At 43.7% G+C, this 144,179-nt stretch overlaps 1 protein-coding gene across 2 annotated transcripts; it reads right to left on the bottom strand.

Annotated features, from left to right (window-relative positions):
- Positions 1–7,345: 7,345 nt before the first annotated feature.
- SDC3 (syndecan 3) lies at positions 7,346–106,415 on the bottom strand. Of its 2 annotated transcripts, none has more exons than XM_088451178.1 (5): positions 105,929–106,415; positions 41,473–41,593; positions 39,513–40,042; positions 35,264–35,558; positions 7,346–10,297 (listed from the first exon to the last, which is right to left on the bottom strand). In XM_088451178.1, exons 1-5 carry the CDS (start codon positions 105,992–105,994, stop codon positions 10,131–10,133), a joined length of 1,179 nt encoding a protein of 392 aa, XP_088307304.1. In that variant the 5' UTR covers positions 105,995–106,415; the 3' UTR covers positions 7,346–10,130. The 2 variants fall into 2 exon arrangements, with proteins under 2 accessions (XP_088307304.1, XP_088307303.1); XM_088451177.1 differs by having other exon boundaries at positions 41,461–41,593.
- Between the last annotated feature and the right edge of the window lie 37,764 nt (positions 106,416–144,179).

Below are 144,179 nucleotides of genomic sequence, written 5' to 3' on the forward strand. Positions count from 1 at the left end.
TCGGTCAGGACTGATGCTGCGGCTGGGGGGCCCGGTGAAAGGGCTCCCCTGGCTGTGGCATCAGCTCCCCACTAGAAAAGGTCCCTTGCTGGTTTTAATTATAGGGGAACCCCTATGCAATTTTTTTCCCCTTTAATTTAAACCAGGACTGACCCTGCAGCCTGGTGTTGGTACCTAATTTATGGTGGAACCCTACACGTTTTGTTCCCCGTCATTTTAGGTACCAGGACAGGCTGGCAAGTCCTGGGCTGGTTAGCCTTTTGGGGGAGACTTCACGTCATATTTTTTTTTTCAATTAACCCTTACAACACACGTTCCATTCAGAAACATACACAAATCACACTGATTTGTGTATGTTGAATGACAACTCGCAGCTCAGAAGGTGGTGCATTGGAAACTTCTATTGAGTCTCCGATTTGAGTGTAAAACGGGCGACTTTAGAAAAACGAATAATGGTAAATTCCCGATTTGCATGAAATAAGTGAAAAGTACTTCCGAATTAAGCCGATGGTGATATCATTTGTATTGTTCAAAATGGCTGAATTTGCGACATTAACCCACCCGATTTCGAGGTGAAAAAATTAAGAATATCACCCGACTTTAATGATAGTAAATTCCCCATTTGCAAAAAAGTGATATTATCACCCGAAAATGCAAATCGGGACCAACACGGATCTTAGTAAATTTACCCCTCAAACAGGCAGACAATGAATAGGAAGGATATCTTATCTTGACCATGAATAATGACTGATGTGCAGCATTACTGTGATCTTTACATATAATGACTGAGTTCTACAAACAATTTATCCACCTACTTTTAATTAAAATTACATGTAATCAGGCATTAAATGTCTGAATATTGCTTGCCTCATAGTAATTGTGAATTTGGACACTAATGATTTGTCCAATAAAGAAGCATATAGAGAAACCTACATTATACTGTATACTTCCTCAAAGTGCCAACAGGGCACATATTTATCTACAGTTACAAAAATATCTGCTCATTAGAGAGGAACAATATAATGATATACAGTGACTTTAGAATTATAGTGAGTGTCTATGTTGCCGACAATTGAAACTATCTATACTGATACTGAATAAGATTTATTTTCATTCCAACAAGTCTTGTGGTAATTTTCCAAACCAGTTAATTAGACCCTGGCAGGCTGACATGCCACTAATTGCATAAGCTGTTAATTAGCTCTCAGCCTTGTTTCCCAGTAAATGTTTCCTGTAGGAGAAGTACGGGATGATGATGCTGATATGCAGATTTCTTGTATTATTTTCTTTTGCACTATATTATAGTATAATATCCTTGACAATAAATAATAACAATACAGTACCTAATACTTATATTAAACTTCTATGTCCTCCTCCAAATACATCTTAACATATATCTTACCTTCTCCTAATACACAGAAATTCCAACACATCCCTCCTAACTCATCTTTATAGACATGTCATCTCATTCTCTCTCCTCCTCCTAATACACAGGCTTTGCAGAACTCTCTGGTCACAGAGGTGGGCAGAGCATGGTGACACAAACCCATGCCATCGTGGCACACCCCAACCCATTTAATTTCTTTATATGCAGCAGTGGCTGCTCTTAACTATCACTTTTACACTTCACTTATTCTATTATGGCGGTGCCCTGGGGCGGCTCGGCTGGGCTAGTTTGGTTGTGTCCTGCGCTCTGGATTTGAACCCAGTATGTTAGGGACCTACCCGACAGAGGTTACCTGGATATGGTGGGTAGGCCCATAACCTTAGCCATGATTATGCTAAAACCTCTACTGATTGCAAAATTTGATTGCAAATGTATTTAGATATAATTAGTAATTTGGAGTTGTGCACCTGTGATCTGTTTGTTTCTGTGTAGACAATATTATTATTATTATTATTATTAGTATCCTTTATTTATATGGGCCACAAGGGTTCCGCAGCGCCTTACAAAGTTCATAAACAAATGAGCACACAAGACAAGCACACAGACAAATGATAACACAAGAAAAACAGTTATTAACAGTACAAACTATGCAGGACAAATACACGATTTATACATTGCTGCATAACACTAAAATAAGCAGCATGGTGCCAGCAACCAAGGGTAAGGTGCTGTTATAAATTAAAGTAAGAGTAAGTGACAGAGAAGCACATGAGGGAAGTGGGCCCTGCTCGTGAGAGCTTACATTCTAACGGGGATGGGGCAGACAAACAGGGGTGACACAGATGGGCTGGATTGTGAGGAAGGAACATGGAGTAGTGGGTTAGGATGAGAGCTGCAAAGCTTTGAGGAAGAAAGGGGTCTTGAGAGCCCATTTCAAGGTTAGGAGCCAAGAAGCAAAGTTAACATGGAATTTTGAGTTAAGGCCAGAGGTACGCGGAAATAATGAAGTGGAGAGTTTAGAAGGTAAGAGTTGGTGGGAGTGACCAGATGATAGAAGTACCCCAACACCAACAATGTGGCAACCTCCAGGCCAGGGAGTGTGAAAGAATGTGAGGCTCCCAAAGGAGATAGCTGCAGGAGAAGTGGTGTCAGATGGGTAAATCCAGGATTTGATGATGGCTAGGAGATTAAAGGACTTGAATATGAAGCCGTAATGGACAGGGACCAGTTGATTATAGACAGGATTGGCTTTCCAGAGGAGACAGGAGAGAGGGACAGAGTTGGGAGGAGAGAGAAGGAGATTGTTAGGGTTGCTGTAGTGTGGGGTTGAGATTGATTTAGAGCAGGGGGATAAGGATAGTGTGGGTATATGGTGGGATTCTGAGTGAGGAAGGGTGACAGCAGGTGGTGGGCAAGGTGGAAGTTTAGTGTGGTGTGGGTTAAGAAGAAGAGGTGTAGCTTGGAGAAAAGGGAGGGTACAGGGCTTACGAGTTATGGGAGATGGGGTGGAGAGTTCTAGATGGGATGAAGGGAGATAGAGAGGAGGGAGGGAGAGGAGAAAGTGGAGGAGACTATGGAGGGAGAAAAGAAATGGGAACTGGTGGTAGATGAAAGTATTATGTAGTTTCTGAGTTAGGGGAGGAGTAGAAGAAAAGAGAGACATTGCGTAAATGTGGGATTAGTGGGGGAAGAAAACAGCAGTAATAGTGATGAGAGTGAGATACAGGAATAGTACAGTTAAAATGTCTAAAAATCAGATAAAAGGAAGAAGAGTGTTAGTAGATGTAAAGGCACAACTACAAGAGTATATAATAAACAAACTGAGTTTAGAGCTGTTAAAGTTGCAGGATTTTAAATTAAGGATAAAGCATTCTTATAGATGAGGTGTTTAAAAATGGTAGATACTACCGTGGTGTAGAGATAAATTGACAGTGGTAAAGGAATAATATAAACAGTGTAGGCTCAAAAAAAACCCCATACATTCAAAAGTTAAAATGCAGCAATCCATCTGGTAGTTGCTTGCAATGCTGAAGCAGGCTGTTGGCAAAAGGTGTGTTCAGGTTATAATGAAAGCTGGTGGCTGAGTTGCAGGGTATCCAGAAGCTCAGAAGAAACTTTTCAATTGTTTTCAAGTTGTAAAGAGTTCTTTTTTAAATGTTGTCCTCCTGTCTTCCCCCTGTTTAACTCTGTTTAACTCTTGTCTAACTCTTTAAATTATGCTGTGCATATAATACCACTTGAAAAAAACACCACTTTGAAATAAAAACCTATGCAGCCTTGTAACAGGCCTGCAGCCTGTGGCTTATTGGGTATATAGTGAAGCATACATGTGTAGTTACTGATTACACCCCAACCCGCAATAACCTCACCCACACCAGATACAAGTCATAAAATTCTAATACAAACAGACAGACCCTAAACAGCTTCTAATGTACCTAGGAGTTAATAAATAGTTAAAATACAAGACCATAAGTCACTCTGGTTTTTGCAGATAATAATTAATAACAAAGTACCTATGAAATCAGTATAATCATACAGCACTGCTAGTCCTATGTCAAATGACTGGTCCCAATAGATTAGGCAGGCATGCACAGATAGTGGTCCACATTCTCTCCTATCACTTTCACATTCTTCTATACAGTACCCAGTGGCAGCCACAATCTATCTAAGGCTTGCCTACCCTCCCAATTTGGTCGGGAGCCTCCCGAATATCGGGTGCCGCTCCCGACCACCCTGAAAGGCAGACAAGCTTCCCGGCTGCCGCCTGACCCCCCCCCAACCACTACAAGAAACACCCGCAATGGGGGGCCCGATGACGCGATTCGCGCTGAATCGTGTCATCGTGGCTCCGCCCCCTGCTGCACAATGCCAATATCTTTGATGATGCGATCGCGTGGATCCGCCCCTAAAACAGCGTCATCACCCGGCCACACACCCCTCCCCCCCTTTCCCCCCCCTGCTGTGCACAAACATTCAGCTCCCTCCCGGAAGGAGGGAACTGAATGTCGGCATGTATGATCTAACTGCAGTAATAACCGGATAGCACTGTCACAGTGAGGAACAGTGCCCGAAAGGAGGGGATAGGTGACAGATTGGGGCATATAAACCACCCAACTGCTTTGATTGTAGTCCCGGTTAGGCCAGACTCACTGTCATCCTGACAAGTGGTGAACATTAGGATCAAGGCTTCCAAATACAGCACTGACTGCACATTGCAGACATAGCGAATTTTAGCAAACTAGGCATGCATATCTTTGGGCAGTTCTTAGTTGGACGGATCTCGGCCATTTCTCTCCATGCATGAAATGGGTGATTCTGGGTGTCAGCTGGGTGGACACATAGAAGCAAGCCATCTTGTGGGGAGGCACAATGCATACACATGAAGCTGTGAGTTTAGTAGTATTAGCATTCTGTTACCAAAATATATGCAATCTTAATGCAGCCATATATTGTATGGAGCTGTGCGCAACTCAGAAACAGGCCCATAGTGTCATTCTCACTATATGACTTGCTCCCTCCTACACCTACTGAGCATCCCCTGGAGCAACCTTCCAAAACCAGCATAACACCCCAATACTCATCACATACAGTGACTTGCCCATTATCCACACTATACCGTGCTACAATATACTAGCATATTAACCGTCTGATAACCAACACACAAAATATTCCTACTCATGTCCACACATAAACCATGACTACATAATAGCCTATGCAACTAAATGCCATGCTATGCCTCGCATACCAAACCCAGACCTCAGGTTCACCCCATACAACGCACAGTATACCACATACAGTGGCACACCCACAACTCATCATTTACAGCTCAAAATCCCATGTGCTAAATTAGAGTTCCATGTCTATGAAATACAGTCCCATGCCTTATTATTAGATGCATTTCTGTCACATACAGGTCGCTGTCCAATAGAATTAAATGCAAGCGTAATAGTTCCATCCCCACTGTCATGTTTACAGTGCTTTGCTGAATGCAGATTCATGATTATCGGGAACCTATGCTATGCAGGACCCGTTCTGCACATGTGCAGAATGGGTCCTGCATGATCGTACACAGTGCGGCAGCAGACTATCAGTGACTGACAGTCTGCTACCGTTTGGAGAGTCCAGGACCGTCCTGGAAAGTCCAAGATCTTCATCGGCTGATGGAATTTCCTGGCCTCTTTCCCTTATCTGCGATGACTGGATGCATGACCCAACGGTCACTCAGCCGGCCAAGGATCACGCAGATGATCTGATGCTGCGTCCAAGAACGTAGCTCAAGTCATTAATGCATGCAGGAGCCATGACGCCTCCTGCTCCATTACCATATTAGCAAGGACGGAACTGCAAAGCTGCTTGTGTGTGGCTGTGCAATTCTGTCCTTTGCTGAATCAGACCCACAGTACACAGATTGATACGTGCATAATAGATCTGTGCTACTGACAGTTTCACCCACCATATGCTGTAACATGGCTACCACATACTGTACAATGCTTGTTTGCCATACACATATCTAGGCCCAATAAACATTCACCACACACAGGACCTCATTCAGAGTCGGTCGAAGCGGCCGCACGGTCGTATGGAAAAAGGGGCCAGATATGCAAATGATTCCCTCGCAAGTTGCGTCCCTAAGTTCGGATCGGTAGTTGGCCGACCAAGGGGAGGAATCGGTCGGAAGATAAAATACGCCCCCTTCTCGTACGCATTACACGTCATCTCCGGGCATATAAGGATTAATCGAGACCATCAGGAACCATCGGAACTGGTTGTAGAGCTTAAGGTTGACCATACCCTCTCTTAAGCTCTACGATCATGTCAGTATAAAAACCTCCCATGTCACATGTGCCATGACACTACTTTGTTAATTATGCACTCCCATAATCCGTATGCACTCCCATAAAACGCCGTTCGCATAATGAGGCACGCCTGCGTTCAGATCTCCACTCCCCCATTTTCAAGCACCTTCCCCTGTTACCACCCACAAACGCCTCCATCTGTCACTCAAACTACTGACCTGGCTGTGTTCAAGGAGAGAGAAATTTCTGATCGTAGTGGCTAGTTTGCGCACGCGCATTGCGAACTTTACGCATGCGCAGTATAGCGAACATCGGTGGCGTACGACCATGCGGCCGCTTCGACCAACTCTGAATGACGTCCACAGTGCCATGGATAGTTACCACAATATACATCTCAGTGCCAGCATAACTGTCATGTATCTACCTGTTACAGCCTCATGTCCAGAATATCCAGCCAATGCAAATAGTCACATACCCACCATATATAATCCAGTGCCCACCACATTCAGTCACTGAAAAAGCTATTATTGTGGCTATTTCCGCAACCTGCACTTATTGGTTGCTATGGTCTAATTTATTGTATAATTCTGATCAATACACCTAAGTCATGACCCTGAGATACCATGATATCAAGTCTTCCACTCAATGTTCCATGTGTATACAGCATTAATTATATATCACTTGTGTTTATGGCCATATCAGTTTAGGCCAACTATACTTTCATTAAATGCGTCCCAACAATTAGCCACTAAGGGGGAGATGTACTAAGCCTTGGAGAGAGATAAAGTGAATGGAGATAAACCACTAGCCACTCAGCTCCTGTCATCTTACAGGCTGTGTTTATCACTTTCCAGAGATTAGTACATCTGCCCCTAAGTATGTAACCTTTACCAGACCTGGCAGACTTGACAGACATTTATATACCTGATGAAAAACACTACTATTATCAGCAATTTACAGAGTTCTATCCCCTTTTTGTTCCGCAGTGTCATATTAGCTTACAGTTTATATAGCTGAAACTTACATAGTACTGGTGAGTTTCCATACTAAGATCAGCCTTTAGATTGTTGTTGCTGGACAAAAAAGTGACTAATCATTTACAGTATGGCTAGATAACAAAAAAATACATGAAAAATGTCAAATGTTTTAAGTTTTATTATCCTTAATGGGTACAGCACAGAAAGAATTATAAAATTAGGAAGGTACATTACTGCAACATTGCGTAAGAATCATTGGCAAAGATACAGTTGTATTTTTTTAAAGTGAATTATTTTTGTTTGCTTGTTGCTCTGTCATTTGGCTTTAGGGCTCGTTCACCACAAGCCATATTTTTGGGCTTTCCACATGTTAAAAAGTGCACTGAAATAGGTCAAATAAGAGTCAATAGTACCGTTCCCACCACTGTGTATTCGAATTTAGCACTGTGAAATTTTAGATCACGGCACGACCTATTTCTCACGTGTTACTGTGTGCTACCAGTACATAATGTTGTATTAGTAAAAGTGCAATGCATGAAACGCACGTGGAAAACACATTCAAAACAGATCAGTGTTCACACATTTATTAACCATTTTCCCAATGCATGTGTGTGAACAAGCCCATGAAGTCTGTGCTATGAGTTCCAGAACACATTCAGAATTGACTTTAAGAAGCAAATTTTTAATGCTAAAATCCTAGTGAATTACATACTGTACATACAAAAATGCTCTATTACAGTACAACCCGATTACCCAACCCCTTCTATAAATTATTTCACTACTTAGAACAGATGTTTGTTTGTTTTTAAGAAATGTGCCCACTTTATAGGTAGACTGGCAGAAAAATATACAAAAACAAATTCTGGATTGGCCAGTGAGGATGTTCCATTCTGTAAAGTTTGTCCAAGGGGCGTTTTTCAATTGGCTGATACATTTGCTGCAAATGCACAAAACCCCCCCTCGGAAAATTACATTCAGTCTCCATAGGGAAATCAAGGAGTGCATATAGTGACACAGAAAAGACATTCAGCTTGGTTTAGAGAAGTTCTACTTTAAGTCATATCCCATAATTAGATTACTTTGTGTCCTTCTTTAAGTGTTAAATAATTGTACTGGTTAATTTAAGGATACAATTCATAGTTATTTCCTTCACTATTCTGAAATACTTACACCCTGTACTAATAGCCTATTTATAAGCTCTTCCCCATGGCCACTCATTGCTAACACAGTTGAATTACGATTGTGGATATACAGTAAGCAAGTTTAGGGCTTAGGTTTTGCAATACACAAGTCAGTGTCTCCCTCTCCTTCAATGCATATATGAAGTTAATAAGATCCCTTTGGGAAGCACAAGAAACCACCTGCTGGGAAAGAAATTCCAGGATTAAGAAAAGTAGACGGAAAATAAAGTTTATTGCCCTAAATTTTCTTTGTGTTGTACCTAATGTTAAAATCCATTAACCTCCTCATTGAGATATTATATTACAAGCTGCACCTGAGATCTGTCTATATAGAATATTTTGGCTCCATTCAGAACACAGTGAATGGAACAGAAACATCTCTATACCCTTTATTCAGAGAGGCAGCTTCGAGTCTACAAAACTGTGACAACCAGTCCCACAAATTCAATATTCTTTTTTTTTTGACAGTCACTTAGTCAAAATTATAATGAAGTTAGGAGGGTTGGCATACACAAGATGGACTCTTTGTTACTTTCATCTCTGCTATTAATGAAAAAAAATGCTTAAGTGAAGTGAATCAATCATGGTATCAGTTACCTCTTCTCTTCACGTGTTCTAGGCAACTCTAGGACAACCTCTAATTTCATATGTTCTCCAAACTGAAGGTGTGTTCACCTGTATGTAGTTTTCCCAGAATCCCTGGCTACGGCGATATCAATGCATGACATGGGAAGAAGGTGATCAACGTTAAATGGTGTCCGGTACATTAAAACTATATACATGCATTTTGTGTTGTCAAATTAGCTTTATTTTTCTGTTTGTTTTGCTTACAGTGTAGCTTCTGGATACGCTTTATTGCACCTCCAAGTAAATAAACCTAAGGAAATATTGTTCAAATGGGTGGGACAATAATAATCACCTACAGTATAATAAGATTGAGCTTCATTGGAATGGGGCTTTTTCATTGAAGCTCTGGGGAAGAATAGGTTAACCATGGCCCCTTTTTATGGCACGACATTTAACCAAAACACCACCTTTATCATCTCTTTCCATCACTGTACCGTCTCAATGAAAAAGATGTATCAGTATTTCAGTCTTCACTCCCACATAAGACATTGTTTGCTGGAGAATGTTTTGCTTAAATGTTAACAAAAAAAAATCTGTCTTTTTTTTTTACTAATAAGATCCCCTAACATTTTATTAATGTACATAAAAGTCATATTTACAGTTTGATGGTGGAGCCTGTGGTCGGACTGGAAAACAAGCAATATATGCGTAGTAAAAAGACAAATATATGGTTTTGATATAACATTCTAATTTCCCTTTAGCATGTACTTTGGAAATATTATTTTAAAAAAAACAGGCTGCTCCTGTGGTTGCAGCAAATATTTCATATGCCAATACTGCAATATAGGATAACCTAAAGGGTATCACTTGTGCTTATGTGGGTCCTGAATCTTCTATGTGATGGCCACAAATAGGTAAGAAAGTCAGTCGTAGTAGAAGACCCGCAAGGAAGCACCTGGCAGTTGTGGCCAATTAGAGTGCACAAATGAAAGAAGAATGGATGGAGTAGAAATCCCACAACGGGAACAATCTTTTTTCCAAAGATTGATGAGGTGGCCTGGTCTGACCACACTATATGCGACCACACGTCAGGTAGTTGTGATTTTAAAACAAAATAAGAGCCCACATCCAAAACAGTTGAACATGGGAGCCACGAATGTAAGATCCGTCCACAGGCTCATCAGGACTGATAAAGGGGAAAATGAAGGACACTTTCCCCCTACTATGCGTAAAATTCCTCATGATTGTCCGGTTTCTGATATGAGACACTGGCCGGTTTGGGCTCCTCCAGAGCGTAACTTCCTTCATCTTTCTTTTTCATGCGATAAATCAGCAGCATCACTAGGAACGCAGCAAACAGGGCTCCAACGACCCCTCCAACTATCACCGCTATAGAGAAAACAGAAAAAGCCATTTAATTTCAATTTATTGAATGGTCTTTCTTGATTTGCTTGTATGATTATTATTTCTTGCAACTTGTTTAAAGTCAGAAATGCGTGTACCTGCTAGTGCAATTGGGATCTAGATTGACATTGGCATTAAAATAATTAAATAATGAAATGTCTGCATTATAAATATGTATTATGGCCCTCATTCAGAGCCACTCGCTAGCGGCAGTACGCTCGTTCCGAGCGATGTTCGCACATCTGCGCATGCGTACGGATCGTTATACGCATGCGCGAATCAGTCAGTGCGGCCGAAATTCATGTGCTCGCAATATAGCGAATGCCTGCTATTTTGAGTGACAGAATGAGGCGTATGTGGGTGGTAACAGGGGAAGGTGCTTGAAAACGGGGAGTGGAAATCAGAACGCAGGCGTGCTTAAAGGTCAAAACGGGCGTTTTATGGGTGTGCATAATTAATACTGCAGCGTCATTGACCACGTCACTGGGTTATTTTATAGCCAGAACTGCTCGCAAGATTGTGGTAGCAAAAACCAACCACAAGAATAGCGAGCAGTTCATACGCTGGTCGATGTACTCGATTAATCTAATAAATAGCGGACATGACGTATGGTGCGAGCGGCCAGGGGGCGTTTTTAACAAATAAACGAGCGTATGTTTTGCTCGCTCATTCAGACTTAGAGGTGTGAACAGACTGCAATTTGCGAACGGATCATTTGAATAGCCACCCCTTGTTTTTGAACGAACGTCCGCAAATAGCGAACGGCTCTGAATCAGGCCCTAAGTGTAGTGTATGCTTTTCTATGCAACTACTAGTGTAAGAAATCAGTGCCATTCATGTTGCGATATCAAGGGATAAACATCGAGTGTCAGACACAGATCAGAGAAGGTGGTCATCATATTTTAGTCCTTCACCAATGGCACTGATGCACTACCATCTCTAATACTTGTTCAGGTGGAACACACAAGTGAAGTGGGGGTAATGCAACTCTCAGTAGCTTTGATATTGGACTTTTATATGTACATTGGAGAATGGATGACAGAAACACTGAACATATAGTAACTGACTTCAAGCATGAAGTGCAATACATAAATTACAATACTCATTGGTCTTTGAAGCACTGATCAAAGAGACACACTTTACTTCAAATAAATGACATTTTGGTCAGCCGATAGGGACCTTTCCCAACAAATGTTAGCCACATCAAATACAATGTGAATCTCTAACATATACTTCAAAAGAATAAAGATTTTAACATTTTCACAAAGAAACCCAAAACCTGTGAATGAAAACCCCTCAGGAGATATTGACAGATTGTATACTTAGTACAGTGATGCTACAAATGTCCTGCACAAACGTGATCTTAAGTGCATTCAAATCTTCAATTAAGTAATACAAGTAGATAAAGACAGCCCAACACATATAACAATTGGAATATCTCTTCATTCACTTATTGATCAAATCCACTCACACCCGCGCACGCAGGGGGGGTTTCCGAGTACCTAGAAACCCCCCCTGCCCGACCCGGTGAGCAGCGCCGCTGAACAAAATATTTATTTATTTTAATTTTTTTCAAAGATTGACACTGCCTGGGCTGGCTGTAGGGGAAGCTGCAGCGCGCAAGCTCCACCCAGTCAGTCCCCAGGCCGGGCACCGTGACCCGGATGACTCAGCGCCTCATGCCAGCCTGGACACACTGTCACTGCCAGCGGCTGTGGAGTTCCGGAGCTGTCAGCCGCAAGACGTAGGTGGCCGCCGTTGGGTGCCGCCCTGCCCGGGGAGGATAATATTTATTGTTTAAGCGGCTGATGACTCAGACTGAGTACTGCTGTATGTCGGGGGAGTGACGGGGGTCTTGCGGGTGGCGGCGACGGGAGAGGGGGGGGCTGGGAGTAATATTTTTTGAATGATGGCCATTTCCTACTGCTCTGTGTATATGGGCAGCCAGGAGGGGATAATGTGTATTAATATAATTCCATTCAGCTGCTCCATGTATTTGCGGTGGGGGGATGGAGGGGGGAGGATAATATTTTTAGATTATGCCAGCTGTCTGCTGTATGTTATTCCCGGGGGGTGGGGGAATGGGAGGAATCCTCCCATCCCCCCGCCCCCTGGGAATAGCAGACAGCTGGCATAATCTAATAAATAGTATCCTGCTATTAAAACACTTGAAGTACCCAATAAAGTGTATGTTGCAGGCTTATTCTGGTTAGACGTTTTTGTCATTGGGTCTGTAACCAATTATTTGGAAACTCCCCTTTCAAAATCCTGCGTTTGTAAAACCAGATTGGGCACTGTTTGGAATCATCTCCCGGGATTTGCGTGTTACCAGAGGGTGTCAAAAATTGTTACTTGCAGTAAGTGCAGCAGCAAGAAGGGCCATATTGCAAACCTGGATACCCCCTCAAGAAGGTAAAGCATGAGTTATCACAGATATCTCCTACTTACCTTCCTCTTGAGGAATAACCCGCTGACCCCATACACTAGTATGGGGACAGAATTCATCATGCTCCGAAAATACAATATTTTCGGAGCTTGAGTGCGGAAGCATTCGCCATCTTCAGATGGCGAGTGCTCCCGCTCCTCCCTATGGGGAGGAGTCCCGGGTTGCGAAGAGGGATACTTTTGTATCCCTCCGCCCCTGTCCTGTCGGGGCTCTTGTGCGCATGCGTGACCTGTAGGAGCAGTGAAGCCGCTCGCATGAGACAAGTGATTTTCGCAGGTGTTTGTGCAGAGTTGCAGATCAAATTTAGACGCACGGTAGCAGATAGGTGAGAGGCATTCCCGGATGGTGACTAAGAGTTAACAGGGGTGTGGTTAAAGACGCACAGAGATGTTACGTCTTATAGGAGTGTCACAGAAAGTGGTTGCGTGCAGAGACACACTGCTGCTTACATAGGAGGTCATACTCAGATGGAGGAACTGCACCTGCCTTAGGGCTAGTTCAAGTTTCGATGGTGCAACACACCAGATGATAATACATCTGACTCTATAGACTCTGCAAGTAAGCATCTCAGTCGTTGCACATTTGGATGTACACCTGGAGGAACTACTCTGTAGCTGCATTAGTATAAATGGCAAAAGACACAAATGGAGAAAATGTAACACCATTGTTACTTTCCCTAGTTGTGGTAATGCAACAAAAATACTCCAAGAGCAAAATATATATATATATATAATATTCCAGGAGATCACAAAGATAACGAAGGATCTGCAGCATTCATAAATCCACCATCAGGCAAACAATAAAGAAGAAATGTGTGCATGGGAGGAGAGCAAGGAGAAAGCCACTATTCTCCAAGAAAAACATTGCTGCCAATTACATTTTGCTAAAGACCACCTAAATTGGCCAGAAGACCACTGGGAGAATGTTCTGTGGAAAGAAAATAGAACTTTTGGCTTAAATGACAAACGTTATGATTGGAGAAAACTTAACACTGATTTCCAAGTGTGAAACACTGTGGTGGCAGTATCTTGGTTCAGGGCTGTTTTGTCATGGGGCCAAGATAACTTGCCTTTACTGATGCCACTAGGAATTATGGATTGTACCACAAAAGCTGTGCAGTAATTGAAGCTCATCAGAAGGTAGGTGTTGCAGCAAGACAATGGCCCTCATTCAGAGCCGCACGTTAACAACAGTACGCTCGTTGCGTTCCGATGTTGACTAACCGCGCATGCGTCGGTGTTACACTGCGCATGTGCGTACGGCAGATTGCGAGCTTTTTTTCTCTCGTTCCTAAAATAGCGTACAGGAAGTGACATGTCAAATGTGATTGACAGAACAGGGCGTTTTTGGGTGTTGACGGGGGTGGAGATGAAAAAACGCAGGCGTGGCGAGGCGTTTTTGGGGCGTACATACATTAGCAGATGCGAACGTCAAATGTGTTCGGACCGTCTCATACGTCACTGAAACATCCGCTTTCCCTTCAAAATGCTCGCACAGCTTAGGGTCAGGATTACTCGACCACATTGGCGATGGCCTTCTCCTCCGTCCCGGGACTCCACGATGGTGCAGCGATTAATCGCGGCTGGTCAGTAAAGTAATTAGTGTTGGATTGAAATCCGGCTTGGTATGTGTTTGGAAAGCAGTTTATTGGGATAGCACAAAAGCGTACGCAGGTGGAAATCAGAGCTGCTAATGTCATGATTACACAATCAATTAGCGTACATTTTTGGGGTTTTATTTTGGCCACAATTTGTTGGTTATGGCCTATTGTAACAATAATGTCATCATCTTTTAATTAGCTCCCCTTTTTTTTGGTTTACTGTGGAATTTGCATCGCTATGTGATTTTTGAAACGTTCCTTAAAGAGGCCTTTTTTTTTTTTTTAAGAGGGTCAGTTTTTGCCTTTAGGGCCAGGATTAAATGTAACCCATTTGTACAATAATGTCACAATACAATGTCAGTTTTTTGTTTTTAATTTATTGTTTAAACACAAACAAATTGGCCTAATATTTTGTTGCCTTTTTTTGTGGCCAAGATATTTGATCCAAAAAAAAAAAAACCATAACTGCTAACATAAGCGTAAATACAAAATTTAAAAACATTTCACAAGAAAGGAGAGGGAAGTTTTGACCAGAAAGGAATATGAGCCAAGCACAGAAGGAGTGTGGGAAAAGTCGCCATTGCTGTCACCGTTTTCTCGCCCGTTTGGCTGGGTGAGGGTGGGCGCCAGACCGGGTCCGGGATGCCATCGGGCTGGCCTGTCCAGAGGCAGATGTTGTGGCCTCTGGACTAGGCACAGGGCTAGGCACATTTGGAGGATTGCCTGATGTTGTGCCAGAGGTGGAGGATCCGGATGTTCCGGCAGGAAGGGAGGTCGGCTCCACCATGTGCTGGCGAACGAGCTGCTCCAGGGCATCGGCGATGCGGATGTTGGCCCTGGTATTTTCCGCCAGGGCCTGAGCAATGGTCACGTTGGCCGCAGCATTTTGCTCCAGGGCCTCAGCCACCCGTATCAGACTGGCGTCCATCCTCTGCAGAATCTCCGTATGGCAATCCGATTTAAAATTGAGTTCTGTGAGGAGGCCCACTGCCTGCGAGGGGGCACGCCCTGGACTGGCTTCTGCAGGGTCCTCAGCCGGATGTACTGGTTCCTCCCCTGCAGAGCCAGCAGAAATTCTGCGGCCAAGGCTCCCCTCTGGAGCAGACTCATCCGCCTCTGTCTCTGTTAGGAAATTGGAGAAAAGACTCACATTAGAATCTACATATTGGCACAATAGCATTTCAGAGTTGGTGACATCACAAGACTTACCTTGGCCAACATGAGGAGCCGCAAAGTCTGGCATGTCCGTATCCATGTTGGACACGCCAAACACCTCCACAGCCTGCACACACCCCTGTGCCATCTCTTCTAAGTCTGTCAACTCCAATGACACAGGGGTGGGACCCCCACCTGTCCCCCTTGCATGCCTAGCCCTGTCGGCAAGTTTTTGTTTGAGACGATATTTGAAGTCTGCCCATCTGTGGAATGAATTTGGAACCATTATCCTTTTTTTTACAATGGGGTTTGTTTATAGGATGGGAAAGTGTTTACTTACCGCCGTTTGACATCCCGGGCTAGACGGACATAATCACCCACCCTATTGACAGCAATGGCGACCTCCTCCCACATTCTCCACTTCTGGCTTTGGCTCATATTCCTGGCTGCCTGGGGCAGGATGTCAACGCACTTCTGGATCAAAACCTCCATCTCCTTGCTTGTGAAATGTGGCTGCCTTTTTTTTTGGCAGCTTTGGCGGGTTGACTGGGGCCAGCAGTCTCATCCATGTCATCCTCCTCACCTATTTGGGTAAATATTCTGATTTAGCCACTTCACAACTTGACCAATATATTTGTTTGAAAATAATCATGGAGACAAAATGCATGAAGGCCTTACCGCCGGATTTTTGGCCATTGTTTCCCTGGTCTGAAGTCATGTTTCTGCTTCCAGAATGAAAACAACCAGAAATTCAATGTGATTTCGTGACGTATTTATACATGCGTCCTTTGTTTGCGGCCGCATCATTGATTGTGCGTCCCTATGATTCATCCTTAATTTGTGCGGGAAAATAAACACTATTTATGGCTTGGTGTGTGTGGAGTCGAGGTGGGGTTGTTGGAGTGTTGTCGGTTAAGTTGTTTGGATTTGGTTGTTTGCGGTTGGAGGATTTGGCAGAGTTGGTTTTTTGTTTGTTTTTGCTACATTTCTTTTGTTTTTCCGTTCGCATTTTTTACATTTTTTCCACATCCTTTCCTGATTTGGTAAGTTTTGTGCAGTCAAATTTGTGGCCAATTGGTGTCTTCTTCTGTTTTGTGGTTAGTTAATTTTTTTAACACTCATTTCATCTTTTTTAGTTTTTTTTGGTTTTCGGACCCAAAGAAGTTTTTTTGGGAAATCTTATATATTCGAGTTGGGTAAGTCCATTTTTTGTCTTGCATTTGCGAATTAATTACCGCATTTTTGACTGTTGGTGTAGTGACTTGCATTTGCGAAATAATTTACGCATTTTTGACTGTTGGTGTAGTGACTTGCATTTGCGAATTAATTACCGCATTTTTGACTGTTGGTGTAGTGACTTGCATTTGCGAAATAATTTACGCATTTTTGACTGTTGGTGTAGTGACTTGCATTTGCGAATTAATTACCGCATTTTTGACTGTTGGTGTAGTGACTTGCATTTGCGAAATAATTTACGCATTTTTGACTGTTGGTGTAGTGACTTGCATTTGCGAAATAATTAACGCATTTTTGGCGGCTTATTCATCATGTAATCCAGTTTTGCTTTTCCCTTTTCCATTTTTTGGGCCCATTTGAACCCTATTTGACGTACAGTGTGCAATGTCGTTTTCATCGATGGCCAAATGTGTGTTTCCGCTATTTTCTGTGTTGGCTTGCAACAATTTGAATAAAAAAAAATCACCCTCTAAATTTTTGAAGTCTCATTGTTGGCTTTTTTACAGTTTATACGTATCATGACAATACCCCGGCATGTAAGCAGCTATGGATGGTATCAGAAAGCTAAGTTGTTTTTTGTTACTTTTGGGGTGGGTCAAAAGCCTTACATTGTAAACTTTGAATTTCAGGTAGATCTGGGGCGAATTGTTCTGGCCCTGCTCCCGGAAGACGACCAACCTCAAACTCGTCCCAGGCGTAGGCATCGTAGGCATGCAAGGCCCCAGATATTTCGAACACGTGTCACCCTTTTTGGAATGCCCGATGATGAGGTTTTAAGACGCTACCGTCTACCTCCCAAAATCATCATAGACACTCTCTCATTAATAGAAAGTGATCTTGAGCGGCAAATTGACAGTCCAACAGCAATACCACCACTGACGCAATTTATGGCGGTGTTACATTTCTGTGCCTCAGGATCGTTTCAAACAACGGTGGGAATAGTGGCGGGCATCTCCCAATCCTCCTTTTCCAGGATCCTGAGGGCAGTGATGGAGGCACTTTTCAAGCACCGCCATCATTTTATTAAAATGCCTTTGGATATGGGTGCCCTTAGTGTGGCCAAGGCCAATTTTTACCAAATAGCTGGCTTCCCACACATCATAGGGGTTGTGGATGGTACTCACATACCACTTCAGCCTCCAGCACGGCTGGAGGCAATATTTAGAAACAGGAAACACTATCACTCCCTGAATGTAATGGTGGTATGTGATGCCTCCCTCCAGATCCTGTCCCTGAATGCTAAATTACCCGGAAGTGCTCATGACTCCTTCGTCATCCGGCAATCAGGGATATGGCAGAAATTAACCAACCTACAAGCTGGTGATGCGTGGCTTCTGGGTAAGTGGAGACCTTTAGTACATAACAATGTTAAGCTTGATACACAGTGTTCCTGATGTGGTCTATTTTTGTTCACAGGAGACAGTGGATACCCTTGCATGTCCTGGCTGCTCACTCCTTATTTGGCTCCCACACCAGGGCCACAAAGTGCGTATAATTCCGCACTTACAGCCACCAGGCAAGTGGTGGAGCGCTGTATCGGCCTTTTAAAAGGCCGATTCAGATGCCTCCACCGCTCTGGTGGCGAGCTCATGTATGTGCCGGATATGGTGTCGAAAATTGTGGTCCTGTGTGGGATATTTCACAACATTGCCATAAGGAGTGGTGTCCCAATGCAGCCAGAGGATGCCTTACCTGAGGATGGCCCCCCCGAGGTTGGTCGAAGGTCAGTATGTGGGGGGGCCATACGCGATGATGTGGTGGCCAGATTTTTTAGGTAAGTTTGAACAAAACTCCAGTGTTTATACCTAATGTGTTTGTGTTTTTTGGCGAACATCTAATTTATTTTTATTTTTCTCACCATCTTCTGTTTGTTCACATAATCTTTGGCACTCCAACGCTCACTACTTCCTGCTACCCTTACCAAACCTGGATCTGGTCCTTTTGGGCATATATTCTGGAACCCATATCGCAACGCCATGTTTGTGGAATCATGTTGGCATGGTCCTTCGTCAACCAGTTCTTGATTTTGTGTTTTTATTTAATTATTTCTTGGTATGTGTTGTATTTGAATTTATCACTGTGTATTTTTTTGGGGAGTGACCACTTTGTTTTCTCTGTTATGTTGTGAATAAATGTTTGAAGAGTGAAATGGTCTTCCTTTTTTGGAACGTTAACAGCAAGTGTAACCAGGTTAACACAAGTTACATTTGACTAAGGGGTAAACCAGTACTGACGCCAGTTGAGCTAAACTGAAATATGTTTTCAGCTTCCCAATCCACACCAAAAGGAAGCCTGGCCCAACCTTGGGATTTGTAAGATTGGCCTAAGCAGCTTGCGCACCAAGTAGGAACCTGGAAAATGTAGAAATATGTAATTGACACTACACCCAAAAAGGGAAATGACATTGTTACTGTTATGTGTTTCTTGTGTCTGTTTGACATACAAAGACAAAACACAATCTAACTTTTAAAAAAGGGAAATCCTTGCAGGAACAGTCTACTTATGTCAGGCTAAACTATCTTGGTTTTGGTTTTTAAAAATGAGCCACAACGTATATTTGTCTTAATAAATTTAATTGGAAAATAGAACAAAAATAAAAAAACTAATGCCGAAGGAGGCCAGACAGCCGGTCGAGGGCCACCAGAATGCCGATGACATGTTGGCGCATCTGCCCCACAACATCCGCCACCTCTTGCCGACGCCTCTGTTCCTCTGTGGGTGAGAAAAGTGTGTGGGTTAATACAACAATAGGGAATCCACAGAAAAATAAAAAAAAACAACCAAATCACTCCTAAACCCAAAAACAAAAATAAAAAGGGTGGGCTGGCAAAAATACAAGGCCTAGGTACAAATTCCCACAGGTATGATATGTGTATGTTTAAATCACCAGGAAGAGGTAAAGGCAAACCTTCACAATCAACAAAAGTCAAGCCACAAAAACACGAAGAAAGGCACGACACATGATTACATACAAACAGTTTGTGCTTTAAAAAAAAATAAAAAAAAACATACCGGGAGACAAAACGGGAGCTCCGGGCAAACCTCCATGATCCTCCTCGGAGGATCCGTCATTACCCAAAGAATGGGGCGGAGTTATGATGGACTCCGGGGAGGGGGTAATTGGAAGAGGGGTGGGTGGAGGAGAGGGGGAAGTGGGACGGAGGGGAAGGAGGCCCGACATTTCCGGGAGAGGGTCTGGGAAGGATGGGGAGGAGTGGGGAATAGGGGAAAGATTTGGGGTGGAGTGTTGGCTGGGGGTTGGGGATAGTGGGCGGGAACGCCGTCTGGACGGACGGTGACGGCGGAGTCTTGGCTGTCCCCCTAAAATATGTCAAAGAAATTGCGTTTAGTTTATGGACAAATCCGGGCAACCAAACTAAAAAAAAAAAAAAAAGAAAAAAAAAAAAAAAACCAAATAGCAGTAGAATTAAAAAATCAGAAATAGAGGGGAAACATGCACACGCAGATATGAGTACAAATAATAAATAGAACAGACAGGAAAACATGCAGACGCAGATATGAGTACAAATAATAAATAGAACAGACAGGAAAACATGCACACGCAGTTTGCCCCACAAACACAAACATTAAAACCACAATACATAACACTTACTTGCCAGGATCTGCATGCGAAAGCATGCCAGCAAGCGGGGCGTTCGCCGTTGCAGGTCGGACCACCTGCGCTCCAGCTGCCCGATGTTGCGGCGTGAGCCGAAGGACCGCAGGCGGGACCGTACCTCCGCATACGCGGAGCGCTTCTGCCGGTTGGTCATGGGTTGAGGCTGGCTGGTGATCCGGCGATCCATGACCTCCGTAAGCACCAGCAGCTCGCGCCTGGTGAATGCGGAGGCTCTCATGATGGCAATGGTGTTTTTCTTAAAAATCATTTTTGATAAAGTGTGTAAAAATTTTCTGATTGGCTAATGTATTTTGGAAATTAACAGGAGCAATTTTATTGGTTAGTGTATGAGTCATGTGTTCGACAGGGCCAGAAATCTCTGGAGAGTTAGGATAGGCTTGATGCAGTGACATGCGTAAGCAAATTTAAATAAAGAAATGAACCCAGGGAAATATGCGGGGATCCACAGCAATAGTACAATTGTTTAATTGTGGTTCACATGTTTTTTGAACAATAAAAGCGAATGTTTCATCCGTACGTATTCTGCGGGTAAACACAAACACAGACAAGAGTAAAGTTTCTTGCATTGTGTTGAAAAAAACAAACAATTAAGCTAATTGATACATTGATTGGCATGATACGATTGATGGAGGTAGGCAGAATAAAGGAGCAGGTAATCGACATCTGACAAGGCCACTTCCTGTTTATACTTGTGCGTGCGTTCCTTTCAAGCCATTTCGGGGATGTACGCTCGCTATTTTGTACGCTCGTTAGTTAGAGGAGGGGTTGTCAGAGTTTTGGGAGGAATTTTAGATGCGAACGAAAATACGAGCGAGCCATTGAATTTAAATATTTTTGTACGTACGCCTAACGTACGTGCGCCCGCTTGCGAGTGGGTCTGAATGAGGGCCTATGACACTAAATACATGTCAGTCTACAAAAATGTTGTTGAAGCAGAATATGTTTCTCTTTTTAGAATGGCCAAATCTAGGACCTCAAGCCAATAGAAATGTTGTGGTAGGACCTGAAATGCAAATAAAAAAATCCTCCAACATTCATAAGTTAAAGAAGTTCTAGGGTATGGGACAAAATTCCTCCAAGCCGATGTGTGGGACTAATCATATATTACTGTAAATGTTTGATTGAAGTTATTGCTGCTTAAGCTGGTCACTCCAATACAGAATCCTAGAGGTTAACATACTTTTTCTGCAAAGTAATTTATTGTTGGATCAATAATGAATTACATATTATGTCCTCTTGTGTATTATTTGATTTATTGAGTCCTCAGTGTGTATTTTTATGACTTAGATGAGGATCTGAACACATTTAAAGTTAGATTTGTGCAAAAATGTAAAACAAAATTCTAAAGGATTCACAAACTTCTAAGCACTGTTGTAATTGTACATATATTGTCCAGTAATCTGCTTTTCAGAATTCATGCTTAGCATGCTGTTATATAGTTACATAGTTAATATAGATGAAAAGGATACAAGTCCATCAGTTCAACATGTCTAATTATCTTGTTCCAGAAGAAGGCAAACAAGACCTCCAGTGTGACAGAAAAAAAATTCCTTCCTGACCTTGAAAATGGCAACTGAATAAATTTCTTGGATCAATCACCTCCATAAAATACTCTGGCAATTATAGCTATATATACCATTTCTTCTAACAAAGGGCATACAGTCCCTTTCTAACTTCATATGCTCATGGTGATATGTCTTCCTTCCAATAGCAATTGATGAGCTCTTCTCCTGTGTATGGTCATTGGTACAAAGAATATTTCTATATTACACACATAAATTAGGTTGTCTCTATGGCACCAAACACAACTAACTTACTTTGGATGTAATAATTGGAGCATCAGTATACATTATGCATGTTTTCTCTGCAGTGTTTCAGTCATTTTAATCTAAAAATACAGGGAATTCTATTAATCCATCATTTCTGGGCTGTTATTTTATTTTTTTACATATTGAAAGGTAATTTACGGGCATGGCACCAGCGATTTCTTCCTGCTTTATTGAGAAGTGTGTCTATATTTATATACTGTTCCTGAGTTTACACATGACCGCAACAACAAAATTGGACTTGAAAACGGGCAGATTCGGAGGCACTGCCTCTTTGTTAATGTAAACTGACCAGAATTTACACTCATTTGGAAGTGGCGAAAATCAGAATGTCACTACATTCAACTGGCATCATCTGTGTCATGTCATGTAATTAAACAGATCTTCAAAAAAGAGAGCATTTTGAAAAGCATTTGCACAGACAAACATATAAAAGCAGAAGATGCGCATGGTGGCAGGATAGCACTACTCGTGGTTTAAAAATTAAATTAGGCAGAAATCACTGAAAGTAACCATTTATTTTAGCCAACAATTATTGCTACTAACCATATGAAGAATGACACCAGCTCAGAGAAACGCGTCAAGGTTTGCATATTATGGCTGTCTTCTCATAACTGCAAACTTTCCCTATATTCATTTGCATCCCTATATTCACTTGCATTGCTACTAACAATTAGGGGTGTGCACCGGACACTTTTCGTGTTTTGTGTTTTGGTTTTGGATCTGGATCTTTCTTCGTGTTTTGGATCTGGATTGGTTTTGCCAAAACCACCCTTCTGTGTTTTGGTTTCTGGGTTTTGTGTTTTGGATCTGTATTTTTTTTTTAAAAAAGCATAAAAACAGCTAAAATCACAGAATTTGTGGTTTTTTCTGCTCCTATGCTATTATTAACCTCAATAACCTTAATTTCCACTAATTTCCAGTCTATTCTGAACACCTCACTCCTCACAATAGTGTTTTTATGTCCAAAAGGTTGCACCGAGGTAGCTGGATGACTATGCTAAGCGACACGAGTGGGCGGCACAAACACGTGGCCCATCTAGGAGTGACACTGCAGTGGCAGACAGGATGGCAGTTTGAAAAACTAGGCCCCAAACAGTACATAATGCAAAGAAAAAAAAGAGGTGCAAGATGGAATTGTCCTTGGGCCTCCCACCCACCCTTATGTTGTATAAACAGGACATGCACACTTTAACAAACCAATCATTTCAGCGCCAGGGTCTGCCACACGAATGTGGCTGAAATGATTGGTTCGTTTGGGCCCCCACAAAACAAGCTGGCAATTAATCTGTGTCGTCCTCATCCTCCTCATTCACCGATTCCTCACCCTCTTCAGTGTTGTGTACATCCTCATCCTCACAGAGTATTAATTCGTACCCGCTGGAATCCACCACCACAGGTCCCTATGTACGTTATGGAGGCTGGTCTCCTTGGAAGAGTTGATAATTCATTTTTATGAACATCATCTTCTCCACATTTTGAGGAAGCAACCTCCTACGCCTTTCGCTGACAAGGTTCCCGGCTGCACTAAACACTCTTTCGGAGTACACACTGGAGGAGGGGCAACTCAGGTAAAATAGAGCCAGTTTGTACAGGGGCCTCCAAATTGCCTCTTTTTCCTGTCAGTACATGTACGGACTGTCTGACATGCCTACTTGCTGTCACCGATGTAATCCTTTAACAGACAGACGCACGCTTGTCGCTACTGCTTTGAGGATGCAGGTGCGGCTACAGCCCACACAATTCACAAAGACAGAAAAAAAAAGAAGAATTTTTTTTATTGTTTGTGGAGCGCACTTTGAGGGTTACACCACCCTTTAACAGACAGACGCACGCTTGTCGCTGCTGCTTTGAGGATGCAAGTGGAATCTAGACGGGATTTGGAACCGGGGACACACTACCTCCATCAATTGTCTAAATCCCACTGCACTAATGGCGGATACCAGACGCCCGTCTAACACCAACATAGCAGTCAAGGCCTCAGTTATACTTTTTGCTTCAGGATGACTGCTGTCGTACTTTATCCTCCTCGCTAAGGACTGTTGGAGGGTCAATTGTTTAGTAAACGTAGTGGTGTTCCTACTTCCTCTCTGGGATGATGAACTCCCAGCAGCAGCAACAGCACTATGAGGAAGTGGTTCTTGATCTTTCCCTATTTTATTTTTATCGGAGAGTTTGGTCCTCCATTTATGTTATATTGATATATACGTGCGGCTAAGGCGCACACAAACACAGAAAATTATTTTTTATTTTTGTTGGAGACTAGTGCACTTTGTGGGTTACACCACCCTTTAAGAAATGAGCCAGCCGGCCCTTTACTTATGGGACACAGGCGCACGCTTGGCGCTGCTCCTTTGTTGATGCACGTGCAGCCACAGTGCACACAATTCACAAACACAGAAAATATTTTTTTATTTTGTTTGGAGTGCCCTTTGGGGATTACAGCACCCTTTAACGGACAAGCCAGCTGGCCCTTTACTTATGGGACACAGGCGCACGCTTGGCGCTGTTCCTTTGTTGATGCACGTGCAGCCACAGTGCACACAATTCACAAACACAGAAAATATTTTTTTATTTTGTTTGGAGTGCACTGTGGGGGTTACAGCACCCTTTAACGGTCAAGCCAGCTGGCCCTTTACCTATGACACAGGCGCACGCTTGGCGCTACTTTGTTGATGTACGTGCGGCTACTGCGCACACAATTCACAAACACAAAAAAATATTTTTTTTAATTTTTGTTGGAGTGCACTTTGGGGGTTACAGCACCCTTTAACGGTCAAGCCAGCCGGCCCTTTACCTATGGGACACAGGCGAACGCTTGGCGCTGCTCCTTTGTTGATGCACGTGCAGCCACAGTGCACACAATTCACAAACACAGAAAATATTTTTTTATTTTGTTTGGAGTGCCCTTTGGGGGTTACAGCACCCTTTAACGGACAAGCCAGCTGGCCCTTTACTTATGGGACACAGGCGTATGCTTGGCGCTGCTCCTTTCTTGATGCACGTGCAGCCACAGTGCACACAATTCACAAACGCAGAAAATATTTTTTTATTTGGTTTGGAGTGCACTTTGGGGGTTACAGCACCCTTTAACAGTCAAGCCAGCCGGCCCTTTACTTATGACACAGGCGCACGCTTGGCACTACTTTGTTGATGCACGTGCGGCTACTGCGCACACAATTCACAAACAGAAAAAATATAAATTTTTCTGCACTTGGGGGGAGCACCCCTGATGGACAGAGCACCCCCTGGACAACACTACAGCACCCCTTTAGGACTGGGACACTGCACAAGACTTTGGAGTGGACACAGCCCCTATGGATAACTGACTGCACAACACAGTACAGCCAGCCCCTATGTACTTTGGAGGAGTGGACACAGCCCCTATGGACAACAGCAGCACAGCACAACACAGCCAGCCCCTATGGACTTTGGAGGAGTGGACACAGCCCCTATGGACAACAGCAGCACAGCACAACACAGCCAGCCCCTATGGACTTTGGAGGAGTGGACACAGCCCCTATGGACAACAGCAGCACAGCATAGCACAACATAGCACAACACTACACTACACAGCCCTAACTCCCACCCTCCCTCTTCACTGTCCACAGCAGACTGAGAAAATGGCGCTGACACGGGTACGTTATATAGAATCCAAAACCCGCGAGACCCAGAAGGCGGGATGATGACGTTTTGCCTCGATTTCAGATCCGAGTCAGGTCGAGCCTGACTCGGATCGGCCTCGGATCGGGGGGGCTCGGGGGGGGTTCGGATTTCAGAAATCCGAACCCGCTCACCCCTACTAACAATATGAAGAGACTGACACGTGAAACGCATCAAGGTTTGCAGATTGCAGCTTCCTCATAACTGCAAACTTCACCTATATTCATTTGCATCGCAGGAAGTTGCGTCCCATGCTAAGCAGTGACATCACAACTGCTATTATCTCAGATTGTGGAGTCTAAATACAAAGGCATGGGAGTTCACCCTTAATTAGGATGCCCTTATAAACTGCTTCATTGATTGCAGACTTTAGCAGCTGCGGACCTGATAATAAGTATTAGCTTAAAAAAAGGAAGGTCTTATCAGCGTCGTAGCTAGACGGCAGTGCGCCCTGTGCAGCACTGCCGCCCCTCTTGCTCACTCTCCGCCCCCCTCCTCCCCCCCTGAGCACTTACCTTTCCTTCTGAAGGGAGGAGGGAGGGCGGGATCCTACGCCGACTTTCACTGTCCGGCGCACTCCACTGCCGGAGGTCTCTTCCTGCAGACCTCCGGTACAGAGAAGTATGTGGCCGGTGCCGCTGCTGGATTCCGCCATGTGCGGAGGCATCGGCAGCACCACCCTCCCTACGGCCCTGTGTCTTATACTGTTCCATAAAGTCGTTTTCACCTCATTTTCTATTGATTGCACTATTCTGTTAATGCATGATATTCTCGCAAACCTTTTTTAATCCTAATTGAGCAGTGTTGTAGCAGCTATTTTTTTTTATTATTTTATATACATATATTTTTACATATAATTGTTATAGTTAAAATAGAGTGTTACTTGCAGTGATTTTTGCCTATTTATTTTTTTTTTCTAAACCAAGAGCACTTATTTGGATCCCCTTTTCTGAGTTAGCTGCAGCTGGCATGTTTCACACCTGGTCACAATAATCCAGGTCACCATAATCCAATGCCTAGGTTTTTCCAATGTAATGCACATACTGTATGGTCCACTATAATACTGTGTAGAACAACAGATACAAATGAACCGCTCCTCTGTATTTTTTCTAGCTGTAAATGACCTCCAGTGTCCGATTATTAGAGGACTACAGATCTTTAGCTTTCGGAAGTAAGCTGCCATAAATAGATTCACATTATGAAAGTTGGACGCAAAGTTGCTGTGTTTGCGTGAATCAGAAGCCTGATTTAGTAATTTATGCTATTGCAATTTTCTCTACGGCTTGAAGCCGGAAGCTGATCCGCCCACTGTTTTCCGCCCACAGCCACAAAGGTCATCATTAGTATCGGCACTTGCACCAGCCGATTGCTAGGTGCAAGAGATCCGTCTGAAACAGGCTGACCTTCCTGGTACGCACAACTTAGAATAGCACGTAACTATAGCTACGTGCCCACCACACTCCCACAAGACAGAATAGTTCAGTGTCACTGCCCAGTTTCCACTCTGAAACGCCCATTTCACACAAATTCAGATCCAACCTAAATCTGTCAAACTCAGAATCCAGCGGAGATACACAAATATACTTTAATTCGCATCTGCCCATATGCTAAAACTCTCCATTTGCGTCCATGCAAAGAAAATTATCCAAGAATAGGCACCTATGTATTAGTGAACCTGAAATTAGCTAAATATGTCAACACTGTTAGGAGAGGGGTGTTTCTATGACTAAACAATGAGTGACTGACAGTTTGTCACACTTGCTCTCCTGTACATTATAGACATACACAAAGGCAGTGAGTTCATAGACACTCAAACAAGAGCTTTCTCAGCTTCTTAATCTGTATAAGATCCCATTATGACACTGTACTAAAAATGGATATGGCTATGGAAGGAGATTCAGCTGAATTTGGAGACAATACTTTTTAACAGAATTTTTAACTTACATACAGTACCTGAATATATACTGTACATTTTAGTGTTTAGTGGTCCTTAAAGCAATGAACATTGGGCCTGATTCAGAGAAGGATACAAATGCCATCGCAGCTACAATCTCTTACGGAACGCAATTGCGAAAATATGCTAATGAGCCACTCGCCATCCAGTGTTTAGAGACGCCCACTGAAAGCATCTCACATCCGCTGCTCATGCACAAAACCAGAAACACCATAAACACTGAATGCAGATTATCAGCCTTCTGAGTAAGTCTAAGCTGTTGCAGACATAGCGGGTCTCCAGACACCCAGAGGGCTCTCCTGCTGCGAGCAGGAACACAGTGGCTAATTTATGAAAGCCCAGAAAACAGTGTTTAAACGGTCTGACACTCCTGTGTTTTTCTAACTACGCCCCCCGTTATCTCTCCCACATGCTGACTACCTGTCACTCACTTTGTGAGCAATTCCTCTATGTGAGTGTAATATCAATTCAAACGTTGGGTGTGCACAGTGCGGCTTACATGCATGCGCAATGGCAAACAATCGCTCAATCAGCATTGCGTTCATCTCTGAATCTGGTCCATTATTCACTTATTTGCTAATTTCTCCTTTTAAAACAAGAGATATGGTAAGAACTTACTTTCGTTATCTCTGTTTCTACGAAGTACATAGGGTCCACAGGGTTGACCTTGGGGGTATAGCTGGATCTGGATCCATGGGCACCACGCAGTTAAAGCTTTGCTGCTCCCAGGATGCACTTGGGTCCGTCCTCCTCTATACCCCGCCCCGGCCACAGGCACCTCAGTTGGTAAGCAGCTAAGGCCGGAGGAGGAGACTAAACAGAGAGAAGGAAGACTGGAACACACAAGAAACCATACTCACAGAAATGGGAGACGGAAAACCGGTGACCAGCCACACAGCCCATTTGAAGCCAGGTGCGTCAGGGCGGGCGCCCTGTGGACCCTATGGACTTCGTAGAAACAGAGATAACAAAGGTAAGTTCTTACCATATCTCCTGTTTTCTACTTCAGGGTCCATAGGGGGTCCACAGGGTTGACCTTGGGGATGTCCCAAAGCATTTCAACTAAGGGCGGGGACGCTCCTGTGCTGAAAGGAGTACCCGGCGCCCAAAGGATGCATCCTGAGAGGCGAAGGTGTCAAACGCATAGAACCTCAAAAACGTTTGAATTGAAGACCAAGTGGCCACCTTACACAGCTGAACAGCGGAGGCGCCACGTCTAGCAGCCCAAGAGGGACCCACAGAACGAGTGGAATGAGCCTTAACAGAGGCTGGCACAGGTAAACCCTCCTGTGCATAAGCCTCACAAATAACGGAACGAAGCCAACGGGCTAACGTTTGCTTGTTGGCAGGCCAACCCCTCTTGTGAAAACCGAAGAGGACAAACAAAGAATCCGACTTCCTAACCGAAGCAGTCCGATCCACATAGATTCTAAGTGCCCGGACTACATCTAAGGAAGCCTCACCAGCTGAAAGATCAGGCGACTGAAAAGCTGGCACAACAAGTTCCTGATTAATGTGGAACTTCGAGACCACTTTGGGCAAAAACTCAAGGACGAGTGCGGAGCACCGCTCTGTCCTGATGAAAAATCAGAAAAGGAGGGCGACAGGAAAGCGCCCCCAACTCTGACACCCTCCAGGCAGAAGCAATTGCTAGGAGAAAATCGGTCTTGAATGTCAGCCACTTGAGGTCCACCACCTCAAGAGGCTCAAAAGGATGACCCTGCAAGACCCGTAGCACCACCGCCAAGTCCCAAGGAGCCACAGGAGGCACGAAGGGAGGCTGTATCCTGAGAACACCCTGGAAAAAGGTGTGAACATTCGGTAGTGTAGCAATCTGACGCTGAAACCACACGGACAATGCAGACACATGAACCTTCAGAGAGGCCAGGCGTAAGCCGAGGTCCAAACCTGATTGAAGGAACTCCAAGATTCTGGAAACCCGGAACACCTGAGGATCATAGTTTCTGGATTCACACCACTGAAAGTAAGTGCGCCACACCCTGTGGTAAATCCGTGCGGAGGCAGGCTTGCGTGCCCTAAGCATGGTACCAATGACTGAACTGGAGAAACCCTTAGACCTCAAGACGGCTGTCTCAAGAGCCACGCCGTCAAAGACAGCCGACCCAGATCTGGGTAAAGGCAGGGCCCTTGAGACAACAGGTCCCGACGCTGAGGAAGAAGGTATGGAGCGTCGATGGAGAGACACCTCAGATCGGAGTACCAAGGATGTCTGGGCCACGCCGGAGCAACCAGCACGAGCGTGCCGCCGTCCTGCTGGAATTTCCGCAGAACCCGAGGAAGTAAGGATATCGGAGGAAACAGATACACCAGGTGAAACGTCCATTTCACCGACAGCGCGTCTACCAGACTGGCGCCTGCGTCTCTTGTCCTTGACCCGTAAACGGGCAACTTGTGATTGTGACGGGACGCCATCAAGTCCAGCTCCGGCAGCCCCCACCTGTCCACGAGTAGCTGAAACACCTCTGGGTGAAGCGACCATTCCCCGGGATGCACGTCGTGACGGCTGAGGAAGTCCGCCTCCCAATTGAGGACTCCGGGAATGAAGACTGCCGAGATCGCTGGAATGTGACACTCCGCCCAAGCAAGGATGCGAGACACCTCCGACATTGCTGCCCGACTTCGAGTTCCTCCTTGGTGGTTGATATACGCCACCGTGGTGGCGTTGTCGGACTGTACCTGAACCGCCCGTCCGTACGACTGCAGGGCTCGATAAACCACCCGCAGTTCCAGAATGTTGATGGGAAGAAGAGCTTCTTCCGCAGACCAACGACCCTGAAGTGACAACGAGCCGGTCACTGCCCCCCAACCCCGAAGACTGGCATCCCTCGTGAGCAGGACCCAGTCCGGGATCCAAAAGGGACGCCCCTCGACCAGATGAGCTGTCTGAAGCCACCAAGCCAAAGACTGCCGAACCTCCAGGGACAACACCAGCAACTGAGAGCGGATCCGGTGAGGTAACCCGTTCCATTCCGATAGAATCAGCCCCTGCAGAGGCCGGGAATGGAACTGGGCAAATTCGACCATGTCGAATGTTGACACCATGGAGCCCAAAACCCTCACAGCCGAATGGACCGACAGGCGGCAACTGCTCAGGCAACTGTGTATCCTCAGCTGCAGGGAGGAGACCTTCTCCGGGGTCAGGAAGATCCTTTGCTGCCAAGAATCCAGCAGGGCTCCCAAATGAACCATCCGCTGAGATGGAATCAGGGAGGACTTTTTCCAATTTATCAGCCACCCGTGCGCTTGCAGGCAAGCGACCGTCAAGTGGAGATGATGAAGCAGTACCTCCGGGGAACTCGCCAGCAACAGGAGGTCGTCCAGATACGGTAGTAGCCGTACATTCTGGTTCCGAAGATGTGCGGCCATGACCGCCATAATCTTCGTGAACACCCTCGGTGCCATGGAGAGACCAAAGGGTAGCGCCTGGAACTGGTAATGGTGTTGAAGGATAGCGAACCTCAGATACCACTGGTGCGAAGGTGCTACCGGAACATGGAGGTAGGCGTCCTGGATATCCAGGGACACCATATAATCCCCCGGTTCCATCGCCAGAATGATGGAACGTAACGTTTCCATCCTGAACTTGGGAACTCTGAGGAATTTGTTCAGAGACTTCAAGTTGAGGATAGGGCGATGAGAACCATTGGGTTTCCGCACCAGAAACAGAGAAGAATAGAACCCCGTCCCTCGTTGTAATTGAGGAACGGGAACAATGACCCCTGCTGTCAGCAAGGACTCTATAGCTTCCTGAATCTGTAAAGACTTGGTCGTATCCTGAGAAAGACTCGTGCAGAAAAACTGGTGGGGCGGTCTGTGCCGAAAAGACAGGGCGTACCCCTGGGAGACCACTTCTCGAACCCAGGCATCCATGGTGGTATTGTGCCAGCACTGGGCAAATAGAAGAAGTCGGCCTCCCACTCTGAGGTCCCCCAGAGGGAGGCCCGTCCCATCAGGCAGAAGGTTTATCTTCCTGCTTGGAAGAAGGGCGCCTGGCACTCCAGGCCTGCTTCTTGGGCTTAGAAGCGGCCTTGGTCGTCGACTGCCTCGGGAAGGACTGACCTTTTGCCTTGCCCTGAACCTGAAAGGACCGAAAAGCAGAGCTCCGTACCTTGGTAGGAGCAGAAGCCGAAGGGAGGAAGGCTGATTTAGACTTAGCCAGAGTGTCCACAATTTTGTCCAAGTCTGGACCAAAAAGCAACTCCCCATTAAAAGGTAAGGCCTCCAGTCCCTTTTTGGAGTCAGCGTCAGCTCTCCAAGACCTCAGCCACAAGGACCGACGCGCTGACACAGCCGCAGCCGACACCCGAGAGGTTAGCAGGATTGCGTCTAACGATGCTTCCCCAATGTAGGAAGCCGCATCCCTCATTTGACCTATCAACGCTCTCTGGATCTCTGGAGCATCTTCCGGAAAGGTATCCTCCAAAGCATTGGCCCAGCTCTCGATGGCCTTAGCCACCCAAGAGATGGCCATGGACGGACGGGCCACCGCCCCCGAGAGAGAGTAGATAGACTTCAAACAAGTCTCCACCTTCCTGTCCGTGGGATCCTTCAGGGAGGAGATCGACGGCAAAGGCAGCGTAGCGCTTTTAATTAAGCGGGTAACGTGGGAATCCACCGCTGGAGGAGTTTCCCACTTCCTGCAATGAGCCTCCGGAAACGGATAGTTTGAAGCCAACCGCTTCTGCGGTTGGAACCTCTTGCTGGGCAACTGCCAGGTCCCTGCCATATGATCCGTCAATTGATCGGACAGGGGAAAAACCGTCGAAGCTACCTTGGCCTTTTTAAAATTTGGGTATTTTGACCTGGGGGCGGGCACATCCTCCTCAATGTGAAGGATGGCCCGCACCGCCCTAACCAATGCCGGCACATTAATGGAAGACTTAGCCTCCATCTCCTGGGCCCCGGCATCCGAGTCAGAGTCTTCATGGATCTCCCCGTCATCCGAAGACACGTCCGTGTCCGTGAACTGAGCCGCCAGTGAAGCCGGAACGGAACGCTTGGACGCCCGTGGGGGCAAATCACTGTGCAACATATGTTGAAAAGCCGATGACGAAGCCGCCAGACTCTGAACAGAGCTGGAGAGGACGTGCACCCAAGGCGGGGGTACTGCCTGAGGATACCCCTGAAACGGCACCATCGACTGCTGCGGCACCGTGGGGGTTTGCACGTATACCGGCAAACCCGCATAAGGACCCACAGTCTGAGACCCGGGAGGAGACTGCACCAGACGAGTCACACCCGGGGAACGGGGCATGGTAGGCTGGGGCAACGCCCTAGAAGGGGCCGCAGTCGGGACCGCAAGTCGGTCCGCGATTGACGCCCGTAAACACTGCCCACGGAGGATCCTGCGCCACCGGGGGTTTAGAGGGTCCAGGTACCAACTGGCACCGCCCGCACAGAACGTCCTGAGACAATTCTGCCCCGTCAACCCCTGCCGAACAGCGTCGGCAGGAAAACAACACAGGAGCCTCGGAGCGCTCATTCCCCTCATCAGACATGACACAAACTTTTTTGCAAAAAAAGTGTCTCACCGAAACGAGGTAAGGCGTATAACACCCACACACTCCCAAGTATGCAACCCAAACAGCCCACAATATGGTACTGAGGAGCACACCGTATGTGACGGACCTCACAAATACGTAGATTTATATAAGTGAGGTACACAGAAAGAACACCCCTCCCCCACGCACCTGCGGGCCGTAGGAGAAGGAAAGGGATAGGTAAAAAGCTGACAGTAAGTAGAAAATAAGCACAGACAGCAGCACTAGCAAAAGTCACATACCATGCAGAGAAGTTATACTCACTGCACCTTCCGCTACAATCAACCTCCCAGATTCAGTGTCTGGGAGGGCTATAGCGCTGCGAACACTGTCCTTTGCAGGGGGAGAGGTACGCAGGGGGACTGGTCCACTGGAAGCCTGCCTGGGAGCTCTGCGATGCTGCCTGAGGAAGATGGCCGCCGGAGAGCTCTGAGGAGGAGTGGCCAGGAGATTACAGCCCAGCGACGCCAGCACACATGAGAGAAGGCGCGCTGGGCTGAGGGGAGGAGCGCTAAAGCAGGGAAGGCTGCCTCCCCTGCTAGTACTAAACCCCCGGGGAAGCCGGTTCCCCGCCGGTACTTACACCCCAGGGGCCAGCGGACACGCGGGGTATGCCTGAAGAGGGGGAGCCCGCCGCCGCTACTAGCGCCGCCGGTCTGTCCCCAGAGACCGGCGGCATGAAGACTGCATTTTCCCCGCGTGCAGCGCTGTCAGCGTGTGCTTACCTGGCCCCTTTTCAGTCCGGCAGCAGTCCTTGGGTGGTCCCGGAGCCACGCTAGCACTCACTCCGGGGTCCCGCTGCGATCCCCGGATCAGTACCGGCGTCGCAGCGCCAGCGGGGCTGTTGGAGCGGCAGCATAGACGTCCAGATGGACAGTCTGATGCTGCCGCTCTGAAGATAGTAAAAATAAAATAATAAAATCTTCTTTTTTTAAAAAAAAAAAAAAATAAAGAATAAAGCTTAGGGGCTGCTTATGCAGCCCCACTGCGCAGGGTGACCCGACTCCGGCCGGGCACCAACTAAAACTCAGGTGCCTGTGGCCGGGGGCGGGGTATAGAGGAGGACGGATCCAAGTGCATCCTGGGAGCAGCAAAGCTTTAACTGCGTGGTGCCCATGGATCCAGATCCAGCTATACCCCCAAGGTCAACCCTGTGGACCCCCTATGGACCCTGAAGTAGAAAGTCAAGCTTTACACTGCAGCAATAATATTGTAGCTTTTACAACTCAAGACTCGCGTCTGATACTCCGTGCATACAATTCCAGTTGTCTTGCATTAATTCACACTACATATACCCAGAACAGTTGTACACAAATATGCGCCCATGCAGATCGGGGTGTTCAAAAGTAATTGTGAACACATGCAGACCAGAAAAGAACATGCATTTCCGTCCGAGAAAGCCATGTTACTCATGTGTGCTCAGAGCAGGTGCAAACAGCGGATGATGGTAATGTACATCACCAGTAATAGAGAATTACTTGTGATCGACTGTTTGCTCTGTTGTCGTCATCGCTCGGACACAGATTATGATTTTGTGAACATATTTAAGTATTTTTATATTTGCATACGGAAAGATGTTTCTGTGGTTCCATTGATGCCGAGTAGTAAATGTGAATGAGTGTCTATGAGGTGTGTCTGGCGTAAAACAGAGGGATATGCTATTGTTGTTGCAGAACATAACACAAGCTCTCCATATGGGCGAAATTATGCAATTTTTGTGTGCACTTACTGTATTTTTAGTTATTTAATCCAATTTTTGCAACCAACTCTGTTACAGCTCCTTAATGCTTAGTGAACTCATTATTTCATGGACATTTTACAATGAAGTAACCATGGAGCTGGAAAAAACAATCCTGTAAAAGTCACTCACCAATTAATACTTCTCTTCGCTCCAGAATGTTCTTTTGAGGCATCTGCGCCAGTGTATTCCCAGAATCTATGGTGTTGTCAATTAGACCAGTGTCTACTTTCCTTCCTCGTCCACGAACAGTGGGTGTTGGACCTGGAGGTAATACTTCATTGCCCAGGTCAAGTAATGTGGGAACTAGTGTTCGGGATCCAACATCCTCTTCTTGAATCTCAAAGTCTCCACTTGGTCCTCCACTAACTGGAACCTCTACATCACTGTCATGAGCAGTGGCTATGGTCACCTCCCAGATGTCCGTCTATCATCAAAACAAACAGTGAGACAGGGAAAGAATGAGTCACAATGAGAGACAGCAAAGATACCCAGATAAATAAAAGAATAAAAAATAGGAGGGGGAGATATATGAATTACAGGGAAAATAAATAATAAAGTTTAAAAAAGATTATAATTCTGAAACAATATTTAACATAAACTTTCATTAATGAGCCTCTTCATTATTCAGCCCCAATGGCTTTGTGGAAATTAAGTATATGACTTGCTGCGAGTTGGAAACTTACTGGAGCAATTCAATATTACTTTGGTGCACGGGCAACTGCTACGAAAAGCAACTGTCCCCAAAAGCCATATCACTGCTACTTTTGTCACTAATTACTACCAGTAAAAGTTTACAGTGCACGGAGAGGGCTGGAGCGATCCGAATAGATCACAAAGGGACAGTGCTGTGCGCTGGAGGTATCAGCGATACGTCTATTCCAGGGATCCCAGACACAACAACAAAGCAAGTTATGGAGAATGTGACCTCTGAGAGGCTCACAAATAGACACAAAGACTTGGCATGGATGGTTATCCAGGGGGGGGGGTCTGCCCCTTAGGTCTTTCATGCACTCCCGTAACCTGTGTAGATACAGACATTGCCCCTGGTGCATCCACCACTAGGAAACATCTATCCACCTGTTTTGGAACTGTCACTCTGCACAGGCATTTTTGTCAGAGAGAGTGTGTCCAGAAACAGCCTTTCGTACCACTCAGTATTTTATGGACTATCCTAACACCCATAATTATGGGGCAGTCCAGGTGGCCTGGCGCCTTATTGACTGTTAAGAAAGATTTTTTGCTTGCCAGGAACTGCGTCATTATGAAAAGGGAGCTGTCTACCCAGGACTGTCGCAGGCTGATCCACAGCCTACTAAGAGATTATTCCATTATGAACAGTCCTGAGGAAGAGGAGGATTAAACCCCACTTCTTCCTTTCTCTCCATATGAAACTGTTCAACTAAGGCTTGGTCTTATGACTACCACCCCGTCCCCCCCTTTTCACATTGCTTAATGTTTTGTTGATAAGTCATTCTATTTATGCACCCTTTCCTTATGTGTCTGTCCTTTAATAAAGCTTTGGGCATGTGATTCACTTCCTCACCCTTTTCCCCCATCACATCCACTCAGGGCCGGCTAGAGGCATGTTCAACCAGTGCGGTCGAACAGGGGCACCACCCCATAGAGGGCTCACCCCTCCCAACCATCCTGATTTCAGCGGGATAGTCCCGTTTTTCGGGCACTGCCCCGCTGTTCCACCTGCGGGCTGTAGTGTCCCTTCGATGGTCGGGATGTTGGGCACCTCCACCGCCGCAACTGTGCGGCGATGCAGGCCCCAGGAAGGAGGAATGGATGCCGCGCGCATGCCTGGAGGCAGCCCAGCTACTAACGGAGAGCTGGCTCACCCCCAGCCTGAAGTTAAATGTGAGGCGTGCCATACGAGCAACGCCCTCAAATAGCATCATTTAGAAGGCGTGGCCTATGGTAATTAGGTCACTCCACTTTTCGGATGCACAAAGCCGCGCACAGGGTTATGGGGCACCTGAGCCGGCCTTGCATCCACTGACCTTGATGACTCTTGTATTGTTTAAGTAATGACTAAATAGTGCAGTACATCATATATAATGTAGGATATCTTATTCCATATGTCTAGTACTATACTATAATGTATGAATGATTCATGTTTTGTGGTGTATAATGTTTTGGCTGTGCCGCGACACTGCACTTGAATGTAATGTCTTAAGCTGCATACACACACAACGATTTTTTTAATGATTATCGTTAAACGATATCGTTTAACGATAATTGATGGCAAAAATCGTTCACTTTCTATGTCAAACGATGAACGATTATCGTTCATGCGCGTTCACGTTTGTAGTTTGTCGTTTGTAGTTTGTCGTTCAGTCAGACTTGTCAACTCAACGATTTTCATTAAGGGAATATGCAAAAATCGTTTGTAGTTCATAAAAATCGTTGACATGACATTTAGTAAATGAACAACTTTAGTAAACGATTTTAGTACATTTTTTCAAGGGAAAAAATCGTTTACTCAAATCGTTCATTAAAAAAATCGTTGTGTGTGTATGCAGCTTTATATATGTTTTTTTCCTATCTGTATACAAATAAAGAATGTTTTTTTCAATAAAAAAAAATCAGTGACATCTCCTGCGTTGCAGCAATGTTGAATGGGTCAGTTAATAAAAACATGAAGAAACTGCTTCCGCATGAATAAAAGACCTATATAGGCCCAAAAAAATCACTTCTTTTACAAAATATATCTTTATGGTACTTGTTTTTTTTACACCTAGCTGAATAAATTATAATTAAATACAAATTAGTTTAGGACAATGGAGCTCACTCAGACCCGCTCGCTAGTTGCGGCCCCTCGCTCCCAACATATTTAAATTTTGCAAAGTGACGTTAAGGCAGCCGCTCGCTCGGCAAGGCATAAGCACGCCTACTATGTCTTGGCGAGCCATCACTTTGTGTTTATACTAGACACCCACCAGCCTGTCTTTAGCCGCCCAGTAGCGTACGTCATCTCCAGGAAGTATGTACAATCATTGCTACATCGAGTTCTATCGGATCTGACCACAGCGCTTGTGGTTGCCTCTACCCTACCGCAAGCACTGCGAGCACTTAAGTATATTATTCAACCATGACGTGTACTATGACGCTGCCTGTTAATTATGCATGCCCCAGAAACGTTGTGAAAACACTCTGGCATGCCTGCGCCCGCAACTCCACTCCCCCGTTACTACTGGCCTGTCCCTGTTACCACTCACAAACGGCCTCTCCTGTCACTCGTTCCACTGGGCTGTCTTTGCAGGGCGAGCGAGATAAAACCGATCGCTCGTACTAGTTTGCGCATACATACTGCGAACTACACACATGCGCACATTAGCAAACATCGTCTGCAACAAGCGGCCGCTTGCTAGCGAGCAGGCCTGAATGAGCTCCAATGGCTCTTGGTGGTTCTAAGGGTAAAACATAATTATATATATCAAAAAAATATTCCACTCTATTAAGGCAGTGATTCTCACACTTTTTCAAATCACAGCACCCTAGAGTATCAGCATTTTTTCCACAGCACCCCTGGGCCAAAAGTTTGTTATTGAGAAATTCAGCAAAAATGTAATTAGGTAAATTGTGCTTATATGTCACCCTTACGTTCAGTTATGTGGCGGTTCACAGGGCTGCGCTTCTTTTTGTACACAGAATTCTTGATTGGCAGCCATTAGCATGGTTTTGCCGATCACATTGACAAAAATAATTTTATTTGGCACTGAACCACCAACCCGAGGCACCCCTGCAAGTGCCCTGAGGCACCCCAGGGTGCCACGGCACCCAGTTTGGGAACCACTCTATTAAGGTATTAAAGCTGCATGTATGCCCAGTAACTGCATGTATGACCAATTTTCTTCTTAGTGTCAGCTGAATTTATGCTGAGTCCTTCAAAATATTGTAATCTTTTGATCAACAGATAAATAGAAAGAAACTCTATGGGGGGAATTAAATTCAGTGCGATGTTGAATAGCGACAGGAGGGAGCTCCCGAAGCTATTCAATACACCGTGCTGTTTGGGTGGGCTAAGGATTTCTTCTCGCACCACCCTGGGGATGCGAGGAGAAATACGACCAAAGTGCCAGGCGCGCAGCTATTTTTTTGCATAGCGCGGCACTTTGATAAGGCGCAAGAACCGGCATTCTCCGACCACACAGCGCACTGAATTGAATAGCTCCGGGAGTTCGTCTCGGCGCTATTCAATTCACGTTGAATTGAATTGCCCCCATATATTAGGAACATATTTATATTTGATCATTGTACATGATCTTACTCCTGATACCTCAGCAACACATAATCCAATATCCGTAAGGTAGCTGGACTTTGTAACCTGTGGTGTGGGATTTTGCTTTTACAATCCCTCACAGGTCCTCACCTGTGGTTGTTGAGTAGGAGTCACTTCAGCCAGGTCCTCTATTTCACTTTCATCTGCTGCAGTTGTTTGCACTATACTCTCATCCTCAGTAGACCACTGTCTGCTGCTACCCTGGCTAGTAAAAGTCCCAACCCTCTCGGTAGTATCCTCATATGTTGCTGTCTCTTCCTCTGTGGTTGTAGGCATGGGTGTTGTTAATGTGGAAGCAATAATCACAGGCTGTAACCTGCGTACTTCTGTTGTCCTGGCTGTTGCTGTGATTACACTAGCAGTGGTTGCTGCTTCTTTGGTAGGACTTGTAGGCGTGGGTGCGGCAGTTATGGACGGTATTTCAGGAGCCTCAGGAGGAACCCATGGGTGGTGCCTGTGTACGAGTGTGGCTTCTGTTGTTGGAGGAAGCCAAGTGGTCTGTAGGGGGGGAAGTATATGCGCTGTAGGTGCAGGTTTTAGTGCTATAGCTGTGGGAGGTGAAATGGGTGTTTCTGTTGTGAATCTGATCCCAAAATCCAGCCTGGAATCCATCTCGAAATCTAAGAGCAGATGAAAAAATGTGTGTTATTTGTGTACGATGAATGCATTGTATTAGTAGAACTTGACTGCCACATTTCAGAAATAGGTCTTATTGATAACGGAAAATACAGGAAGCAGCTGGATAATCAAAAAAATATACCAAGGAAAGAACAGGAGATATTTGGCGTTGGGCCTCATTCAGAGTTAGGAGTAAATCCAGGAAGATGATGCAATTTCCATGTTATGCTGTAGGGGTGAACAGAGTTAGGCGCTCCTCCCAAATGAAAATAAAGCTGGCCAGTATTTGCATTAGGGATGGCCATCAAATGATTCACCATCAGTGGTACCATTGGTACTTTACATCAATGGCAGGAAACTATTGATGGAAACCCATCGATGGTTTAAACTATTGATGGCATCACCAATTTAGGTCATATGAATGAGGTGGGTCAATCAGGAAAGGAGGCAGGGATAAGCGTTATGACAACAAGGTGCTAAACACATTGGCAACCTTTGTCCAGGTGCAATCTTATGCTGGATTAGTTCGTAACTATAAAAGATACCAGACGAGTCAGGACAAAAAAAACAGATATAAAAAGAGACAATATATATCAAATGACTAATATACATGTATGACATTTTTTATCTGTAAATCTTTTACACATAGTTACAAAGAGTGGAATAAAAAAAAATTTGATGTTGCTGGTCTGCAATATTTTCATGTTCAAAGACATGTACTTATAATTGATGGTTTATACAAAACTTTGATGTTTAATGATCGACGCATGCGCAGGATCTGTACTGTGCATGTGCTGATAACTGACTGCGACAGCGTTTGGGGGCAGGGAATGGGTGGTGATGGCCAGCGTTCTTGAAAACAAGGCCATGGTCTGCGTCTTCCGAAGCAGATTTCAGAGTAAAAACATTGGTCATCCTGCGTAACCTGAAGGCTACTCAAAGGGCCGATGTTTTCCCAGATGATGTGGTGCTATGTGCCCCCCCCAAAGGGTGATAAAACTCAGATGACAGGTGATACATCTTCACCAACAAAGATGGGTTACTTTTTGTATATACTTTGTATATTCCACAGTTTATATACAAAACATGGACCAAAGAACACTATTTTGGTTGGATGCCATCATAAATTCCATAAATATTTGACCCATATGTCCAACTCCTAACAGCAACCAAACACCAGCATTCCACTTTAAGTTTAAGATATGATCAAGAAGATTAAAAGAAGATTAACTTAAAAAAATATATAAAAACTACACAAAATACTGCAAATATATTCACATGATTATCCTCTACTAGTTTATGTTAATAAAATGACTATTCATGTTAAAAAGTATGTAGACAGAAAAAAACTGTGTAATGGGTAACTTTAAACAAAAATGTAAAAACACATTTCAAACAAGGAAGGATATAATGATGATACCCCAATATTTACCACCAGATCCTGATCCAGAATAAACATCATCAATGTCCTCCTCATCAATGAAGTCATCATCTCCAGAGCCTTCTAGATCATATGGTTTCTCATCTTCAAATTCCTTGCGCCATCGCTGGGCCTATGTAAGAAAGGGAAACGGGATATAAATTTTTCAAAGCAAAGAATTTCTGCTATAATTCTAAATATTACTATGTCATTATCGGCAAACTGAAATGCAAATTCCTATTCACACATATGAACCTGTTTTGATCACCGAAGTACCCCAAAACATGACCCAGATATAATCTGCATATTCCTAAATCTTGTTTACACTACAGAAGCTCAAAGTGGCGGATTTTACCTAGGGGTGGCAGTGGCTTCCCATTCCAAACGTTCCTGCTAATCACCGCTAGAGAGGCAGTCTCAGGGGGAGGTGCATGATCCCATGCACAAGCCGGCTGCACAGAACGGCAGAGAGCAGAGCAACAAGCAAACACCTCGAGGGATACAGATAAAATCTGCCACTTTTAATGATTTAGAAATACTATTTAACTTGCCTCCAACTTGTTAGCAGTACTAGGGGTAAATTTACTAAAGTGAGAGTTTTTAGAAGTGAGTTTTAGAAGTGATGTTGCCCATAGCAACCAATCAGATTCTACTTAACATTTAACTAGCACCTTCTAGAAGATAAAATTAAAATCTGATTGGTTGCTATGGGCAACATCACTTCTAAAACTCACTTTTAAAAACTCACTTTAGTACATTTACCCCCTATAGTGATTTTTGGACAGGTTTGACTTCCATGGTATGAAGTTTGCATCTAAAACAAAAGTTGTTAATCTCAGGATGGAGACAACATAAGAAAATCAAAGAAAGAACTGCTTTGGCAAGATTTTTATAATAAATTACAACGACAGGTAATTTCCGAAACAACAATCAGCCTTATCAGCTCATTTTAATAAATAGATCTCTCCATCTCTTTTATGTTTTCTATTACAATAGACCTCACTCTTTCATAGTCTCAGCTCTCTTTTGAGCACTTATCATTCTTTCTCCTGTTTTCAGTTCTCTTCCTTTGCTGTCTGTCTTCCCTCTGCCCTTTTTGTTTTATGCTGATCACTTCAAAAGCCTATCAATAGCTCATGTGTCTCTGATGCCCTTTTCAAATGTTTTTCATGCATTATCTAGGGCTCCAATCCTACTCAAAGCATCTAATGCGCTAAACTGCATTTGCACTTTTGATTAGCTCAACACAAGTCAATTGAAAGAGTCCTGCTCAATTCATGCAATACACACATTTATACAGCTCACAGAAATTAAAAAGGGTTACACACAGACACTAATGCATGGGTCCCAGTATCATATTAAACCTATTACAAATAAGTAATATGCTCATACAATAATTATATCAGACATCATTATAAAAACAAAACCCTTCCAATATAGTAAAAAAAAAGTAATACCAAATGTCCCAATGACACAGATAAATGATCCGAAAATCCTCTAGTATGGAATATATTGACACAAAGTTCCAAACTTGTTGCAAAGAAGGGAAATAATGTAACATCCACTTTGTTGAGGTATTTAGAAATAACTTTCATTCAATTAGCAACAGTGTCCCCACTAGTATGCAGGTGTAGTGATCACATAAATTCCATTAGAGTCATTGCCAAAGCAGGCTATATAATATAGAGCTGCTTACCAATGCAGCATGTATAGATGAGTCCTAAAGCCGTTCCAATACTGTCGTGGCTAACTCTCGGGCCCGTGCTGGTTGCCGGCGACTCCGAGCTGCACTGTGGCTTTATTGCCTATTAGAATGCTTTTTGTATTGTATGATGGTCATTAGGATAGGCTCTACATGAAATAGTGGGCTTCATTTTATTTTACTATAGCTCTTTTAAATATACATTATCATAAATTTTCCTGGCTATGTAAAACCGCTGGCCACGTTGCGCAGTCTACATCCACAATTGTTTTGGCCATGGCTATTGTTTGTCAATATGAAATCTCCCAGGCTGACATTTCTGCAATATGGTGATAGACTTGTCACGCAGAAGACTATGGGGCTGATTCAGCAGTGGACGGAATTGCAAAGTTGCAACCAAGGGATTTTGCAATTCTGTCCTGCTAAAACTGTAACAGGAGGCGTCTGAAGTGTAGAGACGCCTTCTGTCAGCATCTGCGATCCCAGCTCTGCAACCGAGATTGCAGCCTGGGATCACCATCGCGACCATCGGATGTTGTGCAGCACCAGCCAGCTGAGTAAGACTCAGCTTACGCAGGATGACGCCTTGCAAGGCCAGGAAGTCTGCGTCCATGGACGCTGACCCTGGCTTCTTCCCCCCCGGAAGTACCGAGAATGCAGGCCGTTCCTGCACCCCAGAAACGCCTCTGCCTGTCAATTAGTTAGTGGCATGGAGGGGCTGTGTGCGATCTCGCAGGACCCATTCTGCACATGTGATAATAGGGAATCTACATGAATACTAGAATCTGCATCCTCTGCTGAATCATCCCCTATGTTAGATATCTTAGGCATCAGGATTTAAGGATATTTAATTTTAAAATGTAAATGATTTTGTTTCCATAATAATCGGTGAAGTGACAATACTTGTCTTCTATAATGAAAAACACATTGCGGTTTCTGTTGAGAAAATGCCGTAAATCAGCCACAGTTTTTAAGTACTGTACAGATCAATAAGATCTGTGCAAACTTCTATGTTAAAGAATATGAAAAATCGCAAAAGTGTAAAAAGTAAAAAAAAAGGCTTGGGGTCCCCGCCCAGATTAATAAACAGCCATAGGCCTCTGAGACTAGATGGCAGTGAAAAATAGGGGGAAAAACGACGGGTAGCGTACCATAATGTTAACAAGAACTACAGTGGTCAGCCCAGGGCTGGCATCTCCAGGGAACTGGGGACACTCCCAGAAATGGGTTCTCTATTCCTAGGGACAGCAAGCAGCCCAGGGCTCTTCTCCTTACCCCTAGGGTTCTGGGTATGGAGCGGTAATTAATAATAGTATAAATAATATTGTTCTTTACAGGTGGACTACTGGTCCCAGCACAGCTCCCAGGGCATGATGGCAACCACAAGTGCCAGCTAAAAAAAAAGCAAAACTGGAGTTTAGTAAATATACCCCACCCCAAGTCTTAGTCCTGGGGAAAATGCAGATTGTTTCTCTAAGCAAAATGTAAGCACTTCGCTGCTGAGCCTATTTAGACACTTTTTGATGTTAATTCCAACTTTAATATCAGTAATTATTTATGCAGTACACACACAAATTATACCTTGACTGTGAATTTTCTGAGAATAGCATTAGTTTGAATATTTTGCTCACACAGCAAAACCTATGTACCCCGAAAAAGTGTTTTTTGTTTTATTGAAATTACAAGAAAGTGAACTTAAAGTAAATGTGAGTGCGTGCGTGCGTGTTTGTGGATCTTGCTTCGGCATTAATCCACCTTTCTAATAGGGCAAAAAACTGAAGTATAATGCATTTCTTTTTCTTAATCATGTGTTTCAATAAAACACATAAAATGTGTAGAAATACAATGATTACAGTGTGTGCCATCCCCCATCTGTCGGCTTCAGTAGGGCAGGTTGATATTGTCAGGTGATCTCCACAAAGATTACACACCATTTGAAAGAGGGAACTCTCCTCTTTTAAATAAGGGTGCCCTTGTATTTAATGAAGCTAGTATAGGAGAAATGTCACCTCCCTGGACTTCATAATGGTTATTGCAGTGCAAGACCCTTGCCAAAGGTGTTCTCTGTTAACACCAGGGCCGTAACTAGGGTGGTGCAACATGTGCCATGTCACAGGGCACCGTAGGGCAGGGGGCGCTTCTCGGGCCTCTCAATTTTATGTTTATAATCATTCTCACTTGTAACTTCCTATTCTTTTATTCCCGGCATCTCCTGGCCACCTCTATCTCCATCCTAGCCAACTCCTCATCCATCTGGCCACCTCACCAAGCACCTTCAGTCACATCCTACTGTCATACTGGGCCTCAAACCCATCACCTCTTACATGGCAGTCAGACACCTTAAACATGACAGTCAGACACCTTACACATGGTGTAAGGTGTCTGCTCACAATTTTATCTTATGTCCCTATTTGAAAAATTGTGGGAGGAGGGGGGGGCGCCAATGCTCTTTCTGGCCCAGGGCACCAAAACGTCTAGTTATGGCTCTGGTTAGCACACATGATCACCAGAGACTAACTTCTCTGCCACATGGGTTATCTGGTGCAGACATGCCTGTAGGCAGTACTAGTAGCTGCTTTGTAGGGGCTCTGGCATACTGCAGATGCAATGGCTAATTTACCACCTTACCTGAATGGCAGTGGATTGCCAACTGCAACTCCTTTCTCTGTGCTATGTTGAATCCCATGATGAAATTGGGCCCAAGAAAGGTAGAACCAATTATTAAAGAAGGACAAAGTGGACCCTTCTCAGCATTATTGCCCACTTCACCCTGACAGCATAATTATACAATACATACTATTCTGTGATACATAATTATGGTGGTATTTAAATAATAATTATCGGTTTAATGCAAATCAGGGCCCCTAGTCTATAGGCCCGATTTCAACAGAGGCCACTGTCACTAACGGATTGGGGATGCAGATTCATGTTTAAAAACAGTTAAAAGTAAGAAAATATAATTTAAAGCAAGCATACAGGATATAACTGAAAGGGTAAATATGAGTATTAGCTCAGGTATGGAAGGTTTTGCAGAAAGGTCACAAGGCTCCCTAGTATTTCCTGGTGTTTGTATAATGAGTTCCAGGTTCTTTCATGCTTTCCTGGGAACATAAAAAATCACACTGCCACCCTTCCCAATTGCAAACAGATGGGAGGCAGAAATCCAGATTCACGTTTTATATCCCTCTTCATTTCTGTCTAATATATTTCAGCAACTCCCTCAGGCTAAAACTACATCCAGGCATCCTGGCAGAGAAAGGGTTAGCGGATTAATTCTCACATGGCTAGATTGAAATCTAATCCCATCTAAAGCAGAGTATCCTATAGAAACAGAATAAAACTTAATGTAATGCTCCAGTACATCCAGCAGGGTGTCTGGAAGCTACTGTAGAAAGATCACAGTCATTTAAAGGTGTAAGGATACGTGAATTTTAGTGCTTGCTGCTAAAAACGTGGCTTGAATTACTGTAGACCAATCTAGCAGAGTCACATTCAAGCAGGCCTGTCCTGAATGATGTTTAATAAATGTACCAAATGCTATACTTTATTGGCATGGTAGGGTCCATTTTATGCTCTTTAAATTTTATTTAATGGGGGTAAAATGGAAGAATATTATGTGCAGTACAGCAAAGCATTCAGGCATAGCTAGGTCATGGCAGGGGGCTTGCAAACACTTTCAGGGGTCTATTTACTAAGCAGTGTTAGGAGACAGAGTGAAAAGTGATAAGAAAGTGATAAGGTGCCAGCCAATCAGCTCCCAACTGTCATCTCACAGGCTGTGTTTGAAAAATGACAGTTGGAAGTTGATTGGCTGGCACCTTATCATTTACTTATCACTTTTCACTCTGTCTCATAACACTCCTTAGTAAATAGACCCCCTAGTCTTTTCCCAGTCTATGAAAAGTGCAAATTGTCAGAATCCTGCCCTCAAGCAGGTTAAGCCATCTCGGGCAGAGGAGGATTGTGCTCAAACTGAAGTCACTGAGTACACAGTGAGATGTGCACATGGAGGACCTCTGCCAGCGCAACAGTGATAGTAACCGGAACCCCCATTCCCCACATCACTGGGACTAAGAGGTTAACTGTTAGCAAATGCAGATAGGGTAATAAATATCAACTGAGATAAAGCAAACAACGCATAGAATATATTGTAATGCAATAGAAACACTACGAGGCCCTGATTTCAGACAAGACAAAACCCCTGGTTGACTGTCCAGCTGTAAACTAGCCTGACTGACTAATTTGATTCTAAGGGGTATATTTAATAAAGGATGATTTTAATTGATTTTAAATTGCAACTATGCCGTTGCAAAGGCAACTTGCCCCCTTCACGCCTAATTGGATCAAGCCCATTGTATTATAGTATTGTGCTGCAATTCCCATTGTACTGATCAAGCCAGGAATGAGGAGACAGGTTAGCATTAAGCTAGGAAATTAAGTTAATTAATGGGGTGGGGGGTTATGTGGCAATTTTTTTAAAATAAAAATAAGACAGAAATAAATAATTTAATTAAAACGGAACAGTATTTTATTAATTTTATTTAAAGGGGCGATATTTTAATAACATTTAGCGGAATGGGACACCAATAAATTGATACATTAGCCTCTCTGCTCATCCATTGTCTGCACTAGTCTCTCTGCCTTTACCCTGTCTGATCCAGCCTCTTTTTCCATACTCCGTATGTGCCAAAATCCCTTTACCCTTGTCTGTGCGAACCTTCTTGCTCGGTCATTCACTACACCAGACTCTCTGTCCCTGCCTTATCTGTGCCAGGCTCTTTTTACTTTCCATCTGCAACAGTCTCTGCCTTGCCCTATCTGCACCAGCCTCACTTCACTTCTAGATGACCAGCCTTTCTGCCCTTCGGTTATCAGCATCAGCCTCTCTGCACATGTCGTGACTGCGACAACCTCAATTCCCTTCCCGTGTTTATCTCTTTACCCTTCTCCTGTCTGTGCCAGTCTCTCTATCCTTCTCCTGTCTATGCCAGCCTCTCTGCCTTTGTCCTGTCTGTATCTGCCACTTTTCTTCTCTGCTCTGTGCCAGTTTCAATGCCCTTCTCCTGTCTGTGCCAACCTCTATGCTCTTGCCCTGCCTGCACCGCCCTTTTCCGCTTTGTGCTAGTCTCTCACCTTTCCATTTGTAAGTGTCTCTAACTTTCCTCTGCCTATGCCAGTCTCTCCCCCTCTATCTCCCCTTGTGCACCTCTGTACCATCTCTTGTGTGTGAGCTTTTGCCTCCTCTGCATATGTCTGTTCCTTTTTTCCTCCTGTATTTGCGTCTTTCTCTAATTTTGTTATGTAAATATCTGCTTCCCCATCTGTCTTTCTCTGCCCCACTTTGTGCTTGTCTGTCTGATTGACTTACTTTATATCACTTTTATCATATATATTCCGCCACCATCATCTGCCATTTTCCCCCACTGCCACCTTTTCTCCTGTGCCCCTACATATTTTTCCTCTTGTCCTGCAACTATTTCTACATTCCCCTTCTTCCACCCTCTTCACGATACCTTTCTCCTTCTGCTCTGCTGTTCTCCTGATGGCACCCAATTAAAAGCAACAAGAACTAATGGAGACACAACTGTGTCAGCTGTATAACTAAACCTAAAATTGTCAAGTAAGTACAAGCTTCTGATTTATATGGTTTATGATGAGCAACTGAAGTAACTAAATAGTTTATGAGTTAGATCTATAGCTCTTATTCATCAAGCTCATTGTTATTCAGGGAATTGCATATAACATTACAGCATTAGCGATTTCCTCCTAGGACTGACACTCTCATGGCTGGCCATGTCTGTCTCACTGCTTGCCACACCCTCACTGATCGTTGGCCAAGCCTCTTTTATGGGAATGTCAGAAAGCAGCTGAAAGAAAGTACCACAGAAGAAATCAGTGATTTCCCTCAGATTTCTGAGTAGCTAAAATAAGCCCTTTGGGGGGTATCCACTTAGCGATATACAAACGAGAGCACGATTGCGACATTGCAATTGTGCTCTCATTTGTATAGCTAGTGATGTGCCTAGACTGAACGTTCACTCGTTCAGTCCCGGCACATCCCTCATCCCCGCACATGCAGAACCTGACGAGATCGTCAGGTTGACCTGCATGTACGGGCGATATCAGATGTCTGAAGCGACCCGCGGGCATGCGTATCGCGGGTCGCTTCCGTCCAAAACATGCCCGATGCATGCACGATGCATGCGCGATTTACAAGCGATTTCACGATAACGACATCGTTATTGTGCAAACGCTTGTTTAAATCGCTAAGTGGATACCCCCCATTACTCTGGTGAAAATGCATTAAATAGATCTCTCCTTGAGATTACAATTAACTTGAATAATTCATATTAAGAAATACCTGGATGGATAGTTACTACAATCCATGTGTTTCACTTGAGTTTTGTTTCTAACTTTACAATGTGATACAGTGCAAAATACTATGAAGGTGAATTTATTAGCAATGTATTTTATACATATGGCAGTTAGATAATTGAGAGTGACAATGTCCTGATTTGGGGTCAGCCTTCAGCCTAGCATTTCTAAAGTGGTAGTTTGCCCCCTAAACCCCTTCTTGTCACTTAAAACTTGCACTGCCACATACTTCATTGGCAGATGTGCGAGGCACCAATCACTGCTGCGCTGATTTGCCTCCAGACATTCTGACAGATGGGAAAAAGGTACCACAGACGGAGATGCCAGGACAGATCCCTCATATCAGGACTGTCCTATCTAAACTGAGACAGTTGGGAAGTATGTTTATGTACAAAATCAACTATATGAAGAAAACATATTGTGGCAGGTTACACTATTTATGCTTATTGGGTGCACAAAACTCAAACACGGGCCACCAATCAGTTATGTAAAGAAATATACTACAGAAATTCTAAAACATTATTTTGCCATGTCTACTACATAACTTATGTCTTTAAGTTTAAATCAACCTAAAATATCAGTTTGACAGTTGCAGATCGGTGGCATACAAGATCGATATTAGTAATATTGCATAATATACCATAATACTTTTGTCCACCAAATAATTTCAATAAATCCAAGCAGCCAATCAAAATGAAGTTCTATTGACAGTCACTTAGAAATGGTGCATTCTGCTATTCTCTAGTTTCTATGGGTTGCTGTCATGTGTCACTCAACTACTTCTTTTTTCCAGCGCTGACACCAGCGCCCACGTGGAACTCCAGAGTGGTAAGTATAATATGGGTGCAGGGTGTGTGGTGTGGGCCCCCTGGACCCAGGGGCCCGTGTGCACCGCACACCCTGCACCCGTTATAAATACAGTATGCCCCTGTGTGAAGGATAACAATTAATAATATAGATAGTTACATGACTGAGTAACAAAACACATGTAGAAATTGGAACATAAGCCAATATAAAATCTCTGCATATCTTCATAGGAATAGATGCTGTGCAAAGGAGCAAAGTTAGAAGGTTCTATTGTGACAGATGATTTCTACGAGGGATCAGAAAAGCAGATTTGTAGAAGTGAAGTTTTGCATTGGAAGCAATGAGGTACAATCACTGCTGCGGGTGGACAGAAAGGAATACGAATCTGCAGGAGCGGGTGCGGATATCCATGATGCTCTGCACGGGGGTCATTTCCTCAGTGATATATAATCTGCTGAAGCTGCATAAACAGAAAGAGCTGAAACCAGCACATAATGAAACTGCAGAGGACACATTGTCGGTTTGAAGTGTATTGTATGAAGTGTATATACAGGTAATAATGCAGATTCACTGGAAAGCAAAGACTTATATTCTTTGTGGACAATGCACAGACATGTTTATACTGCATACACTAAGGGATAAATTTAAAGTGCAAGTTTATAGAAGTGGAGGTTGCCCATAGCAACCAATCAGATTCTACTTATTATTTATCTAGCACCTTCTAGAAGATGATAACTAGAATCTGATTGGTTGCTAATTGCTAAGGGCAACATCTCCACTTCTAAAAACTCCACTTTAGTAAATATACCTCTTAGTGTCAATTAATATACAGGTAAATGTGTACCATGATCCAGCAATCAGCTTCTGCATTTTGCATGCGTGTGCACTGGAGGACATTTTAGGCAGCTGACATGTGAGAGGAATTCCAGGATATCTGTGAATATTATTTATACATGACAAATGCAGGATTCTGTTTATTTTTACTAATTGATGGTAATGTACATAAATGCAACAGACAAGCATACAAGAGAGCCCTTAAATCTCCCCCAAGGGACCCTTTTTCTTCACTGTATCCCCTCCCTCCTCTCAGGTGCCATATCTATCTCTAGATTACAAGTTGAGCATCTTTTTCTAGGCCTGGGTCCCTGGTGCCGTTTCTATGGTGACCACAGCCATGGCAACCGCCTCCTGTATCCTATGTGTGTGTGTGGGGGGGGAGTTTCTATTAACTGTTTGTTTCCCACTATACCTGCCCTTTCCTTGCACTAAACTGAGCAGGAGAGTAGGTGGTGTGATGGAAGGAGCAGAGGAAGTCTGTGACATTGCTGTCAGCACAATAAAGAGTTACTGGTTTGTCTATCTAACAACAGGCTGCTGTTTAACACTGGAAGTAGAGAGATCTTTTTGATGAGCGCAAGTCACAAAATGCCTTCTGAAAGCTGAAAGGAGACATTTTATAGAATAGTGCTTACAGGCCGATTAACAAGCTTTCTAGAAAGGGAGTTATTATTGGGGGTTCTGCATGATAAAACAAATTAAGTCATTTGAATTATCCAGGAAGGGAGTTTAATTATACTAATAGATTTGCTAGTGTGGAAAATTTAAAAATGTATTTGTGTTATTATTATGGAACTGGCTTCAGAGCTACAGGTTCTCTAACGGGAAGGGGGGCTAAAAATTGTCATATACCTGCATACGTGTAATATTCTTATCTTATGGCTCTGACTTAGGAGGTAGTGAAGAAAAATATCCTATAATGACTATTCGACCTGCAGATAGCTGACACCGCTAGCAGCAGCGTTTGCAAGCAATCAGCAAATAAATGCACACAACTAATGTACAGCTGTTTAGTAAATAGCCCCATGAGACATAAGCACGACTTGCATATGGAAACCAGTTACAACTGGCACCTCTTCATGGAAATAAATATATTGCTATAATGATAGGTGGAAAGATAGCTTTAAGGTGCATACACACGTAACGATTTTTTGAACGATTTAACTATAACAACGTCGTTATCATTCAATCCTTGAAAATAATCATTCAGTTTCTGAGTTATAACGTTCATTCTGACTGACCAACTGAACGATTTTCATTAAGGGAAGTTACAAAAATCGTTTGTAGTTCAAAAACTGTTCATTACACTTTAAAAACTCTGTCAGATAATCTGACAGAAAATCGTTCATAAAATCGTTGGTAACAAAATCGTTGTGTGTGTATGCAGCTTTAGGCTTGCTAAATCTGGTAGATTGGTACAAGGTGCTTTAATAATTTAGCAATCCAGTGTTATATTATTTTTAATACAATCAGACAGCTGTGCATTTCAGCCTGGACGTTTTTCTATACATCTCAATAGCCCTTTTACACAAAAACATCTTGTACTACAAACATCAGCTCATAGGCAGCATATACAGCATCCTGCATTAATCCCAGATAAATCTCTGCGCAAAGACAAACACCCTGTTGTGTTGAGTGGACAAAAGCAAACCAGCTAGTCTCTGACACTGTATATTACATACAGTATGGCAGCCATAGGTTCAAAGGATTACTTCTTGTTGTTTGCTCTGCAATTTAATAGATGAGCCAAATAAGTGTGAATGTAATATGACAATAAAGCCTCAGGACAGAGATACCAGTGACAAAATGTTTGTCGCTTGCTGATGGTAGATGGCACAATTAAAGGAGCTTAGTGACATGAAGGACGTATTTATTAATACACTGTGATAAAGCACAAACTCGTTCCTCAGGACCCCCAACAGTGCATGTTTTTCAGGTCTCCTCGCAGAATCGCAAGTGCAATAATTAGCTCCACCTGTGAATCTTTTAAAATGTGGCAGTGAGTAATGAATACACCTGTGCACCTGCTGGGTGACCTGGAAATCATGAACTGTGTGGGGACCGAGTTTGAGAACCACTGTGATAGAGAAAGCAACAAGCAAAGAAAGAATCCTACTCTTTCCTTCCCATTAATGGGTTATAATTGAAACACAAAAAGTGCAATTTACTCCCAGACTGGGCAGAGCAAATCCGTGACCCTCATTTAGCTGAATAATGCCTCTATGATCACGTGTCACTCTTTTAGGCAATACAATTGGCTATTTGCTCTGCTACTTGTGCACACTAATTGCACTTTGTGGTCTGTGAATTCAATGGGTGTGGGTTTGGTAAGGTAAAAAAGACAAAACTCTGCCTACATTTAGTTAATTAATCTGTTCCTATTTTCTCCCAATGTGCTGCTTGTTCAATGCTCATAAATGTATTAAATCATGTATTATAATAATGAGAAACTATGACAGTATTTATTGCATGTGTCATAGCCTTGCCATTTGATTCCTCTGATATACAGGTATATTTTCACATTAGTGCAAGTTAGCATTATTTGGTGTGACTAGGGACCTCATTCAGAGCCGTACGCTATTTGCGCTCGCTCGTTCAGAAAAAAGGGGTGGCTATTCAAATGAACCGTTCGCTCTTTGCGGTCTGTTCACGCCTCTAGGTCTGAACGAGCGAACCAAACATGCGGTCGTTTTTTGGAAAACTACGCCCCCTGGCCGCTCGCATCCTACGTCATGTCTGCTATTTATTAGATTAATCGACTACATCGACCAGCGTATGAACTGCTCGCTATTCTTGTGGTTGGTTTTTCCTGGTCACTGACACTGCTGTATTAATTATGCACACCCATAAAACGCCCATTTTGACCTTTAAGCACGCCTGCGTTCGGATCTCCACTCCCCGTTTTCAAGCACCTTCCCCTGTTACCACCCACACACGCCTCCTACTGTCACTCAAAATAGCAGGCATTCGCTATTTAGCGAACAAACGATTTTCGGCCGCACTGACTGGTTCGTGCATTAGTATTACGATCCGTACGCATGCGCAGTTGTGCAAACATCACTCAGAACGAACGAGCGGCCGCTTACGAGCGGCTCTGAATCAGGCCCTAGGTACGGCACTGGAAGTTGGTGATAACATCACCTCCAAGGTGGTGTCAAATGAGATTACTGCGCATTTTACAGTACTAAGGCTCCTCTCAGCACCAATAAGGAACACTGTAATATTGCCCCTTCATTTCAGTATCTAATGCACATAATGAAATGTCATTTTAGCAATATAGCCATGTAAACCAAGATACTGCAACATTATGCCAGCTCCAAGGGAAGCAACAGGAAATGGATGGCTCGCCCAAGGCTATTTTTTCATTGTATGTACATATCCATCGATGGTTATTTTAGTAAGGTTATTTATTAAAGCAGCTATATTGAGTTCTGATCATGTAATGTGACTGTATGATAAACAGGGACGTAGCTAAGGTAGTGCGGTTGGTGCCATCGCACAGGGCACCACAGGTCACGGGGCGCTGTTTGGGCCTGTGACATTTCTGTTTATTATCATTCTTGCTTGTAGCTTCCTCTTATTTCATCCCCAGCATCTCCTGGCCTCTCCTATCTCTTCCCTGGTCCTTCCCCATGAAGCCCTGGCCCTTTTATGGGTGCATTATGTCCCTTTGAAAAATGAGAGGGACGCCAATGCTCTTTCTGGCACAGGGCACCAAAAAGTTTAGTTACGGCTCTGATGATAAATATGCCTGAACTGCAGTAGAACTTGTTCTTCTACATAAAAGCAGTAGATCACATAACTAGAAATGAAACCCTATTAGCAGTAATACGGGAAACAGACATTTCTTATTGAAGACCCTGCATAGTATCTCCTTGAATTAAGTATAGATAAGAGCATACTTGCCTACACTCCCAAAAATCGGTTTGTGCTCCCGTCCACCCGGAAAGGTAGGCAAGTCTCCCGCAACTCTCTCCAGCACGGTCCACTCCCACCCCCAAGGCCCCCCAAGGCCAAGGGGGGCGAAGACGCGATTCATGGTGAATTGCATCATCTTAGCCACTCATCAATGCCTGTTTTTTATGCACTGGATAGCGGGGGGCGGGGCCACGATGATGCAATTGTGTCCCCACGCTCCCTGTACCACCCACTTTACTGGCTGCCACACCCACTTTCTGCAGACCTGGCTGCCCCCTCCCAGAAGAGGGGGCAGCAAAGTAGGCAAGTATGGACAAAAGGGAACAATTGAAAATGGAGGCTGTTATTCTAAACGGACATAGAAGCAGTGATCCCAGCAGGAGAAATATATGGGAAATGTGTTTTTAGAAATGTTTACTTAAAGAAGAAATACACGCAAACACGTGTGTTTTTCGGCCAGCACATTAACCATTTATTAAAGACTTGGATGCCTATTTTTTACGCAAAACAACAATCAGAGATATCAGCTATGGGCTCCTATTTATACTTGTAAACAGGAGTAGAGAAGCAAAACGTGACAAGGTCTTATTGAAGCCTGTCTCCCAGCATCTGCCCCACCATAAGTAGCCCCAAAAATATATTCCAATTTGCCGCTATATGATACGATAAGGAGATGCTACTTTTCAGGCCATCACTGCAAATATACAATAGGCACCGTAATGAAAAAAAGTAGAAACGAAGAGTCATTTTTTTTATCTGGGGACTAAAATGACAAAAACAGCTACAGTAACTTAATTATTATGTATAAACACCAAAACAGTTGCTATAACATCATAGGAACTCCATGAGGAAGAAAAATAAAATCTAAATCAGTTCAGCACTAAGACACTGTTGGCCAAATTGCAGGCACAAATTGCATTCACTAAAAAAGCTTCAATTATGACCATATGTAAAGTGGCAATTATCTTAAGATTGTGGCAGTTGACAATAGGAGCATATGCGCCTGGTTTATGCCAGGCACACATCGCAGGCACATGCTCCTCTGGCACCCATTTTTAAAATCATTATTTTCAGTACAACAAATGCAATCACTATAAAACTTAAAAATATCTGTAATACAGCAGAAACAACTTCACACACACCTAACACAAGCAAACAATACAGCTTTCACAGAGGTAAAGATGTTTGCATATTTTCACAATTGTGCAAACGCTTTCTGCTCCCATATTGCCTATATAAACGCAAGCTACACTTTGCTGCAGCAGATTTTCTGCAGAATTGAGTTGCTTGACCAAGACAAAAGTGAGGGTGCTGACCTTAAGGGGATGCGGTCAATTGACTGACGGCCAGGATGCCGACTGCTGAAATCCCGGCGCTGGAATCCCGATCAGCCTGGGAAGACCGGCGATGGAATCCTGACATGGCTGGAGATGCCGACTCCGGAATCCGGACAGCCGGCATCCCGGTCGTAAGTGCAGCGGGCCCAGGTAGCTGTTAGCCGCAGGGGGGGGGGGGGTAAGGTTTAGGCGCCCCGGGGGGACTTAGGCACTAAGAGGGGAGGGTTAGGGTTGGGCACTAAGGAGGTAGTGTTAGGTTTAGAAACTTACCGGGAGGGATAGGGTGCGGGGTAGGGAGGGTTAGTGCTAGGATGCAGGAAAGGTAGGGGGTAAATAGGACAAGGGGACACTACTTACCGTTCACGGCGGGATTGTAGCCATTGGGATACTGCTGTCAGTCTATAGACAACTGGCATTCATACCCAACCCCTAGTCAAAACTAATGTCACTGAAAGAGATATACCCATTGGTATACCTACAGGTGAAGGGGCCCATCAATGCCAGTCCATCCTCCCAAGGGAGGCTCTCTGATTTTCTGAACAAATGTAGGGACCAGCCATTCATGTGAAGTTACTCCAGAATAGATAATTGAAGCTCCTTTCACATCTTAAAGATGGGACAGTAGTTTTGCCTAGTATACAGGTCAATTGCTAACAATAAACCATATGCATCACAGCAGTAGCCCATACAGTTAGGTATACCTTCAAATATATGGGATATCTTCCCTTCTTATTTACATTTCTTGTTTCTTAAAATTGAAATGTATTTTATTAATTATTTGGCATATGATTATATTGATCTTCAGAATGTCTAAGATTTGCATGTTGTGTAATGGCTGTCTTAAACAAAATCAGAAAAAGAAAAAGAATGGTAGTCTGAGCCAGGTGGTCTTACTTTGCCACTCTCTCAGGGGAGTTTAACATTGTTGCTGTTTTGCTTACCATCTGTGACCTTACATTACTGGTGCTGCTTGTCGACCTGACCTTCCCTGGCTGAAAGCATAAATTGTACACTACGACAGTGCCCACAGACGTAGGAGAAAAGTCCCTGCCACCAGCAGGCTTCTTCGCTGGCACCTGGAAGCACTTACGTCTGGGTGGTGTGTGTAACTCCTATGTGCTGGTTACACTGTCTGTATCCTCCTGATCACTTATTTTGGATCAAGACAGCTAGGCAGCAGCCATAGTGCCAACTCTGGTTGCAGGGTTCGACCCAAGACAGTAGTGGAATGGATCAGTATTAGAGCTTACATGTAGGCCTCAAGAGCACAGCAGATATACAGTAGGTATTTAATTGGAACAAATTGACCATTTTCTTCATTTTTCACTGTACATAAAATAGGCTAATTCTGAGTTGGGAGCAAAACAAAGTAAACATCCCCAATGATGGTGGTGGTGGGGGGCTCCTGCATCTGCGCACTGCTATGGCACAGACTCTCAGTTCCATATCTTCCTTTGCTCCATTACGGGGGAGAGGGGGCATTGGCATAACAATCACCATATTATCCCTTTCACCGTACTTACATGTGAGATGAAACTTTAAGTGTTAGTTTTTTTTACATTTTTTTTAAATAATATTTATTGTAATGTATTTTGCTCAGCTCTTGTGCCCATCAACTATTTCTCATGGCTTGTGAATTCTGAGTGGGTAATTGGCCATCGAAAAGCTACACTGCTCTAAACTCTTCATTCTCGGCACTCAGGTGGCAGATTTGGAATTAACCCTGCAAAACTCAGTCAACCATAATCAATAAAAAAGATGGAACCAATCCAACCAAGCTCAGCAGGGCCATCGGACTCACAAGAGTAAAAACAAAACAGTGCTTAAAGAAACCCATTATCATATCTGAAGTACTAAATACAGAACAAAAAGTAAAAGGTAGGTTAAATACCAGTGCATTGTGAAAAGTTGATTACAGAGGCTAAAACATACAAACTATGGACCTGATTTAGAGTCACAAGCAAGCATATAACTGCCTTGGACCCAAGCAATTTTTGTCACTGTGCATGCATTCGAGGCAGACATATGTATCTCAATGGATCTGTGGGCATTTCAGAGTAGCACGGAAGTCAGTCAGATTTCGCTTTATGGCTAAATGGGTGTAACCAGGTAGCACCAGTGCATTTGGCCTTAGCTTTGGAAACACCAAATTTACATGATTTAATATGATTTTCAAAATGTTTCTAATGGCTTCTAATGGAAAATAAGAATATCTGCTTGTGAGCTGGACAATAAAAGCTGTAATACGTATGTACTGTGCAGCCAATATTAATTGCAGACGTTTGAAGAGAAGACATAGCTTTTCACTTTCCTGTACATTAATAATATATGACTTGGCAAGCAGTCACTTTTAGTTTGCTGCAACAATGTTGCTGCTCTCTGCAAAAATTAACCCTAGTGTAATAGGATAAATGTTTTTACTGGTTTACTTCCAACTAAGACAACAGAAAACTGTATAACAATTATTGGCAAATCATCATATACTTAAATTAAAAATATTGTGCCTACCTCTTTTAAACTTGAATACTTAAGCAGAATGTTGAGTGGTAAAATAGGAATCTACCTACAAGCCCACATAAAATGTACTCAGACATCCTTGGGAATGTTAAATAAGCATATTTATTCATGTTTTTTAAATAAGTCAGTTTAGGTCAGGGGTGTGAAGGTCTGGGTTTGTGACAGGAGGTGACCTGACCCGGGGTGGTGACAGGAGCAGACACAGAAGCAGATTTAAATAAAAAGGTGGAGTTTTTAATAAGTGATTTAGCAGTCACGGGAATGGCAAAAGAAAGAGTCCAGGTTTAGCACTACAGTGCACTTGATAACTGTGGTGAAGCAAATGGGAGAATGTCCAGATAGTGACAGGCAGGAAATGTCCAGCATGCAGGTTTGATGAGCTGTAATGAAGTGCAGGCAGAGGAAATTAAGTCCAGCTGGGAGTTAGAGTGTCAGGCAAGGTGCAGGGAAACAGCAGGTTCAGGTACTCAGGCAGGGGAAAGGTAAATGGAGGGTGCAGGGTGAGTCCAGCAGGTTTGGAGCAGGCAAGGTAACAGGATAGTAGCGCTTCCAGGCAGACATGTAAGGCACAGGTACTCTCTCTCAGCCACAGCTGAGAAACATGTTGCACTGGCCATGAATGAAGGCTCTGGACTTCCTAAATACCAGGTGCCACGCTATGACTGGCTGGAAAAAGCACATGACCCACCAGGATTGGACAGCTTGAATCACATGACCTGAGGCAAGATGGCGCCGCCCATGCCAAACGGAACGGAAACACCACCAGGCCTCACCAGGCCTCAGTGACAATGTGCCCGCACAGAACCACGTGCAGCCAATGCCCCTCGCCAAACACCAGCACTGCTGCCAGAGACCCCTCGCCACAATGACCTCACAGGTAATACCCGGTGACCACTATGCCGAGAAACCCTGGCCGTGACAGTGGGCAGCCAGACTTTTGGACTCAGTGATCTACTTTCAAAGCTAAAAATCTTTTGTGATCTACTGTACCAAGCAACCACATTTATTAAGGGGGCATGGCGTGCCAGAACAGGGGGTGTTGACACTGTTTTTTCTTTATGTGAATCTATTCCTAACCCTATTCACTAAGACTAATGCAAATGTTGACATTTGATATGTTTCCTATGTCGCAATGCAGTCCATGTCAACATTTTCCGGATGTTGACATTTTAACCATGGCAACATCATAACTGTCAACTATTGGGTTTGCTTACATCATCAGGCCCTTAGATACTGTCTGCATCATGTACCGAGCTATGCACACTGACATCTCATAAGATTGTTTTCATATTAAAATACACATAATACACATTGCAGTTATGTCTACCTGTAAATGCTTTTGCCAATGCATTTCATCTGCAATTTTTAAACATGCATCAGTATCAAAATGGGAAGTTATAATGTTCAAGGCAAACATATATGGAAACATATGTAACTGCTTATAAACTGCGTCCCATTATACATTGTACTTCCTTTTGAGTGAGAGTTTTCAACTGCATCAGATGCACTAGTATGGAACAAGAACTGTTAAAATATGCAGCACAACACAGTTATATACATTTTTATATCTCATTTGCTACAATGATTATTATTTTTACATCTATTTACATAAACTTAATTAACCTTAGAATCTAATCTTAAAGCAGTGGGGCTAACTCTGAGTTTGGAGCAAAGCTAAAAGCCCAGGTGCAAAGCTGTATTACGGCTTACAAATTAGAAATGTGGGTTCTAGTTTGCACCTCCAGAGTCTATGAGAACTATTTAAAAGTCCTTATTCTAGTATAAAAATGTCAGGATACAGTGTAGTACCTCTGGTATATCTCTCCTAATGAATAATAATGTATTTAAAGGTGTTTAAAATGTGAAATATGGCCAATAAAGACACATTTTCCATGTCATGTTCACTAAAAAGTAGAGAAATGGGTTTATATGTGTTGTAGGGCTAGAACAAGAAGTTTAAGTAGCAGATGTTTGTTGCAACTGGTGTTTTCCAATGTTTACCTACTTGTATATAAACACTTACAAAACATAATACATTAGAATGTACCCAATATTTTTATCCACAAATGAAAGTTTCTTGCGAGAACTTATAACAGCCACTAATTGCCTCCAACACTTTCCTTATGGCCGCTAGTTATCTTTTTTTATCACTTTTTGGGGTTCAGGATGGTTTTACCGCCCTTTCATACACTTTGCATAGATTGCTCATTGCATAATTATTATGTGACACCTGCGCGATGGCTACAAATTGAAGTTTGAAATTGAAACTCGCCTTGTTCCGATATTATCGGGAAGTGTGCGGACTATTAATGCGCTAGCACACAATGTAGAAATCGCTCCTAATTGAATCCAGCACAAAGTGTCCTTTGAAGTTATTTTTAAATATTGGCCACTGTGCTGCAACCAATAGCAACCTGTCAGACATTTACTCCCACTATAAAAACAGCACTGGGAAATGATTGTTTGCTGTGTGTTATAACATGCTTTTAGAAGTATCCATCATTTTCAAGTAAATAGCCTTCCCCGCTCCACCTCATCTTATTATACATACCCCCTGCTCCCGGTACTCTTATCCTAGTGGTCTCTGTCCCATTGCTGCGGTGGGAGCCAGGGGTACTCGCCCAGGCAGCCACTGCGTGCACTGTGCATGTGAAGTGTGATGAGCACATCCAAGCAAATGTGGTGACATCATTTTATCACCCTACAATTTTATAGAATAGGTTGTACAAACCTAACCTACATTGGCAGCTGTGGTAGCATTGTGTATACTGTAGGATGTGTTTTGCATCTTGTCTTGCGGAACCCTTATCCCTCCTAGCTACATATCTGTGGATATTGAGCTTGCCCTGTTCTGCTATTCCTAACTCAGGAGGATCAAATACATTTTTATATGAAATATAATTCCCCTTCCTGGAGATGTTATAAAAAAAAATCACACATACATGACTAAACACTTACTGCAGCCTGGCCAATAACAGTGGGGTCTCAAACCCAGCTGAGTGAATCTATAATTTTCTAGGAATATCTGGAATATTCAAAACATAATAGCTTCTCTGAATATAATAGAATCAAATATCAATTTTTATTTTTTTTATATATATATATCATTTTTATGTATTAACTATGCCACCATTCATAGGGTGCGGGGTATTTTTGCAGACTGCCATCTAGCACACTGATTAAACAGCAGTGACCTTCTAGTGCAAACAGTTGCCAAAACAACAAGATTTAACACCAATCCTTCTACAGGGTCCATAGTAACAGCCATTACTATAGACAGAAGGGGCCAATGAAAATAGTGTTCTCTTCCCATATTCATTTTAAAGGACATCTATCAGAGTGACAAAGCAGAAGTGATTTCCAACTATACTGGAAGCTGAGGGTGAGAGGTTACATTATCTGGCTCCAATCCCAAATTCTGACCCACTTAAAAATATAAACCAGTTTGTGAATTAACCACAAGGACAAGGGGTGCTTTCCAGAGGAGACAGGACACAGCAAGAAATAAGGAAGTCTCACAGCGGGGAGAATGGGGGTGGTAGCACTTACACACAGAGCGAAATACGCACTGAAGAAAAACACTCAATATTCATCATCAGTATATTGCAATTTTTATCATTTTGTTCCCCAGTGTGACTGACCCATTAACCCAATAAACACAGGGCTGCCTTCAGGGTCCCCTGACTCCCTTTGCAATAATACACACTGTGCTTGTTGCTCTGCAGTGGAAGTGAGGAAGTTAATAGTAGCATGCAAGCATTTCTGTAGACTCAGAGGAAGAGGACACAGGCCAGCTCTGTCGTCTCAAGTGACTTTGTCACTCTTAGTAACAATGGCATGAAACAAAGACTGCATTGAAGCTCTGTGTTTGAAGATGAAGAGAGAATGAGGGGGATAATAGACATGAGAAATGTTGTGCTCCAGAATCACACTGACTAAAGGACATTATAGTGCATGTAAGTTGTCTTTCATGCTAACTGGCCATACAGTGACACATACAGAACAATGTTCTATACATGTGGTTTATCTAGCAGGAAGCTGATGCAAACAGTATGTACTGTGAGCAAGAACACAGTGACTAATTTATGTACAGTAAGCCCTAAAAACAATGTCTAAACGCTCCCATACGCACGTTTCTAACCACCTCCCGCCACCTCTCCCAAACGCTGACTACCTGTCACTCACTTAGCGAGTGAATCCTCTGTGCATGCGTGATCACAAAACAAATCGCTGAGCATGCGCAGTTTGGCTTTTACGATAGCGCATAGGATAATAATTGCTCAAACTGCGTAAATATTGGCAACTGCGTGCTGATCTGAATCAGGCCTACTGTTAAGAAGTAATGACTGTGTGTATCTTTTAATGTGGTCTCCGTTAAGACGTTGATTTCAGCAAACAAGTGTCTTTGCTTTCAACTAATTGCAGTAAAATGAGAAAAAAATCAGGCTCTCTGGAGACTGTGGGCCTGATTCAGCATCGCAGATTCCCGATTATTGGGAATCTGCCCATGCGCAGTCTTACCCAGCTGGCCAGAGGCCCGGGTCCATCCACCATCGGGACCATCGACCACTGCCTGCGACCCAAATACAGCAAGGGGTGTCATGCACCTCCTGCTGCATTTGCATAATAGCAAGGATCGCAATTGCAAAGCTGCCTGTGTGCAGCTTTGCAATTGGGATCCTTGCTGAATCAGGCTCTGTATACGAGGTTTTCAGAGATACAGAAAACAAATCCAAACCCACAGGAGATCAGGTATTTTGATAAAAAAAAAAATTATATGAATATTTGAATAATTTAAATCAGCACTAAAAACAAAAATCCTATATATCAATTTTATAAACTTGCAAACAAAGTCATGTATTCATGCAGCTCAGTAGTATAGAAGGAATTGGTGACATCTTTCATCATTCATTCATCTCTGGCCATGGGTACTATTGTGTTATGAATGCTGAGAACAGCTTCCTTCAAAATAAAATGTTTTTAATCTTAGAGAAGCAGCAGTCTTATGTAGCCTACTGTACATTGAAGTTGCTAGACACACAAGAAGCATATCAGAGATTTGTAGGTTTACTTATCAAAGGTAGAAAACTCTAAAAATCCATCAGATTTAGGGCTTCTGCTTATTAATCATTGTCCCCTTGCTGGTGAAGACTATCGCTGGCTATAGCCTTCACTGAAGGACACCTGTGATCCTTCCCTATGCAAAGAACAAGGAGATCTACCTATCATTTGCTAATGCTGTATCGCGATGGCTTCCTGCTTCTCATTACTGCCCCTTGCATTTCACCACAGCTTCTTATATTTCACCACAGCCCCTTGCATCCCACCACAAGTCCATGCCTCTTGCTTCTGCTTCTTAACACAACCCCCAGCATCTCACCACAGGCCTCTGCATCTCACCACAAGCCCCTGCTTTTTATTCCTGCCCCCTGAATCTCACCATTGTAACCACAACTCCCCCTGGAGTTGGCTGGGACATGGCCACTGGGATGTGCTGGGAAGTGCAGGAGGATCATGAATGAGAGATTGTATTTCAGCTACAGTAAACATAATCAGCAGCATATCCCCAAGCTGGGGCACCTGTGCATATTTCCGCAGCCTCTATTTGCACACCCCCCCGGCTGCTGTACATGGTGATGAGCAATGTCCTCTTTCACAAGGTACCTTGTATTTCCTGGACTTCCCGTTGAGCTACCTCACAGTGGTGCCCCTCTCCCAGAACAGCTCTGACTTCCATGGGAAGTATCTCCTGTTCACCGAGGGCATGTGGCTGAGCTGGAACACCACAATAGAGAGGGAGCACTTCACGGTGGAGGAGTGGTGGCCAAAGTACGCCTGCAGGTTCAGCATAGGGATGGACATCAGAATCCGATGGTTGCTAACCATCAGCATTTTTGTTCCGATGGTAGTTTTTTACCATTTGATTGTGGTGGTCTGTTGTTTTCCACCATCAAATGGAAATCACTTGATGATGTTCCGATAGTTGGTTGTTTTAATTCCTGATAGCTATGCCTCCCCTGGCTCCTTCCTGGCTACTGTGTCTGCATCAGGGCATCTTCATGGGTTAGTTGGAGGCTGTCTCTCACTCTCTGTCTGCCTCAGATGAGACCCTGCTCAGTCCCTGACTCCCTCCCCTCTCTAGGCTGCTGCTAAGCAACAGGGCACATAGCTAGCTCTGATTGGCCAATCAGAGTGCAGTCCATAGTGAAAACCCCATAAAAATCGGTCCAGTGGTTCAAGAGATTAGCCCGAACAAACAGACAGACCCTTAAACCGGAGACTTTATTTTATATATATAGAGAAGAGCAAATATAATATATAAAGAAAGTTGGGAATGTAAACTTTATTTCATATAATGGTGAATCTAACACCACAATATCTCCAAAACGAATTACCCTTATGTGACGTAAATGTTTGCTGCAGGTTTTTCTATCACCACCCATGTTAACATTGGTTGCACATCAAAAGCAGGAGATAAAAAATGAGAATAAATAGGTCAAACAAACCTTGATAAGGACAATTACATTAACTCTAGCATCTCCTAGTTATTTACCTATGCCAGTATTATTAATCTTAGTAGGACTACTAAACTTCTTTGACTTGTTTAACCACTTACTTGGCACAGCACAAAGGATGTGACCGCAGCCAAATAGGCTGGCACGGTTGCATCCCATGTGGCCGTGCTATCCCACCCTGGGCCACGTTCATTTAAATCATACTTGCCTACCCTCCGGGAATGGCCGGGATGCTCCCGAATATCATGTGATGCTCCCGGCCACCCAGAAAGGCCAACAAGTCTCCCGGGGGCTGGACACTGGGTGGGTGCTTGACACTCCCTAGGCATACTTTTTATCCACTAAAATATATAAAAAAATGTGTAAAAAGATGTTCAACAAAAATGCATACATTTTATGTTCTTTTCTACAAAAATATGTTTAATGGTTAATTACACTGTGCAATGTGCATACATGTGCTACAAGCCTGCAAATAACATACATTTTCTGAACTGTTACAGAAGAATAAGAGTTGCTATAGATTACAGAACAATTGTGCAAACTGCATAATGCTATTATCCAATGTGTGTTAATGAAATATGTGTGATTGCTCTAAAGTTAGGCTTCCAATTCTGTTCCTAGGCAGTCAGTCCTTCACTCTACTGTTCCTTTCAAAATGAAACCAATTGTCTTATTCTTAAGTACCTTCTAATGATCTACCATTCAGTTCTGTTAATAAAAGTACCATGCTGCCATCACACTCAGTTCTTTCAATGATAGAACAAAAAACATACACTGATTGCTATTTTCTGTTGTTTGTTGTGTTTTTATTTTTTTACAATGATGCAACTGTCAGCAGCACGAATACGTACGCAATGCTTCTTGGATTAAATTATTATTGTTAATAAAATGAAAATAATTTCACCTACTGTATATAATGTTTATTAGGTATACAGTGCTGAATTCAAGGAACATCTGATGAGTGTGCCAGAGCTGCCTACCTTTGCTAAAAAGAAAAACATCATCAAAACTTACATTACATCACTAGGCTTAAAGGTTCTACACAGGGGAAATAACTTTGTTTTTGAATTACCCATAAATAAAATTGTGTTGTATGAGAAACCAGCTGTTAGTCCATGCACGTGCATACACACGATCAGATTTTTTCTTCAGATATGGACGATAACGATTTAAAAATCGTTCAGTCGTTCATATCTGATGGAAAATCGTTCATATCTGACATGCCTGAACGATGGACGATCAACGATGCGCGTTCCCGTTTGTCAGATAACGATATCTGACATCTGATGGGTTTGCAGTCAGACTTGGACGATTCCATTCATATTAATGCAGTCAAAAATCGTTCAATCGTTCAAATCGTTCAAAACTTTGGTCAAATCGTTCAAATCGTTCAGATCGTTTAATCGTTCAATCGTTCATCTGACAAATCTGACAAGTCTGACAAATCTGACCGTGTGTACGCTCAATTGGACCTATTTTTCATGTAATATTTGCAGGATATCCCCTGAATGTATCTATGGGGGACAGCAGCAAATATGAGAGATATCTGCTGGGGTCCCCCATTTTTGATTGCAAAAAATAGCCCCCATAGCTTAATTGTGGAATTTACCAGTGCATTCCGGAGCTTGGCCCCAGTAGGTAATGCCATCTTCACATTGCGTTCGCTATTGTAGCCTACTTCTAACACACTGCAGGGACAGGCTCCGATCACTGCCTGTGAGTATTGATACATCCCGGTGGTACTTAGTTCCTTATTGCCACAATAAGAAATTATAATTTTTGGGTCTAGAACCCAATAATTAATAAATATACCCCAATCTGTGTTATGTTGAATCTCAGCTGCCCTCATAATGTCAGCTGTATGTGACTCAGGGCCTGATTCAGCGGTGGGTGCTATCGTACCGGCTGTGTGCGTGTTAACACAGTGCCGCACATCGGTTGCACCATTGAACATTGCAAAAGCCCTATGGAGGCGCAGAGTCTCTGTCTAAACTTGGCCACTGAAATCAGTGCAGCAACAGCCACAGTCACTGACCGCTTACATCTGGCTAGCCACCCCCTGTTACCTGTTACCCTGTTACCACCCACAAACACCCGCTGAAATTGCTTCTCTCTGTGACCAAATTCGTTCTGCGTCTTTCGACAGTAACCATCGAGACACATGCGCAGTGCAGACTTAAAACATTGTCGGCTTGCATCCGATATCAACACTGCATCCGCCTTTGAATCAGGCCCTCTATGTGTACACAATCTATTTATGTTTACCACAATCATTTTCTGTTCCTCATGCCCAGTACGTTACCCATGCCCGAGATACAGTCAGCCGCATTTCAGAACTTTTCTGAAATTGATGGCTACAACTAGGCGACTCTAAGGGATCAATTCAATTAGGTGCAAGTTGGGTCCTGCGAGTTATGATGAACTCACACTGTGAATAGCATTTGCAATACAATTTCAAAATCACACAGCTTTTCCTGAGAAAATTTGTGTATGTTTGTGAACACGTGTAAAGGTAGGGAAATCTTTATTTTATGGTAACAATGTTGGGACACAGGGAGTGATTCAGCAGAGGACGGATCTGCTACCACAGCTGCGATAGCTGTAATATGGTAATCAGGGCCGTAATTAGGGTAGTGCGACCAGTGCCATGGCACGGGGCACCGCAGGGCAGAGGGCGCTGTTTGGGCCTGTCAATCTTCCTGTTTATTCTCATTCTCACTTGTAGCTTCCTCTTCTTTTATCCCCAGCATATCCTGGCGTCCCCTATCTCTGACCTAGCCCTTCCCCATTAAGCCATGGCCCTTTTTCAGGTGCACTCTCTTATGTCCCTAGTTAAAAATTGGTGGCGCCAAAGCTCTCTCTGGCACAGGGCACCAAAAAGTCTACTTACGGCTCTGATGGTAATGCCGCAGGAGGAATCATGCCTTCTGCATGCATTACCGATCCAAGCTGCGTTTTTTACCTTGGATCATCTGCGTGTCCATCAACCAGGCTAAGTACCCCATGGGGTCACGCAAGCTAGTTGTTGCAGATGCTCAAAAGAGGCCAGGATAACTTCATCATCTGACGGAGAGCCTGGCCTCTTCACTCCCCCCAACAGTGGTGACATGCCTCCGTTTCTAAAAACGGAGGCTGTTGCCACCCCCTCCCCGCCCATAAAAGGCAGTAGACTGTCAATCGCTGACAGTCTGCTGCCGGAACGCAGAATATCAGGAATCTGCTATCAGCAGTGCACACTACAAACATTTTTTTTTTCCTGTCAACACCAATGAACAGCTCAGCTCTCACCTAACGGGCGCCAGAAACAGCTTAGCCCATTCCGACCCCCACTTGTCCCTCTCCTCTTGGAGGATCGACAGGCCAGGCCAAAGCCCCGTACACTTGCTCCTGACGAAGGTGTGGGTATTTCCACACGGAAACGCGTTGAGCTTGCCATTAACATTGTACCTTGATATCCTTTGCTGAATCTACTCTGGGAGGACTTTAAATCAGTGTGGACATCCTAACAAGATCCGGACCAGCACCTTTTCCGTTCTGAGACACCACTGGAATCACCCTCCATAGGAGGATATTACTGCGAGGACATCTTGCTAACCAGGATTGGTAACGTCTCTTTTAACACTGGATTATTTTCCGGAATCTACAGATTGACATTTATTATCCACATCAGTGCCTCCAGTATGAGTAAGATATCAGAGTCAATTGACTGAGAATTATACCTAATTGTGATATCATATCTGTGCAGCAATACAACTACTCCGATGTAAGGAGCGGTTTATTAATATTGTGTTTTATACGTGATGGAATAAATGTTTTTTTTTAACCAAGCCAGTTACCTATACATTTGTTATAGACTAATATATATTCAGGGTAATTTCCTGAACCCCACTCATTGCAACATCTTTCACGCTAGCGCTGTATACATTTTTTATTTTTTACCCCGTTCACACTCGGCCCGCTGAAGCCCAGCCCACCTCCGAGAACCGGCAACAACATAATTTAGGGCTTCTGAGTCAAACAGAGTCCGGGTTTGGAATCACTTTTGGGGTACAAATTCGGATCGACTCTCTCCGCCGCGTATATGTGCAGAGGCATCAAGCTTGCTGAGACCACAATATGATGGAATACAGCATATCACCAAATGATCATGGAGGGGCCAGCTTTTCGTATCGCTTCTCCGGACAGGTAAGTATACGCGAATAACTACTATATATCGCATCAATACCATGCAATATATAGTGATATTAAATGCTCAGCATACTGAAATCTACAAGATTAGACCCCAGAATGGTCCAGGTCACTTGGTTTGTTTTTTTGCCAAGACACAAGGATGCTACAGAGAACGGCACCAGGAAGGAGGCAAGTATTGTTTGTATTTTTCAAGTACTCTCAGTGTATTCTACTTGGAGAAGAGGACTGAGCGACGGCCAGCAGGTAAGTATGTGTGAGTGAGGTAGGTGTATGTAATAAAGTTTTACTTTGTACAGTATGTGTGTGTGTTGTGGTTTTTTAACTATTTTTTTTAAAGCGGGGGTACGGGTCCCGGCCGCCTGCTGGCACTTGTAATTCCACAAGTGCCAAAGGGCAGGCATGCAGACACCTGTAGTTCCGCAGTAAAAAACAATAGTTTATTCCTATTTAAAATACTATTACCCCCGTACCTACATCCGGGGAAGAGCCCCGGGCTTTAGACTAAGCCTGGGGTGTCGGGAGAGGGGCGACCCCTTTATTTGGGGGGTCCCCGCCTCCCCTGAGATCCCCAGCTTGGGCTGACCGGCTTGGTGTGTGAATGCTTTGGCTGGGGTGACCTTGGCTGTGGCATTATACCCTAGCCAGATTTGAGCCTGCTGCTGGTTTTTTCACCCTGTATTTAAAACCAGGACTGGCTCAGCAGCCAGGTGCTGGTTCCTAAAATACGGGGGGACCCTATTCATTTTTTACCCCGTATATTTAGGAACCAGGACTGGCTGAGCAGCCCGAGGCTGGTTATGCTTTTTTGAAGGACCCTACGTCATTTTTTTTTTTACATTAACATTTTAGAGAAGGTTACCATGCAGAAACATACACAAATCACACTAATCTGTGTATGTTTCTGGCAAACTCGCAGCTCAGGAGGTGGTCTATTGGAAACTTCTGACTAGCTGCGAGTTTGCAACAATTACACCCAAGATTGTAATCTTGTTTCTTAGTAAATTCCCGAGTTGTATCTTTGTCATGAAAAGTACTTAGAGTTTGGCCGATGGTGATGTTTAATCGAGTTTACAATCTCAGCCGAGTTTTACAGTGAAAAATTAGAAATCTTTCCCAAATGCACCCGAGTTTCTTTTAGTAAACTTGCGAGATGAAAAATATGCCTAAACTCACCAGAGATTGCAATCTCGACCAAACTCGAATCTTAGTAAATTTACTCCTAGGTGTACGAGGACATCTGTATATAAAACAAGCAGGGAACAATGCTAACTTATATCCTGAATGACAGCATTTGTACAGATGTTCCTGCTGACTACAGCACTTTTTGTGCTCTCTGATTACTTCTTACACAAGTGTCAACAGTATTAATAATGGAGATTCAATTTTGTGAAATTTCTTCTCTCCAAAAATTAACCAATGCAACAGTACTACTTAAAAACAGAGCGATGAAAGAACCTGCATTAGTCCTGCAAGACTTGGCCTTATCTAGTGCATCTTTCAACAAGTTATTAAGGTTCTTATTTAGAAGTGGAAGCAATGGCGATGACTTCACAGTTGCCCAAAGTTCTTTCTATTGAGTCGCACTGCATATGTCGCGATGGATTTAAGACGGGTGCCATAGTGTGGATTTGGATGCAGAATGATCGACAGCTAATGAGTGTTTCTGGTAGATAACGGAGGGGCAGTGAGTAAAACGCAGGCATTTCATGACCATTTCAGGGGCATGTGGGAGACAGCTACTGCGTCCTTATATGCAGTGGTACTTGCCCTGGTGTCTTGGTTCTGACGGAGATTCTGAGCAACCATGCATTTAGGAAAATTGCCACTTAACACATGGGAAAGTTTGTATACCTGCCATGTATAAGAATTGGGATGGTGGGTTTTAACCCTGCAGTATAAAATAGATGTGCCATGATTTGCGGTTTGGCCTATAGTAAATTGTTTGGTTTACAAACCGAACATCAAAGTGCAAAAAAGTGCTGATTAGTAAAGATCTCCTATTGTCCACTTTACACTAGTGTGCCATCTGGTTATGAACATGGCCACACTCAAGATCAATGGCACCACTGTTATGTGCATCTTTCAATTGGTCCTTAAATGGCTGTGTCATTTTCAGGTTTATATACAATGTAATAGATAAACTATTGCTTTATGAATACTATCATCTCATAAACAGTATGTGCACACAGCAGTTATTACTCGATACACACATACTTCCCCTCTATTTCATTCCTGACAGATAGCTGCACAGTATGATGGTAATAGAAAGCAGGTAGCATAGAAATTAATCAACCCCATGCAGAAATTACTTGCTGCATTCACACAGATGAAGGTTGAATGCAACATATTGAGAAAATACATGAGAAAGAAAAAAGTATCAGATCACTTGTGCTGCTATTGTACAAGCAAAGTATGTCTATTTCTGTGTACTGTAATGATGTGCATATGACCACACATGGCGCAAATAATGAAAAACAGAAAGAGGCTCTTTGTCTAGAATATCCTCACTCATATTTAAACATGATCTGATTCCTCTGTGTGAGATTTAAATCCTCTAAATCTTCTTATAAAGAGAGTCTCCTCCCTCTAGTCTCACCCTGATCACATAGCGAGTAGAGGGGGGAGAAAAACACCCACAGTTATCATGCACTGGGATGTCTGATACATTAAGAAGACCCTAGTCAGACCTTAATGTACGGTATTAACAGAGAAAATGATACAAGAGTAGTCTGCTGCCAGGTTACATGCTTTATTCTTTAAAGCATGTACAGATGTGCCCACATACATCTATCCTCTGTGCGCTACTAGTCGCGCCACACATAACGCAGGAGCTCAGTGTGACTCGGTAGCGCCGATATAGCACAAGCAGATTCTGCTGATTAAAATTATATGCAGCATGCCTATGTTCTCGGAGCGAGTGCGGGTATAACCGCATGCAAAATGCTACGGTACAGTGTCAGCGGCTGTAACGTAGCGTTTCGCATGCAGATACACCCCGAGGCACACACAGAACATAGGCATGCTGCATATCATTTTAATCAGCAGAAGCTGCTTGTGCTATATAAATTTGCATCATTGTGCAAATAAGACACCTTTTAAGGTAAAAAGATGCACAAAAAGACGCTTGGCGCTACTGAGTCACGCCACGGCATTGTGCAACTAGAAGGGCTGTTTAATGCGCCAGGAGGTTAGATGTATGTGGACCCATATGTAAACTTATCTGGTATAATATTACTTTATATTTACTAATATTAATTTATGATCCTTTTGAAACAATGATTAACATATAACCTTAAGTCCTTCCACTATTAAAATACAGATAATACATATTATTACAATAGCAAAACTTTATATCAGAATATAGATATTAACTTATTAATACACATATTGATTAATTACAGGTTGAGAAGTGTTTGTTGTTTATGTTTACATTGTAATAATGATGTTTGTGTAATTTTTTGCTACAGTTCAAGCGCAAAAAGTCTAGTACACCCTTACTGCGCGCTCGAGAAACAAAGTGTGTGAAGGCGTATTACTTGAGACAGCATCTGCGATCCTTAGGAAGGGTCAGGGTGGAGACTAGGAGGTGACCTAAAGAGTGTATGTATATATATATATATATATATATATATATATATATAACACAGTACCAGTCAAAAGTTTGGACACACCTTCTCATTCAATAGTTTTTGTTTATTTAAATAATTTTCAACGTAGTAGATTAATACTGAAGACATAAAAACTATGAAAGAACACATGGAATTAAGTTGTAAACATACAAGTGTTGCACAAATCAAAATATATTTTATATTTTAGATTCCTCAAAGTAGCACCCTTTTGCTTGGATGACAGCTTTGTGCACTTGGCATTCTCTCAATCAGCTTCATGAGGTAGTCTCCAGGAATGGTTTTCCAGCAGTCTTGAAGGAGTTCCCAGAGGTGCTGAGCACTTGTTGGCTGCTTTCCCTTCACTCTGCGGTCCAACTCATCCCAAACCAGCTCAATTGGGTTTAGGTCGGGTGATTGTGGAGGCCAGGTCATCTGAAGCAGCACTCCATCACTTTCCTTCTTGGTCAAGTAGCCCTTACATAGCTTGGAGGTGTGTTTGGAGTCATTGTCTTGTTGAAAAACAAATGATGGTCCCAGTAAGCGTAAACCAGATGGGATGGCGATGGCATGGCGCTGCAGAATGCTGTGGTAGCCATGCTGGTTAAGTGTGCCTTGAATTTTGAATAAATCACCAACAGTGTCACCAGCAAAGCACCCCCACACCATCACACCTCCTCCTCCATTCTTCACAGTGGGAACCACACATGCAGAAACCAACCACTCACCTTCTCTGTGTCTCACAAAGACACGGCGGTTGGAACCAAAAATCTCAAATTTGGACTCAGCAGACCAAAGTACAGATATCCACTGGTCTAATGTTCATTCCTTGTGTTTCTTGGCCCAAACAATTCTCTTCTTCTTGTTGTTCATCCACAGTAGTGGCTTCTTTGCAGCAATACGACCATGAAGGCCTGATTCACGCAGTCTCCTCTGAACAGCTGATTTTGAGATTTGTCTGCTACTTGAACTCTGTGAAGACTTTTATGTGGTCTCTAATCTGAGGTGCTGTTAAGTAGCGGTTTCTGAAGCTGGTAACTCTAATGAACTTATCCTCTGCAGCAGAGGTAACTCTTGGTCTTCCTTTCCTGGGGCGGTTCTCATGAGAGCCAGTTTCATCATAGCGTTTGATGGTTTTTGCAACTGCACTGGAGGATACATTCAAAGTTCTTGAAATTTTCCATATCGACTGACCTTCATGTCTTAAAGTAATGATGGACTGTCATTTTTCTTTACTGAGTTGAGTGGGTGGTGCCATAATATGGATTACAACAGTAGTCAAATAGTGGTGTCCACTGTGTACTAAACCTACCTCTGCACAACACAAAACTGATGGTCTCAAACACATTAAGAAGGCAAGTAATTCCACAGATTGACTCTTGACAAGGCACACCTGTTAAATTCAAAACCATTCCAGGAGACTACCTCATGAAGCTGACTGAGAGAATGCCAAGAGTGTGCAAAGCTGTCATCCAAGCAAAAGGGGGCTACTTTGAGGAATCTAAAATATAAAACATATTTTGATTTAACACTTTTTTTGTTTACAACATAACTCCATATGTGTTCTTTCATAGTTTTTATGTCTTCAGTATTAATCTACTATGTTGAAAATTATTTAAATAAACAAAAACCATTGAATGAGAAGGTGTGTCCAAACTTTTGACTGGTACTATATATATATGTCATGTTATATGTGGTGGTTCTCATTAGGTTTTAGATTGGAAATAGCCACGTGGCACTTGTGCTCATATAGAAGATCGGGGAAACAAATTGTGGGATGCTTATATGTTCCACAATAGAGGACGGTTGCGCAGGGACCAGTAAAACGCTGATGGTTACTGGGCACCAGTGGAAAGCACTCGGAAGTCCATTTGCACAGGTGCCAAAACTGGAAGGAAGCCCGTTTGTACATGAGCCAATAGAGCGTTGAAAGGGACGATTGGTACTGGTTCCACCAGGAAGTAAGGTGCGTTGCACAGATTGGAAGTCCGCGCCCGTTTAGGATCTGGACGACGCGGACGATTGCTCCTGTGACAATTTGTTAGCAGCATATAGCTGGTGAGAGTTCATTGGTGCCTATAAAAAAACCTAGAAACCAAAGAGAGGGGTGAAACTCACTCAGGAAATAAAAAATAACTAATTGGAACGCAATTATACCAATTAACAGTTACTGTATAGATAAGAGATGTTTAAAACATAATTTATTAGAGGTAATTTCATAATGAGTAAAAATAAATTAGAAGGAAAAGGCTATTTATCAGACACATGATTAGATATCAATAAAACTGAAAACAATTATAAAGGAAGTGATGTAATTGGAAGTTAAGGGCCACATCCACTAGCAGACTGTGAAATGACTGCACGATTACGACATTGTAATCTTGCAGTCGTTTCGCAGTCTGTACTGTGCCTACACTGAACAATCAGTCATTCAGTGTAGGCACATCAATCATCCCTGAACATGGGCAATCTGTCGTTATCGGCAGATTGACCAGCATGTTCGGGCGATGATTGATGTTGGAAATGACCAGCGGGAACGCGCATCGCTGGTCATTTCCGACATTAATGTGCACGATTTGTGCCCGATTACTGAGTGATTGCACGATTACGATGTCGTAATCGTGCAATCGCTCAGTAATGTCGCGTAGTGGATACACGGCATAAGGTATATAAGGAGGTATAGGGCATATCATGTCATTCACTACCTAAAACACAAGGGTGGGAGGATTCACTATTTGTCATATGTAAGTAATCACTATAAATCTTTATATATTCAATTTTGGATTGATCTTTCAGATCTTTTGTTAAACTATTAAAATCTGAAAGTAAAAAGACTACAATTAAAATATGGGTATTCAATTATATTAGGACTGGCTTTGAAAGGATATTTCACATTAATTGGATCCTTCACATTAATTAAGTGTGGGACAATAATAAGAATATTTTGTGAGTACAATTATAATTATATGGCAAACTGGTATATATATATATATATATATATATATATATATATATATATTTTTACAGTCAGGTGCATAAATATTGGGACATTGACATAATTTTCATATTTTGGCCTCTATTCACCACCACGATGGCTTTGAAATGAAACAAACAAGATGTGCTTTAACTGCAGACTTTCAGATTTCATTTGAGGGTAATTACATCCAAATCAGGTGAACGGTGTAGGAATTACAACGGTTTCTATATGTGCCTCCCACTTTTTAAGGGGCCAAAAGTAATGGGACTATCAGCTCAAAAGCTATTTCATGGACAGGTGTGGGCTATTCCCTCGCTATTTCATTATCAATTAAGCAGGTAAAAGGTCTGGAGTTGATTCTAGGTGTGACATTTGCATTTGGAATCAGTTGCTGTCGACTATCAATATGAGATCCAAAGAGCTGTCACTATCAGTGAAGCAAGCCATCATTAGGCTGAAAAATCAAAACAAACCCATCAGAGAGATAGCAAAAACATTACGTGTGGCCAAATCAACTGTTTGGAACATTCTTAAAAAGAAAGAACGCACCGGAGAGCTCTGCAACACCAAAAGACCACGGAAAACAACTGTGGTGGATGACAGAAGAATTATTTCCCTGGTGAAGAAAAACCCCTTCACAACAGTTGGCCAAATCAAGAACACTCTCCAGGAGGTAGGTGTATATGTGTCAAAGTCAACAATCAAGAGAAGACTTCACAAGAGTGAATATAGAGGGTTCACCACAAGATGTAAACCATTGGTGAGCCACAAAAACAGGAAGACCAGATTAGAGTTTGCCAAACAACATCTAAAAAAGCCATTACAGTTCTGGAACAACATCCTATGGACAGATGAGACAAAGATCAACTTGTACCAGAGTGATGGGAAGAGAAGAGTATGGAGAAGGAAAGGAACTGCTCATGATCCAAAACATAACACCTCATCACTGAAGCATGGTGGTGGTAGTGTCATGGTGTGTGCATGTATGGCTGCCAATGGAACTGGTTCCCTTGTATTTATTGATGATGTGACTGCTGACAAAAGCAGCAGAATGAATTCTGAAGTGTTTCGGGCAATATTATATGCTCAAATTCAGTCAAATGCTTCAGAACTCATTGGACGGCACTTCACAGTGCAGATGGACAATGACCTGAAGCATACTGCAAAAGCAACCAAAGAGTTTTTTAAGGCTAAAAAGTGGAATGTTATGCAATGGCCAAGTCAATCCCCTGACCTGAATCCGATTGAGCATGCATTTCACTTGATGAAGACAAAACTGAAGGGAAAATGCCCCAAGAACAAGCAGGAACTGAGGACATTTGCAGTAGAGGCCTGGCAGAGCATCACCAGGGATGAAACCCAGCATCTGGTGATGTCTATGCGTTCCAGACTTCAGGCTGTAATTGCCTGCAAAGGATTTGCAACAAAGTATTAAAAAGTAAAAGTTAGATTAGGATTGTTTAGTTTGTCCCATTACTTTTGGCCCCTTAAAAAGTGGGAGGCACATATAGAAACCGTTGTAATTCCTACACCGTTCACCTTATTTGGATGCAATTACCCTCAAATGAAATCTGAAAGTCTGCAGTTAAAGCACATCTTGTTTGTATAATTTCAAAGCCATCGTGGTGGTGAATAGAGGCCAAAATATGAAAATTCTGTCAATGTCCCAATATTTATGCACCTGACTGTATATCTACAAACACACAGATGCATATATTAGATTTATTAATATTTATTAACTTATGAATTAGGTTTGTCCACCTATATTTAAGAAAATTCTATATCAGCTTTCATACGGAGCCCAAACTTGGGAGTCCAGTGTTAGGCCACAAACCTGTGAGACAACAACAGGCTCCCGGGGAGCCTGTTTTGAGTCTTGCACTGGATGGATTAGGACGAAAACGTCACAGAGTGGTAACATTGGATCCCAGAAGACATACTAGGGGTTTGAGATCCCGGTTGAACCTCCTGTTGAAGTATGCCAGGCAGAATTTTGAACCGGGAGGCCTGTTCTGGGACTTCCACTGGATGGTTTTGCATTAAAACTTCACAGAGGGGTGGCAATTGGTCTGGGATGCCTAATGGAGTGGTTGGGGTCTTTCTTTGGCTCCCATGCCTGAGCTGGAATGTACAAAATATGCCCCTCAATTTTCAGCATGCCATACCAGGGACTCAAACTCTCAAGTTCATGTACTATAGTATGATACCTAATACATGGAGCTATTTGCTACTGCATAGGAATTCTAACTATATGAAGCTAGTTGTAATTGTCAGTTTTAATCCATTGCAGCAAAGCATATCTATGTAGTATGCAGCCATACATCCAATCCCCTGTAGAAAAACACACTACATAGATCTGCTTAACTGGAATGATTTAAACTGACAATTACAACTTCATATAGTTAGAATTACAAGGCTTCCTATACAAGAGTAAAACGCTCCATGTGTTAGGTTTCTCTCTGTAATATGTGAAATTTTGAGTATGAGACCAGTGTATGCCATGCTTAAAGATGGGTGCTTTAAATATGGGGGGATATAACTGAATGACAAGGTATTCATAAATCCCACTGTTACTGATAGCTCACAAGACAATTGTATGAATATTGTACTGTATTGGAGGTTTCCCTTGCTTGAAGTGTTACATAGTTAGTTTACTTCAAAATAAAAAAAACATCAAAAACCATTGGGGTACTTGAACCAATGTTTAGGTCTACACAAAGTATTTTGACCAGTGTTAAAAGATCAGCAGTTCCAATGTTTCTTCTCGATGTCCGATCTATTCTGATCTGATTTTGGTAAAACAATTTTGATTTACAAACCTTGAACAGGTATGAGTTTCACCAGTGTGGGGCTTATGTTGCCCTAATTTTGCATGTCTAAGGGAATGGTTTTTATTAATGCATTCATACTGTATATTAAAGTTTAGATTTTCACTGTTTTCCTTTTGTTTTTGTTTATTGGTTCATAAAAAAAAACACAACTTGTTTTCATTTATCTTCCCATCGCCAGTAGGAGGGAGGCATATTGTCACATGAGGATAAACCTTATGAGGAGTGTCTAATATTAAATGGGGAACATGGTCTGCTTGGCCTCTCTCAAATCCTTAACCCTTGCCAGGGGCTGGCTGGCAACTTTCAGTCTGGGGGGCAAACACAAGTAAGTGGCCCTGGCACATTGCAATATAAAAAATGGGTGTGGCAAAAACCCTGTAGGTGTGGTTTATCTAATGTGGGTGTGGTTAAGTAGGCAATGACATATTGTTCTGTCAAAAAGCTATAAACAAATATAATACCTAGGATTCTTATCTGACAAAGCGGGAGCTCCCTTCCGGGGGCTATTCAGCTTCGCTTTCAATTGAATTGTGGCCTATATTTATTAAAATATACAGATATATATGTATAATATACACACACATATATGAAAAATCATACATGCTCTATATATGCACATATATATTGTGATAGGATCACTGGTAAAGTGGTCTGTGGCAGGTACATTTGTCCCAGATTCCTGTCTTTTGTGTTTTAAACCCCCAGGAGAAAGTCTGCAGTGTAGCAGGCTTGAGTTTCGGCTTTTTGAAAAGCCGGTTTGGGACCTGGGGGTTGTGGGTGAGAGGAGAGGGAGGGCTCCACCCACGGCCACTCCAGGTTTTGGTTCTCTCAGCCTGGTAACAGGCTTGTTAGTTTTCCACCTGAGAGTGGCCAATATAAGCCTAGTGTGTTTAGGGCTGAGTGTCTCACCTGGGAGAGCAGACAGGGAGTTTGCTCAGAGACGCTGGAAAACCTAACTGTGAGTGTTGTGCTGTGCCTTTTGTTGCTGGTGAGGGCATTAGGCCCTGCCAGGTTCTGGTAGTGAGGGAACCACCTGTGAAGTTAGTGCCCCGACAGGGCTAGGATTTATGTTTTTGTTTTCTTTATGTTATTTCTGTTTTGCACAATAAAGACTGGCGCCGACCAGCTTGTACTCGCATCCAGACTGGTGTGCTGCTTCCCTGCTGCTGTGTGTGTGTAAGGAAGGAGTCCCCTACCCAGGAGAGGGACCTCCTAATCTGACTGTGTCACAATATATATATATATATATATATATACTGTATATTTATTTATATAAATACAAACCATGCAAGGCGGCACTCATTGCAAAAAAGTAGAAACGTGAGATGTTTTCTTATGAACATTGAAACGTCGGTAAATTGGTCTCCTGGTTATACTTTTTTGCAATGCGTGCCGCCTTGCATGGTCGTAAACACCTAAATCCCTGGTTCATGGGTTTCCTGGAGTGAAGGGCACCTGCTTAATGTTTCTATTGGATATAGTTAGGAGTGCTGTTTGAGGTATTATGTGTGCCTGTATAATATATATATATATATAATATATATATATATATATATATATATATATATATTGATATGTTCGCCATTATGGCAGTTGGGATGCCGACGATTACAATACCGGTCAGAATCATGGCGCCTGCCTTGATACCGAAGGTAAGTAGCGGGTTGGGGGGAGGGTTAGGTTTAGGGGTTAGGCACTAGGCACTAGGGGGAGGGTTTGGCACTAAGTAGGGAAGGTTAGGTTTAGGGTGCGGGGATGTTAGGTTCAGGCACTAGGGGGGGAGGTTAGGGTTAGGCACCAAAAAGGGAGGGTTAGGGTAGATTAGCATACGACCAACAAGTGTCGGTATGTTAACTGTGCTGGGATGTCAAACGCTGGGATTCCGACTGCTGGCACCCCATACCCAACCCTTATAAATAATAATTAAAATGTAAAAAAAATATATATATATATATATATATAAAAAAAATGAACAAAGGGGGTGCACTCACCAGTCTTCTAAAATGAGTTTTTATTTCATCTTTTTAAAAAAAATTTTACAGCATCATAGTAAAGCTCTGACGTTTCGGTCCTAGCCATGGACCTTTGTCAAGGTACCTTGACAAAGGTCCATGGCTAGGACCGAAACGTCGGAGCTTTACTATGATGCTGTAAAAATTTTTTTAAAAAGATGAAATAAAAACTCATTTTAGAAGACTGGTGAGTGCACCCCCTTTGTTCATTTTTTGTATGCAGGGATACAGGTGATCCCTTTTGGGTGGCTACCCCAGCAATTGGATTTTCAGACGTGAGTGTGGACTAATACTGGACTTTATATATATATATATATAATTGACCATCCAAATAAACAGTGGCATTCGGAGACTTGCGTCAAAAATTCAACAAGGTGTAATTAAACTGACACCAAAGTTTCGGGACCAAATGTGTCCCTTTGTCAAGGCAAACGTGTCCCTTCGTCGAAGGGACATGTTTGGTCCTGAAACGTTGGTGTCAGTTTAATTACACTGTTGAATTTTTGACGCAAGTCTCCGAGTGCCACTGTTTATTTGGATGGTCAATTGGATGTTATAGGTACGGAGGTCACCGGAGCAGTTGTGACACTTAGGGTGAGTGCCGGTCCGAGGGGATTGTATAATATATATTATATATTTATATATATATATATATATATATACACATACACGCACATCTATATTTTTATATGTAAGAAAATACTTATATATATATATGTATACACACACATGTGTATGCAGTATATGTTTACTGCATATATATATATATATATATATATATATATGTGTGTCTACATATATATATATATATATATATATATATATATACATATATATTATATATATTTCAGCCTCAGTCTGCAGGGCATTATACCTAAACATTGAATATTTCAGCAGCAGTCAGCACTGCTGATCGCTTACCTTAGGAGGCTCAGTCACCCTGCCAGCTCCTTCATGGAGCTGCTCAGCTGCCTGTAATTGCACTCAGTGTGCTGATTCCTTCAGAACACGGTAATAGCGGGGCTGCAGTGGCACCTTTGTGACCTCACGCGTCCTGATGTCGCGTGGTGCAGCCGCGCAGAGGAGGCACCGGATCACTGTAGTGTACAGCGCACGGAGGTGAAGCCTTCCACTGCGCTGCCATGTTGCTGTGGCTGGGAGGGGGAGGGGGGGTCGCGGCTCATCCCTGGGGGCGGGGCTTTAGAAGTCAAACTGACAGGTTGCTGTTTACAGTAACTGGTAGCTGGGAGGAAAGCTGACTATTCTCCCTGCATGCTGGGTGTACCGGCCCCACAGTAGTACAATTGTACCGGCCCGGGGGGCAGATGGCACCCTGCCCCCCAGCCCAGCCCGCCACTGACCCTTGCAAATTAAACTGATGCAGATAAGTGGTCTAAAGGTTTAAGGCCTTTCTTATATAACTAAATAAAAATATATGCATTGCTTCATTTCTGCATGTTACATTAAAAACATATTTTGTAATTATCTATAATCCATCACTGCTTTAGCGAATTATGTCCCTCATTCAGAGCCGTACGCTCTGAGCAGAGCGCACGCTCTGAATGAGGGCCGGGCTCCATGAAAATGGAGCGTCCTCCTGGACGCTCGTATAGCTGTGGGTCACCACCCACAGGCTATACGAGCGTGCATTGTGATGGCCGCGATGGTCGTGACCATCGCGACCATCGAAATTGCGAGCCGGAGCCTGCGGTTGAGGTTTTCAACCGCAAGCTCCGGAGTGATTTTGGCTCTATCAGAGCCAAAATCACTCCCACTAGTGATGTCAGTGGGCCGGCTTCTGACGGGAGGCGTTCCCGTGGGAACGCCCCCGTCAGGGAGGCACGCCCCCGGCACGCCCACCAAAGGGGGCGTGCTGTCAATCAACATTGACAACATGCCCCCTTTGATCGGACACAACGAGCGAAGGACTTTCCTTCACTCGTCGCGTCTGGCGCATGCGCACGACGGAGCTCCCTCCGTCGTGCGCATGCTCAGTCCATAACATCGACCCACTTGCGAGCGGACAGCCGCTCGCGAGTGGGTCTGAATCAGGCCCTATATTTTAAACATCAGTGTGTTAAAAGCATCTCTGATAACACAATACTTAAAAATAAAGACACCAAACAATCTGAATATACAAAGCAGCTGTCAATGAAAGTCACTGATGTGGAACATTAGACAGTTATCAGGAGGCAGGTCCTTACCTGACTGCATATGATTTTGTTCTCATTTTGTGATCACTGCCTTTCATTTAACATTGAGAAGTGATTTATGGAATGCTAATGCTGCACTAGTAGTTTCCCCTGACATTTATTCTGATACTACAAAAGGAAGCTGGGGATTCACAGGCATTTACCTGTCACAATTTTTTTTTTCAGTCTTTCATACAATGTTTAGCTTTGCTGAGATGACGGTATTGATGGTAGGACAGATTAGTGCATTACAATTAGTGGGTAGGTGTGTGAGTGTGTCACTCCCTGCTAGTTAACTAAACACATTTGGACAGATAGCCGAGCAACAGATGGAGTTGTACGTACAACAGCTCCTTCCATGCGTACTTCGTCAAGACATAAGGATTGGGTGTGGACTGATATGTCTACATTAAGATGTTAAACAGTCAATAGGGCAACACAGATGGTGTAATGATTAGCATTACTACCTCACAGCTCTGTCGTCTTGGGGGTTTGATTCCCACCGCAACCCTGTGTGGAGTTTGTATATTCTCCCTGTGCTTGCATGGGTTTCCTACAGGTGCTCCGGTTTTCTCCCACAATCCAAAATTGTTAATTTGTTTCCTAGTGTGTGTACTTATGGTAGGGGTAATAGATTGTAAGCTCCTCTGGGCCAGAGACTGATGTGAATAGCCAAATATTCTCTGTAAAGTGCTGCAGAATTTGTATGCGCTATATAAATTAATGGTAATAATAATAGGTAGACACCAGAAGGTCAACAGTTAATAGGTTAAAAGGTCGACAGTGCCTTAGGTCAACAGGGTTAAAAGATTAACACACATTTTTTTGTTATTTTAGCCTAAACCTAACCCCTAAAATCATAAAAAATAATGTGTCGACATTGTTGTGTCGACCATTTGAATGTCAACAGTTTAATCCTGTTAACCTTTTAACCCTGCTGACCTAAAGGCTCAAACACACTAGACGATAAAGTGAACGATATGGACGATGACAATATTGTTATCGTTCATAGCGTTCATATCGTCCAGTGTGTATGCACGATATCGTTGACGATGCGCACTCCCGGGGATCATTAACGATATCTGCCATCGCCCGAACATGTAGAGCAACCTGACAATATCATCAGACACTGCATGTTCAGGGAAGTGCAGGGTGGCGTCACTGAACGATATCGTTAACTAGATCGTTCAGTGTGTATGCTAAAGTCGTTTGCCCGAGAGAGCCCGGACAAACAAGCCCAAATACTTAACGATATTGCTCATGGATATTGTTAAGTATCCACCTTTAGTCACTGTCAACCAATTAACTGTCAACCTATCAACCTACTGGTGTCGATCTATTGACTGATTAACTTCTTAATGTAGACCTACCATCCGGATACCAAAAGGATTTATAGTTAAACAAAAGGTGTACAAATTTATGTATTACAACTCCTATGCTAAAAGATAGAGTGGTGGTGATGGTATTTATAGCTGAATAATAGGTGAATAGCGATGATAGGTGTGCATATCATAATCTCTATCACAATTGGCCTGATTCAGAGATCGCAGCTGCAAGTTCATACACATCGCAGCAGCGAAAATATGATAATGTCTGCAAAGATCACCTGAGCATAAGGACTCCCACTGATGCCTTCTTCCATGCGTGCAACAAAACATACCTCCGTAAATATCAATAACATCGCCGTAATATCAGCGGCCATTTGCCGCAGCTTTGGGAGCTCTTCAGACACGCAGAACTGCGTACTCACTCGCAGTGGCTAATTTATGCGTGCCCATGTATAGGCGTTTACACGGACAGACACACCTGCTTTTCTCAGACCACCCCCCGTCCCATCTCCACCTCCAAACGCTGACAACCTGTCACTCACTCTGCGACGGATTCCTATGTGCGCTCGCTGTGCACGTGCAGTGCGGCTTATACGCATGCGTGAAGGCAAACAATCGCTCGAACTGCGTGAAAATCACATTAGTGTCCATCTGTGAATCAGGCCCACTGTTCTAGGTATAGAATTCTCAAGACAATCTTTAAAGAAGACTGGTCACCTGTGTGGCAGATTTTCATTGTTAAATACAGACCCAGAGTAGCCTGTAGTACCCCTCCCCTCAATCCCACTTCACCCAGTAGAGGCTCCGTAGCTAGTACGATTAGTATACTAATCAACCCATATTGCATGCTTATCAGTCCGGCCTGCATCCTAATCACATGCACTGTTGTCAACCTGTCTCATGTCATCCTTCAGGACGGACCGATCTCTGCTCAGGATGCCTTAATAACACTTTTTAACTGACCCTCTCACAGGCAGAATGGAGAGGAAGATTACTATTATTAATATTATTTTTTTAAGTAAATTTTATTGAGTAGATCACAGTAAGCAATGGAGACCAAGACGATTGAAAAACTCAATAATAAGAATCATAAACAAAATAAACATTAGGTCAGTGCAAAAAACAGACAATTTAGCAAATAACTTTTGGTATATAACTCTTATAATAATAAAGAAAACTCCAATATGTATGACCAAGGGTGGGGTCATATAGGAGAGAAAAACAGGACAAAAGAAAAGAAGAACAAGAGAAAGAAAAAAAAAGAAAACCTCTGGGGTGGGTCCTAAGGATAAAAACATAAAAGAATAGAAACAAAAATAGTAGATTTAGGTGGCTATTATAAGGCAAAAGGGGAAGGGGTGTTCTAAGAGGCTAACCAAGGGTTCCAAATGTTGTCATGTATTCCATTGGGTACATATACCATATTTGGAAGTAAATAGACTGCATAGATGGAGGAGCAGATTGTTTCCAGTCTGCCACTAAATGTGGCGCATTCATTTATTTTGATGCCTAGTCAATGTAGGGAAGTCAAAAGGAAAGAGAAAATATTTAGGGTCGTAGGGAATAGAGATATTAAGTTAACGTGTAATAATACCAATGACTTCCTTACAAAAAAGGTACTATCTTTGGACAGGACCACCATATATATAGAAAGGTGCCCTCATTGGATGACTATTATTATACTGAACTAGGTTTTGCCTCGATTAAACTTAATAAACAAGGACATGTCACGGTGGTGAGAAGCATTTTTTATTACTTTGCTAATTTAGCTTGAGATGCAGTAATGACTTCCCTCCCAGTGGATGGGGCATCTCTTATGTGATGTGGAAGGGAAATTATGCCATCACATAGCATCAAAACTATGAACAAATAAATATCCTTTGGGGGTCTCTATCCTCCACTCACTCTGCAGCATATGCTATAGCGGTGCAGGCATCATCAAAAAGACAGATATAACACTCAGATACACACTCGAAAGTGTCATCAGATGTGGTTTTCACACATTGCTATCCTTCCACAGGGACCATCTCTGTGTTATATTAGACATTTAATTTAAGGCTGGAATGGTAAGACCTTGGCTGTGTGGTGAGTACTACTGCCATATGCACTACATATGTGTAAAGGTGTGTATCCACTAGCAGATAGTGGAACGACAGTACGATTACAACATTGTAATCCTACAGTCGTTTGTGCATGATTAATGAGCGATTGAACGATAATGATGTCGTTATCGTTCAATCGCTGTTTAATCGGCAAGTGGATACGCGGCTTAAGGTTAGGTGTGGGAATATTTACAATATACTGTATGGCCAGTGCTTACAGCAAGGAGTACGAAAAAGTGGGAAATGTGTTTTTAAAATATGTAGGATCAATTTTGAGGCCATAGAACACATCAGAAATGAATGCTAAATGAAAATGAACACAATTTATCTTTATAAAACATATTATCATAAACTGAGATAACTGGGCATTACCTAATCACAGAAACCAAACAGTTTGGTAAGAAACTCACATAATGTTTGCAGAAAAATGTGAGATAAATTCATATGAAAGCAGGTGACTCAATATATGTAAAGATCCAAGGCAAACACTACAGGTACAAGAATCCAGCAGAAATCATTGCATGTCAGGCAGTCACATCATTATTTCTCCTCCTTTATGCAGGAATAACCACACTGTGCTCTTGTAGGCATAACGCTCTTATTATTAACAATAAGTAATGTACAGTAGCTGCAGCATATTCCTTTGCCCTTTACAATTGGGAACAACACAGTAATATAACAAGACTGGGCAATAACAGATAGACAAACAGGTAAGAGGGACACGTCGTATGATTACAGTCTCTCTGCAGGTAATGTGAGCTGAGATTTCATGACAATGGGTGTATATGTAACAAATAAAAAGTTATTGTACATTCAAATAATTTTATTCCTTTAGTAGTTAGAACATTGTATCCAACACCACTGAAGTCACAAATAAATTGTATTAGGCTATCCAGGGCTAAGATGTTCTACAGAAAGACATGAGTTTCTTACAGATCATCCTTCTGCAAGTGGAAACCAAGGTCCTGATTCCGAGTCACATGTACAGCAGTCGCAGTTCCATTGCTTCCAGTGATCGGAAATTCATGCAAACATATGCCTATATTGTGTATGCGACTGCACCGCCGATGCCCTGCCCTTGTGAGAGCAGCCATCATCACTATCATCTGCATTTCCATCCTTGGGGAAGGAGATCTGACTGAAAAGGAACGTATCTCTGCATATGCACAGCTCTGAATAGCACACAACATGCCCACGGGATGCTTATCTTATGTGCGAATGCCCCCTTCAAACCCGTTTACCATCCAGTAATACCCTTTCACATGTAAATGAGAAATGACTGAGATGCGTATGACTCTGAATTGCTCATAAAGGCTCTAGGTTGTGTGTTCAGGCTGCGCCACATGTCGTTTGCTAGAATGAGCCTGCATGCGGAATTGCGTGTGCCTCTGGATGAGGCCCTAACTATATTCCTGATACCTGCAACTCTTTTCAATTATCTTAGCATATAGCACTTCCCTGCCACACTTGTCTCAGAGACAGCAACTAATCTATCGCTCATTAGAACTGTTGGAAAGGGAGCTTCCGCGCTGTCTCCCTGTGTTACATACCGGGCAATGTCAGAGTCACGTCACTGCCGCAACCTCAGATCAAGATCCTGTGCACTACTGCGCATGCATGGTGTTTCCATGCATCTTCTCTGCCTGGTACACACCTTTTCGATTACAGGCTGGTGGGGTAAAACTGTCCCGATCAGCCATGCAGTCTGTCCCCAGTGTGACCCCGTCAGCCGTGTCCACACTGTGCAGACATAGCAACGTGTGTACGGGCTTCTATGGGATCAGGAGGTCGAACTGATAAATATTAAACAGTACATAAGATGCGACCTCCCAATCCCGACCGTTGCAGGAGCGTCAAAAGCAGCGTTGCTAAGTTATTTGCCATGTGGACTGATCACCATCGCGCACATTTAAACGCCATAGTTTATGCCAGTAAAACTCACCATCGTTTGCTTACCTATTCCTTGTATACTTAGGGCCTCATTCAGCTTGGATCGCAAGTCTGCAATTGCATGCACCCACGCGTTGCAAAATGATGCAAATGAATGCGATCACAGCACTATACAAAGACGCCCACCAGCTTATAAAGCCACCCACTTCCCATTACATACATCCGCAAGTCAGCGAAAACATCAGTAACATCGGAACCATATGCACAGTTGTGGTTGAGCTTGACCTGACTCACAAACTGCAAAACTTCCTGTCGCCATCTAGACCTCTGGCTGCGTATGCTGTCGCAGGAGCTTAATTATGCACGCCCCTGTAATGGCGTTCAAACCCTCAGGCACGCCTGCATTCCTTCAACCACCCCCCTCTCCATCCCCAAACGGCACTTCCTGTCAGTCATTTCTCAGTGGCTCTGCGGTGCGTATGCATGCGCAGAAAGCATACATCTAACTGGTGTGTGCAAACGCAGACTTGCAAACCAGGCTGAATGTGGCCCTTAGTCCATCCCATTTGTTCTAGTATTATACTAGTTTCATATCCCCCTCTTGGCAACTGCTGTTCAGCTCTTGTTAAACATGTCTCCTGCATAATTCACCTGGTTCCTTTTAAAATACTGTATGTGCATCACTGTGCTTGTAGAATGCACTTTAACTCATTTCTGCATTGGACTATAATGCCTCCTCTTTACAGGAAATGTAACTATGTGTCTTGCATTTGTTTAAAATGTTTATTGACTTGCTACATCATTATGTAGTTTCTCTTTTAGCTGAACTCTAATGTATTTTTTATTTATCCTATCCAATGCAAGTCTACCTATACTATTGTACATTGTAATTTGTTTTTATATGAATGTATTGTTACGTGACTTAATGCATTTACATTTTTTAAATTATTTTGTTAAATTGTGTCCAACTTTATAAACAATTTTATTGATTGACTGAAGCATGTGAGTCATATCCTAGTTATTGGCTATAGTAAACTCAAATTATCCTAAATTGGCCCTAAGGTACATGTTTCAACCAGAGATGGATATTCCTACAATGGACAAGAACATATTAAGGGATCTATTTATTAAGCAGTGAAAAGTGTGTAGAAGTAAACTGGTGGAGAAGTTGCCCATAGCAACCAATCAGCTCCTTTATAGACTACTTGATAAATGCTACTTGAAAGCTGATTGGTTGCTATGGGCAACTTCTCCACTGGTTCATTCTCCACACTTTTCACTGCTTGATAAATAGACCCCTAAGAGAGGAGGGGGCCCATGTGCAGTCTCCGTCCAGGTCCCATCCTCTCTAGCCAGGGGCGCAAGTGAGTACAGTCTTGCACTGTGCCAGAGACTACCACGCATGTGCAGGTCTCTGTGAAAATGGCAAAGCAGCCCTATTCTCCCTGTGATTTTTCTACTGCGGATGCGTAAATTGGCGCGAATATAACCACTGCTCCCTTTTCCCGGTGATCTGTGCAGCGCTGGCACTGCAGGACTACGAATAGGTAAGTGATTAAGATAATGTGTGCAGGGTCTGCGTTGTGGGACCCCTGCACCCACTTATAGGTACAGCATTGACAATGGAAATATATATATAATTGTTGGAATCAAATTTCTTTAAGTAGTTTCTAGTAATAATTTACTGAATATTCATCTAGCTGTAAAGATACAGAAACCCATTCCCAGTCGTCAGCAGGGAATCCCTGGGGTGCCTAAACCTAAGCCCCAAGCCCCCCCCTCGTCCGCCCCCCCCCCCCCTGCGGCTGATACTTACCTTGCCCGGTCTCCTTAAGATCAAGATTCCGGCTGCCGGGATTTCGACATTGGCATCCCCAGTCATGTCAGGATTCCGGCACCAATGTTCTCTCGGTGATCGGGATTCCGGCGCTGGGTTTCTGGCAGCCGGTATCCCAATCGTCGGGATATTAACTACATCCCGTCAGTAGTTTATGCAGTGTTTAAGGACATCAAATACTAGTTCAAATATTTAACAAAAAAAAATAGTTTCCATTTTTTAAAACCCCTCTCTGTACAATTCTCTGTCAATGTACTGAACATAGAAGAGAAAACTGCTGTTGCACAAATGCTTAGCCCAATATACTGGACCTCGAAATTCCCATCTATGAATTGGCAGAACTTCGCATAAATTTATACTTGTGGCATCAGTACTACGAAACTAATTATGGGAAATAATTAAACTAATACATTTTAGAGGGAACTGTCTTTTGGGAATTGGAAATTAGAGATCCTGATTATAACGATAATAGATTGCATGACAAAATGAGATGGAAAAACTAAATATGAAGAAGACAGCAACAGAAAACCATATTTTCTGTAATATATTGATAAATTGTGGTTATATCTGATGTAGAACTAAAGTATTATTACAATTAGTACATTGTGATTATTTGCAGATGGAGCATATGTTTAAGGTCAATTTCATCCTATTTCAGCAATTCCTGAAGCAAGGAGGATGCACCAGATTACAATGCTGTAACCTTGCCCCTTTATGGTATTGCAGTGCTAAGGGTGCTGAATTAGTCATGAAAGGTGCAATCAAACTGCCACTTGGTCACATAGTTCAATTTGCAGAAATATATTCAATTTCTAGCTGTAAATAATGTATCCTGGATATTTTAGATTTTCCAGAGGGATCTTTCAATCATCCATAAATGTTGATAGTAACTTCATTTTACATGTCTATTTAATCACCTATGCACAGTTTTTTGGAAGTGGGTGGTTGGATCATTAACCAGGACAGTGAGGATTGAAGAATCTGCAGACATTGAGCCTCACAGTAGTCTGCCTTTTCCTCGATAATGATCCTCCCTCTTTATCAATGAATTGATACTGTTTTTCAATGTATTTAATGAGTAAGTTTCTTAGTTACACTGTCACCACCAGTTGTGTATTCTGAACACCACTTGTATTTATGATATTTACAAATGGAAATTAATCCTTCAGAAAAAATTTATTTGACTCTAATATGGGCTATACATCTAAGTGGCAATTCCCTGATACTGATCAGCGATCCGATGATTGAATGACTCTGATGATCGGCAATTTCTCCAGGGATCAGCAAAATACAGCATGTTAAAAATTCCTCACTCGCTGATTTTGGTTTGGAATCGGCAAATCAGCATTGTCCAACATGTTGGATTTTGACAATCCCACGACCCAGCCATCAGCAGAATGGGGAATTGCCCCAATTAATTGCTGATGTATGGCCATCTTAACCTTGATCAGACCAGACTCTAAATTAGGTAAAGACTTTTGGGAACAATATGATTCTTTTTAAATTCCCACAATTAGGCAATATCCTCATTATCAGTTGTATTACTGATCACAATATCTTAATCACAGCTGTTTAAATCCATTACAATATATTTTATATTTAGAATAGCTAAATAAGCTAATTTTTGAAAGGTAATTAATGACCTCTAATTAATTAATTACATTTTTTTTGAGAGATTATAAATTACTAATTGTAAGTTGTTTTATAGAAATTGGATGCTGTTTTTGTATATAGCTTTAATTTTCTTATCGACTAGATATTCTCTTTTTCTTGTGAGCGCTAAGGACTGTACAAAGCAAAGTGGGGTCCGCATAAAGATGTGTCCTTATACACTATTACTGCAGTCATGCCAAACATGCCCTCTCGGCACGCCAGGTCTCATGAGTCTCTGCTTGGTTGTGCAACACTTGTATAACTGTGTGCGACTGAGTCTGAATCGCATGTTACATCACATTGCCACTAAGACACAATTTCGGGTGAAAAAGATGCTCGGTGAATGCAGAGTCACAAATGACCTGACAGCTCACTCACGCACTGTATGGCGTAACATGATTTTGCCATGGTGGAAAACTGATGCTCTGATTACAAATACTACTACTGATTGTCTAGTTTGTAAAATTTTTGATTGGTATTGTAGCTTACATACAGTAGATATTCTGAGTATATGACCTGAAGTTTGAACCTGTGAGTATACCTAGTATACTTAAGGCTGACATCTTGCCAGTTAATTTTTAACAGTGAGACATAATCTTTTCTGTCCCTCTCATTCAAAAGTATGTTTGTCTATGGTTTACTGCATTCTGAAGTTCAGAAATGACATGGTGAACTAAGAGTGGGCAGACAAGCAAGGGGGATGCTGATTGGGTAGCTATCCTTTGGCAAGCTATAAAAATACACAACAACCCTTCTGTTTAAGAGTGCAGAGACCACAGCACTGCATGAAGCTTACAGCTCATGAAATAACTTACAAACTTAGAAATCCTAATTTATGTGATGATACATATGTATGAACTGCTTTGAACATTTTCGGGACATGTACATAGAGAGGTAGGTGCAAATGGTACAGCATTAGCAACTGCTGTATGGGACGGTACATATATGACATCCAGGGATGCCGAGAGGGGGGTGTGGGTATAATTTACACGGGCCTGGGCTTCCAGAGGGGCGCTGCCCCCCCCTCCCTCCTCACTATCTCGCAGAGTCGCAGCAGCCCATCACACAGCGTGCACTGGGATGTAGTGGGAGATTGCTGTGGCTGCTGCTTAGCAGCCGCAAGCAATCTCCTATGCCTGAGGGTGGGAGTGATCACACTGATCGCGCCCCCCCTGGCTTTGCGCCAGGCTGAGGGGCTCACAGCGCCCCCTCCCCAGCACGCAGCACCGCTATGCAGCGCTGCAAATATGTTTTTTTTTTCTTCGAGGGATCGTGGTCACGCCTCCCGCGATTAGGCCACGTCCCCCCTTTACCGGTGGCGCTCTCAACAGCCCTGATGACATACCAGTGGTGGTGGAATACTTTACACAGTGTTCTCGAAAACCTATGACATGCATATCATGGAGAAACTATACTGTCATTTTTTAACAGTACAGTTTAGGAGAACAGCAGGTTAGAAATACATCTATTACTTTACATATTTATCTACTCTACTGCAACCACCAGGAGACTACCACATTTTCGGAGAGTCCCCCGGTCTCCAGGAAGAGTGGATACTCCTCCCACAACCCACCCACTTCCTAGTAGCATAGGCAGAATAATTCTGGGAATTGCATCAATCGTGATTCTATGATAATCTCTTCATCTTGGCTCCACACCCACAATTCACAGCAATTTGCCACGAGGGATGGAGCCTAATTACACAATTAGTCTGTTTCTGCCCCCATTAGCTGCCACTTGCATGTCCTCTCCGGGAGAAGCCTGGAGAGTGTCAGGAACTCCGTTACCAGGCCCCCAACGCAGAACCCAGCCAGCAGCATTACTTAAATGCGGTCTCCAGTTCGTGGGTCTGGTCAGCCATCGTTCATCTTCGTGACAACAGTCCAGCAGCAGGTCACAGGCCTTCTCTCCACACTGACTAGCGTCCCTAGAGCTGTATGATATCTTCCTCCAAACTTACCCACAGAGTCTCCAGTTCATGGGCGTGGCCATCTTGCTGTAGAGAGAGTCTGCCTGTGTTTCCTGGTTCTCAAATCAGCTGGGACTCAATCACCAGTCAGCAACAGGCACTGCATATAAAAACACTTCCTAGATGATCATTCAGTGCCTGTACAATGTCTTCTCAAGTCCTAGTATTTGGCTCCTGATATCATTTGATCTTGGACTTCCTGTTATCCTCGTGTCCTGCTCCTTGTTGTAAGACGCCACTTTGGATACAAAGCCCGCAGCACCTAAAGACGCCACTTTGGATACAAAACCCGCAGCAACCATTGATGCATATCTTTGTACTTTGTCCTTATCACCGTGACACATCTTAGTGCACTATATCTGGAGTTCGACGTAACATTGTGTACACAAGACTCACATTCATCGCAAGCCTAAGACGTCACAGTCTAGCTGGATTTACACCTTTGACCCAGGATTCCAGTCTCGTCTTACTAGGTGAACCCCGGTGACTTGGACTCATGATTCCTGCATCCATCTATTGAGCATCAGCATCATCTGACTAGTGTCCTGCTTGCGGAGTTCATGCACTAATACCAGTCGTCCCACTCCTACTACGCTGCTGCATTCTTGTCACAGGTTCATGTTCCTATCGTTCTGGACTTTAGTTCTGATTCTACCCATCATTCCCAATTCTCCGCTGTTTGTTCAATAAAACCTTGTGTTCTTTCAAAAGCTACTAAGACTCAAGTCTTAATTCTCCTATGAGGAAAAGCTATCTAAAACCTCCTCAGTTCTTGCTACCACGGTCTCAGCCCGCAGAGTCTGATTCATCTCAGGAGGCCAACTTTCCTAGAGTCCTGACAGAGAGGAGTTTCATAAAGTCAGTAAGTATGATTAAAATCTAAATATATAGGAAAAATTAGTTGAAAAATAGTTGATCGTAAGTGATCTGCCCATTTGGCCCAAGCACTTAACAGCTTCATCTCATTCTATTTCACCAGGAATGTGTTAACTGAATAGGAAAAAATATCAGCATGTGTGCAGCTAACATTACATATCTATAAAGCAATCTGTATTTTAAGATAGGTTACACTATGCGATTTACTCAATCAAACCAATAATTTTTTGACAAAATCACAGTCCCGATATCTGTGCTACACACTATACAGTTTAAATGAAATACCTGGCGGATTTTACAGTGAACCCACAAGGTTGATGACGCAATCAGGAAAAAGCATAGGAAATATGGGCAGATTACCGAGAATGCACACAGACTGCACGATATCGGGAAATTGAGGCGAAGATTTTCTGTCTTGACGGATAGATTGGATAATGGAAGGAATGTGTTTGTGGGTGTTTTCTAACCGTTTTATTGATGAAACAATAAAACATTCATGCACGCTATACAATAAATGAGGCCAATCATTCAATTAATGGTAAATTGGTCCAATAATTGTATAGAGTGCAGGTAGCTTTAGGTTTAGTGGTTCTTTAGTGTGTCCTGTGTGCTTTTCTATTTTTGAGTGCTCAGGATTATCTCAATCATCAATTCAGACAAACGTTTGCTTTTTTCAGCCTGCAGTTCTGTTTTTTTTGTAATCACCAGGATTACAGCCTGCAGTCCTGTTTTTTTTGTAATCACCAGGATTACAGCCTGCAGTCCTGTTTTTTTTTTTTGCAGTCACCAGTGCATGCATTGAGGATTTTTATTAAGGATACTACAGATTTTTTTTATACATCCATCTGAATTGAAGAACCTGCATGAGTTCTTTTGGTTAGTCACAACAGATGTCAATTCATTATACACCATTATTCTAATTAAAGACTCTGATAAATTTGCCTGTATAAGGCCTGAGAAAATCCCCAAGGCCACTTTACCTTCAACGAATGTTTTGGTGGATCTACTGGAAGTTTATCAAACCTATAAAAAGTTTCAAAAATAATTTTACCATGAATTCTCAGGAGTTGCCAAAGGTCAATCATTATATGCCAATTTATGATGAAGGACACACTGAATTCTGGTAAGATCCATGCTTATTATCTTAGGTACACTGTAACAGAACACTTCAGCAATTTGCTAATGTTGTCCAGGATTGCAATACAACTGATTTATATTTCAATTTGTCAACTCATCAGTTATGTAGATCATGTACTTTATGTATATGCATAGGGTTCAGTACTACTACTTACAGGGCTGGCTCCAGTAGGAGTCGCGCCCTGTGCAGAACGGGACTGAGGCGCCCGGTAACCCTGTGCACAGCAAAAAGGAGGTGTGGCCTAATTACCATAGATGGCCTAATTACCTGGATGATGGTATTTGGGGGCGTGCCCGTATGGCACGCCTCCCGTTTAACGTCAGGCTGGGGCGAGCCCAGCACTCCTTCAGTAGCTGGGCTGCCCCAGCCCTCTTCCTGCAATAAATGGATTCTGCACGCAGCATCCATTCAGCTTCTCCGGGGTCCAGCACCACCGGACAGCTGCGGCGGTGGGGTGCCCAACCTCCCGACCGCTCGCGGGACACTTCGGCCATCGGGTGGAATAACGGAGCAGTGGCCGAAAAACGGGACTGTCCCGCTGTAATCAGGATAGTTGGGAGGGGTGCCCCTTCTATGGGGTGGCGCCCCTGTTCAGACACAATGGTTGAACGTGCCTTGAGCCTGCCCTGACAATTTACAGATAAACAAACATCCATTGTTTATTTGTCAATAGGAAGTTTCCTTATGCTCAAATGCTCATCAGAAACCACAGTAATACGTATTCAATTATGTGCGATGGCCACTAAGGAACTCCAGAATAGTCGGGCGAAGGCATTTGGGAACTGCAGCAGATGTCTCTGATAGCCCCATTGTACATCCTGGTGATCCCAAGACAGCTTTCAGGCAAAGAGATTGATAAAAGTTAAGGGGGTGGTATTTATTAAAGCTTGGAGAGAGATAAAACGGTGAGAGGTAAAGTACCAACCAATCAGCTCCTGTCATTTTTCAAACACAGCCTGTAAAGTGACAATTAGGGGCAGATTGGTTGGTACTTTATTTCTCACAATTTTATCTCTCTCCAAGCTTTAATGAATACCCCCCTAAGACATAATTATGATGCCATGCAGATGAACTTCAAGAACAAGCTCTGATAGTAAGTAAATGGCACACAGCTCTCCAGTTGGAGTGTTAAGTTCCTTCAGGTCACAAAGGACACGTTACTTAAATAAGGTTAGGCAGCTTTTGCTGATACCTGCTGCAGAACTCCCATTCTGGGGATGCTTACATTTTGTGGGTATCCCACAAAATTAGTTTAATAAATATGTCCCACAGAGAGAATTAAGATGTTTAGCTATGTTAATCCTGAACCTCCAAGGATTCCTCCACTTATCTGCAGATGGTTGATCTATGGAGGCAGTACTGGTTGCAGCCATTTTCTCTACTGCACCTGCGCAAAACACCGGAAAAATTTTCCAGGCGATTTGTACAACGATGCTACCGCCATTGCGGGGCTCCGGAGACGTAAGTATTTAATAAATAGGTGCAGTGTGTGCAGTGTAGGCCCCCCTGGACCCAGGGGCCCGTGTACACTGCACACCCTCCACCCATTATAGATACGCCCTTGGTTATACACCTCATTTTAATGACATGAACTTTGGCATTTCCTCCCGTGCTCTTTATCTCTGGCTATGTTTGTAAGAGCTTTTAGCAAAATTGTTATTTTTTTTTTAATTATTATTTTACTTCATTTTTATTACCCAAACTATATTTACGTCTGAGAAATGTTTTTTAGTAAATAAGTGACAGTCATATGAAACGAGGGGGAAATTTGGGGACTATTTTTGGTGCCTTCGTGGTTTTCTCCTTACTTAAGCAAGTTCTCCCTTTCCAAAACAATAGAAACAGCTGATGTTCCAACTTTCTTACACTACAAAATAAGGCAATGCCTACAGACTAAAACAAGTGAAGTAGAGGTGAATACCAGCTAAACAGACACAAGTCTTACAAGGTTGTATTAGAAAACATATTTGCAGCATACAAACAAGGACAGTAATAAATAATTCTAAAATTATGTTTGTGTAACAGACAAAGCTGATATATGTCATATAACACATGTAAATACTACTCTACTGGACTTTTACATTACAGCTATACTAATACAGTTATAATTACTAAAAAAAAAAAAAAAAACAAGTGTATCATCATCTCCACTGCTTATTGAAGAATGTGCACTAGAACAATAAGCAGAACTTCACTCTTTAGAACAGGGGTGAGGAACCTTTTTTCTGCTGAGGGCCATTTTGATATATATAAAATTATTTGCGGGCCCGGTGCAGGCCACGCCCCTCCGTGGTGACATCACATGGGGCGGGGCCACAATCGCCGATGATTACAGCAATGCCCGGAGCATCCTGAGGATGCTCTGGGGAGCTGTAAGGGCAGTGATGTGACCATCTGAAGTGTCCTAAGGACACTCCAGGCGGCACTGCTGCATAGATTCTGGCTACAGGGTGACATTCTTGTAATATACTAGCTAATTACAGTAAAAGCAACAGTGCAACTGAAAGTCATGTGATAAAAATTCCTCTGCCACTCATACAATCATCGGCAAGTTTACAAATATGTATATATATAATTACTCAATAGAAAAAAATATATATATATATACATATATATACTTTTCCTATCTAAAGGTAGCATGAGATACAAAGAGTTCATTTCACATAGTTTCACACGTCCATTAATATAAGTGCTGCTTATGTTACCTTTTGTTAGCTAGGCCTGCAGTTCCTCTCTATACTGTCAATAGGCTTAATGTTGAGTCATCCTAATTACCCATTTTTATGATGTTTTCCATTATGCATTGTTGCAGAACACATAAATATGATATGATAAAAGTCTACTACTGGCATATTATTGACCCATCATGTTATTGATCCACACTATTGTTTGAGGTTGTCTGCATTGACTTTTGCACAACAAATAGTCTTTGCTATATTGTTTAATAGCATAAAAATCATATGCTTACAGTTTCCAAATATGTTCTGTTTGTAGCTGTGATTTTATGTCTAACGTTTCTATCTTGTTATAAAAATGACACAATAAAGCAGCTTTTACATAAAAACAATGTATCTAAAAGACATTGGTAATAAAGGTTGCACACATAACAGCAATTAACAGACTTTATATTTTTCATTTGAGAATAAATGCTTACAAATATTTTACTTTGTGCAGGAAATAAGAGATTGTGAAGGGTGGCATCCATTTTGCATCACTATGATTTCTGCTTCTCTTTCTTCCAAATGAAAGCAAGCACAACAGTAGAAAGTTAGCTGTGATATTCCTCATTAAACCAATATGGCATCTTTAACTGAATCAGATAATTAGGTTGTTTTCTTACTATGCAAAGTAATGCAACCTATATGAAGATCTGTTCAGACTGTGAATACGCATTCTTCACCTCAGTAAAGCATTCTTCAGAAAGTTGATTCAGGGTAATTTGTTTATTGTCAAATCTAAGAAAGGAATAGGCTTTCAAGGATTGTATACCCCCCATATTAAAAGAAAAGTTAGTAAAGGTCACTTGTAAGTTTTTTTTTTAACTCAACATACTATTAGACACTAAAACATGTTTATATTAAGAAGGTCTTATGGGATATGAATTATACAATTTGTATACAGTAGCTGAAGAAGCACAAAATACATTATTCTCAACTAAAGCTGGGTACATACAGTACTTGCTGATATATATAGTTCGAACGACGAACAATATATCGGTAGTGAATCTGTGAATGTGTACACCCGATATGTCTGTGACTACGTATCTAGTCGGCCCTGCAGCTCAGCCGATGCCGATATATCCTGCAGGTATATCGGTACATCTGCATGTGGGTATGGGTGACTCAATGACTTTCTGTACACTGGTTGCAGGGACCACCGACACTGACATCACAACTGGGTGGGCAAATGTAAATGCCCACCCAATTATGATGTCTGCCAGACATATCGAGTGGCCGATTGGTAAGTGTGTAAGCTTATCAAATTGGCTGCTCGGACGGCGCGATGGCTGGTCAGTCATTTCATCTTTTAGGGGTCTATTTACTAAGCAGTCTTAGGAGACAGAGTGAAAAGTGATAAGAAAGTGATAAGGTGCCAGCCAATCAGCTCCAAACTGTCATCTCACAGGCTGTGTTTAAAAAATGACAGTTGGGAGCTGATTGGCTGGCACCTTATCACTTTTCACTCTGTCTCCTAACACTGCTTAGTACATAGACCCCTTAAGTGTGTACCCAACATAAGGGGTCACACCCACTGGCATTTATTATATGGATACTCCTGGCATTTTTAGCACTAGTAAAATCTATTTAATGTTAGTAAACATGCGTCATGCTATTAAAACATGTAAGCATTTACTGCTAGTAATATGCATGTAATTGTATGTGAAGTCTGATACTATAATATGCCTTTTAATTAGTATTCAGGTAATGATACATTTAAATTCTGACGTTCAGAATGCATGTTATTTTTTTGTGCAGGTTACAAACACAAATCACATTAGTAAGAGTAATATACATATCTTTATTAGCAAAGAAAATACTATTTTGTAGCCATGTAGTGGGTACAAGGTAGTAAATAATCAATGAAATATCATAGTATTTTTATGACAAACAATATGATAAAACATTTTGTGAATAGTTAGCATGTAAAAATAAGTAGGCGGTTGTTATTACTGAGCACAATGAGTGATATCAAAAAAAACATATTTTGGGAAGTGGGGAGAGAACAGCCTTGTACTATTATGTTCCTGTTAGATTACTAATGTCTGTCTATGCTAACATAGATCTATCAACCCTTTTCCACTAGTGGAAAAGAAAAAATTATGAGTATCAAATAACACAGCTGAGAGCGGAAAAAAGATGTTGTCTAATAGAGTGATCTATGCTGGGTATTACCAACAGGCAGGGAAAAATGTCTGAAATAATTGTACAGGTGGTGAAATCCAATACTCACTGACAGCGAAATGAGTAACTGATTAACAAATGTCAAGAAGCCAAGATGACCCAAATTAGGTGTGAAATTTCAAATTGATGGAAAAAATTATCAAACATAGGGCCTCATTTATCAACGAGTTTTATCATATACAACGAGTGTTAAAACTCATTGCGTAGGATAAATGATGCTCCAGCCAATAAACTCCCAACTGTCATTTTTCAAACAGATGACAGTTAGGAGCTGATTGGCTGGAGCGCCATTATCATATGCAACACGTTTTATCACTTGTTGTGTATGATAAAACTCATTGATAAATGAGGCCCTCAGTCTAAAACATTTTTGTATTGGTCTTCAAGAAATGCAGATGTTCACCGGTGGTATCTATTATCTTGATTAACTAAATTATGCCATATGTTAATTTGTAAAAGAAAAACTCCCCCTCATACCCACATGATGCATGGGGTAGTGAGAGCCTGCGGTCAGTCCAGAGATGCTTCCAGATCTTGAGCTATGTGTATTAAGAAGAAATTGGTTCCGCCTTGAAACTTGATTCATGCATACTTTTACTGCTATTTAATTCATCTATATTAAAACAGGGGCGTCAGAATATTTTATGGGGGGTGCAATCTATAGTTTCATTTTGGCGCACCCCCCTACCTATCCCACCCACCCCTTCCCTTCCTCTCTCTCCTCTCTCCAACTTACCTGTTGCTGGGCCTTGCATAAGCACTGGAGCAGCAGGAGGTAGGCACTGGAACGGCGACCGTGGACAGTCAGGGGCTGTGCTTTATAGAAATACGCTGCCTATATATTAACATAATTAGTTATATAGCACAAGAATATACAATAGATTGTAAGGATAGCTGAAGTCACCATGGAGTTCTGTGATGATATATTATACGGTATGCAGTCACTAAGTCAATGTTAAAAATATTAACATTCATAATGTCGACACCAGAATGATGACAGTTTTTGCATGGACTAGGTTAAAATGTCAACATCATAAATGTCGATACCTCGAAAATGGCGATATGGACAGAATGTTGACATATGAAATGTCAGCATTAGGGTTAGTATTAGGTTCAGGGTTCTGATCATGTTGACATTTAATCAGTGTCGATATGCTGAATGTCAACATGGTGAATGTCAACACGATTAACATTTCGACATGTTCAATGTTGACATTATGACCATGTTAACACTCCCATATTATACAGGACTATGACAGTATCGGAACTCCCGGAGACAATGGAGTCATTTTCCGCCGGGCGTCAGCCCTGAAGGGGGCACTTGGCTCCATTGTCCCCGGGAGCTGCATGGAGAAGGAGCGCCGCTGATCGGCGCTCCACCTCCATTGGCGTAACTACGGAGGGTGCAAGGGGTGCGGTCGCACCCCCTGCACCCTCCATTTGCCGGGCGCCCGCTGAGTGTGTTACCAGTGGGCGCCCGGCTCCTATCCTCCTGGCGGTAGCCGGAGGACGGAGCTCCCTCCGTCTTCCGGGTCCCGCAGTGTACTATGGGAGTCATAACGTCACTCCCATAGTGCCGAGGAGCGGACGCCGGGGACGGAGCTCAGGAGTGAGCTCCGTCTTCCGGGTCCCGCAGTGCACTATGGGACTGACGTAATGACATCACTCCCATAGTGCCGAGGAGCAGATACCAGGGATGGACGGCAGCAGCACTGGAGCGGGGATAAAGGTAAGTGTTTGTTTTTTTGTGTGCGCGCGCGCGGTGGGGGCCATCACTACTGGGGGCAACTACAGGGGCTCACTACTGGGGGCAACTACTGGGGCTCACTACTGGGGGCAACTACAGGGGCTCACTACTGGGGGCAACTACAGGGGCCTACTACTGGGAGCAACTACAGGGGTTCACTATTGGGGGCAGCTACAGGGGCCTCACTACTGGGGGCAACTTCAGAGGCCTCACTACTGGGGGTAACTACAGAGGCCTCACTATTGGGGGTAACTACAGAGGCCTCACTACTGGGGGTAACTACAGAGGCCTCACTACTGGGGGTAACTACAGGGGACTCACTACTGGGGACAACTACAGGGGCTCACTACTGGGGGCAACTACAGGGTGCTCTCTACTGGGGCAACTACAGGGGCCTCACTACTGGGGGCCTCACTACTGGGGGCAACTACAGGGGCCTCACTACTGGGGGCAACTACATGGGGCCTCACTACTGGGGGCAACTACCGGGGGCTCACTACTGGGGGCAACTACAAGGGGCCTCACTACTGGGGGCAACTACTGGGGGCTCACTACTGGATGTACTGCATAGGGGGACCATTACTGGGGAGCACTACATAGGCGGACCACTACTGGGGGCATTATATAAAAGGAACTGCATAAGGGGGGCGGCGGCAGCTGGGGCTGGCATAGGTGCTGGGGGGTGTTACATTTGTTTAGGGGGGGGGCACCAACATTTATCTTGCCTCCGGGCACCTGGGATGAAGTTACGCCACTGGACTATGATATATGATGCCCATAGCAGATCAAAGCCTAACTTGACTACACACCTAATTGATCAAATTGGAAAAGATCAGGCTGCTCAGCGCTTCGGCCAAGCACCCGTACCGCTTTCCAATGCCACAGGGTGCTGTCAGAGGATAAGCCAATCAAAACCATATGTGTCATCTTCTTATTGTATTTACCAACATGCCCAATATTGATCTGAACAATAACAAATGAAGTGTATTTTGGGACAACACACTCCACCCATTGCCGGATATTGCAGGATGTGGCCAGCATTAAAATATCATGATTTAAATCGTACAAGATATATTATATGTTATTATGCAAACATTTTGCTAAAGTACCAACTAATCAGCTTCTAATTGTCATTTTACAGACTGTGTTTGAAAAAATGACAGGAGCTGATTGGCTGGTACTTTATCTCTCTCCACTTTATCTAAATCCCAGCTTTGATTAATCTCCCCCATAGATTGTAAACTCCACTAGGGCAGAGATTGATGTGAATGGCCCTGTGCCAGCCCCGCCATCTGACCATGCAACATCATAATGTCACGCAAAAGGGGCAGGGGCAGCAGCACTCGTAACCAGCACCCTGCTAGCCAGAAGCAAGGGCCGTGGGGCAAGATGGTGCCACCCACAGAGCCCTTGGGCTCTGTGTGCGGCACTGGTTGTACACTCCTAGTTACGGCTATAATGCGCTATAAATAGCTGGTAATAAATAAATAATAAATATATATGGCAAATAATAAATCAAGGGAATACACTGATTACAACGGCTAAAAGTAAGAAGAGGTAGTTTGATAGGAATGAGGAAATTGTGGAAAAATTAATTTGTATGTATAGTATTTTTACGTATGTTTTCCATAGGAAAAAGGTACTATTTGCACAACCTATTTTAATAAATAAGTATTGAGCAGAAAATACTAATGTAAAAATGCACATTTGTGGGTGAAAACAAAACACACTTTGATATGAAATGCACCTTGGTTACTAGGCAGTGAAGAGTTCTGATGTCATAGGCCATTATTTTGCATAGCCATGTATTATGGACTAATACAGTACATATTACATCATTTATTATTTATCCTGATGGACTCTAGTGCAAGTCTCAAAGTTTTATATACCATGTACTTCTGTAAATTCTAACTATATTGTTTGTAATAGAATTATGTGACCATATAAAGGCATATCGCTTGCAACTAAATGTTTTCATACAAGGTACAGAGCTACAAAGGGATCTTATAATCTATAATGATTGTATGTTATTCTTTATAACATATGAGCTGCAACATTCTTTCATAGGAATTCTGAAATGATAATACATTTATAGCTGATGACATCACTAGTCTCCAGTTCTATCTATCTAACACATTTGCAACACTGCATATCCATATGTTTAAGATCATTGTCACATGTTTGCATCTGGTGAGGCAAAAATGGATTCTGTCAATAAAGGATGTTATACAAATACAATTTCCTGGCATCATGTTACATACATGCATTAACCTACTGAAACGCATTTTTCTGTCCAGTTGATGAAAAAGTATAGCAGATAAATATTTAGTTTGGGTATTACTTGGTAAAAAGTGCCATGTATATGAAACAGAATGGTCCATTTCACCAAATATGTGCTATTATTAAGCACATGTACTGTAAGTATACACACAAAATCAGTGTCGCTTCATACATTTAAGATTTGAATGTACAAATACATTTTAGTCTGCTGGCAGTATGAACACAGTGTCTGGTGTACATAGATATATCAGGGACTCTCCTTTGATTAATAATGTATATTCCCAATATGCCTTTTAAATTAATATCATTCAATCCATTATAATTGCAATTTTGCAGCCGCAGACCCAACTACTATGCAGTACTTGCAGATTATACCAATTCAATCAAAATTGCTCTCTTTATAAATGTGCTGCATAATGTAATGATTCTGTGTAAAGGACACATCACACAATATGTAGACTAACCACATATATTGATACACATTTACTAAGAGTGCCGGTTAGATGGAAAAATATGGGAAATATGAACCCAACCATACCTCTCAAAATATTTTATTGTTAAAATATGTTAAATAATAAATCACGTGCAAGGCATGGCTATAGTGACTGAAAAGTGAGATGAGATAATATGCTGTGAATATATATATATGTATATATAGATATATATATATATATATATAGATATATATATATATATTCTCGTTTCATGGAAGATCTTATAGGATAAACCATAGAATAAATATGTAAAGGGTACAAATAAAAAATATATTTCCTAATGAACTTGAAATCTAATGCCATTAAACCATTCACTATGTGATAGAACAGCTGGGAGGGCCCCCAGATCCCCTACAGCAATGAGAAGGTTAATGAGAGGGTGAAGCCTAGAGCGTGTACATGACTTGATATATGGGGATTTATATGATCTTACTCACCAGAGCAGCCTGGGTGATGAGAAGCAGCAGCCCTGCACCATGGATAATTCCAAAGGCAAAATGCATCCTCCTGCTGGCTGGAGATCTCCCTGCAAATAACCCGATTGTATCTCCCTCCTTTCTCTTGCTCTTTTCCTGCAAATCTCTATTATTCCTCCATGGGGCAAACTGGCTCCTTTACTATGGCAAATCCGCTCTCCCTCCTGTATCACCTTCTCTTTTTCTCCTCCACCCTTATCCTCCCTATCCTCCACCTCTCAGGGAGAAACGTATCCTCTTCTCCCTCTCTTTCCTCCCTCCTTTCTTTCTAGTCTTCCTCGCCTAGAAATCTCTCCCAAGCCTTTTTCCTATATCTTCCCTTCTCTATCTCTCTCCTGCCTTTTCACCTTCACTATTGGGTTAGCCTTCTCCTCCTGCCCGCTGCCGCTTTGCTCCCTCTCCTCTCTGACACCCCTCGTTCTTCTCCTCTTTCCCCTTCAGCAGGAAATGTCTCCCCTCCCTCTTTCCCCAGCGATCAATGTGAAGAAAGTACATTATTGAGGGTGACGGAGGCAGCGTGACAGACCACGATGCCATCTTGTGGTAGTTTGGTGGAAACACAAGACAAGGGTATCCTAGGCTCACCAAGCCATTAGTCATCATGATACAATACCTGTCCCTCACTAGGTTGACCTCATCCATAGGAGATAAAGGATCGTATTCCTCAAGGGAAACAAGCTGCTTAATATGGCATTTCGTGTTCAATGGGCCAGGTTACTGTACACAGAGGAAATTACATGTATGTAACAACAGAAGGAATGTTTGCAGTGCATGATTAGTAGTAAGACACACACTCACCAACACACACAAACTCACAAACACACATACACACTACATAGATTTATTTATTTTTGCCAGCTATTCAGTGTGTAATGGGACAGTCCCAGGTTGTAAATATTTCTCCCGGGTTCTATAATTCTATGGAAAAGTAACTAGTTTGCTATTATGGAGAAACTCTACAATGCAATTCCTATTACTCAGCATTTCAATTAAATTTTCATTATATATTCTAACAAATGGCCCTGAAAATGTATTTTTTTATTAAGTTAAAAACAACTTAATTGTTTAATATTTTATATAAAAAAATATATACTTTACCTAGTGTCGCAACCCGGATGTGCATGGTCCATCATTATAAAATTACTTCTCATCCCCATTGGCAATAGATTTCTCCAGTGGTAAGAGATCTTCATTAAGATTAGCCCCTCACTTCCTTAGTGGAAACAGATCCCAAGTAGTTTAACCCCACCACCTCCAGTTTAATAGGTAACCTTGTGCACCCCCCCGTCAACTCCCATGACTGGTGTAATAGAAGATAAATCTTTTTTTTGTTTATCTTTAATGTAAATACAGCCTGGTGTAATGTGAAGTGATACACTGGTTTCTAGGTTTCGAGTGTCAACTTGTGAGAGGTGCAATTATTCACATTACTTTAAGACAATGTATCAATAGGGTGGTGAGTGACAATATTGAGCAGCAACTAAATACTAATATTAGCACAAAAGGAGAAAGAAGATAAAATACATTAAGGAGCATTAATGAAAAGCTGGGCAAATACAATAGCACTGGAAAACTGCTTTGTTTTATATACTGTGTGTGTGTGTGTGTGTGTGTGTGTGTGTGTGTGTGTGTGTGTGTGTGTGTGTGTGTGTGTGTGTGTGTGTGTGTGTACATATAAACGTGTGTGTGTGTGTGTGTGTATATACAAAGTACATCCTCTTATGGAAAAGCAGTGAATATACACCATTGCTGTGCTGTGTATGAAGCACATAACCATACCTCGAACATGGCTGCGGGAATTCTACTTAGTCAGTTCATGGGTAGTGTATTTGATTATAGCTCTGTAACATAATAATTTGCCTGCCACAGGCTCCAAATATTTCTGCACTTAAATAGGAGTTTTTTAGCCATCTGAGGGAGGCTGTAAATCTGGGGATTTGTCTTGATGTCAATGTGAAATGCACTTACCTAACAGAGTAGTCTCAATGCTTTTTTTTTGCTTGTAACCCTTCCCCCTCTGCTCTCAGGGTAAGGCCAGAAATGTCCCCAACGTTAGAGCATGGCTTTGGCAGGTTATTCTGGCTCAGCCCTGTCTATCTAATATATACATTTTTAGCTTAGTTCTCTCCACTATTAACACCATATTTTTGGCAGAATTCAACCCTTCATCTAGAGCCACCCTTCATCTACAGCCTCTTGCTGCCATCTTCTCTGTATGATGAGTAATAAAAAAATATTTTGTCTAGACTGGAATCCAGAGTGTAGGCAGCTTTTCTGTGTAGTCACTGCTCCCCATCTTTCACATTCTCAAAGTAGATGTTTTCATCCTGCTTCTCTTGAGGCGATCTCTACACAGTCAATAAAACAAAAACAGTCTAAATCAGATCTTCTGCTTCACTCCCCCCATCTCCCTTAGAATTAGGGAGAATAAAGCTGATCACTAGCACTGCTGGGATGACTCTTGCTCCTTTCCTAAATCTATATCTAACAGTAAATTGGCACATAGTATACACAGTGCCGTGTATAAAAAATTTCATTATGTTTTTATCACATTATCTCCCTTTTTGCAGCACTTAAAGGGGCCTATTTATTATTTTCCAACCAATTTCTACTGAAATTGTCCTCACGAAAGTCAGCAATTACCTCCTTGTTGCCAAATGCAAGGGACACTACTCTCTGCTCATTCTTCTCGACCTCTCTGCTGCTTTTGATACCGTGGACCACCCTCTCCTCCTGCAAATCCTTCACTCCCTTGGTGTACGTGATACTGCCCTCTCCTGGCTGTCCTCCTACCTCTCTGACCGTTCCTTCTCTGTCTCCTCTCATGACTCCTTCCCCGCAATTTCCACTAACATTAGGTGTCCCCCAAGGCTCTGTTCTTGGACCTCTCCTATTTTCAGTCTATACGTCCACTCTAGGTGAGCACATAAACTCTTTTTACCTCCTATATCATCTTTATGCTAATGATATTCAGATCTACTTTTCCTCCCTTGACTTCTCCCCCTCTCTCCTCACTCGTATCTCAAACTGTCTCTCTGCTATGTCTTCCTAGATGTCCCAGCGCTTTCTTAAACTTAACATGTATAGGACTAAGCTGATCATCTTCTCACCCTCCTGCATAACCTTACTTCCCACAATTTCATTATCTATTGATGGCACAACCATCTCCTCTAGCCCCCATGTGTGCTCTCTTGGAGTCATCCTTGACTACACCCTCTCCTTCAAATCACACTTTCAGTACTTCTCGCATTTCCATTTCAAAAATATTTACAGGGTCAGACCCTTTCTCACCCTGGATGCTACCAATTTAAGCTTTTCACGCTCACCTACAAAGGCCTCACTCATTTCTTTCCACTTTACATCTTCAACCTTATGTTCCTACACACTCCCGCCCACCCTCTTCACTCCACAAATGAATGCTGCCTCTCCTACCAACTGATTACTTCCTCCCACTCTGGCCTTAAAGATTTTTCTTGTTCCCTACCTCTGGAAGTTTCTCCCACCCTATCAGACTCTTCATTTATCCGGATGCAGTCAGAAACCGACAGTCGAAATGACGACCGCCGGCTTTCCGACTGTCAAATCCAGGCAGGGTACTAATGACAGGCATTGAAATCCCGATGCCTGTCATTATACCTATGCTGGGAGCCTGATGCCCGGCATACTGAACGAAGGTAAGCCGGGCGGTGGGCATGGACAGCCGCAGGGGGGGAGGGTTAGGTTAGGGGCTCCCGGGGGGACATAGGGTTAGTCATCCTCCCGGGAGGGTTAGGCTAGGGGAAGGGGGGGTTAGGCACCCCCAGGGGGAGGTTAGGCACTTAGGAGGGGGTTATGGTTAGGCACTAGGGGGAGGTTAGGATTAAACACCCCTAAAGGAGAGTTAGGGGGGGAGTAGGGTTAGTTTATACTTATCTTTTTAGCTGTCAGGATCTTCACTGCTGCCGGTCTTCCGGCGTCGGGATTTGAACCGCCGGTATTTCATACCAATCCCCACTTATCTGCAAAACTTCAAATGGGCTCAAAAAACTTACTTCTTCATCAAAGCCATGCATCTCTCATCCTAACCCTCTGTATCATGCTTACTGTCTACCCCATCTGTGTCACCCCTGTCTGTCTGCCACTGCCCTTTAGAATGTAAGCTCTCACAAGCAGAGTCCTGTTCGCAATGTGCTTTTCCTTCCATTACAATGGCACCTAACCGTTGATTTCTGGCATCACGCTGCTTATTTGAGTGTTATGACCGCTGATGCAACAATGTTTATAAACCATGTACTTGTCCTGCATTGTCTTGTACTGTAAGTCACTATTTTCTTGTTCTGATCATTTGTTTATGTGCTTTGTTAGGCGCTGCGGAAACCTTGTGGCACTATATAAATAAAGGATAATAATAGGCCTTGTAAACTATTAATCTTTATCACTGCATACTGAAACAATAAGGAATTACAAGCAGCTCCAATAAGAGGCTGGCCCAGTGAAGAGCTTGGCAGTCACTATCACTTTAGTGCCAGCTAGGACACTGTGCTCGCAAGGCCATTGTGCCACGCTTGTGTATTCAGATAACACTATGGACAGGAGGGTGAGGAAGACGGAGATTGCAGGGGAGGGTGAGGAAGATCCCTGTCTGGTGGTTATGCCTCCATAAGCATGAAGTAGCAATATCATCGCATTAACTAATGTGGCCAAGGTCTGAAAAAGCTGTGCTTTCTTTGGTAAATAGGGCCAAATTACAGTTCCCATTTAGAATAATAGTAATAGTGGTCTGCAAAGTTACGTAAAAAGACTTGTTACTTAAATCAAGATGGCTTAAATGGCTTGATAATTAGGTCCCATTCTCATTTTAGATATTTAGTGGGGAAGTGAAGACAGTGCAGAGGGAACGTTTCTTGGAGTGATTCACCTCTGATAAGAGGAGGTAGTTATGAATATGACATTCACAATGTTGAAAATCACATCCGAAAACAGAAGAAAAGAAACTCTATTATGTGAGCACTCCTTTGTCAGAAAAAATTATTTTAAAATATAACTTTTAATCTAATAAGTCTAAAAATGAGTTAAATTTAATACATTTATCCAACATACACCCTGTGGACAATTATGAAAATTCTATGTTTTAGTACCTGCAGTAGTATATCCCTATTCGATGTTCATACATCAATTATAAAAGTACTACAAACAGCATTCGGACATCAGATGTAAACAGACAACGTAGAACATTAAATCTATATAGACTTCATACAAGAAAATATATAAAGGGAACAACAAAACAAAATATAAGACAACACTGCAACTCTGAATTTATTAGGATACAATATATTAATAAATCCCAAAATTCATTATGAGGTTTAACTAAACCTTCTCTTAAGGTAAAATATTCAAGAAAAACATTGAATACCACAGATATCAATAATCTGAGGTTTGCAACATCTAAGCCCTGCAAACGGAAGGTACCAATAAATACATACACAGTGTCCTATATTTAATAAATCTTATTACTAAAAATATAGAAATAAGGAAGGTCAGGGTATAGATCCACTATTCCTCATTCTACTGCTTCTCACCTATGCAAAATGCTATTTGTGAGAAGTGAGAGAGTACCGGAAAGTGGTTTACCCTTAGAAACAACAGCGTAACAGAGGTTTTCTCAAATTTCGTTTCTACTGTTGAGTGCCATACTGATAGCATAGGACACCCAATGAGAGAACTACTCAAATGAGATCACCTGCGGTTAATAGAGGTATAGAAAAGCAAGTTTAATGCTTCCTTTATCATGTGACATAACAGACATTCATTTGTTGAAGAAGGAATTGTTTTACTCTCTTGCTTTAACCTGAGGTATGCTTGCTCATAGGACATAAACATTAAATCCTATCACGCAAGTATATTAAATATATTTCTCAAGGTGTAACATCTGATAACATCAAACACAACAGGAGGTCACAAATAATATGAGCAATGTCGAGGTACAATCTCTATATTCCAGAACGAGGACTGGTTCCCAGAGCCCAGTGCTGGTTGCACTAAGTACAGGGGAACCCTACGCAATTTTTTCCATGTACTTAGTCAACCAGGACTGGCTATGAAAAGTCCGAGGATGGTTCTTTTTTGGGGGGACACTACACATCATTTTTTTTTAAATCTAACTATTTATAAGCTTTTTACAGTCAGATACATGCAGGCATCTCACGGATGTCTACATGTATCTGTGTGAGAATGAACTGCTCATGCTGAAAGTGAAAGCATGTAGCAGTTCATGTTCAGACGGGGATTTGCAGTTCAGTTTGAAGTGTGATTTGCTGCAGGATTTGTACATGAACATGTCAAATCGAACAGCAAATCACTGTTCTAAACCAAACCAAATCAAATTCGATTTGAGAAATGCTTCTCAAATCGAATCTTCATAAATGAGGGGATTTCAGAGGGATTTGAACTTTCGATTTGAGTCGGTTTGAGGTGAGCTAAATCGAACTTCAAAACTAAAGTAAAATCGACCTTTGATAAATTTACCCCCAAATCTTTTCAAACAATGCTTTAACTAACGTTAGAATTGTGTCAGCATATTCTGATTGACATTATACTGCCGACAGTGATTGTCCACACTGTGAAAGTTGAACACTCATGCTGATCCCTCTGATAATGCTACATGAAGCCTCTTTAAAGCTGAATTGCTCTCATGTGATAGAAGCTACACTTCCCCATCCTCTGTACTCAAAGAGGGAAATGTACTAAAAGACCTAGTAATTATGAGACAGCATTTATTTTCCAATTTAATAGAGCTTTTTCAGCATTAAGGAAATTATTAAAAGTAATGATTAAATTCTTAGACAAGATCCAACACTATACTCTGTGCTACTCACAAATCCAGTGATTTTCAAAAATACACATATTAAAAAATGTATTATCACCAAATTTCCTCAAACTCTCCAAACCTATTGTAAGAGGTTATTAGGAAAACTGTCTTTTGACATATCCACAAGGCAAAATGTGGCAAAATTAAATGCATTACCTTTGACTACATTACTAACAAAACAATACAAATATCAAATACTAAGGATACTAAGAACCACAGAAAAAAGGGGTTTATTATGTGTAATACAAACATACCTAATATGGTGAAATTGTAAATTGTATTATATTGTAAGAACCACAAGGCTATTAAAATATATAACATAGGAGGGATGTCCAGGACAGATTGATGACCCATAGCCTTTCACAATATTCTGCATTAAAACATAATGGGAATCCAAGCTGCATGTCTTTGACTGGTATTGAATAAGTGAGCATGACAGCCTGAGGAGAAGATCAATTCATTAGATTGTGCCCTCAAGAAGTGGTATGGATCCATCAGTTGAGCACTCTCTTTCCTGAAAGATTAAACAACTATGTTGATTTGAATAGTATCATGTGAGTGCTTTTTAATAAGGGGTTTATATACTAAGAGGTGGATTTCCAAAGTCACCGATTATCAGTGGTTCTGGCCGCTGGATTTAATATGGCAATAATTATAAGTGCAAAAGAACGCCTGGTTTTGCATTTAATATTATTGCCGTTTTAAGTCCTGTGAAAGGACCACTGACAAGTGGCAGTTTTGACAAGCTGCCACTTAATACAGTGTTTTGTTACCTAGTGGAAGTTTTTTTTAAATAGAAAGTAGGAGCTGCAGTGTTGCTTAGCAGACTAGCCATTTAGTGGTATGGTTGCTTTGATGAATATGTTTATTGTTATTTAGTCACTTCAGCTGATAGTGTAGGAACTGACCTGTCATGTTGCTTAGTGGATGAACTTCATACTGGTTTTGGGGATTATGGATATAATCATCATTGTGTCTGTTGAAGTGAACACCAATATCAGTAGCTCCTTCTTGAATTAAACATTTAAACACTCTTACTATGTAGTTAGATATGTCATGCTGTACATATAAGAATTTAGGGTAATTTTGTGATCCTATATTATATATGCTATATGATGGTCCTATATAATGGGTTCTGCTATCTATAGAATTGAAATGGAGCTATCCACATGGTTATTTATATGTATAGCCAAAATTATAGATTTTCTTTCTAAATACTATCTATAGACGTACTGAGAACATAAATTGAAACCAGCGACCCCTGTGTCTGTAGATATTGTCTATTTTTCATGTGATACTGTATCAGTATTTTGTTTGAAAGTCCCTTTGCTCAAATTGTATCTTGCATAAATCTATTAGCTATGTGAGATATCTTGATCTAAAGATAAAAAAAACATGCAAACAACAAAACAAAAAAGTGTCCTCTTGTATCATAGTCCATGCTATGGACTCCCTAGTAAAATACATCAATCTCCATATAGGCAGTGCCTAGTAAGAAACAGCCTGCTTGTTAAAGGGAGAGTAATGTATCTGATAAGAAACCGGGTCAGTGAAAACAAACGTTATGAACAGAGGAAGTAATTTAGAGCTGTGCTTTGTGAACAGAGGAACTGTCATTATGAATGGAGAAGCTTATGTAAATGATTAGTGGCAGTTTCTACATCTAATTAGGTACATGAAGCTCCTCATGATCACATACTGGCAGCTACTAAGTGCTTCCACTACTTACAGGCACAAAGCCCCTAATGAAAGATACAATCGGTCAAGGTGCAGATTTGGAGAGAAATTGGATGTACATGACCATGCACAGAACTAAATGTATATATTTGCTTTTAGTCATCATCATCGGTGTGCATTTCTGGTGCCATTGGCGTGTGTAGCACATTTCATTAGGGTAGAGCTTAGTACCCCTTCATGCTAGGGACCTGGAAGTGACGTGAGTGAGGGCGGAAGTGCAGTTCCATACCCATTAAGGCCACCTAAAGAAGAAAGTTGTCCCCACCTAAAGAAGAAAGTTGTCCCCTTGCGGGCTCGGTGGCTCGCTATGCTCACCACAAGGTTATACACCCTCGCTATGCCCACTTGGATGGTAGGGAATGACGCTGGAGACTGGCTGATGACGTCAGGGTCCTCTACGTGACAGGGATTTAGACATTACCATTTCATTAGGGTGTGGCCGAGGGTCATGTCTAGCACTATTTTCATATCATTACACTCCTTCTCATTACATAGTTGCTGACTTTTTGGTTGACGATGTAGGGAGCATGGCACAATCAAATGGGCAGTGTGGGGTGAGTGACGCTGTGCTTGCATCATTGTGACCCCGTCCCACTAAATAATGCTACAATTATCAGCATGGTAATTGGGGCCACAATGACGCAATTCAGAGTGAATCACGTCATAAAGCAATCCGGACTGCCCAACCAGTGGGAAGCAACAGACGGAGTCCAGGAGAGCCATCTGTAATCCGGGAATCTCCCAGACGTTCCGGAAGAGTAGGCAAGTATGTAATCTATCCCAAACCTTTCCTCATATCATGTCTCACCCAATCACCACAGCTCTGTCACCTCACTTACCTATGACCATAAAAAGCAGGTCCCTCCTCCTCCGCAGTACCATCTTCCCAGTGATAGTCTGGTACAGTGTCTTAGGGGTCTATTTACTAAGCTTTCTTAGGAGATAAAGTGAACAGAGATAAGATACCAGCCAATCAGCTCCTAACTGCATGTAACAGACTGAGTTTGAAAAATGGCAGTTAGGAGCTGAGTGGCTGGTACCTTATCTCCGTTCACTTTATCTCCTAACACAGCTTAGTAATTAGACCCCTAGGTCTTTGCCTTCACTGCACAGCTCCATCTCTCCAAAGATGTCGCTGGGAAGATGGCACCATGGAGGAGGCCGATGTTATCAGTCTGCGCATGCATCCAAGTCGCACCACAAATGCGCAATGAAGGTCACCGCTCTAAGACACAGATCAAAATTGTACACACAGAGATGGCATTTTGGTGGGCATTTCAGTAAGGTAACAGGGAGTTGGCTAGCCATGCACAGGCATATCGTGGGCGTTTCGCAGTCAGCAACTACATCCAATAACACAGTTGCACTAACACCGGCGTTCATGTTCAGATGGTGACATTGCACATTGCCATAGGTAAGGTGCAATCCTTGATGTTGCGACTGATGGGGCAATATTGCTGCCAGGGGTGTTTTAAGAGAGGTGCGGGCCTCCTCTTCTATCTGGTGGTGCATTCCAGAATCTTCTGCGCATGCGCGGGTCTCCAGGAAAATGGTGCACGTGCTGTTTTCCCGGGGACAGCAATACTGCTTAGCAGCGGTTTGTGCTCCCCCCAACTTTCACCCCGCCGCGGGAGACTGCAACCTGCAGGTGAGACATAGGGACAGTCCCAGAAAAATGGGACTGTCCCGCTGACTGCGGGACAGTAGGGAGTTATGTCTAATGGGTACAAGGCCATCTCCAAAATCCGTGATATCCCTGTTTCAACAGTGATCAATGTTATTAAGAAGTTTTCTACTCATGGAACTGTGAAGAACTGTGCTGCCTCTGGAGGCCTTTATTGAATTGAAGGAATCATGAAATTATTTGGCAGCACGGATGGTGTGTTGGTTAGCATTAGTGCCTCATAGCACTAAGGTATTGGGTACAATTCACACCACAGTCCTAACTTTATGGAGTTTGGATATTCTCCTGTGCTTGCGTGTACTTGTTATGATTCCTTGAGGGAATTGATGGTATAAATGTACAGCCAACTGATGACAGCCTTGAGGGCTGGTTGTGGCCTTTATAGTCGTGGCCAAGGGACTGATGTGAAGCAGCCTAGGGGCTGTTGGAGCAGGCTTGGAGGCTAATTGTGGCCCTTATAGTCGTGGCCAAGGGACTGATGGTGTGAAGCAGCCTTCGGGCTGTTGGAGCAACCTTGGGGGCTGATTGTGGCCTTTATAGTCGTGGCCAAGGGACTGATTGTGTGAAGCAGCCTTTGGGCTGTTGGAGCAGCCTTGGGGGCTGATAGTGACCTGGGGCCCCAGGACTGTTGTAGCCTTTGGGCTGATGACACTCAGGTGAGGTATGCAACAGAACGTGGGGCTGCTACCAGTGCCGCCGGGATGACACTGGCGATGGTGTGCTAATTTGCGCACCTGGAACACAGAGTGGCTACCAGAGCCGCCGGGATGACACTGGCGACAGTGTGCGAGGTTGTGCACCTGGAACGCAGAGCTGCTACCAGTGCCGCCGGGATGACACTGGCCACTGGACGCTTCTGGGATATGAAGTGCTCTGTGCTGCCCAGATGGTACAAGCAGCACGTGTGGATGGGATGCAGTTGGAGCCACCTGGGTGGAGTAAACGACACACACAAAACACAGCTAGACTGACTCAGGAACTCGACTGACAAGCAGGAGACAGGAACTGGAAGTACGAAAAAAACTTCTATCACCGGCATGGAGTGATGGACTGGCTGGAATTTAACAGGAACAAGGCCCAAACAGAGGAAGTCTCCCTTAATGATAGACCACTGTGCAGCTGTGTACAGATAGGGGAATTAATTAACATGCACCTGACACTGCACACAGACAGGCAGTAATTAATGCAGTGCTTTAAGCTGGAAGCTGCAGATCCTGACAGTACTCCGGTTTCTTCCCACAATCCAAAAATACTGGCAAGTTTATTGGCTCCTGACAAAACTTAAGACTAGTGTGTACATGTGGTAGGGAATATTGGGCCTGATCGCAACTGCGATTATGCACGCAATCGGAGATTGTTGCGTTCTGCGCATGCATCACAGTGTGTGTGTGCGAACCAGCCACTGCGATCGGGACTGAGATCGCAGTGACTATGCAGACCCATCACAGAGTGATTGACAGGAAGTACTGTTTGGGGGAGGTGACAGGGGGGTGGTCGGCGAAACGCAGGCGTGTCGGTCCATTTGAAAGTTGTTACAGGGGCGTGCATAAATTATTCACTGTGATTGAGTACTCACTGCGTATGAAGAGGTTAGCAATTCCTGAGTGACACAATTCCTTGTGCAAGTGTGCATGAGGCTCCGATTGTACTCGCTGTTACTGATATTTTCGCAGACTTGCAAAGTATTACGGATGTGTGAAAGGTAAGGTGGGCATCCTTATGTTGTGCTGCAACGGCATAGCAATCGTATTGGTGTAGCATATCATCGCCGTTGCAATCCGTACTGAATTAGGCACATAGATTGTAAGCTCCACTGGGACAGGGATTGATGTGAATGGTCAAATATTCTCTGTAAAGCGCTATGGAATATGTATGTGCTATATAAATAACTGGTAATAAATAATAATAATAATAATAATAATAATAATAATAATAATAATAAGGATTACTAAGGCAGTTTGGAGCAAAATATGTTACCCAGTGTAAGAAAACTAGATTTGGGGTTTGGATTGAAATTCATGGGTCTTCCAGTACAATTAAAAGTCCCAAAACACACAGCCAATAGCATAAAAGAAGGGTAGAAAATATGGTCTCTTTTAAACTGACAAGCAATGAGTCCTGATGGTATATTTACTAAGAACTGTGCCTGGCTGAGATTGCATTCCTGTGCGAGTTTTCTATGTTTTTAAACTCAGAGATTTAATAAGGCAAACACAAGTGAAAAAGCACGATTCCACACTAAAATAGATGGCAAAACTCGCAAATAGAAGTCAATAAACCTTCAAACCAACACGCGAGTACTTTCCATAGTCAGAAATACAACTCGCAGATTTATTAAGAATCATGTTTAAAAACACAATAGAACACGGAGCAGAATACAAGAAATGAATAGAAGTGCCTGTGAGCTGCGTGTTGTGAGCTGCGTGTGTGATCTGTACAGTGCTTCTGTGTGTTATAGGTGTAATAAAGGGTTAAAAATTAAGAAAAAAAATGGCGTGGAGTCACCCCCCAGAAGCAAAACCAGCTGCGGACCTCTGAACCCATTCTGGTACAGAAAGGTTGGGGGGAGGAACTGGTGTGGAAATCCTGTTCTTAGCCAATCAGCAGCTGATGTAATAGAAAGCGGCCTTTGATTGCCAAACAGCGTTCTGACTCTTAGCCAATCATGGCTATAGTGCAGGAACCCACGTGGGGGACCTGTCATTCTCTGGGGAAGTACTGTAAGTACAATATGTATGTCTGAGTCTACTTGGGATCACAATTTCTGTTTTTTTTTCTTTAAGAAGACCTGGGATTCTACCTGGAGAAGGGGACCGACCTCCCCCAGGGAGAAAGTGAGTATGTAGTTTGAGTGTGCGTTGGTGAGTGTGTAATACAGGACTAAATCATACATGTGTGTACTGTGTTTTTTTATATATATTTTCTTTACAGTTGGTACAGGTGCCAGTGGCCTGCTGGCACTTGTGGTTTTACAAGTGCCGCAGGGCAGGCTCGCTGGGACCTGTAACCCCACTGTAAAGAACAATATTATATCTTTCTTTTACACATTAGCCCACACCCATCGCCAAAAGTGGTGCGGGGAAGAGCGGTTGATCCTCGGGAGTGAAGACTCCATTTTATTTTTGGGTTGCCCACTTTCCGAGGATTGCCAGTCCTCGGCTGACCATTTGGGGTTGGTCAATACTTTGGCAGGAGGACCCCACGCTGTGAGTACTCCAGCTATGGTATTACCACCCTGACTGTTTCAGCTCTGTGCTGGTTATAGAAAATTAGTGAGAACCCCACGTCGGTTTTTCCCCTGATTTTCCTGTACAGGCTTAGAGGTCCGGTGCTAGTTATGCTTTTGGGGGGGGCCCCACAGCACATTTTTTTCAGGTTTTTAACCCTTTCTTTACACTACACAGAAGCACTGTATAGGTCACACTGAGAAGAGGCAAATATGACTGAACTCGCACAGGATACAACATGATCAGTATCACCATTGAATCAAAACAGATAGGCAAACATGATTCTTAGCAAATCCGTGTGTATTAGTGTAAAAAACACATGCGAGACCGAGCGATGTCTGGCATGTTTTTTCATGACCAAATACGATTCTTAGTAAATATACCCCCTGATCTCAACCCATGTAGCTGAAATCTGTCATTGGGAAAAGGAATCCTACAAATATTCAAGAGCTTCAACAAATTGCAATGGAAGATTGGGAGAAACTACCAGCAGACAGGTGCAAGAAGCTTATAGATGGTTACAAGAAACGTTTGCAGGAAGTCCTTGTTGCCAAAGGGAGTACTGCCTTTAGTATAAAGAGGCATATTAAAAAGTCATATGGCACACCTAAAATAATGAGAAATTATAGCCACTGGCGCTACAAAAGAATACCTAATTTTATCAATTATAAAACTACAACAGATGTTCCATGCAGCTGTTAAAGGTTGCTAACCAAAAGAAAAACAAAGAAGAAAAATAACAGTGCTATGGAACACCTTAAATATACATTTGTTAATAATAAAAAAGATTTCAGCTATGCCAAAATATAATGGAACACCTTAAATATAAATTTGTTTAATAATAAAAAAGATTTCAGCTATGCCAAAATATAATTAGATCTGTTTATTCCTGTATGTAAAACATAAATTTAATACATAACTAACATTCTTTACTAATAAAAACACACATGAATGTTCATGTAAAAAGAAATCATATAATTATCAAAATTTTATAATATGTCTAAGAAATGTAACACCAGATATTCAAAAATAACCAATCAGTATCACAGTATCAGTTGATGTTACAAATAGCTAATACTAAAGCAAGGTAGCTGGTTTATCCAAATAATGAGAATAACAAAAATCTCCTTTTAACTAACATATCAGCATTAAACCACAATTCAGATGATTCAGAATATTGTGGTGATTTGGATAAACCATCTACCTTGCTTCAGTGTTAGCTATTTGTAACATCAACTGATACTGATTGGTTATTTTTGAATATCTGGTGTTACATTATTGAGACATATTATAACATTTTCATTATTATGATTGCTTTTTACATGCACATTCATGTGTTTTTATTAGTAATGAATGTTTGTTATATATTACATTTCTTTTTTTTACATACATGAATAAACAGATCTAATTATATTTTGGTATAGCTGAAATCTTTTATATTATTAAACAAATTTATATTTAAGGTGTTCCACAGAACTGTTATTTTTACTTCTTTGCTTTTCATATGGCACAGCTAAGGCCCGTATTCAATTTGAGGCGAAAAGTCCAGACTTTTTCGCCTGCTGGACTTTTCGCCTCCTTCGCCTGTTTTCCAGGCGGAAAAGTATTGCGCATGTGCCCGCTGTTCCCCGTGTCCAATTCCAAAGTAGGCGAAATGGGAACCGGCGAAACTTTGATCGGCAAAAAAATACGGGAATTTTCGGGAAATTATTGTAGGACCGCCCCTAAAGATGTCCAAACCAGGGGGATCACTATGTGTACCCCCGTTTTTGCCTGAAGAAGAAAGTCGAGTTTTTATATAGCCGTGGCAGGTGTTTTTTTCCCGACATTGACATTGAAGAAGTGATGCAGAAGAACACTTCGCTTTTTTTTTTTAAAAGTGGTCCCATCAAATTTGGGGTACACGAAAATGGGTACTAGCATATTTTTAAGTCCCTAAACTAATTTTTTTTTCAAATTCTGCAAAAATGCACCTGCAGCTAATAGCCTATTCTAAAAAAAACCTGCCGCATACTTACAGAATCCCCCTGAACCTATTTCGTTATTTTGAAACACTGTTCCCCTATTTATTTATTTTTTCCCAAAAATGTAATATAATTTTTTTGGGGTGTCCCAATTTTTTTTATTAACTTTTTTTTTTTTTCGTTTTAAGGGGGCATTCCCAAAAGCCTGTACCCCTAAACCCCAATTCTGCATTTTTTTTTGCCTGCTAAAGGCTGGCGAAAAATTATCCCCATTTTTTTACATTGACTTTTCGCACCGGCGAAAAGTCAATGTAATTGAATACGGGGAAATTTCAAATAGGTGAAAATGACGTCATCGGCGAAAAATTATCGCCGATTCCGACATTTCGCCTCAAATTGTATACGGGCATAAGTCTCAACGTTTCTGATGTGCCAAAAGGGGTACTTTGGCGTGTATGTGGATAAATATGTAAGATAATACTGTTATTATGATGTAGTCAGTAAATCATTAACAATGTCGACACCAAAATGTTGACAGTTGTGATGTTGTTATGGTTAAAATGTCAACACAGGGAAAATGTAGACATATGAAATTAGGTTTAGTTTTAGGATTTAGGTTTTGGGTTAGCACTAGTATTAGGGGTTATGGATAGATGTACATTTAAAGCACAGTGTATACATTCTGACCATATTGACATTTTATCAGTGTTGACATGCAGAATGTCAACATTATGAACATGTCAACATAATGTTCTCATGACAGCATTACGAATGTCAAGATGATGAATGTTAACATAATATACCAAACCATTTTTTAGAGTATAAAGAATTGACTAACATATGAAGTACTGCTGAATTATGGTCTCTCTAGCCTCCCATCCCCCTCATGATATTGACCACATGTTTAGATGTGAAAGGGGCCTCTGACTAATCACTGTAATTTTCTATATTGCCCAGATCAGCTGTATGGCAATATTATGAATCATACAGCAAGTTGGTATAACATTGTATACCCAACCTTCTGAGAGGAATAAAGGAAAACACCACCGGACTCATCCAAACACTTGAACATGCACTTGAACCAAAGGTACATTCTATCATGTTCCTTATTGTACTTATGCTGAGCATGACCCTGTGGGTTCAACAGAGGTGTCATAAGCCAGGTTTGATACCCATATCATGAATGGTCTGAAATGCAAAAAAAAGGTAACATTAGGCCATGCATTTTGCAAATATCAGACATGAAGCAATTCTTAGGTAACACAGAAGAAAATATACCTAGTAGACAGCCCTCAGACATCTTTCCAGACTCAAACTTATCCCACAGGGCTGACTGATGCAAGATATAGGCATTATGACAAGGCCCAGTGAAGCCTATTAACACACTCAGGACCTTATTCAGAGGCGGCCGTACGGTCTACGTCCGCACGGCCGCCTTGATGTTTGGCCAGTGCGCATGCGCACGAGGGAGCCAGCTCCCTCGTGCGCATGCGTGAGACCCGCTACGACCGTCAGCGCTGGTCGTAGCGGGTCTCTTTCCAAAGGGGGCGAGCTGTCGATGTTGATTGACAGCTCGCCCCGTTTGGAAGGCGGGCCAGGGGGGTGGCAACCCAAACTGAGGCGTTCCCATGGGAACGCCTACCATTTGGGGGAGGCCCCACTGACATCACATGTGATGTCAGTGGAGAGCTTCCGGCTCTGACAGAGCCAGAAGCTCTCCGGGGCTTACGACAAGCAAGCGAGACCCTACCCTAGGGTCTCGTCGTAAGCCCCGATGGTCGCGATGGTCAGAGACCATCACCCGAGCGGTCGTTAGAGCTGTGGGTGTAAACCCACAGCCTAACGACCGAAACAGAGGCGGGCGGTCAGGATGCAAGCGGCCGCCCAGTTTCTGAGCAACCGCTTGCATCCTCCGACCGCCTCTGAATGAGGTCCTCAATTTTTGTGGTCTGCATCACAATTTTGTAAGTGATGCCTCTAGACAAAGATGCCCTCAAGTGTGGTGCTCTCAATGCAATAGGAGCACAATCAATGGTTCATGGACATTAGGTAGTCATAAGAGCTTATAGAAGGTAACTGCCAGGTCCTGCCACTCATGACTGGGTAAGGATATATAAGGGCACAATATCTTGTTGCAGGCAACTAACACTTGTCTGAAGTTCCTTGAAAATATTGCCTTTTTTATTGCACACAATAATTTATTCATCCCAGGCACTTCACAATTTCTCCCTGACAAAGGTTCTAGATCATGTCTCACTTGCTGGTTTTGTTCCACCTTCCTCTTACTGTCAGACAGCCATTCCTTCAGCTACATAAAAGGGAAATGGATTGTGGGCATGTTTATATGAGTTTTGCATGTGTTCTAATAGGCCACATTTGTGTAATGAGAGGCCTCAGGTTTGAAATTTCATTAATCTTGCTGGCTTGAGGACTGACTATTTGCAAGTTCACGGTAAGCTTACAATGCACTACCTATTACATCAAGATGTCGAATATGGTTGAAGCGAGATTGATAGAAGGCATCTCTGGCAAGTTTATTCTCATTCTATTACATACAGCGTCATGAAAGTCAAGGTAAATACGCCAAAAACATGCCAGATTTGCAAACTTGAACCCTATTGCATTCACCCTATGATCCTAACCTCCCAGATTCTAACTACATTCTCCTCCGCTCCCAATCCTGTTTTCCTCTTCACCCGCGGCAGCCTGCTTACTACTTTATGCTTATACGAATATCTATTTGTCTATGCCTATTATCAATCCATCTCCACACGAAAAGGTTATGCCAGTCAATGTTTTTCCATCTGCAGCCATGACAATTTCCTGACTTACTCCCACACCACGCTGGGTGCACAAGAACAGTCAGAACAACATGCCCACGAGTAGGATCTGTTCCATGTACCTGCATGGTAATCACCCAGTAGCCAACCAGAAATGCTCATTTCATGCAGAGAGATCTGTCAATGGATGGATTAATCTGTCCACACCTTCAATCACCATCATTGTGCATATGGAATGGCACATGCATAGTAAGGAATTGCTTTCTGGATATGCACAGTGGTCCATGCTGGATAAGACAGTTCTGTAGGCCACTTAGGGAAAATCAGGGGTTTAAGAGTTCCTGCTTTCTGGCTTATGACCCTAGAAACAGGGGTCTTAGGATCTGTGATTTCATCATTTAGGTTATGAGAGGACAGTCCTTTGAGGTCAGACCACTTCTCCTCAAGAGGGTGGACACACTTGGGCAGGCAGCCTAACAAGCAATTTGGTATAAGGAGCAACATCTTCTGGGTGGTAGCCCACATGATTTTCTCCTGGGATCGGTGATTCAATATTACTACAATATTGGATGAATAGAACCTGTACACGTGCGCAATATACCTGAGATTGCAGCCGGTGCAGAAAAAGGAAGTTTCACTGTACTTCTAAAAATATTCAATTCAAATATTAAAACTTCTATAAATAAATAAAAGATAAGACTTGACACATGCAATAAACATAAAGTGTGAGTCCCACAAAGTGAAAAGTCACAAGTGTAAAGACTGTCCCACATCCTCACACAACTGAACCCCTATCGGGGTTATATATCTCACTCAAGATATAAATGGAGAATACTTCCGAGAATATATCACCAACTGGACATCACTTTTCACTTCGTCCTCAGAAGGGTTGGACTTGTATATATAAAGGATTCCTTATTACATCAATCGTACACTTGTGTTGTAGTAAATTTAAACACTTCACGTAATTAATTCCAAAGACAGATCAGTCCTTTATTTTTCATAAAAGGTGGTCTGTATCTCAGGTTTGTATATAGAGATAGAGAAAGACAGTAGTGCAACACCTTTTATACTTAAAATTAAACTTTATTCATACAGAAAATTCACATTTGATAAAATATAACAAGCATATAGAATGCACAAATCAGTGGGAATGCCCGGGATGTGCCTCCTTAAGTTGTGAATCATCTATTCCCATCCCAGTGGCATAAAGTGAAACATACCTGGTCCCAGAAACTAGCAGTCCCAATCTGGAAAAAGTCCAGACAGCCAACGATGGTAACAGGGGAATAGATCAAGCAAACTCCTGAGAAGGAACCATCTTGGTTTGAAACGTGTTATGCAAGTGAAAACTAGGTATTGCCAAAGTCCAAAACATAGAAACCCACCCCCCCAAAAAAAATAAATAAATATATATATATATATATATATTCCCTGTGCTGGTGCTATTGAACTATTATGCATACAGTATATTTTAGTAACATATATTTAAATAACTGTTATTTTGTGTCAAGCAATTCAAGATGTATTTAGAGCACAATATAAACACTTGAAATTCCCCCCCAAAAAAACGATATCAATCAATCACATCTTAAGTAGGTGTAAATGTAGGTTCTCTAGACTGCCACCCAATCGCGATAACAATACTTGCAATTAACTCTCATCAAATATCAATTACCCGATGAGGGTGATAGTACAAAGATGGTGTAGTCCCAGTAATAAGTCCCATATTAGATACTTTATGATCCGATGGTTAGGGGGAATATTCTCCAAATATTAGTCTATTGTAGGTGACATTGCAGGTCCGTGAATAGTTGTTAACATTGGAAATATTGATATACCTATTTTATAATATCAGGGCCTTTTTCAGAGATGTACGCCAATGCCGTCAATGTTACAGCTTTGTACGCAGCTGCTGTGTAAATATATGCAAATGTCACAGTCGCTGGGATATGGGATACCCACCCGCGGCTTTGCAAATCCAAGCGACTGTGTACAAAGCTACAGTGCGGACGCAGATCCTTAGATAATTGACCTTCTGAGTAAACCTACGGTCGTGCAGAATGGCTGTATGTACTGAGACGCCAGAACTGTGTTATCTGCAAACTGGATAGCAACGCGCCTGCGTTTTTGCCATCATTCCCACGTTACCTCCCCCAAATGCTGTCAATGATACTGCAAATAAAATGTTGTTGCAAACAACTACAATAATGTACCTTAATGCATATTATCGAAATATTAATATCTATAATATCAATAAATATTGATATTTGCTACTGCTCTTGCACAGGTGTAGTCTTCAAGCTAGCTAATATAAACAGGAGCTCACAGATCATCCCTGAGCTACCCATCCCACCCTCCACAGATCTTATGATGTCCTTTCAAATGTGCCCTGCTCATTCCTGACCTGCCCCACATTCACACATCATATGGTGCCCCTTCAAGTGTGCCCTGCTCAGGGATTCACTCCCCGTCCGGACCCCATCCTGTCTCTCTGGCAGCTGCTGCGCACTGACAGCCTGTGCACGGAGTTTACTGTGCATGCGCAGGTCACCAGGAAAATGGCGTGACGGTAATTATCAAGGCGTTTTGTGTAGCGCCTCTCCAGCCAACGTGGGACTTCGGAGAGGTATTAAAAAGTATGAGTGCAGGGTGTGCGGTGTGGGCAGAGCCATAACTAGACTTTTTGGTGCCCTGTGCCAGAAAGAGCATTGGCGCCCCCCTCATTTTTCAAAGGGACATGATGCACCCAAAAAATGGGATTGGCCTCATGGGGAATGGCCAGGGAAGAGATAGGGGAGGCCAGGAGATGCTGGGGATGAAATAAGAGGAAGCTACAAGCAGGAATAATAAACAGAAATTTGACAGGCCCAAACAGTGCCCCCTGACCTGTGCGATGGCACCGGCCGCACTACCCTAGCTACGGCCCTGGGTGTGGGCCCCCTGGATCCAGAGGCTCGTGTGCACCGCACAACCTGCTCCCATTATAGATACGCCCCTGCTCATATCTGCACAGACACACACACATTGTATCTTCTCCTCCCTCCCCTTCTCTTCCAAGCAACAAGGGTTGGTAAACCTATGAGGATCACCCACCCCCTATTGCTGTTGGCTTATCTTCTCACAGGATGTTAGCCCTGTAACATTGTCGCCGAAGAGAGTGACAGCAGCAATTGAGACAATTGTTAGACATTACAGTGACTAACACAATTGTAATAAAACGTTATAAAACTTTCTAAACTGTGTCAGCACAGCCTGCGATCATCAGAATGAAACACAAGAAGCCATATTTTGGTGAAATTCATTTATTATCTGTCCTAAGAGTGCTGTTATGTTTTCCATCAGTAATATGGATTCGGATTCTGGAAGTGACATGTATTCCAGTGGCAAAGAAGAAATGCTTTTGGGTACCACCCAGGAAGAGCCAGATTTTGAGGAGGTGCGCCAATTTTGCGCAATAGATGCACAAAACTGTGGTCCTGCGTGTTTTCCTTTATGGGTGAACCACATGTGACATCAGATGAAAGTGGAATTCTGGGCTACTTCAAGTTGTCCTTTATCCACCACTCGGTCCAATTAATTACCATGGAGTTTAATCGGTATGCTGAACAGATGATATACTGTATAACTCCACACCAGTTTTCAAGGAGCAATAATTGTGTCCCAACAACAGCTGCTGAAATACCAATATTCATCTCCATTTTTTGCATTTATCTTGCTAAAAAGATTCTTACATTTTGCGGATAATCAGGCTGATGACCATCCCAATCCCTAGATCCAGAAAATATGGCCTGTTTATTCATACTAGATGAAGCGCTTCTCCGAAATTCTGACTCCTGAACGAGACATCCAATAAATAGATCTTAAAAATCACCAGTGCGTTCACTTTACTCTGTGCTTACCATCCCTATGGTAATACACTTACAAGATGGTCATAAGAATAAAGCATATGATAATCTCCCTAATTGACTCTGCATCTAGTTTTGACTACCGTCCATCACAGGGTTAATTTGCGGAGAGAAAAAAAATGCTTGATAGTGTGAAAACGTTTCTTAATTCTGATCTCCAATATATAAAATGACAATCACTCTTTTTTCAAAAAATAGGTGAATTATGCTCCTACCAGAAAAAAAAAAAGCCTGGAATGCCAGCCTGGAAAGACATAGGGGTACATTTACTATGTTACTATGGGCAACATCTCCATTTCTAAAAACCAGCACTTTAGTAAAGATACCCCATACAGTATAATACCTCCAACATATACAATAGCAGTAAAACTTTGGGGGTCATTCAGACCCACTCACAAGCGGCAGTACGCTCGCAAGTGGGTCGATGTTCCCCACTGCGCATGCGCACGACGGAGGGAGCTCCGTCGTGCGCATGCGCGAGACCAGGCGAGCGACGGGGAATCCGTCGCTCGGGGTCTCGTACCAAAGGGGGCGTGCTGTCGATGGTGACTGACAGCACGCCCCCTTTGGTGGGCGTGCCTGCCAGACGAAGCCGGCCCCACGGGAATGCCTACCGTCTGAAGCCGGCCCCACTGACATCACTAGTGATGTCAGTGGGAGTGATTTTGGCTCTGATAGAGCCAAAATCACTCCAGGGCTTGTGGCTAGGAAACTCGACCGCAGGGTTTCACTCGCAAGTCCGATGGTCGCGATGGTCAAGACCATCGCGACCATCTTTTTGGACGCTCGTATATGCTGTGGGTGGTGACCCACAGCTATACGAGTGTCCAGGAGGACGCTCCATTTTAATGGAGGGCCCTGATTCAGAGCGAGCGCTCTGGTCAGAGCGTCCGGCTCTGAATCAGGGCCTTTATTCCATAATAGGTGACTTTTGCTCCTACCAGATAAACCTGAGGTATCAGCATGGAAGTGGTGTTGGTAAAAATGGTTAGTCGGGCACCTCGTGGAGGAAAGAGGCTACTGCTTGGGAAACCTGAAATATTTTTTTGACAAACTTACTAGACATAAAGGACTTTCTATTTTATCAGGATGGACATCTATTGTCGTCAAAAGAATAAATTGGACGATTTGGAATGCTTTCATCCTGTATAAAAAAATGGAGGTGGCAAAACCCACATACAATTTAGATTAGAGCTGGTGGAGTTTCTGACCACACAGCAGAGGCCTGCAAGGACAAACACAGTAGGCCAGGAACTAGCCCGAGCCCCTTACAGCTGACTGGCATTTCCTAGAGTTTGTCTCTGCTATAGAAAAAAAGAGAGAAATACTGTAGGCCAGAAAATTTGCAGGTTGCTGCTCTAAGGGGTGAGAGTGGCAGAAAAATACTCACAGACCCATGGTTCTACTGTGGAAAGTGTAACGTCACACGATGGGCCTAATTCAGCAAGGATCGCAGTTGCTAATACGCACGCAGTCGGCCGATTGTTACGTTCTGCGCATTTGCACCACAGTGCGCGAACCAGCCACTGCAATCAGGACTGTGATCGCAGTGACTACGCAGAGTGATTGACAGAAAGTGCCATTTGTGGGTGTGACGGGGAGGTGGTCGGGCAATCGCAGACGTGCCAGTGCATTTCAACGCCGTTGCAGGGGCGTGCATAAATTATCCACAGCAATACCATACGCAGCCTGAGGCCTCTGCCTTAACTGTGAGTATGGGTCCGTTGTTAACGATTATTTTGCGGTGTTGCCAAAGTATACGGATGTGAGTAAGGGGAAGTGGGCGTCCTTCTATTAGGCTGCGATCGCAATGTGAATGCAAACATTTACATATCATAGCTGATATTAGCAACTGAATTGCGTGCGTATAAGCAGAATAGAGATCCTTGCCGAATCAGGCCCTATGTGCTGTGACTTGTTTTAAAGTCTTTCATACCGAAAACAATCTCTATTGCTCCATTGATAAATATGTTTTATATAAGTCCTAAATAGTTTATTTGTTTAAGCACAATTATATTAAACGCTAAAAATTTTGATATTATTATGTATTTCAGATGTTCAAAACCCACCAACAATGGGTCTGCTATTCAGCAAACATCACAACTACTATCCTTTTCACATCGCAAAAATATGAGATATGGTAAGAACTTACCTTTGTTATCTCTATTTCTACGAAGTCCATAGGGTTCCACAGGATACCTTGGGGTATAGGGGTGACGTCAGTCATCGGGCACCATAGAGTTAAGCTTTCAGCCTCCCAGGATGCACTAGGGTCCCCCTCCTATACCCCGCCCCCGAGCCAAGGCATCTCAGTTTTGTACCAAGCCATAGGCCGGAGGAGGAGAAGGAAGAGAGAGAAAAAAGATCTGGATACACACAAGAATCACATTCTCTCCAGAGAGACGGAAAAACCGGTGACCAGAGCAAAGCCCATCTGCAGGATAGGTGCAACAGGGCGGGAGTCCTGTGGAACCCTATGGACTTCGTAGAAATAGAGATAACAAAGGTAAGTTCTTACCATATCTCATATTTTCTACTTCAGGGTCCATAGGGTATCCACAGGCCACCTTGGGGATGTCCCAAAGCAGTATCCTTTAAGGGTGGGGATGCTCCTGTGCTGAAAGGAATCCACCACCCGAAGGAAGCATCCCGAGAGGCGAAGGTGTCAAACCTGTAATACCTCAAGAAGGTATGGACAGAGGACCACGTAGCAGCCTTGCAGATCTGGACTGCAGAGGCACCACGTTGAGCTGCCCACGAAGGACCCACAGACCTAGTGGAATGAGCCTTCACAGAAGGAGGAACCGGCAGGCCTTCATGAAGATAAGCTTCAGAAATAGCCATACGGATCCAGGCTGCCAAAGTTTGCTTTGAAGCAGGCCAACCCTTTTTACGGAAGCCATAGAGGACAAACAAGGCGTCCGACTTCCTAAACGAAGAAGTGCGGTCAACATAAGTCCTCAAGGCCCGCACAACATCCAAAGTGGCCTCACCCACTGAAAGGCCAGGTGAGTTAAAAGCCGGAACAACTATTTCCTCGTTAACATGAAACTGGGAAACAACTTTGGGAAGAAATTCAGGACGAGTGCGTAACACTGCCCTGTTCCCATGAAAAATCAAGAAAGGGGGTCTACAAGAAAGAGCCCCTAAATAAGAAACACGTCTGGCCGTAGCTATGGCCAGAAGGAAAACAGTCTTAGCTGTTAGCCATTTAAGATCCACTGAGCCCAGTGGTTCAAACAGCGGCCCTTGGAGAGCCCTCAGGACCACAGTCAAGTTTGTAGCAATCCTACGGTGAAACCAGACAGACAGGGCCGAAACCTGTACCTTCAAAGAAGCAAGGCGAAGCCCATGGTCTAGTCCCGCTTGTAGGAAGGCGAGTATACGAGACAGACGAAACTCCCGCGGTGCATAACCTCACGGTCGACACCACTGGAAGAACGTATGCCACACGCGATGGTATATCCTCGCGGAAGACGGTTTCCGAGCTCTTAACATGGTACGCACTACAGAGCTGGAAAACCCTCTGGACCTTAACATGGCTGTCTCAACAGCCACGCCGTCAAAGACAGCCGAGTCAGGTATGGGTGAAGACAAGGACCCTGCAACAGAAGGTCCGGTCATAGCGGCAACCGCAGAGGACTGTCCATGACAGACCCTGAAGGTCTGAGAACCAGTGCCGTCTGGGCCACACGGGAGCTATCAACAGGAGCGTCCCTCCTTCCTGGTTGAATTTCCGGATTACCCGTGGAAGAAGGGAAACCGGAGGAAACAGGTAAGCGAACCGGAACGTCCACCGGACGGACAGAGCATCCACCAGAGACGCCTTTTCTTCTCTTGTGCGAGACCCGTACACCGGCAACTTGTTGTTGTGCCGGGACGCCATGAGGTCGATCTCTGGAAGACCCCACTTGTCCACCAGCAGTTAAAAAACATCCGGGTGCAGGGACCATTCCCCCAGATGAACGTCCTGGCGACTGAGAAAGTCGGACTCCCAATTTAGCACTCCCGGGATGAAGACAGCTGATATAGCCGGAAGATTGCGCTCCGCCCATACCAAGATCCGAGACACCTCTACGAGAGCCACTCGACTTCGGGTTCCTCCTTGCCGGTTTATGTAGGCCACGTGGTAGCGTTGTCCGACTGGACCTGCACTGGGCGACTGGAGAACCCGATGTGCCTGCTGGAGAGCATTGAAAACCGCTCGGAGTTCCAAGATGTTTATTGGAAGCTCTACTTCTGTCGGAGTCCACCTGCCCTGGAACAAGTGTGGACCCGAAACTGCTTCCCAGCCCCGAAGACTGGCGTCCGTTGTCAACAGGACCCAATTCCGTACCCAGAACGGTCGTCCCTTGTTGAGATGGGTCGTCTGCAACCACCAGGCAAGGGACAGGCGAACCTCTGGGGTGAGCACTATCATCTGGGATTTTAGAGACTGAGGCAGTCCGTACCATTTGGACAGGATCAGGTGCTGCAGAGGTCTGGAGTGAAACTGGGCATATTCCACCATGTCGAACACCGACACCATGGAGCCCAGTAACCTCATTGCCGAGTGTAGAGACACCCGGCGGCTGTGCAGACAACAGCGCACCCTCGACTGTAAGGCAGAGATCTTTTCCCCCGTCACAAAGATCCTTTGCTGTCCCGAGTCCAATAAGGCTCCGAGGTGCAGAATCCGCTGAGACGGGATTAGAGTGGACTTCTGCCAGTTTATCAACCAGCCGTGCCGATGCAGTAGGGCAATGGTCAGATCCAGGTGACGCAGAAGGAGCTCCGGCGATACTGCCACTAAGAGAAGGTCGTCCAAGTACGGCAACATGCGGACTCCCTGCAGCCGCAGAGAAGCCGCCATGACCACCATCACCTTGGTGAACACACGCGGTGCTGTCGCCAGGCCAAAAGGCAACGCCCGAAACTGAAAGTGGTCGCTGCAGATTGCAAACCTGAGGAACTGTTGATGGCGCAAAAGAATAGGGACATGCAGGTAAGCGTCCTGTATGTCCAATGACACCATGTAGTCCCCAGGTTCCAGCGCCAGAATGATGGACCATAGGGTCTCCATCCGAAACTTCGGCACCCGCAAAGACTTGTTGAGAGCTTGAGGTTGAGAATCGGACGATACGACCCATTGGGTTTCTGCACCATAAAGAGATTGGAATAGAAACCCTGGCCCCTCTGGGAGAATGGAACAGGCACTATAACTCCAGCCTGGAGCATAGTGTGCAAGACCTTCCGCAACTCCGTGGCCTTGTTCCGGTCTGATGGTAGACCCGTGGTGAAAAATCGAGCCGGGGGTCTGTGCCGGAAGGAGAGGGCATACCCGTGGGAGACCACCTCGAGAACCCAAGTGTCTGTCATGGTGACCGACCAACACCGGGCGAACTGCAGCAGGCGGCCTCCCACTTTGGGATCCCCCAAAGGGAGGCCCGGACCGTCAGGCCGCAGGCTTGTCATCTGGCTTAGGGGCCAGACGTCTGGTACTCCAGGCCTGCTTCCGGGGCTTGGCCGATTTCTTGGGGCCAGCCTGTCGAGGAAAAGACTGTGGTTTGGGCCTGCCCTGGGCCCTATAAGACCGAAAGGACGATGGTCCTGAACCAGAAGGGACAGCGGCCGACGGGAGACATGCCGATTTAGCTGCCGCCAGTGTGGCTACAATCTTGTCCAGATCTGGACCGAAGAGAACTTCTCCGTTAAAGGGCAACGCCTCCAAACCCTATTTTGGAATCAGCGTCCGCCTTCCAGGATCGCAACCACAGGGTGCGACGAGCAGCCACCACTGCCGAAGAAATTCGAGACGCCAGGGGACTAATGTCTAAGGCCGCCTCGTTGATATAAGTGGCCGAATCACGGAGATTACCAATCAATTCCGCCTGCTCAGCCGGACAGTCGGAATCGAAGGACGCCTCCAACGTATCCGCCCAGCGCTCCATAGCTCTGGCAACCCAGCAAATGGCCATAGCTGGCTGCGCTGCCCCCCCCGCAAGTGAATAAGCGGACTTCAGGCAGATCTCCACCTTGCGGTCCCTAGCATCCTTAAGGGAGGACATGGATGGCATTGGTAATGTGGCACTACGGACAAGACGTGTCACATGAGAATCCACCTGTGGAGGGGATACCCACTTAGCTAAATAATTATCCGTGAACGGATAAGCCACCGCCAGACGCCTCTGCGGCTGGTATCGCTTGCCAGGCTGTTTCCACGCCTCCTCTAAATGGTCCACCAACTGACCCGAAAGAGGAAAGACTGTGGCGTCACCCTTCACATCCTTAAAAAAGGCATACTTGGATTTAGCCGCTGGGGGAACTTCGTCCTCAATCACCAACTCTGTGCGGACTGCCCGAATAAGTCCAGGAATATACACCTTGGACCTAGCGTCCGCTTCCTTAGTACGGAGAGGTTCCTGATCGGAAAGATCCAGAATCTCCCCATCATCAGACGTCCCTTTGTCATCCTCATAAGGAGCCGACAGAGACGCCACCGGCCGTTTATGTGGCCGCATCACAGACTCCCCTTGCAACACATCCGACAAGTGCTGTACAGAACTCGTCAGGGAGTTAACCCACGCCGGCTCCTGAGAAACCGGGAGAGGGGAAATAGGGAGACTGCGGGGTACCACCAATTGTCTTGGGAAACCCTGCATGGGTGACGACACCACTGATTGCTGGGACAAACCCATCTGCGTAAACGCGGGCTGCGGAGCTAACTGGCCCACTAAGGTTGTAAGCGCCTGAGCGAAACAAGCCCAGGGCGGCTCCTGTACCGGTGCTGTAACCGTAATAGGCCGCGCCAACAACAAACACTGCCGGCATAGGCCCTCCGCGCTACCCTCCCCCTCCGCTAAAGGTACTTTACACGTAGTACACTGCAGCCGGAGAGGAAAGTCACTTTCAGACATGATGGTAGAAAGTATGTGACCCCTCTCACCAATTTTTTAAAATGGCGAGAGACCACCCTGCAGCACCGCAAGGGCTTTAGCAGAAAGAACAGGGACAGTAATAAAGCTGACAGTCAGAAAGGAAAGTACAGGCAGCAGCAACTAGCACAGTCACATACAATGCAAAGAAACTCAATTCCTGCACTAACCAGCACTGATAAATCAACTACGCAGACACAGGGCCTGGTAGGACATAGCGCTGCATACACAGACCTGATCACAGCGGAGGAGAGGTATGCGGGGGGACCCAGTCCACGATGCCTCCGTCCAGACTTCCAGCAGCGTTCACCATGCGTTCTGAAGATGGCCGTCAAGGAGCAGAGAGGAGGCTGGCCTGGGGGAGGAGCGCTGCCACAGGGCAAGTCGGCGTGATGCAGAGAGGGCTGTGTGCAGCGGGGGAGGCGCGCTCCCCTGGCATGCATTTAACCCCTGGGACGCCGCAGCGCTACCGCTCTGCCACGGTCCTGCAGTCCCAGGGGGCTAGTGGAAGCGCAGGTTAGTACCTGGGTCCACGCTGCAGCCAGTTCCCAGGGAGCCCCCTGCCTGGGGACTTCTGGACCATGTATCAGCGTGGACCCACCGCAGGACCCCGCTGCTTACCTTGCTGCCCCCCTTGAGTCCGGCCATGGTCCTAAACATCTGGGGTCACCGCTAGCTGTGACCCCAGATGCTTACCAGCATCCCCGGATCGGTACCGGCGTTCTGGTACCGGCGGGGTGTAGGGAAGACAGCATGGACGTCAAAACTGACTGTCCATGCTGTACTTCCAGATGTGCAGCCACAGCTGCAAAACGAAAACTTCAGGGGCTCTTCATGGCCCCCCTCTAACAGGTGCCTCCGACTCCAGCCGGGCACCAAACTAAACTGAGATGCCTTGGCTCGGGGGCGGGGTATAGGAGGGGGACCCTAGTGCATCCTGGGAGGCTGAAAGCTTAACTCTATGGTGCCCGATGACTGACGTCACACCTATACCCCAAGGTATCCTGTGGATACCCTATGGACCCTGAAGTAGAAGATATCGGGTCGACCCGGGTCAAGGTGCAGTGTGAATGCACCACCTGAAAAATTACCAGGTTGAGTAACCTGGCACTTCAACCCTGCAATCCACCAGGGTTGAACACTGGACCGACCCATGTTGTAGTGCAGTGTAAACAGGCCCTACCTGGGTTATCCAAAGCGGGACTCAGCAAACACAGCTGATTGGATGTTCCTGGGTCTCACTTGATGATGTCAGCAGCATGACACACAGGCAGCACACTGTAGACAACAGCAGAGGCAGCATTCCAGCAGTCTGAAAGGAGTTAATACCACTACTGTCATTACAGTGAAGGCTAATTGGAGTGGTGAAGAAGTGAACTGTACACTATGCTGTCAGAAGCTGCATCATGCTCTCACTGTCTGAATCAAACAGCAATAAAGCACAAACACTCCTGAACTCAGGGCTACACAGTGGTAATCCATCAGCCATGATTCCTGCAATGTTGGGAGCAGTCCCTGTCCCTCCCTTTTGTCATATTATCTTTGTGAGCCTGAAAAAGTCAATTTGTAATGATATTCATAGGGTTTTACAGTGCTGACCTGGGTTCAGTGTGAATGGGGCCAACCAGGGAATAACCAGGGTTGAAGGTGCAGTGTGAAAGGGGGTCTGACCCAGGTTGCAGCTGGGTTGGACTCGTGTTCAAAGGCCCTGATTCAGAGCTGGATGCTCTGACAGGATGCTCGCTCTGAATCAGAGGCGGTCTTTTTTTTTTTTTTTAGAGTGGCCTCCTGGCAGCTTGCATAGCTGTGGGTGACCACCCACAGCTATAGCGAGCGGCCAGGAAGATGGTCGCGATGGTCAAGACCATCGCGACCATCGGGCTTGCGACAAGACCCTTGTGGTAGAGTCTCGTTGCAGCAAGCCCCAGAGAGATTTCGGCTCTAACAGAGCCGAAATCTCTCCCACTGACAACTCGTGATGTCAGTGGGGCCGGCCCCAAAAGGAGGCGATCATATGGGAATGCCTCCGTTTGGGCAGCCACTCCCCCGGCCCGTCCACCAAAGGGGGCGTGCTGTCACTCAACATCGACAGCACACCCCCTTTGGTATGAGACCCGGAGCGACGGATTGCCCGTCGCTATCCGGGTCTCGCACATGCGCACGACGGAGCCGGCTCCGTCGTGCGCATGTGCTCTGGGCCACCATCGACCCATTTGCGAGCGCTCAGCACCTGCGACCGGGTCTGAATCAGGCCCAGACTCCCGGGTCAGAGCCGGGTTTGCGATGTGAAAGGGGTATACATGAGCTGTCTTCAAGTTCACAAATGCCACAGGAATTGTATTGTTTTTTTTAATTATTTTTATGAACAATTAGGCAGCAGAGAAGGCTTGCAGCTTGCAAGTGGCAAATCAAAACTTTATTTCAGGTGCTCTGCTAGCAGACCTCCAAGAGATTCCCCTTAGATTCTGGAAGGACTATGGGACTGACTCAGTAAGGAACGCAGTTGCTAATACACACACAATCATCCGATTGTTGCGCACTGTGCATGCATATGCATCGCAGTGATCGTGCGCGAACTAGCCACTGCGATCGCAGAGACTACACAGACCCATAGCAGAGTGATTGACAGGAAGTGCCATTTGTGGGTGGTGCCGGGGGTTGGTTGATCGAACGCAGGCGTGCCAGCGCATTTCAACGCCGTTGCAGGGTCGTGCATATTATCTACATGCGATGGCCTACGCAGCATGAGGCCTGATAGCGTGCGTGGTTGTTAGCCCTGAGTAAGGTCAGGACTTGTGCAAGTGTGCTTGAGGTTGCGATGGTACTTGATTTTACCGATGGTTTTGCAGTCTTGGTAAACATTACGGATGTGTGCTAAGTAAAGTGAGCGTCCTTGTGTACAGCTGCAAGGTCATTGCGATTGCATTGGATTAGCATACTATAGCAATTGAACTGCGTGCGCAATCGCTATTCCATACGCAGGTGCGTATGGTAGTGAATCAGGCCATATGAAAGAACGTACCTTGCTCTATCCAAACTTGTGAGGAAATACCTGTCAACTGTGGCAACTTCGGTCCCTTCAGAACAACTTTTCTCCAAGGCTGGAGAAATCAAGAGCAAAACATGAAACAGATCATAGGGGAAGATGTCCAAGTTGTTGTATTTAAAAAATGCTAATTTATACGTTGGGGGTGTAAAAAATAAATTAAGTTTGCTGTTACCACTGGCATTCCAAATGGCCCTATAGTTTAGCAATCCCACCCCCCCCCCCCCTCCCCTACACACACAATAGTGATTGAGAATTCCTTCCTAGGGTTTCCCAAACCCTGCCACTTCAAGTCACCACCTTTTTTTTATTGCTCTTTGATGATTGCACTCTGTTGATTATGCTTATATGAGCCACGGTAAGCCAAGAACTATTGGACTTAAAGAGCATTGAATCAAGAAGAAACTTATATTTTCTGAATTAAGAATTCCAATAATTAACTGGAGCGGCTGGGTCTGTGACATATCTTGCCCATTAGACAAAGAGTTACCATCAAGCCCACAGATGGAGATAACTGATTTCAATGGCTCAATGAGGCAAAGGTGGAGTCCATGAAATTCCGGGCAGCACCACTATCCAAGAAGGCTGTAACAGTTGCTCTTCTTCCAGGGATTGATACTTGGGCCGGCACCATTATGGAATTGGAGGGTGAGATGGTTGATAAACCTAACTGAATCCCCCCGACTTCACTTAGGCTTTGTCTTTTACTGGCTACTGTGGGCAAGCATTAACACGATGTCCTTGTTCCCCGTAATATAAACAAAGACCCTTCTATTCTTCTCGTCTTCTATTTTTCTCCTCTGTGGACAAGTGGAAGGCACATAGCTGCACAGGTTCATCCAAGTCCTCAGAAAAGTCAGAGACAGAGGAACGAGTCGGAATCGAAGGACTCCTCCAACGTATCCGCCCAGCGCTCCATAGCTCTGGCAACCCAGCAAATGGCCATAGCCGGCCGCGCTGCCCCCCCCCGCAAGTGAATAAGCGGACTTCAGGCAGATCTCCACCTTGCGGTCCGTAGCATCCTTAAGGGAGGACATGGATGGCATTGGTAATGTGGCACTACGGACAAGACGTGTCACATGAGAATCCACCGGTGGAGGGGATTCCCACTTAGCAAAATAATTATCTGCGAACGGATAAGCCACCGCCAGACGCCTCTGCGGCTGGTATCGCTTGCCGGGCAGTTTCCACGCCTCCTCTAAATGGTCCACCAACTGACCCGAAAGAGGAAAGACTGTGGCGTCACCCTTCATATCCTTAAAAAAGGCATACTTGGATTTAGCCGCTGGGGGAACTTCGTCCTCAATCACCAAGGCTGTGCGGACTGCCCGAATAAGTCCAGGAATATACACCTTGGACCTAGCGTCCGCTTCCTTAGTACGGAGAGGTTCCTGATTGGAAAGATCCAGAATCTCCCCGTCATCAGACGTCCCTTCGTCATCGTCATAAGGAGCCGACAGAGACGCCACCGGCCGTTTATGTGGCCGCATCACAGACTCCCCTTGCAACACATCCGACAAGTGCTGTACAGAACTCGTCAGGGAGTTAACCCACGCCGGCTCCTGTGAAACCGGGAGAGGGGAAATAGGGAGACTGCGGGGTACCACCAATTGTCTTGGGAAACCCTGCATGGGTGACGACACCACTGATTGCTGGGACAAACCCATCTGCGTAAACGCGGGCTGCGGAGCTAACTGGCCCACTAAGGTTGTAAGCGCCTGAGCGAAAAAAGCCCAGGGCGGCTCCTGTACCGGTGCTGTAACCGTAATAGGCCGCGCCAACAACAAACACTGCTGGCATAGGCCCTCCGTGCTACCCTCCCCCTCCGCTAAAGGTACTTTACACGTAGTACACTGCAGCCGGAGAGGAAAGTCACTTTCAGACATGATGGTAAAAAGTATGTGACCCCTCTCACCAATTTTTTAAAATGGCGAGAGACCACCCTGCAGCACCGCACCGCAAGGGCTTTAGCAGAAAGAACAGGGACAGTAATAAGGCTGACAGTCAGAAAGGAAAGTACAGGCAGCAGCGCTAGCACAGTCACATACAATGCAAAGAAACTCAATTCCTGCACTAACAGCGCTGATAAATCAACTACATAGACACAGAGTCTGGTAGGACATAGCGCTGCATACACAGACCTGATCACAGCGGAGGAGAGGTATGTGGGGGGACCCAGACCACGATGCCTCCGTCCAGACTTCCAGCAGCGTTCACCATGCGTTCTGAAGATGGACGCCGAGGAGTAGAGAGGAGGCTGGCCTGGGGGAGGAGCGCTGCCACAGGGCCAGTCGGCGTGTTGCAGAGAGGGCTGTGTGCAGCGGGGGAGGCGCCGGCTGTGAGACAGGGAAGGCGCGCTCCCCTGGCATGCATTTAACCCCTGGGACGCTGCAGCGCTACCGCTCTGCCGCGGTCCTGCTGTCCCAGGGGGTAGTGGAAGCGCAGGTTAGTACCTGGCTCCACGCTGCAGCCAGTCCCCAGGGAGCCCCCTGCCTGGGGACTTCTGGACCATGTATCAGCGGGGACTCACCGCAGGACCCCGCTGCTTACCTTGTTGCCCCCCTTGAGTCCGGCCATGGTCCTAAACATTTGGGGTCACCGCTAGCTGTGACCCCAGATGCTTACCAGCATCCCCGGATCGGTACCGGCGTTCTGGTACCGGCGGGGGTGTAGGGAACACAGCATGGACATCAAAACTGACTGTCCATGCTGTACTTCCAGATGTGCAGCCACAGCTGCAAAACGAAAACTTCAGGGGCGCTTCATGGCCCCCCTCTAACAGGTGCCTCCGTCTCCGGCCGGGCACCAAACTAAACTGAGATGCCTTGGCTCGGGGGCGGGGTATAGGAGGGGGACCCTAGTGCATCCTGGGAGGCTGAAAGCTTAACTCTATGGTGCCCGATGACTGACGTCACACCTATACCCCAAGGTATCCTGTGGATACCCTATGGACCCTGAAGTAGAAAATAACGGGTCGACCCAGGTCAAGGTGCAGTGTGAATGCACCACCTGAAAAATTACCAGGTTGAGTAACCTGGCACTTCAACCCTGCAATCCACCAGGGTTGAACACTGGACCGACCCATGTTGTAGTGCAGTGTAAACAGGCCCTACTTGGGTTATCCAACTCGGGACTCAGCAAACACAGCTGATTGGATGTTCCTGGGTCTCACTTGATGATGTCAGCAGCATGACACACAGGCAGCACACTGTAGACAACAGCAGAGGCAGCATTCCAGCAGTCTGAAAGGGGTTAATACCACTACTGTCATTACAGTGAAGGCTAATTGGAGTGGTGAAGAAGTGAACTGTACACTATGCTGTCAGAAGATGCATCATGCTCTCACTGTCTGAATCAAACAGCAATAAAGCACAAACACTCCTGAACTCAGGGCTACACAGTGGTAATCCATCAGCCATGATTCCTGCAATGTTGGGAGCAGTCCCTGCCCCTCCCTTTTGTCATATTATCTTTGTGAGCCTGAAAAAGTCAATTTGTAATGATATTCATAGGGTTTTACAGTGCTGACCTGGGTTCAGTGTGAATGGGGCCAACCAGGGAGTAACCAGGGTTGAAGGTGCAGTGTGAAAGGGGGTCTGACCCAGGTTGCAGCTGGGTTGGACTCGTGTTCAAAGGCCCTGATTCAGAGCTGGATGCTCTGACAGAGTGCTCGCTCTGAATCAGGGCCGGTCTTTTTTTTTTTTTTAGAGTGGCCTCCTGGCAGCTCGCATAGCTGTGGGTGACCACCCACAGCTATAGCGAGCGGCCAGGAAGATGGTCGCGATGGTCAAGACCATCGCGACCATCGGGCTTGCGACAAGACCCTTGTGGTAGAGTCTCGTTGCAGCAAGCCCCAGAGAGATTTCGGCTCTAACAGAGCCAAAATCTCTCCCACTGACAACTCGTGATGTCAGTGGGGCCGGCCCCAAAAGGAGGCGTTCATATGGGAACGCCTCCGTTTTGGGCAGCCACTCCCCCGGCCCGTCCACCAAAGGGGGCGTGCTGTCACTCAACATCGACAGCACACCCCCTTTGGTATGAGACCCGGAGCGACGGATTGTCGGTCGCTATCCGGGTCTCGCACATGCGCACGACGGAGCCGGCTCCGTCGTGCGCATGCGGTCTGGGCCACCATCGACCCATTTGCAAGCGCTCAGCGCCTGCGACCGGGTCTGAATCAGGCCCAGACTCCCGGGTCAGAGCCGGGTTTGCGATGTGAAAGGGGTATACATGAGCTGTCTTCAAGTTCACAAATGCCACAGGAATTGTATTGTTTTTTTTTATTATTATTATGAACAATTAGGCAGCAGAGAAGGCTTGCAGCTTGCAAGTGGCAAATCAAAACTTTATTTCAGGTGCTCTGCTAGCAGACCTCCAAGAGATTCCCCTTAGATTCTGGAAGGACTATGAGACTGACTCAGTAAGGAACGCAGTTGCTAATACACACACAATCATCCGATTGTTGCGCACTGTACATGCATATGCATCGCAGTGCTCGTGCGCGAACTAGCCTACGCAGCATGAGGCCTGATAGCGTGCGTGGTTGTTAGCGCTGAGTAAGGTCAGGACTTGTGCAAGTGTGCTTGAGGTTGCGATGGTACTTGATTGTACCGATGGTTTTGCAGTCTTGGTAAACATTACGGATGTGTGCTAAGTAAAGTGAGCGTCCTTGTGTTCAGCTGCAAGGTCATTGCGATTGCATTGGATTAGCATACTATAGCAATTGAACTGCGTGTGCAATCTCTATTCCATACGCAGTTGCGTATGGTAGTGAATCAGGCCATATGAAAGAACGTACCTTGCTCTATCCAAACTTGTGAGGAAATACCTGTCAACTGTGGCAACTTCGGTCCCTTCAGAACAACTTTTCTCCAAGGCTGGAGAAATCAAGAGCAAAACATGAAACAGATCATAGGGGAAGATGTCCAAGTTGTTGTATTTAAAAAATGCTAATATACACGTTGGGGGTTTAAAAAATAAATTAAGTTTGCTGTTACCACTGGCATTCCAAATGGCCCTATAGTTTAGCAATCCCACCCCTCCCTGCCCTACACACGCAATCATACAATAGTGATTGAGAATTCCTTCCTAGGGTTTCCCAAACCCTGCCACTTCAGGTCACCACCCTTTTTTTTTATTGCTCTTTGATAATTGCACTCTGCTGATTATGCTTATATGAGCCACGGTAAGCCAAGAACTATTGGACTTAAAGAGCATTGAATCAAGAAGAAACTTATATTTTCTGAATTAAGAATTCCAATAATTAACTGGAGCGGCTGGGTCTGTGACATATCTTGCCCATTAGACAAAGAGTTACCATCAAGCCCACAGATGGAGATAACTGATTTCAATGGCTCAATGAGGCAAAGGTGGAGTCCATGAAATTCCCGGCAGCACCACTATCCAAGAAGGCTGTAACAGTTGCTCTTCTTCCAGGGATTAATACTTGGGCCGGCACCATTATGGAATTGGAGGGTGAGATGGTTGATAAACCTAACTGAATCCCCCCGACTTCACTTAGGCTTTGTCTTTTACTGGCTACTGTGGGCAAGCATTAACACGATGTCCTTGTTCCCCGCTATATAAACAAAGACCCTTCTATTCTTCTCGTCTTCAATTTTTCTCCTCTGTGGACAAGTGGAAGGCACATAGCTGCACAGGTTCATCCAAGTCCTCAGAAAAGTCAGAGACAGAGGAACGAGCAGGTGACAACCCGATCTCTTTCTCTCCCGTTCCCGGAAACATCTATCCACCCAGATGGCCAATTGCATAAGGCTGTCCAAGGTCTCTGGAACGGGGTATTGAACCAGACAATCTTTGATTGCTGCGAGAGACCCAACCTAAATTGACTTTTAAGAGCTGCGTCATTCCACCCAAAATCCACCACATATCTTCTGAATTCGGTACAATATGTTTTGGCAGGGTTCTGCCCTTGCCTGAGTGCTCGGAGAATGTGCTTCAGCTGACGCTGCTTTATCGGGATCATCGTAAAGGAGTCCCATTGCAGTGAAGATAGCATTTACGGACTGCAGTGCTTCACAACCTGGTTGTAAACTGAAAGCCCAGGTCTGTGGATCTCCCTGTAATAGAGAGATGATATTTCAA

Source organism: Taudactylus pleione, unplaced genomic scaffold (genome assembly GCF_031769625.1).
Source record: "Taudactylus pleione unplaced genomic scaffold, aTauple2 ptg000539l, whole genome shotgun sequence".
Classification (NCBI taxonomy): Eukaryota; Metazoa; Chordata; class Amphibia; order Anura; family Myobatrachidae; genus Taudactylus; species Taudactylus pleione.

Excerpts from the sequence above, each read along its gene's own strand:
- SDC3 (XM_088451177.1), bottom strand. The coding sequence starts at position 105,994 with ATGCATTTTGCCTTTGGAATTATCCATGGTGCAGGGCTGCTGCTTCTC. Across the intron at positions 35,559-39,512 it reads CTCCTACTCAACAACCACAG|ACGGACATCTGGGAGGTGAC; the intron begins GTGAGGACCTGT and ends TTTTGATGATAG. Across the intron at positions 10,298-35,263 it reads GCGAAGAGAAGTATTAATTG|CGGTGATAGTTGGAGGGGTC; the intron begins GTGAGTGACTTT and ends TTTTCTCTATAG.